The 142,216-nt window shown below is 46.7% G+C and overlaps 6 protein-coding genes and 1 long non-coding RNA gene across 7 annotated transcripts; 3 read left to right on the top strand and 4 right to left on the bottom strand.

Annotated features, from left to right (window-relative positions):
* Positions 1 to 5,488: 5,488 nt before the first annotated feature.
* Positions 5,489 to 33,445, top strand: LOC134489818 (zinc finger protein 721-like). Its single transcript, XM_063292685.1, has 6 exons — positions 5,489 to 6,187; positions 6,606 to 6,702; positions 8,102 to 9,314; positions 21,619 to 22,203; positions 25,184 to 25,259; positions 31,788 to 33,445. Exons 1-6 carry the CDS (start codon positions 5,489 to 5,491, stop codon positions 33,018 to 33,020), a joined length of 3,903 nt encoding a protein of 1,300 aa, XP_063148755.1. The 3' UTR covers positions 33,021 to 33,445.
* Positions 33,446 to 42,110: 8,665 nt separating this feature from the next.
* LOC134489817 (uncharacterized) lies at positions 42,111 to 71,265 on the bottom strand. The gene is made up of 7 exons (XM_063292684.1): positions 70,549 to 71,265; positions 68,427 to 69,374; positions 67,999 to 68,116; positions 64,930 to 65,900; positions 46,280 to 47,107; positions 45,532 to 45,631; positions 42,111 to 43,620 (listed from the first exon to the last, which is right to left on the bottom strand). Exons 2-7 carry the CDS (start codon positions 69,150 to 69,152, stop codon positions 42,320 to 42,322), a joined length of 4,044 nt encoding a protein of 1,347 aa, XP_063148754.1. The 5' UTR covers positions 69,153 to 69,374; positions 70,549 to 71,265; the 3' UTR covers positions 42,111 to 42,319.
* A 4,870-nt stretch (positions 71,266 to 76,135) lies between these two features.
* Positions 76,136 to 77,494, bottom strand: LOC134492161 (zinc finger protein 239-like; the record flags this gene model as incomplete). The annotated part of the gene is made up of 1 exon (XM_063296339.1): positions 76,136 to 77,494. A coding segment is annotated over one exon (1,095 nt), but the record flags the coding sequence as incomplete, so codon positions are not given.
* Positions 77,495 to 91,405: 13,911 nt separating this feature from the next.
* Positions 91,406 to 96,058, top strand: LOC134489816 (zinc finger protein 260-like; the record flags this gene model as incomplete). The annotated part of the gene is made up of 3 exons (XM_063292683.1): positions 91,406 to 91,640; positions 93,026 to 93,130; positions 94,082 to 96,058. Coding segments are annotated over 3 exons (2,073 nt in total), but the record flags the coding sequence as incomplete, so codon positions are not given.
* Positions 96,059 to 105,601: 9,543 nt separating this feature from the next.
* LOC134489815 (zinc finger protein 383-like) lies at positions 105,602 to 113,326 on the bottom strand. The gene is made up of 6 exons (XM_063292682.1): positions 112,255 to 113,326; positions 111,834 to 111,963; positions 111,477 to 111,532; positions 110,135 to 110,255; positions 108,830 to 108,964; positions 105,602 to 107,065 (listed from the first exon to the last, which is right to left on the bottom strand). The coding sequence occupies exons 1-6, from the start codon at positions 113,167 to 113,169 to the stop codon at positions 105,966 to 105,968; spliced, it is 2,457 nt and encodes an 818-aa protein (XP_063148752.1). The 5' UTR covers positions 113,170 to 113,326; the 3' UTR covers positions 105,602 to 105,965.
* On the bottom strand, positions 108,847 to 111,837 carry LOC134492184 (uncharacterized). Its single transcript, XR_010067393.1, has 3 exons — positions 111,477 to 111,837; positions 109,415 to 110,255; positions 108,847 to 108,964 (listed from the first exon to the last, which is right to left on the bottom strand). It is a non-coding gene; the product is annotated as an uncharacterized LOC134492184 (long non-coding RNA).
* A 549-nt stretch (positions 113,327 to 113,875) lies between the features above and the next one.
* LOC134489814 (zinc finger protein 721-like) lies at positions 113,876 to 121,328 on the top strand. The gene is made up of 4 exons (XM_063292680.1): positions 113,876 to 114,622; positions 116,528 to 116,954; positions 118,027 to 118,129; positions 118,222 to 121,328. Exons 1-4 carry the CDS (start codon positions 113,876 to 113,878, stop codon positions 121,226 to 121,228), a joined length of 4,284 nt encoding a protein of 1,427 aa, XP_063148750.1. The 3' UTR covers positions 121,229 to 121,328.
* The last annotated feature ends 20,888 nt before the right edge of the window (positions 121,329 to 142,216 follow it).

The following is a 142,216-nucleotide window of genomic DNA, read 5'->3' as shown; positions in this document are numbered from 1 at the left end:
CTTAGAAGAAATTTCCACTGAGTTCATTGGGTTGTTTTTGCAGGTAAGGGTTGCCCCCCACCCCAGGCAAACAATAAACCTTTGGTTGCCTGCAGTGGCACATCACACTTTTCCCCAGCCAGGCACACTTGTGCTCCTGAGGAGTTGGACTGCAGCTCCCATCATTAGCTGGCAAGGTTGTGCCAGTTGGGGATAATGGGAGTTGTGGTTGAACATGGGCTCCTGGTTGGGTAGAGCTGTTGCACCACCTGTGCCTTTTGGGCCCAGAGCTCTGGAAGACGGACCTGATGGGAAAGGGCTCTGCGTCTCTAGGAAATTCAGTAGGATTTGCTTGCAAAGGAGTGGGAATGTGTGTTCTAATTTACTTATTCTTTCACCAGGAAATTCACAATTAATAATATGCAATAATCTTTTCTGGACCGTACACACCTTCCCATTATGCTTGTACTCATGGTGCTATTGTTGTTTTTTCTGTATTGGTGGGTGAGATTTTAAAATGTTGTGATGCTTTTTTTCCCAGCTGTAACCTTTTGTAGACAATATAAGTAGCACCCTTTCTGGACTAATATTAAAGCCATCTTTGTTCTAATAGCTGTGCTGAATAAGGAAGATGACCTTGACAGAGATATGCAGGAATGTAGGCAAAAGGGGTGGAAGCATTTTTTAAGTCCAGAATGACCTAACATTGGGAATCCCCTCCCTGATTCACTGGAGTATAAGAGGGGGAGGAGGTCTGGCGCAATCAGACTTGCAAGATCCTGCGATTATAGCCAGTCTCAACAAAAGAAGTTTTAGCCTTCCTGTGGAGTTGATTTCTGGTCTGGTCTAACTAGTGGGGCTGACAATGGATGTATTTTTAGTATCTACACTGAACCATTGTATGCCACCCAGAGTCCATATGGATTGGGTGTATATTGTGAAATAAATATTAGGCGTCAAAATTCTCAAGGACAATTCCTTTTTTGGAGTCAGGCAATGTTTTATAGGAGTTTCAAGTTTAGGAAAATGCTTCCGCAGTGCCTGATGAATGCCTTGCCTTAGGTGGATCAAGCTGAGAGGATATGATTGGCCCAGTAAAGATTTAATCAAACTGCTGGTGCATTATGGGGGGGTAAGAGAACAGATTCCTTTCTGTGGCTGGTTTCACACACTATGCTAAGTGATAATTGTTTAATCATCACAATGTGTTGGGTTTCCACAACACATTAAAATTGGTGCCTAGATACCCTCATGACCTTCAGCAAAGGATCGTTACCTTGTTGTGGTGCTGGAGCTTGAGCACCTCAATGATGCCATGAGCTAAACCATGAAGGGCCACCCAAGACGGGAAGGTCATGACAGAGAGGTCAGACTAAATGCGATCCCTGGGGAAGGTCATGGCAACCCACCCCAGTATTCTTGCCGTGAAAACTAAATGGATCAGTACAACCAGAGATATGTCGGTATACCATCGGAAGATGAGACCCCCCAGGTCGGAAGATGGTCAAAATGCTACTGGGGAGGAACAGAGGATGAGCTCAACTAGCCCCAGACGTGATGACGCAGCTAGCTCAAAGCCGAAAGGACGGCTAGCGGCCGACGGTGCTGGTGGTGAACGGCGAATCCGATGTTCTAAGGATCAACACACCATTGGAACCTGGAATGTAAGATCTATGAGCCAGGGCAAATTGGATGTGGTTATTGGTGAGATGTCAAGGTTAAAGATAGACATTTTGGGTGTCAGTGAACTGAAATGGACTGGAATGGGCCACTTCACATCAAATGACCACCAGATCTACTACTGTGGACAAGAGGACTACAGAAGAAATGGAGTAGCCTTCATAATTAATAGTCAAGTGGCTAAAGCAGTGCTTGGATACAATCCAAAAATCGATAGAATGATCTCAATTCGAATTCAGGGCAAGCCATCTAACATCACAGTGATCTAAATATACGCCCCAACCACAGATGCTGAAGAAGCTGAGGTGGAGCAGTTCTATGAGGATCTGCAGCACCTGCTGGACAACACGCCTAAAAGAGATGTTATTTTCATCACAAGAGACTGGAATGCTAAGGTGGGCAGTCAAATGACACCTGGAATTACAGGTAAGCATGGCCTGGGAGAACAAAACGAAGCAGGACATAAGCTGATAGAATTTTGCCAAGACAATTCACTCTGCATAACAAACACTCTCTTCCAACAACCTAAGAGACGGCTTTATACATGGACTTCATCAGATGGACAACACCAAAATCAGATTGACTACATCCTTTGTAGCCAAAGGTGGCGGTCATCTATACAGTTGGTAAAAACAAGACCTGGAGCTGACTGTAGTTCAGATCACGAACTTCTTCTTGCACAATTTAGGATCAGACTAAAGAGATTAGGGAAGACCCACAGATCAGCTAGATATGAGCTCACTAATATTCCTAAGGAATATGCAGTGGAGGTGAAGAATCGATTTAAGGGACTGGACTTAGTAGATAGGGTCCCGGAAGAACTCTGGAGAGAAGTTCGCAACATTGTTCAGGAGGCGGCAACAAAACACATCCCAAAGAAAGAGAAAACCAAGAAGGCAAAATGGCTGTCTGCTGAGACACTAGAAGTAGCCCAAGAAAGAAGGAAAGCAAAAGGCAACAGTGATAGGGGGAGATATGCCCAATTAAATGCAAAATTCCAGAGGTTAGCCAGAAGAGATAAGGAATTATTTTTAAACAAGCAACGCGCAGAAGTGGAAGAAGACAATAGAATAGGAAGGACAAGAGACCTCTTCCAGAAAATTAGAACCATCAGAGGTAAATTCCAGGCCAAAATGGGTATGATCAAAAACAAAGATGGCAAGGACCTAACAGAAGAAGAAGAGATCAAGAAAAGGTGGCAAGAATATACAGAAGACCTGTATAGGAAGGATAACAATATCAGGGATAGCTTTGACGATGTGGTCAGTGAGCTAGAGCCAGACATCCTGAAGAGTGAGGTTGAATGGGCCTTAAGAAGCATTACTAATAACAAGGCAGCAGGAGACGACGGCATCCCAGCTGAACTGTTCAAAATCTTGCAAGATGATGCTGACAAGGTAATGCATGCTATATGCCAGCAAATTTGGAAAACACAAGAATGGCCATCAGACTGGAAAAAATCAACTTATATCCCCATACCAAAAAAGGGAAACACTAAAGAATGTTCAAACTATTGAACAGTGGCACTCATTTCACATGCCAGTAAGGTAATGCTCAAGATCCTGCAAGGTAGACTTCAGCAATTCATGGAGCGAAAATTGCCAGATGTACAAGCTGGGTTTAGAAAAGGCAGAGGAACTAGGGACCAAATTGCCAACATCCGCTGGATAATGGAAAAGGCCAGGGAGTTTCAGAAAAACATCTATTTCTGTTTTATCAACTATTCTAAAGCCTTTGACTGTGTGGACCATAACAAATTGTGGCAAGTTCTTAGCGGTATGGGGATACCAAGTCATCTTGTCTGCCTCCTGAAGAATCTGTATAACGACCAAGTAGCAACAGTGAGAACAGACCACGGAACAACGGACTGGTTTAAGATTGGGAAAGCAGTATGGCAGGGCTGTATACTCTCACCCTACCTATTCAACTTGTACGCAGAACACATCATGCGACATGCTGGGCTTGAGGAATCCAAGGCTGGAGTTAAAATCTCTGGAAGAAACATTAACAATCTCAGATATGCAGATGACACCACTTTGATGGCTGAAAGTGAAGAGGAACTGAGGAGCCGTATGATCAAGGTGAAAGAAGAAAGTGCAAAAGCTGGCTTGCAGCTAAACCTCAGGAAAACCAAGATTATGGCAACCAGTTTGATTGATAACTGGTAAATAGAGGGAGAAAATGTAGAAGCAGTGAAAGACTTTGTATTTCTAGGTGCGAAGATTACTGCAGATGCTGACTGCTGTCAGGAAATCAGAAGACGCTTAATCCTTGGGAGAAGAGCAATGACAAATCTCGATAAAATAGTTAAGAGCAGAGACATCACACTGACAACAAAGGTCTGCATAGTTAAAACAACGGTGTTCCCCGTAGTAACATATGGCTGCGAGAGCTGGACCATAAGGAAGGCTGAGCGAAGGAAGATCGATGCTTTGGAACTGTGGTGTTGGAGGAAAATTCTGAGAGTGCCTTAGACTGCAAGAAGATCAAACCAGTCCATCCTCCAGGAAATAAAGCCAGACTGCTCACTTGAGGGAATGATATTAAAGGCAAAACTGAAATACTTTGGCCACATAATGAGAAGACAGGACACCCTGGAGAAGATGCTGATGCTAGGGAGAGTGGAGGGCAAAAGGAAGAGGGGCCGACCAAGGGCAAGGTGGATGGATGATATTCTCGAGGTGATGGACTCGTCCCTGGGGGAGCTGGGGGTGTTGACGACCGACGAGGAAGCTCTGGCGTGGGCTGGTCCATGAAGTCATGAAGAGTCAGAAGCGACTAAACGAATAAACAACAACAGCCCTCATGACCCACGTCTCCAACCAGAATCGTCCTGTCCGATACGAGTATCTTGGGAGATATTTTTAACTAGTCCCCACTTTTGTGAAATGGGGGATGTTGAGGCCAGGTGGCATTGCTTCATTCTCATGGCCCCAGTTTTGTGGAATAGCTTCCCTGTAGGAGCTAGACTTCCCCATCTGTTTTAATTTTCCAGAAGCTAGGGAAGATGGAGATTTTCTGTGATGCCCACCAGGTTGATTGGTTAGTTAAGGAATCTGTCATGATACTGTCATCATTATTGTTACCATATGCTCACTGTTATTATGATATTGCTGTATGTGTCATGGCTGTTTTAACTGTAATTGTTTTTTTTTTTCACTTGAAGTGGTTGTTTTAGTTTGCTACTGTTCATTGCAGGGAGTTCCTTTGTCACTTGGTGGTGCAGAGATGCAGTAATAAGCGAACTATGGTTTACACATATGCTAAGCCAAAGCAGGATCCCACTTGTAAAATGATTCTTGGAACCTGAGAAAGAAAGGGGAATATAGTATATACAGTGAAATTAAATGCTAAAACATATCCTACAATGGCACATTTAAAAAATTCCAGTTACAAGATAAAAGTTTACAAAATCCAGTTGCTTTTAATGTCACCCACATTCACTGGGGAAGTTCAGAGTTCCAGAGTCCAACACATTTGAAGGGCATCAAGCTGGAGAAGACCTTGCATATTTTCCAGGTTTTAAATAGTGGCTATTTAAAAGGCTGCCCTGAGTTTGATCTAGGAGATTGGGTTGAACAAAAAGACCCTGTTTCAATTCCTCCCAATTTCACATTTTGGTTGTTCACTTCTGTCTTTGTGTCTCTTTTCAAGAGAGAACCTCCTCCGAGCTATCACCTGCGGGAGACCCACTGACTTGGAGGACGGCTTGTTCAGAAGACCCACCACAAGACCAAAAGCGGAAGAGAAGGCTGTTTGTGACACTGGCTGCTAAGGGGAGGAAGAGCAAAGACAGCCTTGAGCTAAGATCAGCTCAAGGAAAACGAAAATGGCCGACCAGCTGGAAGTGGGACTCAACAAGGAAGAACTGATGGAGGGGTTGGAACAAGGGGAAAAAGCGCATCCCAGATCCATCCACTTGGCAAACTCAGTCACAAGAGAAATGGCCACACAGGTTAAGGACGAGCCAGGGGAAGGGCTACCCCGAACTCAGGTACCCCGGTGGCAGGGATCCCCAGAGACAAAGCAGGCCTTTCCCTCCAACCGGACCAAGCCACGGCTGTCGGAGCCCCCCACGTTGCGGGAGGACCTCAAGGCCTTTTGGGATGACTTGGAGGATGTGGAAGAAGCTTGCTGGTGGGGAAGCCCCAGAGAAGCCAAGAAGACTTATGGCAACCTCGGTGACTGGGGGACTTATGGGAAAACGAAGGCAGCCATCTTGAGGGGGGAAGCCAGCTGCCGGGAGTGGCAGCGCCAACGTTTTCGGCACTTCTGCTACAAGGAAGCCGAGGGGCCCCGGGAGGCTTGTGGCCAGCTTCGAGATTTCTGCCACCGGTGGCTGAAGCCGGAGAGACACACCAAGGAGCAGATCCTGGAGCTGCTGGTCCTGGAGCAGTTCCTGGCCGTCCTGCCCCTGGGGATGCAGAGCTGGGTCCGGGAGGCGGGGCCGGAGAGTTGCACCCAGGCAGTGGCTCTGGCCGAGGAGTTCCTCCAGAAACAGGGGAAGGACCAGAGTCACGAAGACAAGGTGAGTGGGAGCGGTTGTGGGGAGGGAAAGACACAGAGCTCCACAGTTTTGTCCTTCCTGTACCACCTCTGGTCAACAGCAGGAGTCTCAGAGTCTCACCAGATCCGAGTTTTGAAGGACGCTCTTCCCACAGTTTGAGCATCGGAAGGGCTTTACTCCCTTGATACAACTAAGGCAGATCAGAAGAGTAGATTGAAGTCAATGGGCAGATCAAAGGTGCTGAGAATTCAAAACAAGGATATACGGTGAGTGAGGAAATCCTTCCAGAAATATTACTTTCAGCCCTGCATCAGGGACCATGTACGAATTTCCTTTGGAAGAAGTCAGTTGTGAATTAAGTGCATGTATAGGAATGTAATATCTTGCCTGTCGCCTGCAACATCTTGTTTTTTCGCTCTAATTTTTGCCTCCATTTCAGGTCCTGGGTCCGGTTGAAGAAGCACCTTGTAATGTCCCCGAGACTGGGCACGTTCTCTTTGATTCCCAGCAGACACAACTTAGCAAAGCTGAGCAAGGTAACTGCATAGAAGGCAGAAGCTTCTGTGGTGCGTGGGATTCTAGCCTGATGTCAAGTTGGGAAAGGCTGATCTCAGTGATATATACATGATTTGTTTCCAGTATCTCTGAACAACTGAATAAAAGCCAGCGCAGTTAAAATAAGCCAGAGGCAGATAAAACCTTAAGAGAAGAAAAAAAGACAGAGAACAGGGAAGTGGTGACATCACTGAAAATGCTTTGCCAAGTAAGCAAAACATCTCTAGATACCCAGAAGATTGTAATGTTAATGCCAGCACTGTGTAAAGCCATGTGCATAGTGCTCCCTCCTCCTGTTTTTCCCCACAGCAAAAACTTTGGGAAGTAGGTTGGGCTGAGAGGGAGGGACTGAAGCCATTAGTGGACAGCTAGGACCACTGAATGGAGCAGAGCTTAACACAGCGAAAGATGTGCACAGAAAAAGAATATTATCTAAAATAGCATTAATGAGCATGTTAGAGAAATATAGGTTACTGATCTTACACACTTAGCCCACCCAAGCATAAAGAATTACACACTTAGACAAAGTAGGTTCAAAAGTAAGTAAAAAGAAAGTCTTGGTCCAGTTCCATCCTTCAGAAAAATGATCCTTGTTTCTTCTTTCTTTTCCCTAAACTGAATTGATGCTCAGCCCTCATTGCTGCTGAAGGCTGCATGAAGAAAGGGGAAACCTCCTGAATCCAGGGCCATGCATGGCCCAAGATGGAAAGAGCTGCAGCCGCATGCTTCTTCTCAGATGGTGGAAAAGGAGGAAGGGGACAAAGGGATTTGGGAGGGCAACAAACAGCTTCCTCCAGAAGCACACAGAGAATTTGCATCCTAGAGCGAACTCATCCAGATACTGACCTTTGCTGCTAGTCAGGGGTTTATTAACTGCTAGAGGTTCACATAGCAGGAATGTTGAGAATGTAAACCATCAGCGGGCATTTACAAACAAGACTGGGAAACAAAAAGCGAAATTACCATTAGACAGAGGGAAAGGCAGGAAGTTAGGGTGGTGGACTTGAACCCAAGGAAGGTAGAAATTTGGGAACCAGCCTTAATGGCTCAATGACTATCAACACAATAAAGATGTAGTCCAAGTTGTGGCAAGTTGAGCCTCCTGGAAGCTTGAACCAAGTTCAAACCCGCCTTGGAGGACTCAGATACTACCTCTGCTTTAGGAGGAGGATGGCATTCAAAGAAAACTATTTCTACCACCACCACTACTAATCTTGTGGCTGTCAATTCTATAGGTTAACCCCTGTGCCAAACATATGTTTCGGGCTTTCCCAGTTCTCCTGACACTCAGTTACATGGGGAACCCATGGGGCTACAGAATTTTGGAGAAGAAAAAGGTTTTGCTGAACTGTGCATGGTTTATCTTTGTCTCTTTTTTAGGAGACAGTGAGGAATCTTGTGAAAATGAGATTTCTCCTGTGGGAAACCAAAAGCAAGCTGAAGCTTGCCAGACAGTGCCTGGAAGAGTGAAAAGCATCTCCTGGCATCTGGGACAAAGGTCCTGGAGGAAGGGAAGGCGTGGGAGCAATGCAGTTCAAAAGGCTAACATCTCTGTTTGGCAAGGTGGTGGATTCACCAGTGACATGCAACCAAGGTCCATGTTGGAGAATCCGGAGTCCTGCAGGAGGGATGAGAATACGTTTGGCAACAGTTCGGATGTCTTAACAGATACCAGAGGCAAATGCTGTAAGTTCTTAGACTCTACGGCCAGTTCCAGTCAGAGCATGCTCTTCCCTAACCTTCAGCAGATCCTCAAGGGTGAGAAGTCCTGCGGTTGTCTGAGCTGTGGGAAAAGTTTCCATCACAGTTTAAGCCCAGCTGAGCATGGAGACGAGCCTTCTCAATGTTCAGATTGCGGGAAACACGTCGACGAGGACCCGGTCCTTACGAAGCCTGGAAGATTTGAACCAGGAGAAAAGCTTTACGCGTGTTTAACCTGTGGAGAAAGCTTTACCCTGTACTCCAGCCTGATGAAGCATGAGAGGATCCACACCGGGGAGGAATGGTGTCCTCCCGTGGAGAGCGGGAGTCCAAGCGGCAGTCCTTCCAACTTGGAGCAGCAAGCCTCAGGGGGAGAGAAGCTGTACCAGTGCCCAACGTGTGGGAAGAGCTTCAGTAAGAGCTCAGCCTTTCAGTTCCACACGCACATCCATACTGGGGAGAGGCCCTACACGTGTGCCAGTTGTGGGAAGAGCTTCAGCCAGAGATCCAATCTTATCCTGCATGAGAAAACTCACACGGGAGTAAAGCCCTTCCGATGCTCAGACTGTGGGAAGAGCTTCCTTCGAAGCTCGGATCTGGTGAGGCACGAGATCACCCACACCGGGGAGAAGCCCTACACCTGCTCTGAATGCGGCCGGTCCTTCAGCCACAACTCGACCCTGATCGCTCACGAGAGGACCCACACGGGGGAGAAGCCCTACCAGTGCTCGGCCTGCGGGAGGAGCTTCCGACACCACTCGGGCCTCATCAAGCACGAGAGGACCCACACCGGGGAGCGGCCGTATGCGTGTCCGGCCTGTGGGAAGGGCTTCAGTCAGAGCTCCGGGCTTACGCTCCACTTGAGGACTCACACGGGGGAGAAGCCCTACCAGTGCTCGGCCTGCGGGAGGAGCTACACGCAGAGGTCGAAGCTGACGAAACACGAGAGGACTCACTTGGTTGAAATGGTGTAGCTACTCAAGGAAGAGGACACATTTAGGAAGCCCTGGACTTTGACGAACGGGCTTGGGGCTTGCTGCGTGTCCATAGCAAAGCGTGCATCCGTGGATGGTTGCAGCCAGAGGCTACGAAAGACTGGCCTTCATTAGTTAGCAAACGTGACTGTGATTCTCAGGGCTTGAAGGAAGAAGGGTGGCTGGTCCTCGAGGCACCAGAACAAAAGGTCTCCCGTTAGAACATTTGACAGAAAGACGAGCTTAGTAATATTTTTGTCCCAGTAATGGTTGCTTTGTATTTTTTTTAAACAAGAAATTCTCACTTTCTTAACTTGGTTTTATCTTCCATTATACCTCATGTCCATCCCTCCATGTGTGTGTCCTTTTCTGTTGTCCTGTTTCAGTCCTCCAAGCGTGTGTATTTCACTTTTCACCCTTAACTATATGTGGGTACACACATCTGCCTATAGAGACAAAACGGGAGAATGTGATGTGCAAATAGGTGCAGGGTTACATTGAAATAAAAATACAGGTAGTCCTCAACTTACAACCACAATTGGGACCAGAAAGTTTGTCACTAAGTGAGGCAGTCATTAAGTGAGTCACACCCAATTTTACCACCTTTTTGCTGTGGTCATTAAGTGAATCATGTGGTCGTTAAACGATTCTGGCTTCCCCCATTGACTTTGCTTGTTGGAAGCTGGCAGGGAAGGTTGCAAATGGCAATCACATGACCCCAGGATGCTGCAACCATCATAAATACATGTCAGTTGCCAAGCACCTGAATTTTGATCATGTGACGGCAGGGATGCTGCAACAGTTGTAAGTGCGAGGACCAGTTTTAAGTCACGTTTTTCTGGGCCATCGTAACTTTGAATGGTCACTAAACAAATGGTTGTAAGTTGAGGACTACCTGTAGTGGGGGGGTTGTTTTGTTTAACTTCAATCTCATGAGATTTGGGCACTGATATTTCAGAGCAAGATTACTAACTCTTGAGACATTTCGAGAAACTTTAAACGAGGAGGGAGTCATATAGGCTGTTACCCCAAATCACCCAATCATGGAACCTTAGAGTTGGAAGGGATCTAAGCGGTCATTTAGTCCAACCCTCTGCTTTGACAAAAAAAAGGTGCTTCTCTCCTGGATAGATAAAGAGTTAACACTCATGTGTCCAGCCTGGTTTTCTCATATGTACGCCCTACCTGTTTGATCACATAAGCATATGCTTAGAAATCTTGTTGCATCCAGTTCATACAGGTAGACCTCGCTTAATGACCACAATTGGGACCAGGATTTTGGTTGCTAAGCAAAGCGGCCATTAAGCGAACCCAACCTGATTATATGACCTTTTTTGTGGTGGTGGTGAAGTGAATCACTGTGGCCGTTAAGTGAACCATGTGGTTGTTAAGTGAATCATGCAGTTCCCCATTGATTTTGCTTGCTGGAAACCAGCTGGGAAGGTTGAAAATGGTGATCACGTGACCCTGGGACACGGCAACTGTTGTAAATGCGAGCCAGTCGCCAAGCACCTGTATCATGATCATGTGACGTGGGGATGCTGTGACAATCGTAAGTGTGAGGACCGGTCATAAATCACTTTATTCAGTGCCGTTGTAACTTTGAATGGTCGCTAAATGAATGGTTTTAAGTGGAGGGATACCTGTATGTGGATGAATCCATGAGTTTACCAGGAGTCAAGTTTGACTTTAAAAAAACCTTACCTTTTCCTTGTATTTGCATGCTCTAAGTGGGTGTTTTGGCAGCCTCTGGTTGGAAAAGACTAGATCTAAATGAAGTCTAGATCTAAATGAAGGGACGCGGTGGCGCTGTGGGTTAAACCGCTGAGCTGCCGATCGGAAGGTCGGCGGTTCGAAACCGCGCGGCGGGGTGAGCTCCCGTTGCTAGTCCCAGCTCCTGCACACCAAGCAGTTCGAAAACATGCAAATGTGAGTAGATCAATAGGTACCACTTCGGCGGGAAGGTTACGGTGTTCCGTGAGTCATGCTGGCCACATGACCCAGAAGTGTCTATGACAACGCCGGCTCCAAGGCTTAGAAACGGAGATGAGCACCGCCCCCTAGAGTCGGACACGACTGGATTTTACTGTGAAGTCACTATGTAAGATCCTCCTTCATATCACTGTGTTGTGGGATGCCACTGTGGGGTGAGGCTTGACTAGCAATATCACTGCGCGTGCTCAGACAGCATGAAAGCATATCTTTCTTGCTTGCTGACCAAAAACAAGCCAGCTAGTGTCTGGCCTGGTTTTTGCCAGCAAGGAAGATTTTTATTTTATTTTATTTTATTTTATTTTATTATTTTATTTTATTTTATTTTATTTTATTTTATTATTTTATTTTATTTTATTTTATTTTATTTTATTTTATTTTATTTTATTTTATTTATTTTATTTTTATTTATTTTATTTTATTATTTATTTTATTTTATTTTATTTTTGCCTCCCTCTGCTTTTTTCTTTTTTTTGGATATTTAGTTTTCTGGAAATCAGGTTGCTGTATGTCCACTGACTTCATGGCTATAGTGGAGACTAGATGGTCCTGGAGGTCTCCTTCAGCTCTCTCACCCTATGGCTTCACTCACAGGTTATCAAAACACCGTTTCTCTTGCTACAAAACATGCTATGCCCAAAGCAATTTGTTGTATGACAGTATAGCATGGTGAGTTTGTTCATACAAAATAAAGATGCTCTAAAGCAGGGTTTTTTAAACTTTTTTTCTCGCAGGACCCCTTCCCATTTCTAAAAATTACGGAGGATCCCAAGAGCTTTCGTTTTTATGGGTTCTATTTATTGATGTTTACTGTATCAAAAATTAAAGTGGATGCATTCACTGCCACTACTGCTTCTCACAATTGTTTGATGGGATTTTAATATTGTGTTCTTTTCAACCTAAAAGGGACGCGGTGGCGCTGCGGGTTAAACCGCTGAGCTGCCGATCAGAAGGTCGGCGGTTCGAAACCGCACGGCGGGGTGAGCTCCCGTTGCTAGTCCCAGCTCCTGCTCACCTAGCAGTTCGAAAACATGCAAATGTGAGTAGATCAATAGGTACCGCTTCGGCGGGAAGGTAACGGCGTTCCGTGAGTCATGCTGGCCACATGACCCGGAAATGTCTACGGACAACGCCGGCTCTAAGGCTTAGAAACGGAGATGAGCACCACCCCCTAGAGTCAGACACGACTGGACTTTACGTCAAGGGAAACCTTTACCTTTACCTTTACCTTTCAACCTAAGCTGGTAATTTTGATGCTGAGGACCCCTGAGATGGTGTTGGGGGATCCCCAGGGAACTTAGGACCACACTTTAAGAAACACTGGTCTAAAGTGAAGCTCGGCTCCTGGTGAGGGCATCCATGCAATTTTCTTGGCTGAGTTACAGAAGTGGCTGGTACAAAGCTAGGAAGGTGACCTCGATGGAGCTGTGCAGGAACTGTTGCCTAGGCAAAAGGGGCTGAAGCATGTTTTAAGTCAGGAGAAATGAGATTTATTTATTTATCCAATTTGTCACTGCCCATCTCCTCCCATCAGAGGGACTCTAGGCAGTTTACAATAATAATCAATAAAACAATAAATTTACAAGATATTAAAATACAATATTTAAAACATTTACCAATAAGCAATAATTATAGATAAAAAGAGAGTCCAAATGGCAGATAATAACTTAGTCCTTGTACGCGACAAGCGCTCTAGGGCACTAGCCATCCCCAAACTTGATGACTCCCCTCCCTGCCCCAAGCCTGGTGGCAGACGCAGGTCTTCAAGTTCCTCCGGAAGCCCAGGAGCTATAGGGCCAACCTCACCTCCGGAGGCAAGATGTTCCAGAGGGCGGGAGTTACTACGGAGAAGGCCCACCTCTTGGACCCAGCCAGACCGAATTCTCTTACCGACGGAGTCCACAACATGCCCGCTCTGCATGATCGGGTTCTCGTCCAGAACGTAGAGATAAGATCGGGTGGGACATTTGGAAGTGGATCAGACACCTCCCTAATTCACAGGAGTATAAGAAGGGGGAGGTACAGCCCAATCAGACTTGCAAGATCTTGTTATTATAGCTAATCTCAATAAAAGGAGTTTTAGCCTTCCTGTGGAGTTGACTTCCTGGTCTGGTCTACCTGGATGGGGGCTGACATGGCTTGCCACTGCCTTTCTCTGATATTTTGATATTCCCAGTCCAAGCAACAGTCTTGAGATTTCCAAGTGATCCCCACCCAAATGCTAACCGGACTCTGTTTCGCTTCCAAGATCAGCCAAGATCCATACATAAGGTTGATTTCCCAGGCTGCTCTGAATGTAAAACGACCCAACCCCATTTTAACCTAGTCTTGCCTACTACATGTCTGGATTTGGCTTAGCTCAAGGTTTTGCCACCTAGCATGTTGTGTACCCACACTGCCTGCAGCCACGGAGCTGACAAAGTGAACTTCAGTAAAATCCGTATCAAAGCTTGCAGCAAGAGATCTGCGAGGCTTCTCGGCGACCGCCAGATTCTTGCTCCTTTTCCCTTTCCAAGGTGGATCTTAGGAGTTAAAGCCATAGAGCGTGGAATCTCAGAGAGGCCCTCAACTTTGCAAAGGTGGGGGACTCCAGATGCATCAAAATCCCTTCCTGCTTCAGTGCCCGGCTAAGCTGGGGCAGCCCAGCTATTGTCTCTTGCCTGCATGTGTTGGCTGGAGGTCTGAGGCGGGGGTGAGTCGCAGGGGCTTTGAAAGGATTACCTGGAGGGCAGATCCCCAGAAAAAGGAACAAAAGACTTTTTTAATAATAGGACCTTCCCCCTGGAATTTGCATTTCAAAGTGGAACGGGAGAATGTTGGGACTGACACGGTGTGTTTTAAAGTAGTAAATCCTGGTCATTTATCCTGCCTCTAATTTGTTTTCACGCTATAACTCTGCTGGGGGAAAAGCATGTATGTGAGAGAGGGTAAAATTCTAGTGCAGATTTTAATTCCTCCCACTCTTTTTCTTCTAGTAAAAACACCAAGCCTTTGTTGATAGCTCTTTTGCCCACTCTGGTCCCTGCAGGTGTCTTGGGACTACATCTCCCAGAATTCCTTCAGCCATGCTTTCTGGGAATTCTGGAAGTTGCAGAAGGAATTCTGGGAGATGCCGTCCTAACCCAGCTGGGTAGCACCAAGTTTTGAAAGGCAGTGACGAGCCATCATGTGCTTTTATATACTATCGGAACTCAGCCATTGTGGGTTATAAACCATGATATATGGTTAGAGTTATGCATAAACTGCCATTGCTGTCTATTCAATAAAGGCTGGTTAAAGCAGTATGACTTAATGGTACTTTGTTCACACAATACTGTTAACTAGTTGAGTTAAAGTCCTAAAATGGAGAGCTGGGTTAATTTTTTTCTTGGTTAGTTTTTTGAAGCTTTATATGTTGTAAAAATCTGTTTAGCTGGTTTTCTCACAACGTCTCAAACCATAAACTAGGTTAATTCAGTAGCCAATTTAAATTTATTTTGCAATCAAGGGAGGAAAAATGTGAGAATGTTCAAGCGTGGAGGGAACCATGCTTGAATATTCTCTGTATTTTCTGCATAAGCTCAGTTTTTGAGGGGCTGAATTTCAAATCTAGAAACTCATCTTCCAGGTATTAAAACAAAAGAAAAAATGTGTAACTGTTCTGATGATTGGAAGCCATATTTAACATTTTGGGAAATGCGGGTGGGTGGGAGGAAAAATTGTGGTAAATCAGGCAATTGAGCAAAGTGGGCGGGGCCAAGTTGTCTCACATTTAGGGGTGGAGTCAGATGGAGTTTTTAAAACTACAGTATGTTAGTAGTTTAGGACCTGAGACTTACACAACAATGTGATAGGAAACTGTAGCTGGAAAGAGGCTGCAGAAAAGATGTTGGGGTTGCCCAGTGTGGCTTAGAAGAATAGGGAGAATTTAGGATTTTTGAAACTCGGAGAGGTTTGTGAATATTCCCTCTAATATTCCTCTTTCTACATTTTCCCCTCCATAGGATGATGTCCCTCCCATGCATCTGAGTCATACCACGCGTCCTTCTTTATCTGCCCCCCTCCCAAACCTCAAGGACTTTGGTGGTGGACTTGGGTCAAGATCTCAAGAACGGTCAAAAGGAAGAGACTTCAAGAACCATATTGCTGGGAGGGAAAACGAGCAGAGAGGGGACCTTGGAACTTGAACCTGCTGGTGCAGACAATGGCCGCCAAGCAAGGGACTGTGGGAGATCCAGTTCCTCCATTCCAAGCTGGCCTCCAGCTGGAAGGGCAGATGATACAGCCAGATGTCCTCAGCCCCAAACCAGAAGATGACTCTAAAGGAGAGAGAGCTGAGTCTCCAACAGGGACCACTGAAGAATTTCAAGCAAGGGGAGCAATGGCTCCCATCAAAGTAGAAGCTGAAGAGGACTTTGCTCACGACTGGAAAGTCCGGTGGCAGGAGCCCCTTCCTACAAAATGGGGCGACCAGCAGATCACAGATCCCTTGTCTTGGTGGAGCGATGCCAAAGGTTCTCCAGCCCGTTTTCAGGGAGCATTGAACACAAGCCAACATGCTGTGGGAGGGCAGGTGGCTCAGGAATTTCTCAGCCTTGGTGGATTGGTTCTGGGCAGAGAGAGCAAACTCTTAGCCAAAGAGGAGACCGACTGTGGCCTGCTTGAGGGGGAGATGAACGAAGGGAAGAGTGGCATGGAGACCTATCGCCTGAGATTCAGGCAGCTTTGCTATGTAGAGGCCCAAGGGCCCCGCAAGGTGTGCAGCCGTCTCTGGTTCCTTTGCCACCAGTGGCTGAAGCCGGAGAGACACACCAAGGAGCAGATCCTGGAGCTGCTGATCCTGGAGCAGTTCCTGGCTGTCCTGCCCCCAGAGATCCAGAGGTGGGTCACGGAGCAGGGCCCAGACACATGTGCCCAAGCAGTGGCCCTGGCTGAGGACTTCTTGACGAAGCAGAAAGAATCACTGGAAATGGATGGCCAGACACCTGAACCTCCCAAAGCAGGAGAAAGAAGCGTCGGGACTCTGCTCCCTTTGCAGCATATGAAGAAAGTGGTAAGAAGCAGCTTTGTTCCACCCCAACTTTCCCAACTCTTTATTCTGCTCACTGGCAACCTTCAACTTGCTTTGGGAGGTCCAACTTCCTTGCAATTTATCAGCCTTGCAAGGTAGTCCAGACAGGAAGCACACCCAGATGAACTAATTCTACTTTATTGTAAGGTTATATTAACAGAACCTTGCAAGTCTGGAAGGACATCTCTCCCTGTTGCCATCACAGGAAACTAGTGAGGGTCCCTTCTGAGACATTTGCCACCCCCCTATTCCTGCTGCGGGCTCAGCTGCCACTCATCCGACCATTCCCCTGGCTGCGGCTCTTCCCCCCGTCTCCCAAGGTCCTTCCCACACAGATCACACAATCAGAAATTTTTGTTTGGCCTCCGAGGGCCACGGGGCATGGGACCAGCAATGGCCTAGTGTCGGCAGAGTGGGCGGGGGCAAAAGGTTTGTTTGTTTAAACCATTTATGTAGCCTCCCATCTCACAGCAGTGACTCTGGGCAGCACAGAGGAAAGGGTCCAGGAGATCTGTTTTCTTAAGGACCCTTTGGAGGGGCAAGCTGTCCATCTTCTCAACCACCTTCCTTTTTTCAGAGACTGGCTAGGGACTGTCCAGTTCTGCTGAGTCCAGTGATGGCTTATTGAGGCTGGGGTGAAGAAAATGTGCTCCCTTTTTTTGATGATAGGGCACTGGGGGAAGAGGAGAAATAGGCACCCAGTTTGCCTCTTAACCACCGTCCCACAACTGAAGGAAACTGACCCAGTTTTAAGGGGGTCTGCAGGCTGGGTGGGAGGTGGTCAAAGAACTAAATAGGTCTCTAAAGGCTTAAGAGACCCATTTTGCATCTCAACACTCATACACGCCCCCTTATGCTTCCAAAATTGGCCAAAAATACTTCTTTTGGGGTGCTCTGGGTGGTCCAAAAGGAGCACTTACAGGTTACTTGCAGGTTGCAAGTTATGGATTTCTTCCTCCAGTGCGCAGTTTGGTTATGGATCTCCTTGCCAGAAGGAGCATTAAGCCAGAGGCGCACAATCTGAAGCTTCAAGGCCATGCACAGCCCACCACCAGCCCTGGGAGTGGCCCCCCAGTCTCTCCAAAGGTTGCTGCCAATTACATTTTTTTATGGGATGGGAGGGAGAAGGTATTAAATACGTGGGGAGCGATTGCATCCATTGCATGCCACTACTGTACTTCTAACGCAGGTCTAATTCAATCATTCATTTTTGTCCTGATTCAATCTACTATTTGGAGTGGGGGTCTGGCACGCTACCTAAAGGCCAAATTCAGGGCAAACTATCGTTGTGTTTTTATTAGCGTTATTACTTATTTTATGTCCTGTGCTTGGTTTTAATCCTATGTTCGCTGCCCAAAGCTGCAATTCGGAGATGGGCAGCAATATAAATCAATGCAACATCAGTCAATCCGTCCCTGGTTTAAAAAGAGGGTATGGAATTTTCAGCAGCTGCAGCCAGGAGGACCAGTGGTGGAGGATGCTGGGAGATGCAGTTCAACCACACCTGGAGAGCCTCACATTCCCAGTGCTGCTGGTCAGTGGCTCAGCAAGACATCTTTCCAACCATGTCAGGCAACATCTTTTTAACTTGATTCCCCTGTGGATTTGCTCCATGCAAACCACGTGCCCCTTTGCGGTGTCCTTGGCCACTGGACTCCTTCTCAATGTCGTTTTCAGGTGTCCGGACTCTTGGCAGAAGTGGGCTTGTATTCGTCCAAAGCAGAGGAAACAACGTGGGCCACTTGCAGGAAGGATGGGTCAGAGAGAGAGCGCGACACACCGTACAACACAGCGTCGTTAGGTAAGCTGTCATGTTGAGCCTGGTCCTCTGTGCCTCAAGTGGGAACTTTGGATTCATTTGTTTGATGATCCATCGATTTGTGTTCCTGGCTGTCCATGGTATTCTCAGGGGTCTTCTCCAGCACCAAAGTTCAAAAGTGTTGATACTCTTCCTATCCTGCTTCTTCAGGAACTTTCACTTCCATAGAGCGCCACAAGGCAAACCATGGCCTGCACAATTCTGGTCTCTGTAGGAATAGGCTCATCACCGCTTTTGAATGTCCTTTTCAAGGCCTTCACGGCTGCTTTACTGAGTGCTTGTCTGCAGTGTATTTCCTGACTGCTGGCTCCTTTGCTGCTGATGGTTGATCCTAAAAGGCAGAAGCTCCCCACCACATTGATATCTTCATTGTCCGTTCTAAGGCTGGTTGTACTTGTTGTTAGTTTGGTCTTTATATTCAGTTTTAGACCTATTTTTTCACTGTGTTCCTTGACTAGGGCTTGCAGATCCTTTGTATTTTCAGCTATCTAATTAGTGTAATCAGCATAGCATCGGTTATTGATGTTTTTTCCTCCAATTTTAAAACCATGTTCATCTTTTTCCAACCCAGCTTCACTTAATATATATTCAGCATGTAGGTTGAATAAGTGGTTGGGCCTGAAACTTGGATAATCTTCACGTTAAAGGGTTGTCTGCGAAGTCTAAGTTTCAGATTTTTAATCTTGTAAAACAACATTAATACTCGGAAAGATCCTCAGCTCTTCCCCAATAGCATGTTGAGTGCCACCCAACCCGAGGTGCCCATCATCCGGTATTATATCCTCAGTCACTTTATCTTGTCTATCCACATTGTTTTCTTGGTGAAATACAGGAGTGGCTTACCGTGGCCGTCTCCCACGTGGTCTGAAATGACGCCTTCGCTCTTGTCACTAAAGTGACCATCCACCTGCAGCATCTTCTTATCTTGCTGCTGCTGGATGTAGGCGCCAGCTTGCTTTGGCCGGGCAGCTGAGATGTCCTTCATGCTTTGGGTGACCCTACTGGGATTACAGACTCTTCGCGAACCCTCCTGGTGTCCTTTGCTCATCCCTTGCAGGAAACTTCTCCCCCCACGCCAGGAGGAGGCAGTACAGCAGGACGCGGGGTGGCAAAGCATGTCCTGCCAACATATTTTTCTGTCAACTGATGGCAAAGAGCACTTAGCTAGATCTTGCATTTGCTCTACCATTGTTTTCTTCAGGTCAATGCTATTAATTGTAACTCTGGGAAGAATATAAAGTTGGAGTCGAGATAATTGATGGGGATTCCAAGAAGCAGCCAGTTTTCTCTGAGATATTTGCAATTGTCCCACTTTTAAGAAGTAAAGGTAAATTCTCCCTGGAAGAAGTTTGTCTCCTGCTGACATTATGGATATGTTTTCTTGGCAGCCAAATGGAACTTGTCGGCCACTGCCTTCTTCCAGGATGTTTTTTGGACTTTCCAGTCCAGCCTCCAGCCCTGGATCTCTCTGCAAGTCTCCCATCCAAATACTAAGCAGATCCAACCCTGCTTAGCTTCCAACCCTAGACAAAGACACCTTTTGAGACCACTCTGTTCTCCTTCTGCTCAGATTTTGTGATGATGTGTGGGAAAGGCCTTGGGAGACTGGGCCAAGAGATGCAGCCAAGGGAACAGTCAGATAAGAGACAGCACAGCCCACAGCTGGATAGAGGGCAGGGCAAGAGGCTCAGAAGGGACCCTCCCTAGTTTCTTGGGCTGTAAAGGAGACGGTGGGGCGAAGAGATGTACTTTCAGACTTGCAAGATTTTGTCAGTGTAGCTTTACAATAAAGTAGAATTAGCTCATCCGGTTGTGATAACTATCTGGTTTATCCCGCCAGGCTGACAGATCCTTCCAGTTTTACAGTGGTCAAACTCTGCCTGACTCAGTGTTTTTCAACCTTGGCAACTTTAGTGTGGACTTCAATTCCCAGAATTCCCCAGCCAGCATGCTGTAGTACAGAATATTGCAAGCCTGGCCTTGTTTTCCTTTCCCCCCCTCTTATACCCCAGGGAGTCATGGGGGTCAGTCTGAGTCCCTTCCTAACATTTTCCATTTCCCAGGCTTAAAGCATGATTTTGCCCCACCTCTATATAGTTGCTGCAGGATCGTCTCCAGGGCTCCCTACACCTAAGCAGGAAAGGAGAGGAAGGGAAAGTACCAGCACCCTCTCTCTTGGGTTGGCCAGCAATTGAAATTTGAAGATAGACTGCCTGTGATAATGGAGGTGCTTTATAGACCTTACAATTAGTGGTCGCTGGTCATCTCCCTGAATTTCTGTAATCCTTTGATCTACTTGCTGGAAATCTTGCAGTTTCACTATATGCTTGGGGAAGAATTCCTTCCTTCTTTCTGCCCTGAGTTTCCCACGCTGGAAGGCATCTTGGATGGACCCAAACCTTGGTAATATGAGAGAAGGGGAAGCATTTCCTTCTCTCTCCCCACCCACAGAACGGAATATTCATTCACCAAGCATCTCTCCACGTAATAGCCTTTTCACATGCCTGAATTGCTCCAACACCCTAAATCCAAGGCCCAGGGACATTTCCCAAGCATGCTCTCTGGGCCCCAAATGAAATAAAAATAAGTTGGCCAGCTCAGCAACATTGGCCACATTTCAAGCAGCGGATTCTGGAGATCTTGCAAGATGGTGCAGTTCAAGGCTCAGTTCTTGGCGGATCCGGCAATCTCGTGTGGTTCCAACCATCTTTTTGTAAGGAGTATTTGGGGGTTCTGTAGAATGCATGGGTACTCCACCGTCCAAATATGGGTCCAAGTGTCTGTATATTTGGACCCATGTTTGGGTGTATTTTGCACCAAAGGGTAGTGTGTGGTCAACCTTTGTCCTAATTGTTCAAGATATTGCACATGTTTTCCAGATGTGGCAGTTAGAGCCAGTTTGGTGTTGTGGTTAAGGGCATCAGGTTAGAAATCGGGAGTTCTCGTCCTGCCTGAGGCATGAAGCCAGCTGGGTGACCTTGGGCCAGCCCCTCTCTCTCAGGCCTAGGAAGGAGGCAATGGCAAACTGCTTCTGAAAATGTTGTCAGGGAAACTGCAGGACTTGTCTGTATAGTTGCCACGATTCAAGACTGATTTGAGGGCACAAATCTCACCCCCCACTCACAAAAATGTACCCACTGTATTATCAGTTGGGCAGAAGTGCATTGCCGACTCTCTAAACTCAGCTTCCGTTTCTTTTCATTCCAGCAAATAAGGAATTGATGGGGGAGGACGCTGCGGTTTTGCAGCCGGATGGTTCTGAGCAAGTGGAGCCTGTAGAAGGAAACAGAGCAGACTTTGGTATCCATCTAGGCTTGGCTGACCAGGAAAAGCCCCCTCCGCTTGGCCTAAAACCACACAGATGTTCCGAGTGCGGGAAAAGGTTCCATCAGATCTCCCATCTCAATCGGCACTTGAGGATCCACACGGGGGAGAAGCCGTACAAGTGCCTGGATTGTGGGAAAAGCTTCACGCAGGGGTCCTGTCTGCTGGGCCACCAGCGGATCCACACAGGGGAGAAAGCCTACTCATGTTCATACTGCGACAAGAGCTTCATCTGGAGCTCTGGCTTGCACCAACACGAAAAGATCCATCTGGGAGAGAAGCCGTATAAGTGCCTGGAGTGCGGGAAGGGCTTCCACCGCAGCTCGGCCCTCACCGACCACCTGAGATCCCACACGGGAGAGAAACCCTACACCTGCTGCGACTGCGGGAAAGGCTTCAGCCAGCATTCCAACCTCATCGTGCACCGGAGGGTCCACACAGGGGAGAAACCCTACCCCTGCTCCATCTGCGGGAAGAGCTTCACCCGGACAGCGCTGCTGATGGCGCATCTCCGGATCCACACGGGGGAGAAGCCGTACAAGTGCCTGGTCTGCGAGAGAAGCTTTCGGGAGAGACCCGCCCTTACCAAACACAAGAAAATCCACGTGCGGGAAAACCCATAGCGTGGGTGGATTGGGGAGGAACGTTTATCTTGGCTCCCTTGTCCTGCCTGTCGGTGGTTTCCCCAAACATCAGCTCTTTAAACCTGTCATTGCCACCAGCAAACAGAGCTGGTTCTGTTCTGCCATAGGCTAGAACTGTTGTGATGTCACAGAACGCATTCGGGTTGGTGAGAAGCAAACTGGTGGCCAGATTGTGAAAGAGACAGAAGTATTTAGTCTAGCTGAGAATGCAGGGACAGAAACAGGGAGCTTTCAGAGTGTGAAGAAGGAAGGTTTTTAATTTTTTTTTCCTGGTTGGGGGAGTGTGTGTGAGAGGTGCGAGCCCAGGGAACGAAAGGGTAAGTGATGCCAGGCAGGAGATGAATTTTATATACTTGGTGACTTTAACCAGTCACTTCTTTAGATACAGGTAGCACATTTTTATTTATCAAATTTCGTCACCGCCCATCTCCCCAAAAAGAGGGACTCGGGGCACATGCCAAGATTTGATTAGAGAGTGGTCTTTCTGAAGTGCAATATGAAGGCCATCTCAGAAAAGGAGATACTTTTCTGAGTGTTGTTTTCCTACTGATCTCATTTCGAATTTTACCATAACTGACATAGGTTTTTGGAAATATTCATGTCCCGAAGTACATTTTGAGTAAATACAGAAAAGCAACATATTACGGGCAAGTATCTCCTGGTTCCTTCCAACCTGATATTCCTTTTTCAATAACCTGCTGTCAAATTTGCTGCAAAATCAAGCTGGGGTGGAGAAGGAAGCCTCTATGGGCCAGCATCCTGCAGGGGAAAGTTTGGGTCAATGTTTTGGTGCAGAAATTCACACATAATCTTGGCTGGCATCCAGGCTCAGCAGTATGGGGCCCCTGCTACAGATCCCCTGCTTTGAGATGCCTAGTCCTGTTGCTGATGAATCCCCCTTTGCCTCCTTTAGCATGCCATGCCTAAAGAAATAAGCCCTATTGTGGCATAACGTGGTTCATGAGACCTGCTCATGGTTGTGGAAAGTGTTTTCCACCACACCCTGAACCACAGACTGCCCAGCTTCCACTTTAGCCTAATCTGCTGGGTTGAATTGTATGAAATCAGCCTTTGGATGTTTGAGCCAATTGATCTTAAAGGGAGAGAAACAGAGAACATCAGCAGCAGAGATCAGAAGATAGGGGAGATGTTCCTTTTTAGAGAAAGCAGCTACAAAGTAATGGGGATATTGTGTCCAGTACTGGCCATCACCGTTCAGTAAGGACAGGGACCAGTTGGGGTGAATCCAGAGTAGAGCAGTGGGGGAGGGACTTAAAGGTGGCGTCCACATGCTTTACTCTTAAACTAGTCTGAGATAACCAAGTACAACTTCGATGCCTTCAAACCTTATCCCAGGCTTGAGTAATGCCAGAATGGGAGGCGACAAAGTGTACTTTTATTAGCATGCGCAAACTACATTGATCACTGGATTCCTTGTTAAAGAACTGCAGAAGAGCCCAGAACAGGCAAGGCTACAGAGCAGGGTTTCTCTACCTTGGCAACTTTAAGATGTGTGGACTTCAACTCCCAGAATTCCCCAGCCAGCTTTGAAGTCCACACATCTTAAAGTTGTCAAGGTTGAGAAACCCTGCTACAGAGTGTGTACGTTTGGTTTGTTACACAGTAGGAAGAAAGACACATGCTTTTGATCTACTGGAGTGACCTCTCCTGTTACTTTTCACACCAGTTGGGTTCTATCCTTTTAGATAATATCAGCCTGTACAATAAACAACACTGTTTATGGCATCCGCATCCTTCACATCATTCCCCATTCACACTCTGAAGGAAGGGCAGCTGTCTGGTTCTGGTTATCTGTCGCCATTTCAGGGTCACAGCACTGAACTACAAAACTGTCCATACTGAAACTAACAGGACAGACGATCTATTTCTAAAGCGTAAAAATGAACATATGAATGAGATCTACGCATAGAGAAGAGGGGGTGGATTCGTTCTCCCTAGTGCCCGAGGGTAAGACCAGAACCAGTGGGCAGAAACTCTATAGAGGGAGACCCAAATTTGAAACGAGGAGGAACTTCCTGATCATGAGAGCTATTAAGCAGTGGAACGGCCGGTCTCTCTTCCTGGAAGTTTTCAAGCAAAGCTTTTGCATGAGATAGTTGAAGGATTCCTGCCCTGGGTTGGACTAGATGATCTCTGTTGGATATAAAAATCACGAAAACCAGACCAGAGATCTCTGAAAAGGAACTTACTTTATTGAGCGGTTTGCAAAGCGCGGTGGGCACCTCGACCAGGCTGCGCAGAGTCTGATCAAAAGGAGAGATGCCACACCCAAAATTACAAATACACACTTTCTTATACCCTCCCTGTCCAGCCTCCCCCCCCCTTTCTGGCCTGTTTCCCCATTGGCTGGGCATTCAGACGCACAATCTTCCGACCGCCTCATTCCCTGGACCCCTCTATCTTATTTTGCTTTTGCTTGTAAAAGCCTATTTTGAAACATTTGAAACATTCCAAGGTTTTCACACATTGAAATCCTCATAGGACAATATCTCATATGGTTGCATTTACTCTATCTCCTTGCTTAGCACACCCTGGAGGAGCCTTTGTTCATATGTCTCCTCTGTTGGTCAGTGTTAGGCTAATTAGTTAGAGACCAATTGCTTCCCTTTGTTTCTTTTGAAAGCATTCTAAGTTGTTACCTTACTTGTAAGCCTGCCAGTTTTCACCTCATTATCCCAAGGCTTTTACACATTTAAACCTTTACCTGTGTTAACTGTCTCTGTCTTCGTGTTAGTTTAATTATTTAACATTGTGTTACTCACTAGCTTAAGCTTTGCTATTAACGAATATTAGTATTTATACCTTAAAATCTCCCCCAACCAAGATCTATATGATATTGCTTTATATGGATATATATATATATAGATCTTCCTTATTTACAAATTGTATTTTTCTATATCTTACATCTCTAAGCTCCTTTCCAATTCCATGCCTCAGTGGAGGGCAGTGCCATGGTCCCTTGCTCTCCCCTGGCCTTACTGGCTGCTGTACCACCAAAGAGGAACAAGAACCAGTGTGTAGTCATGCGGTTAGCTCTCTCCTGTCTGCACCTGTGTATCCAAACAAGTTTGGGGTTGCTGCTTGCTGATGGCATAAAATCAGTTGTGCGCTTGAGAACTCTCTCAGCCACCCAACCACAATCCAGTGGCTGGATTGGTACTGTGACTTTTCTGCACAGGGCTTCCCCTGTGCCCACTGGCAATGCTCAGCAGGAAAAGCAGGCTATAAATCTGATAATGGTCCATGGGAATATGTGGTGTAATAGTGCAAACTATTAGTGTTCCTGCCTATGCATTCACCACATGCACTGAACAAGATGTAGAAACATTATTTTAGGAATGTTATGCTGTTAGGGAGGGAGCAGAAACGGAATGAAAGCTTTGCCAACCGTTTACCAAAACATGTTAAACTCAAACACGCGAGGGAATAAAACAGAGAATCGATTTCCCCCCCCCCAAATAAGAATTTATCTTGATAAATAAAAATGCATGGAGCAAGTTCTTTTTTAACTTGCTAAAACGCTGGGCCAACTGAAAAAAGGCGAGCCGGTCTGCCCTTTGCAAAGATGGCCGCTCTGGTAATGACACCAGGACAAGAGACTACTTTTCCCTTTGTCAAGATGGCCGTGCTTTAGGCTCTCGTATAGAAGAAAATGGGTTGCCCTTTTGCAAAATGGCTGCCTGAGTGCCCACACAGTTGCCCTTCTTCACGATGGTTTCTGCAAAAACACCTGCCCTATTCCAAACTGCCAAATTCCCTCTGGCCTGTTCCTCAACCTTGGCAACTTTAAGACGTGTGGACTTCAACTCCCAGAATTCCCCAGCCAGCCATGTTGGGGAATTGCCAGTTCTGGGAGTTGAAGTCCACACATATTAAAGCTGCTGAGGGTGAGAAGCCGTGCGCTAGAGCAGCAAAAAATCAGGAGTCCAGTGGCACCTTTTCCGTCTAGCAAACATTATGAAAAGGCAGAAGCTTTTGCAGCCGCGGCTCACTTCACCAGATGCATTAGAGTGTTTAGGTTGATGAGAGGTTTCCCCCATCAACCTCAACCATAGTTTCAACCATAGTTTCAGACTCAACCATAGTTTCAACTGGGAAAGTGTGAGCATCCTAGACCAAGCCAAATCCAAAAACGGGAGAGAATTTCTGCAAGTGTGGCACTCAGACAAAGCAGCCATCAACAGACACATAGAGGTAAACAACATACCATTCAAAAGAGAGAATTTGTTGTTTATTTGTTCAGTCGCCTTTAATATCATTCCCTCCAGTGAGCAGGCTGGCTTTATTTCCTGGAGGATGGACTGGTTTGATCTTCTTGCAGTCCAAGGCACTCTCCGAATTTTCCTCCAACACCACAGTTCAAAAGCATCGATCTTCCTTCGCTCAGCCTTCCTTATGGTCCAGCTCTGGCAGCCATATGTTACTATGGGGAACACCATTGCTTTATCTATGTGGACCTTTGTTGTCAGCATGATGTCTCTGGTCTTGACTATTTTATCGAGATTTGTCATTGCTCTTCCAAGGATTAAACATCTTCTGATTTCCTGACTGCAGTCAGCATCTGCAGTAATCTTTGCGCCTGGAAATACAAAGTCTGTCACTGCCTCCATGTTTTCTCCCTCTATTTGCCAGTTATCAATCAAGCTGGTTGCCATAATCTTGGTTTTCCTGAGGTTTAGCTGCAAGCCAGCTTTTGCACTTTCTTCTTTCACCTTCATCATAAGGCTCCTCAGTTCCTCTTCGCTTTCAGCCATCAAAGTGGTATCATCTGCATATCTGAGATTGTTAATGTTTCCTCCAGCGATTTTAACCCCAGCCTTGGATTCCTCAAGACCAGCTTGTCGCATGATGTGTTCTGCGTACAAGTTGAATAGGTAGGGTGAGAGTATACAGCCCTGCCGTACTCCTTTCTCAATCTTAAACCAGTCCGTTGTTCCGTGGTCTGTTCTTACTGTTGCTACTTGGTCGTTATACAGATTCTTCAGGAGGCAGACAAGATGACTTGGTATCCCCATACCGCTAAGAACTTGCCACAATTTGTTATGGTCCACACAGTCAAAGGCTTTAGAATAGTCAATAAAACAGAAATAGATGTTTTTCTGAAACTCCCTGGCTTTTTCCATTATCCAGCGGATATTGGCAGTTTGGTCCCTAGTTCCTCTGCCTTTTCTAAACCCAGCTTGTACATCTGGCAATTCTCGCTCCATGAATTGCTGAAGTCTACCTTGCAGGATCTTGAGCATTACCTTACTGGCATGTGAAATGAGTGCCACTGTTCGATAGTTTGAACATTCTTTAGTGTTTCCCATTTTTGGTATGGGGATATAAGTTGATCTTTTCCAATCTGATGGCCATTCCTGTGTTTTCCAAATTTGCTGGCATATAGCATGCATCACCGTGACAGCATCATCTCGCAAGATTTTGAACAATTCGGCTGTCCTCTCCTGCTGCCAGAGAATGGAAAAGCCAAAAGACCAGAACACCTCCTCACCAGCAATCACCACCCAGATATGCAAAGATTAACACCAGGAGCAACACCAGATGAGCCATCAAACAGCACAATACACCCTAATCAAGGAACTATTAACTCAGGCGATCAACCAAGCAGCAGACAACAGCCCAATCAAGGAACTCCCAAGGAGAGAGCAACACCCCCACCAACACAGGCAGGGCAAGCCACGGTGTATAAACGGAGAGCAAGGCCCACTCCCTCTTCGCATTGAAGATGCTGCCTAGTCTGGCCATGAAACGTCTGCAAGAAAACCACAAGGCTCGGAGAGCACCGAGGCCTCCACGGATCAACCCTGAGCTACAAATGCTCGCTTCGATTGGTTCCCCCCATGAGTTTATCTAACACTCTGCTTATTAGACGCGGGAGAAGGCGATGTGCAGCCACACAGGGTGAGGAAACGCGGTCGTGTCTCACTGAAGGAGCCGGGCAGCTCCAGCGAGCGACTCCGGACGGGCCAACCCGGCTGGAAGGAAGCGACGGGGGAGACTCAAGTCCCTGCTTTTCAAACCGCGGGGCCTGCTGAACATTCAGTCCAGCCAAGCGCCCTCCCGAAAGATCCCGGCACCCTCGCCCACTAAGTCAGCCTTTCCCAGCCTGGCATGTTTCAGACTCCAACGCCCATAACTACGCATGATGGGAGCTGGAGTCCTACGTATCTGTTAAGCGCCGGTCTAGGCTTCGCTCTCTGCGCTTCGCACCGGCCCGATCCCCAAATGGAACGTTCAGGGGGCCTGGCCGTCGAGCCTTCCCGCCCCGATTCCTAGAGAGACCCGTACGAACGCGCGAGCGGGGGGCCATTAAAAGAGACGGCCACTTCCTGTTCCTTCCCCCTTCCATTCCCCCTCCCCGCCACTTCCTCCTCGCCACCCCCCCCCCGCCGCCCTCTCCATCGCTCCGGCGGAGGCTGGCCCGTTTGGGACCTTTGCAGTCGCCGCGGATCTTCGGCCAAGCGGCTTCCGCGGCGCGCCTTGCAGGTGGGGTTGAGCAGGGAGGAGGCACCGCCGTTTCCCGCGGCTGGCTGGCCCTTCCCGGGGAGACAAAAGTTGCGGCGGAGGCAGAGCCAGGAGGGTGGATGACAGGGGAAGGGAAGGGAAGGGAGCGCAGCCGCTGAATTGGGGGAAGGGTCCCTCCCCGCCCCCTTTAAGTGGGGAGGAAGGAGCCCCCGGAAGTTAAAGCCCCCTTTGCCTTTAACTTGGTTTGGGCTCTGCAGAAACAGGCAGAAGCGAAGGCTTTCCTTGCACGAGTGTGTCGGTGCGTGTGCAGTCAAACCTCTGCAAACTGGGGTGCCTTTATTTTATTTATTTGGGGTTGTTTTGGTAAAATTTATGTGGCCGCCCATCTCACACGAAGTGACTCTGGGCGGGGTACAATAGAACCAGGAATTAAAGCATTTTGTAAACCCATTAAAAACAATAAAAATAAATAAACCAGACCATGAGAGGAGAGATGTTACAAGTACCACCAAGGGGCAGGCTGCTTGTGACCAGGGGATCCCCAGGCTTACTGAAAAAACCACGTTTTGAGGGCTTTCTGGAAGGCCATAAGGGTTGGGGCTGACCTCACTGGGGTGGGGGGGATGATGTTCCAGAGGGCAGGTGAAAGGCAGATGGATGATTGACAGCCGTCCTTGCCCCCCACCTTCCCCTGTTTTGCTGAGACCTTGCTGGATCTGGTGGTGCACTGGACGAAGGGAAGGGACTTCTGCTCCTTTAGGCACATTAGTGGGGCTCCAAGGTTGAATCCCCAAACTCAGCTCAGCTTCTCAACCTTGAATGGAAAACCAGAATGGACTTTTGCACTTGTTTGAAAGGCACAGAGGAGGCACCCCTCAGTGCCTACAAGGATCTTCATCAAAGATTTGTGTTCAAAGGCGCAGGTGCAAAGGCTAGCTGAAAAGATGGGGATATGTGGCTTGCCAGGCCCAGTGCTTGCTTGCTTGCTTGCTTGCTTGCTTGCTTGCTTGCTTGCTTGCTTGCTTGATCTATCTATCTATCTATCTATCTATCTATCTATCTATCTATCTATCTATCTATCAATTTTTATCACCGCCCATCTCCCCCCAAAAGGGGGGACTCTGGGCGGTTTACAACAAAAACAAAGTTTAAAATTCAGTGTCATCAAATACAATAAATATGAATAAAAACGAACAGTAAATATACTGGAAAAATATTTTTCCATCAGTAACACATCTAATGCATGACCCTGGATCATATCCTGATCTTCAGGGATGACTTTTTATCATAAACAACAGGGTTTTTCCTGCCAAGCTGGAGCTTTTATCCGGCTTTTCCTCTGCACCATCAAATAAACGGTTGGGGGGAGGGGGAAAATGCTTTGGGAGAATGTGTCTAGAATTTTTGTGTTGGAGTCTTAGTCATTCAAAATAAACCTATTTACATTAATAATCATCCTCTTTCCCTATGCTTCTGCCGTCTGTCTTGGGGCAGAGAAATTCGTCCATTCAGTTATTTATTTATCAAATTTATATTGCTGCCCATTTCACAAGAAGTGACTCTGGGTTGCCTACAGCAAAAAACAATAAAAACAATATTTAATATTAAATTTATTTTATTTTAATAAAACAAAATTTAATAGCCAATGGGATATTTTGGCCTGAAGTAAGACAGGTCTTTATCTGAATCTCTTGATACCTTCCCGAGAGAGTCGATCAATCTCTGGAAGGGGGAAAAACTAACGATAGAAACAAGTGAAGCGTTTGCTCGCTTTTGGTCAATGATCAAAGGGATGAGTGACCAAAATAGCCCAATCTGTACGCATGTTCAACCTCATCTTGTCACATAACAGGAACTGCTTAGAGTGAGCAGGAGTTCCATGCAATAAGAAAGAGTTGTTGTTTATTCGTTTAGTCGCTTCCGACTCTTTGTGACTTCATGGACCAGCCCACGCCAGAGCTTCCTGTCGGTCGTCAACACCCCCAGCTCCCCCAGGGACGAGTCCGTCACCTCTAGAATATCATCCATCCATCTTGCCCTTAGTCGGCCCCTCTTCCTTTTGCCTTCCACTCTCCCTAAGAAAGAGGGGGGTATTTATTTAATTATTTAACTGCATGTAAACCCTGCCCCAATCCAAATTGGGTCTGGGTGGGCCACAACAGTTCTTTAAAATGTATTTATTTAATACATGGTAGAGGCTGCCTGACTCCCTGACATTAAAAAAGTAAGAACAATAAAAAAGAGAAACAGAACATAAGCATCCAGAAAACAAACTCTGTATGGCAATAAAACATCCCACAGGGGCTCAGCCACCACTCTGCTCCAAGGCCTGGGAGAGCAGCCACATTTTCAGTCATTTCCTGAATGTCAGCAGGGTGGGATCTGTCTGGGTCTCTGGAGGATGCTGTTGCTGTCAGCCGTTCAAGATTAGGCTAATCTTGACAGGAACCCAAAACCATGAGTACCAACACTACCTTTATTGTAAGGTTACAGTTACAGCATCTTGCAAGTCTGAAAGCACTTCCCCCCCTCTTGCCTTTACTTTCCAGAGAACTAGGGGGGGTCCCTTCTGAAACGCTTCCCACACCCCATTCCTTCCTTTGGGCTCAGATTTCTCTTACCAGACTGTTGTCTAGGCTGTGGCTCTTCCTCCTGTCTCCAAAGGTTATTCTCACAGCCTGTTACCGTTCCAGAGGGTAGGCGCTGTGAAAGAGCACAATCAAGAAAAAAGGAAGACATTAAGAATTAGATACAAATAAAAGATTGTCAACATCTAATACATCACAGAAATCATTCGATTAAATTTATCTAAGGGCTAACTCCCACTTCTGCAGGAACAACATTGTTTGGGCTAGTTTTTAAGGTGACAATAGAACAGGGCCATCTCTACTTCCAGCAGGAGAGAATTCCATAAAGTGGGGCCACCACTGAGAAGGCCTGTTGATGGTCCACACCTCATCTGCCTCACTAGGAGTGTGGCCATGCAACATGCTCTTTCTCAATTATCAGACAGATTGTATTCTTCTGGAGCATCCCCTTATTAATCTTTCTTTGTTTTTGTTTTTTAACCAAGTAAGTTGCTTGTGGACAAATGGATGAAAATGAGGAAGCTGTTGACTTGAAAAGTCCTGAGCTCCTGGAACCATGTCATTCATTGCTGGAAACAGCCCCGGACATTTCGGATTTCCACAAAGTGGAAGGAATCTGTGGGATCCAACATAGATCGGAGGGTCTGCCAAGTATTATCCCTGGGTTGGAAGAAGGCGGTCCCATCGAAGGGACGTCTTACATATGCTCCGATTGCGGGAAGAGCTTCTGCAGCATCTCCAGTCTCATCAGCCATCAGAAACGAAACCACTCGGGAGAGAAGCCGTACAAGTGCTCGGACTGTGGGAGGAGCTTTCACCAGAGCTCGGACCTCGTGAAACACGAGAGGATCCACACAGGAGAGAAGCCCTATAAGTGCACGGTGTGCGAGAAGCGTTTCAACCAGCGCTCCTACCTGATCGTTCACGAGCGGTTCCACACGGCGGAGAAGCCGTACAAGTGCTTTCTCTGCGGGAAAAGCTTCTGCTCGAATGCCCATCTCATGACCCATCAAAGGACCCACACTGGGGAAAGGCCGTATCAGTGTCCCGAGTGCGGGAAGCGTTTCACGACCAGCTCGAACTTTGTGAACCACAAAAAGACCCACACAGAAGAAAAACCGTACAACTGCTCCCTCTGCGAGAAGAGCTTCAAGCGCAGCTCGAACCTGATCCAGCACGAGAGAACCCACACGGGCGAGAAGCCGTACACTTGTCTGACTTGCGGGGAGAGCTTTGCCTCCAATTCGGGGCTCGTGAAGCACCAGAGGAGCCACACGGGGGAGAGGCCTTACAAGTGCTCATACTGCGGGAAGAGCTTCAGCCAGAGCATGATCCTCACCCAGCACGAGAGGACTCACACGGGGGAGAAACCCTGCAAATGCCCGGCCTGTGGGAAGAGCTTTCGCTCCAGCTCAGATCTCGTGAAACACAAAAGAATCCACACGGGCGAGAAGCCTTACAAATGCTCCCTGTGTGGGAAAAGCTTCACCACCAGCTCCGACGTGGTGAAGCATGAGCGGACCCACACGGGCGAGAAGCCCTATAAGTGTGGCACCTGCGGGAAGAGTTTCAGCCAGAGCGCGCACCTGATGCAGCACCAGAGGATCCACACGGGGGAGAAGCCCTATTCCTGCCTGGTTTGCGGCAGGTGTTTTACCTGCAGTGCGCACCTGGTGGTCCATAAACGGACCCACAAAGATGGGGAGGTCCTTAAAGCATAACCCTAGGCGTCCTCTCAGGCTGGCGAGTGGGGACGTCTTTACTCACAAGTCTGTTGTGTGGGTGAGCGTCAGAGATCCCACCTAGAGGAAAAACTAAACAAGTTTTCTCTGCTGCCACAAAGAAGCCAGGTCTCTCTAAAACCTAACTAGAATCCAGAGTAGAGGAGAGTAGAAGAAATAAATAACATTAGAAACTGATCTGTTCTTATTATGCATGGGGAACAAAACAAAAACAAAAAAAAATTGAGCTAGGAGAGAAGCCATAACTGTTCCCACTCCAGTCCAGATGGGGGTCTGGAGCGTGCTCGGCAAAGTTGGTCAACTCGAGATGAATTTAACTAGATTACTCTCGCCAAACCCAAACTTTATTGTGATTTTCATGAATTATTACGTGTGGTTCCTTTGTAATAAATAGATGGCTGTTGGTTGTCTGGTTTCTTTGGGCCTTTCTTTAATGTGGGCCTTGGTCTTTGGACTGTGCTGAGTTGGCAGTTCTCGGGCGAGAATTGCAAACTTCTTTTCCTGAAATTAGAGTTACGCTCAGCAGCTTCTGCAGAAGTCAAAAATGGCAGCTGCAACCTGAATAGAATAGAATAGAATAGAATAGAATAGAATAGAATAGAATAGAATAGAATAGAATAGAATAGAATAGAAGACGCTCCGCCTCTTTTTTACAGGCACCACGTATCTAAAAAGGGGTGAGGCTTTGATCACATGGTTGCGGCCCCCACCTTGACTTTTTTGAGCCCCTGCAGATGCCCCCTTTGAGGACTTCCTTCTGCAAGTGGAGAACCTTCTCAGACCTCCTGCCTTGCCTCATTCTTTGTCGCATCATCTTTACTGCTGTTTGCTGCTTCAGCACCATTTTCTTAAAAGCAAGGACCGCCTGCAGAAAGGGGCCCACCAATCTGGCCTGACCATGGCACCAACCGAGGTCGAGATAATCAATGGGGTGGCATCATGTGTCAAAGTCAAGGCAGAGGGAGGGTGTTGTTTTCAACCATTGCTCGGGAGGGCCAGTATTTTTGCCTTGTATTGCAAGGTTCGTGTCACCCCAATGGGGATGTGGATATTGTAGAATTTTGCAGAAGATGTTAATTCTTGCCACTAACTGGTCTGATCTCAGCTGATACAGGTAGGTCATGATTAGTGTGGGTTTGAATAGTGCAATATTCGATTTAATGCAAATTATAAACTGATACCAGGTCATGGTTAATGCAAGCCGAAATTCAGTTAGCGTGAGGCTAGCGCACGCACAGTTTTTGTTGGGGGTTTTAGACGCTAATTGTCACGTGTGCAAAATGGAGAAAAGGAAGGTTCCACTTGAGGAAAGCTCAAAACAGAAGAGGCTCATTTTGACGAATTACAGAATACAGGAGATAGCAGCTATGCTTTGGGTGTGGGTTTATCTTCTTTCATTAATCAACATAAACATTTTAATTGCCTATTTCCACCAAGCTGGAACCAATTCGCCTATTTTCCGTAGAAATACCACTTCAAAGAGTGCAGATTTGAATAATGCAACCATTTTGTGGGATCCATTAACAGCACTAATCAAGACCTACCTGTATTATGTCATTTTGAGAACCAGACTTGAAAGCAGCTGCTGAGAGATTGTTAACAAAACAAGGCCTGGTATTTCGTTCTTATTGCAGTGAGTCATGGTGAACGGCAGAGTACAGAGATCTTACCTCTTGTGATTTTTATAGCTGGAAATGAGTGTGTGTGGGGTGTGAAGTCAGTCAGATGCTGCTCCTGGAAATGGGCAAAATAGAAGAATCCTTCAAGTGAAGCCTTTCTCTGGGAGTTTCTGTTAACTTTACAGTCTTGTCTATGAGCAGGCAACCCGGGGAGTGTAATTTTATGCTAATCAATGACCAAAACAAAGATGATGAGCAGATCTTCCAGCCCAATCTGCCTCACAGGGTTGTTTTTGTGGAGAAAATAGGCAGGACTATTATCTGCGCTGCCTTGGGTTGTACAAAAAAAAAGCGAGATACACATCTGGGAATTAACTAATACATTTGTCATACCCTATCATATTATTTTTATTAGTTTTTACTAAACAAAATCAGGTAACCCCATTTACGTACGTCCAAGACACGTGTAGAGTTTAAAAAAATCGAAAAGAATGAAAAAATACAGAAAACGCCAAGGAGATTTACTGCAATGTAAATAGGTACTATATATATGAACATTTGCTGTGGATTGATTGATTGATTGATCAAATTTATCACCGCCCATCTCCCCCCCAAGAAGGGACTCTGGGCAGTTTACAATAAAACACAAAACAATGCAATATAAAACTATAGAATAAATATAATACATCATAAAATATAAATATGATTGAAACCAGATGGCTAAAAGTTCTGTATAAACCCACAAGCAAAACAGGGCCATTCTAGGGAGCTAGCCATCCCCAGGAGTGACTGAAGTATACCAGATTGTCATCTATTGCTACTGAGATAAACCATAAAATCCATCCAAGTTTGATAATACTGTTCCAGCCTGCTGTCTCATTAAGTTCACTTTGTAATTTTTTTCTAATGTAGCAATTGAAGAGCAATTGAATATCCTATCATATCCGAGCCAGTGCTGAACACATCTCATCTTGCTTTTTTTGCAGAACTGTCGAAGTTTACTAATAGATAGATCGATAGATCGATATTTTAAAAGCCAACCTACGGAAATTGAATGCCGGACACTGGTGGCTTATTGTTCAATTGCCCTTCTTGCCTCTCCATTCCTGTGGTTTTCTTGGCAGCAGAATGGAAAAGGAGACCATCAAAACAGAAACGTGTGTCTCTGCAGCAGTGATGTTAAATCAAGAAAAAGCATTTTTTTTTAAAAAACCCCTCCAGGAATATTTTCTGAAAAATGCATTTGCGTGATGGTTTTTGGAAAGCAATGCTTAATAATCTTGGCAGGACAGAGTCCTTCAGATCTAGCCTTGGAGCCACCACTAAGAAAACCTTGACCCCCACACAACACCCAATTGTCCCACGAAAGGGAGTTGGACCTGAGGAGCAAGAATGTGTGAACAGACACGTGTTTTGGGGTGAGCGGGGCTTAAGGCTTCCATGTGGTCTATTTCCAGATGATCAGAAAAAAGCAAGAAAGGTGTTCCAGAGCAAGGCAAACAGGTTTGTCTTCCGGACGGATGTTTCCATTGCACTCAGTGTTCCCATTGTAGAGCTACGCATTGTAAGCCACGTTAGCTGAGTTCATACAGTGCATTAAGCCAAAACAAAAAAAATGGCTTAGGGGACCATTAGTGAACACATCCTGTCTGTCGAATTCTCAGCCTTAGCAACCTTAAGGTGTGTAGACTTCAACTCCCAGAATTCCCTGGCCAGATTTGCTGGCTGGGGAATTCTGGGAGTTGAAGTCCACACATCATGAAGTTGCTGAGAAACGCTGCTGTAGAATATCTTCACAAAAACAGCCAGACTTGTTGGAGCATGACGGGGGGTTGGGACTGGCCCCGAGTTCACCGAGAAGGAAGGATTCCCACATTTTGTCCATCTCAGTGACTATTCACACAACCCCCCCCCTCCCCATCTGCCTCCTTTTTAAGCCTAGCATGCTGTGCACCCTAGAAGGCGAGGCTTACTAAGCAAGCCAAGGACAAGCATTATCAGATACATGCTATTGGCTCTTAATTTTATTTATTGTTCACTAAAAATTTGGGGTTTTTTAGGAAACCCTCCCCCATGCAAGCTTTAGCTGTCACTCAAACGGAAGTCCCTGCCTTCAGCTTTATAATCTGGAAAAGGTAGGATACAAAACTGGCCGAGCAGGGATTTGGACATTCTTCCCGACCCCTTGGCTAGCAATGGCTGCAGGAGGTCTGTATTTCCTCCTGCAGAGCAAAGTAGCCCGTCGTGTGCGTGCGACATTGCTGCTTCCTCGTTGTGTTGTGTGTCCGTGTGCACGTGTGCACGTGTGCCTTGGGAAACTCAGGTGGGCAGCATGCGCTCTGCTCGGGGTCACATGACTGGGAAAGGAAGAGGGAGGGGCATGGTGTCCGCATACAAAGGGACAGGGCTTCAATTGCAACCCCCTGCGCCTGCCATCTTGCGGATTTTGAGCTCCCCCTGCGAAGAGACGGCTTAGAGGAGTCAGCAGCAAAACTTCAACTACAACCCCACCCCACAAAGGGATTTATGAGGGTTTTTTTCCCAGGATATTTTTTCTCCACTGCCCTGAGCTGGATCCAGCCTATTTTTAAACTCCCATCTTTCTCTTGCCAGTTTCTCCCGCCACCCAAATTTGGTCCTGCTCTGTTCTTTTTGGAAAATTGCACTGCTGACAGAGAGGTGGGCAGTGTCCCAAATCCCTTTCTAGAAATCTTTCCAGCTTTCTGTTGGGTTGGACAGACAGAGCAGGGCAGTGTTTCTCAACCCTGGCCGCTTTAAGATGTGCAGACTTCAACTCCCAGAATCCCCCAGCCAGCCTACACCAGCACCAGGGGCAGTGTCACTCTCTTTCAACTCAACCTACCTTACAGGCCCATTAAACCACGGGAGAAAAGGTTTTACATCCTGGATGTTGCCTTGAGCTCCATGTCCCTCCTATGCCCAACCTGTGTTTTGCTTAACCACTCAACTACATTTTAGTAAAAAAACAACCGTTTCTGCTGAGCCTCGAACCAGTAAACCTACATTTTGTTTGAAGCCTGTTGCATGCTCTTTTAGTGCCCACAGAAAACCATGGTTTGTTTTCATTACAGACATAGATTGCAGGGAAGATGCCAACATTTTCCTCTAGGATCTTATGCATTGTTCCACTTTACGGGGCCTCCAGCTTGCTCAGATGGACAGGAAGCTTTCTAAAAACTTTTTTTACTGGGGAAAGTGACAGACTGTGAGTGGGAGAGCCCTGAGTTCCAGTCTCCCACCAGCCATTGAAGCTCCTGGAGGATTCTGGGCCAGTCCCTTCATCTCAGTTCAGGCGACAGTATGGGATACTGGTGAAGATGCTGGAATAGGCGTGGGGAGACCCAGTTCTGATTGCCCTCCAGCCCAGAAGCTTCCAGGGAGACTTGGACCAGTCTTTTTCTCTTTCTGTCAGCCTACCTCACAGGACTGTTGTTGTAGAACAGTCCACATATAGGCCCATCTTGGCCTCCAGAAGAAAAGCAGGGTATAAATCTAACAAATTAAGCATGTCTGGGGAGAGATGATTGGGAGAAAATAATTCCCCTTCAGGGCTGGACTGGATCTGTGGCATCAGCTGGCCTTGGAATTTTCCTCTTCAGAAAGGAAAGCACCCTACTCTTACATTGCTCTGCACCGGAGTCACACTGGCTGAGTCCACACAATGTGCCCACTTGGGGGAGCAAATGACGTAGCAGATGGCAAGCACGTAACGGGGAATTCTACTGCATCGCCTAATGTGCAAAACTCAGCCCTTTTAACGACTTTATGATGATCCCAGACATAGTATAAAACTTGAAATAGGCAAATGTGGAAAACAAGTTCGTGTTTTAGGCACACAAAGTCAGAGTTCACACAACATGGGGGGGGGGGGCTGGCTGTTTTGTGGTTCTGTGTGTCATGCAAAGCCACCAGTTAGAATTTTACATCTTCCAAAAAGCATGCCAGGAACAAGGGTGAAAGGTTTCAGATCTGCCTGGTTGCAGGTTTCAAGAGAACCACCCCAACCTTCCTGAATTTAAGGCAATTCAGAACTACAATGCATAGCTTTAAGCAAACATGTGTGTTAAGTATACCTGTGATTCCCACAATTTTAATGTGTTTCTGAAAATGCAACATGATAATTGTCCATGTCCCCTGAAATAGAAATTATGCTCTACTTTAGTTTTCTGTTTTTTAATTATTGGCATTATCGTATAGGATCTCTTCTGATTTTTGCTCTGTAAAACCTTCAGGGATTTGCTGCTGTTGCAGCTCTATAAAATGCAGTGCTGCATTTAAAAATCTCAATACAGTAACAGCATTCTTGTGTCTCCAAAATTTCCTTGATGTGGCTTCTGTGAAATCTGGGTTAGACTGCCCTAGGCATGTTGCTAATGTTGCAAATTAATTAAGTGGGATGCCGTATACATCAGTTGGGGTTCTAGGTATACCTGCAGCTGATTTGGCCAAGGGTTCTGTATCACCTCCTGGCTTGTCCTGGTCTCAGTAAAAGCTTGTGGCAAGTTCCTCCCAAAACAAGGAGCTGGAAGGGGCTGTTCTGCAGAATTTTTATTTCTGAATCAGTTTAAATAGCAGCAGCCTGCTCTGTCAAGCTGCAGCAGCAGGAGGGAACCACAATTAATCATAATTAATCTGTCTATTTTGCTGAGACACAGCAACTCTGACCTTCCGCTCTCCTTGAACGGTTTCCATTCCAAAATTTAAAAAATTTAAAATTTAAAAATTTAAAAACTGTTATTTTTTAAAAATGTACTTGAAGTTCTAGGTATTTTTTTCTAGAACTTTATGGTACAAAATGGCTACACACAGTGGCTTGGGAGAGCAAGGAATTATCTTCTCAGAAGTAGGGAGAAATAGCGCCTCTGAGTATATGCTTACCCTAGGAATTGGTTCTCCAAGTCAGGATGGAACGCAGCAAATCCGTTTCTAGTCCCTGCTCCCCCACTTCAAAAATCTTCAGGTATGCAGGGTTTTAAGGAGAGGCTGGAGAGCTGTTACTTGTGGATGGTTTCACCGGTTTCCCTGCACATCATAGAGGGCTGGACTTGAGGATCTTTGTGATCCCTTCTAACTCTACCGTTCTATGATTTTAAGGGTGAACAGGTGGAGGGAAACCTTCATTTATTCATTTGTTTATTTAATCAGTTTCTATAGCTGCCCATCTCAACAAGTGACCCTAGGTGGCAAAGAATATTAGCATAAAAATAAAACCAATTACAAGCATTACAAAAATTAAAATGCAAAGCAGCTGAGGAACATCATAACCCACATCACTAGTGCAACCAAGAAATGGGTCCCTGCACACCCTTGGGGCCCCAGGCCTGGGCCCCAAACCAGATCTTTAGGGCTTTACAAAAAGCCAGCAGGATTGGGGCCCTCCTGACCTCTGGAGGCTGAACGTTCCTTAGGGCAGGGGCTACAGCAGGACAGTCATGTCTTTTGAGCCCCACCAAAGGGCACTCCTTAGCTGATGGGACCCAAAGCATGCCCATCCTGCTGGACCGGAGAAACAACCGAGGAGAGACAGTCCCAAATAAGTAAGCTGGTCCCAAGCCATGAAGGGCGTTAAAGGTGATAACCAGCACCTTGATTGCACCTGGAAGCACCCCAGCAATCAACACAGTTTACAAGGTAGTGATGTTACACACTGTTGTTCTTAAGATGTCGGGGAATCTCTGATGACTTAACAACAAATCACCCAATATCTAGTCTTCTTTCTGCCTTCTTTTCCTGCATTTTTCCTCTTCTCTCCCAATCCCAGTGTCTTTTAGATGGAGACCACAGGACTGCGCAATTGCCAGGGAGTTGGACAAAGTGATGTTTCACTTTCACCTCTTCAGATTCCCTGGAGGGAGATCCAAGGAGCTGCACTTGTTCTATGCACATCCTTGCAGGTTTTTTAAAACCAACCAACCAACCAACCTGCAGCCCTTTTTGCAACAGGATCGTTTTGCCTCTGGGCAGACTGGCTGCTCTATCACGTCTAAATGCCCTCTTTCCATTTGTGCTTATCCTTTGCCACAGAGGTGGGGAGTCCTCAAGAGGTGGGCATAAGTAACCCATAGTAAGAGCCCTATTCCGCACACAGAGAGGAACACCACAGCCTTCCCTTGTGTGGGGAAGAGTGAAGAACAACAGAGTGAAGAACAACTAGCCAGGAGGATGGGCTCGGAGAGAAGGATCTGCCGCTGGGTCATCCAATCTGGGGAGATGTCCCAGGAACAAATTCCATCTGTTATGATGGAAGGTCAGGAGAATGTGGAGCTGTTAGGAAAAAGGTAACTCAGTCCTGGGAATGTAGGAAGTATGAGAAAGAAATGCAAAACAATTTGCCAGCTTTGCGAGGTAGTCCAGCCAAGAAGCACACCCAGAAGTACTAGCTCTAACTTTATTGTAAGGTCACAGTAACAGAATCTTGAAAGTCTGAAAGTACATCTCCCCCCTCGCCTTACACCCAAGAAACTAGGGAGGGTCCCTTCTGAGACGTTTGCCACACCCTCATTCCTGCTGTGGGCTCAGCTGCCTCTTATCTGACCGTTGCCTAGACTGCTGTTGCTGCTTCTCTTCCTCCTGTCTACGAAGGACATTCTCACAGACCATTACACAATCCCACTCAGTCCTGGAAAAGCAGAACTCCCGAAACAATTCTGACTTGATTAGGTAGGTATAAGTTGAAGTAGAAAGGGATTTTGGCAGGCTTCCAAGACTGATGCCAGCCCTTCGAGATAAGCCAGGTCAGGAAACAGGAGTTTCTAGAAGTTTGGAAAGGACTTTAATTGTGGTTATTATTACGACAAAATTCTGAAAGCCTGTCAAAGCCCCTACTTCAACTGATACCTACCTAATCAAGGCAGCACTGTTTTGAGCATCCTGCTTTCCCAGGACTGAGATATCTTTCTCGTAACAGCTCCACATTCTCCTCACATTCCATCACAACCATCAGTCTGAAACCTTTATGCCTCTCCTTTGAAATCTGGGCCAAAAGTACATTTCCCAGTTTTTCCAAATGTTTTGCAGGCTCACACACTGGAGGATTCCTATGGCAGGCACAGGGTTGGATGCAATGTTCTTCAAGGTGGCTTCTCTCTAACGCTCTCTAAGGCCTAAGGATAACATTAAAATGTAGCCCATAAATGCAGTTTTCTTACAGAGCATCAATGCTCCTGTCTTAATCTCTTTGGAGCATTTCCCCCCTTCCTAGGGCCTGAACTGGGGGCTTTTTCTAAAATAAAGCCCACTACCCCAATGTCACCTGTTTAAATAATAATTTTATTAGAGTTAAAACAACACATCTGTTAAAAACACATCTAATACTTAAAATCAGGGGAAAGTAAACATCACGATGAACATTCCTACAGTTTTACCCTACAGCTTAATCCTAAGCATGACTGAAACGATCAACTCAGTTGAATGGTTCTGACTCCGATATAACGATGCAGAAAATCTGCAGATTTGATGGTTTTGGTACTTCTATAGGAGCTCTTTAGAAATCTAAACATGTGGTATTAATAAAGCATTATACTTAGGGCTCCATAAATCTGTCCTTTTTCATGGAGTTGCTAAAATGTGCCAGCCACTGGAAGCTGTCCTTTATGAATCGGAATGAACGTTAAGATGCCATCTGCAGTGGTGAATAGCTTATTTATGTTGCTTCGTTTCTGTGTGGATTCTCTTATGCGCATGAAGGTGTGAACTCTGACGGAAGCTCTTCCCGCAGTTGGAGCATTCATAGGGTTTCTCTCCCGTGTGGATCTTCTTGTGATCGTGAAGGTTAGATCTCCAGTGGAAGCTTTTTCCACACTCCACGCATTCGTAGGGTCTCTCCCCAGTGTGGTTCCTTTGATGGTCGTGAAGGTACGATTTGCAGTGGAACGTCTTCCCACAGTCCGCACACTCGTATGGCTTCTCTTCCACGTGAATCTTCTGGTGGATGCTAAGCTGCGACCGCCAGCTGAAGCTCTTCCCGCAATCCGAGCACCTGTACGGTTTTTCTCCTGTGTGCGCGCTCTTGTGGTTGTTCAGCTGCGACAACCAGTGGAAGCTCTTCCCACACTCCAAGCACGGAAACGACTTCTCGGCGGCGTGCATCCTCTTGTGGCTGTGAAGATAGGACAGTTGGCTGAAGCTCCTGCCGCAGTCCGAGCACTTATGCGACTTCTCGCCCATGTGGGTGGCCTGATGCTGATGCAGCTGTGAGCTTTGGCAGAAGCGCTTTCCACAGACGGAACATTCAAAGGGCTTCTCTCCCGTGTGGATCCGCTTATGACTGTTCAGGTTGGAGCTCCGACAGAAACTTTTCCCACAGTCAGGGCACTGGTAGGGCTTGTCCCCCGTGTGCAGTCGTTTGTGGCAATTCAGGTGCGAGCTCCGTCGGAAATGCTTCCCACAGTCGGGGCATTTAAAGGGTTTCTGTCCGGTGTGGATTTTCTTGTGATTGATCAGATGGGAGCTCAGGCGGAAACTTTTCCCACACTCCAAGCATTCGTAGGGTTTCTCTCCCGTGTGAGTCCTCTTGTGGCCCAGAAGGTAGGAACTATGGCTGAAACTTTTCCCACACTCGGCACACTGGAATGGTTTCTCCCCCGTGTGTTTTCTCCTGTGGGCATTCAGGATCGACCTCCAGTGGAAGCTCTTCCCACAGTCTGAGCATTCATAAGGCTTGTCTCTCGTATGCGTTGTCCGATGTCTGTTAAGGTCTGCCTCGCTTGTGAAGATTTTCCCACACGCCGTGCACTTCATTCCTCCACTCTCTTTGGGTAGAACTGCCTGGGCCACAATTTCAGGTGCCTCACGGCTTTGAGAAACAGGAACGGCCTCAGCGCTGCTTTCTTCCAGTGAATTCTCTTCCTTCCACGCTGATTTGTCAGGATTTTTATTGTTTCCTTCTTCTGATGATAAACCTGACAGCTCTCTTTCCTCCTTTCCCTGCCACTCATTGCCTGCCAGAATGAAGGAAAAAATCAGAAAAGGCTACTGATATGGCCTTGATTTCCCACTGCCTTCTACACACGGAGTGGGAAGTTACCGATTGGGAAGAAGAAACTGGGCAGTTGCAATGGATAATGTACAGGTAGTCCTTGTTTAACAACCATTCTTTTAGTGACAGTTCAGACTTATGATGGTGCTAAAACTGACTTGCGACTGGTCCTCACACTTACAACCGTTGCAGCGTCTTCACAGTCACATGATCACAATTTGGGCGCTTGGTGACCAGTTCGCATTTATGACCATCAGAGTGTCCCATGGTCAATTGATTGCCATTTTTTACCTTCCCAGCTGGCTTCTGGCAAGCAAAATCAAGGGGGAACCGTGTGATTCACTTAATGACCACATGGTTTGCTTAATGCCTGCAGTGATCTGCTTAATGACCACTGCAAAAAAGGTTGTAAAACTGAGTTGAATTTGCTTAATGACCACTTTGCTCAGCAACCAAAATCCCGGTCCCAATTGTGGTAGTTAAGTGAGGACTACCTATAGTGGTGAAAGTCATAGGTTAGGAGTGGGGATACCCAGGTTCCGGTCCCCCTTCAGCCACAGAAGCTCCCTGGGAGACCCTGGGCCAGTTCCCCCTCTCAGCCCCAGAGCCAGGGTGGGGTAGTGGGGAAGGGGCTAGACTAGTGGGGAGATTCAGGTTTTAATCTCACTCTCCCACCCTGCCAACCAAAGAAGCTAACTGGGTGACTTTGGAGCCATACACATCTGCAAAACCATTTTCGCTTTAAAGACCTTAATGGATGCTGATATGTAACAGTCCCTCTGTGATGAGAATAAAGGAAGTATGACCTTTACACTCCTTTCGGCCTTTTCAGTCACTGACCTAATTTGTTCCCTCCACAATCCGGAGGAAGGCAAGTCCAGTCCAAGGTATTTGAAAGACCTGACTTGCTTGAATGAGCTTCCATCTGCCAAACAAAGTTTATGGCACCAGATTTTGGAAAAAATAATGACCTTGGTTCTGGAATAGCAAAGAGTTAGCTTTTTCTCTTTACAGTAGATTATTATAGCTATATTAGAAAAATGATAGATACATAGATGATAGATAGATAGAGGTAGTCCTCGTTTAACAACCATTTGTTCAGCGACCATTCCAAGTTGTGATGCCGCTGAGCAAATGGTAGCTAGGGCCGGTCCCTGAAATTACGGCCATTGCAGCACCCCCACAGTCACACAATCAGAATTTGGGTGCTTGGCAGCCCGGCCACATTTACGACCACAGTGTGTACTTCAACTCCCCCACCCGCTTACCTCCCCCCATCTCTGCCCTTTTGGTCACCCTGCACCCCGCCACCTGCTCCTGCCACCCCCCGCCACTCCCAGCAGACCTCCACTGTCTTCTTTCTCCTGCTGCTGACAAGGGGCGAAGACTTGGGGAGGCCGGAGGAGGGCCTCGCGACGGGCCAGCAACTGCCTTAGCAGGGCTTGCCACATCAGCCACGGGAGGAAGAAGACGGCGAATGTCAGCTGGGGGCGGCAGGAGTACGTGGCGGAGCACAGCGTGGCTGAAAGGGCAGAGATGGGGGAACAGATAGGCAGGTGGGGGGAGTTGAAGCAGACGGGAGTGTGGCAGGGCAGGAGAAGTGCGAGGTCCTGGTCTAACGACCACAACCAGGACTGCCAGAATCATAAATCAGAGTCCTTGAGGAGTAGTGGAAGCAGGTGGCCTCGTTCTGCTCCTACACGTGGGCACCAAGGAAGTATGTGGGTGGCTTTTGTGGTAGCTGTGATGCTGAGCTGAGGTTCAGTCTGCCTGGGCTACTCCTAAGCAAGGGTGCCTGGAAGCAGAGTGCCCCCCCACGCCTCTTCCCTCTGCTTTGTAACCACCATGCAGACAAAATTCAACTATTCCTCACCTTCTGTCTTGACTTCAGCGCCAGGGGCCACCCCTCTGGTTTCCAGAGAAGCCCCATCTTCAGCAGGGAAATCTCCAGCGTCATCCTGAGGCGGCCTGGTCTGCGGCTGAAAGCATGAGAATTTCATCTCAAATCAGGGTGGATGAATCGTCAAGACAGCTTATGCTACAAGCAGTATTTTTGCCTGCAAGCAAAAAGACATTTGACTGACCCCCATTTCCTCTATTTCTGGTCAGCTTAACCAGTGTTTCTAGGTAGACCAGACCAGGAAATCAACTCTACAGGAAGGCTACAACTGCTTTTCTTGAGACTGGCTATAGTAAGTCTGATTGTGCTGCACCTCCTCCCCCTTCTCATACTCCTGTGAATCAGGGAGGCATCTGGCTGAGCTGCTTCCAAACGTTACCTTGTTGTTCTGGGGTTCAAAAGTGCTTTAGCCCCTTTTGCCTAGGTAAGTGCGTACCTCCGTGGAGGTCATCTTCCTGATGCTCTACAACAGGCTGAGTTCAGCTTGAGGGCATTGTTACTTTTGCTAGATTTGAAGGGCACCTGTCTGGCAAAGCCTAGTTTAAGGGGAATGAATGGGATTGCAAAAAGCCAGCGATGGGAGGTATAATCAAGGTGAGTCTGAAAAACTGCTCAGTGGACACTCCAGCCATGGGCTTTAATCGAAGAGGATCTGGAGAGATGTGCAAGTTCTATCACGAATGTTAGATCGTTTAAGGTTGGGAAGAGGTGACGTTATTACCTGCTGCTCCTGCCTCTCTGCTCCTCTTTGCCTCTGAAAGAAATCCTCTGTCAGAGCCACGGCCTGGGGGCAGCTCTTAGGCTCAAGTTCCTTGACCCATCTTTGGACTTCTCCAGGCAGGATGGCCAGGAACTGCTCCAGGATCACCAGCTCCAGGATCTGCTCCTTGGTGTGCCTCTCCGGCCTCAGCCACCGGTGGCACAGAGCCTGGAGCTGTCTGTATGCAACCTGGGGCCCTCCCGTTTCCGGGTAGAAAAACTGCCGGAAGTTCTGGCGCTGGGTCTCCAGAGCATCATCCTCATCGGGTTTGGTCTCCTTCACAGGATAAGCGTTTGTCCCATTTCTGACACCTGGCGGGCTATTTGCTTGCCCTTTTAATGTTGACCGGCACATGGGCATTCCTTCTTCCTTCGCTGCTGAGTTGGCTGCCCTCTCAAAGGCAGGGGCTTGAGACTTAGTCTCAGGATGAAGCAGGAACAGCGAGCCCCCTTGTTCTGAGCTGGAAAACCGGATCGTCTTCAAAAAGTCTTGCCATTGCCCTTCCCAGTGCTGTGAAAACATCCCCTCCTCATCTTCCTCTTCGAGGCGCTGTGACGGTGTTTGTTTCAGATTGTGTGATTTGGTTCCTGTTTGGGCAACAGGGCGGAATTCCGCAGCCTTCGGTCTCGCCCCTGATTCCTGCCCTTCTATTTTCATCCCAGCCTGCAGCCTCCACTCTAACCTAGGCTGGATTTGGAGATCCTGGACTGAGATGCCGGTATCCATTTCTTTCTGCAATTTCAGTTCCCTTGAAGACTTTGAGGGAAAGGAGAAAGAAGAGGAGGACCTCTAAAGAGAGAAGGATGAAAAAGATCACATGCAGATCACTAAACAACTCATGCTAGATCAGTAAGGGTTTCCCATGCAAATCATAATCATCTGCTACCACTGGCTTTTCATGACTAGCACATCTTCAAACAACCAAAACAATCTATATACATGGACATCCCCAGATGGTGTACACAGAAATCAAATTAACTACATTATTGGTAGAAGGAGGGAAGAGATCAGTTATAATAGCAAAGACATGACCAGGGCCTGAACAGGTCATGAATTGTTCATTCATTCATTCATTCATTCATTCATTCATTCTTCTATCCCTTTATTATTTTTATAAATAACTCAAGGTGGCGAACATACCTAATACTCCTTCCTCCTCCTATTTTCCCCACAACAATAACCCTGTGAGGTGGGTTGGGCTGAGCGAGAGGGACTGGCCCAAGGGCACCCAGCCGTCCTTCATGCCTAAGGCGGGACTAGAACTCTCATACCACGCCTGATTGGCTCTTGGGCTGAGAGAGAGGGACTGGCCCAAGGTCACCCAGCCGGCTTTCATGCCTAAGGCGGGACTAGAACTCTCATACCACACCTGATTGGCTCTTGGGCTGAGAGAGAGGGACTGGCCCAAGGTCACCCAGCTGGCTTTCAGGCCTAAGGCAGGACTAGAACTTTCATACCACGCCTGATTGGCTCTTGGGCTGAGAGAGAGGGACTGGCCCAAGGGCACCCAGCCGTCCTTCATGCCTAAGGCGGGACTAGAACTTTCATACCACGCCTGATTGGCTCTTGGGCTGAGAGAGAGGGACTGGCCCAAGGTCACCCAGCTGGCTTCCAGGCCTAAGGCAGGACTAGAACTTTCATACCACGCCTGATTGGCTCTTGGGCTGAGAGAGAGGGACTGGCCCAAGGTCACCCAGCTGGCTTTCAGGCCTAAGGCAGGACTAGAACTCTCATACCACGCCTGATTGGCTCTTGGGCTGAGAGAGAGGGACTGGCCCAAGGTCACCCAGCTGGCTTTCAGGCCTAAGGCAGGACTAGAACTCTCATACCACGCCTGATTGGCTCTTGGGCTGAGAGAGAGGGACTGGCCCAAGGTCACCCAGCTGGCTTTCAGGCCTAAGGCAGGACTGGAACTCCCAGCCTCCTGGTTTCTAGCCCGTTGCCTCATGTGCAAATTCCAACATAAGCTAAAGTGGAAGAAGAAAGCCAACCATTTTCCATGATACGATCTTGAGCATATACCCTCCATTTTTAAGAAGAACATCAGGAATCACGCGAAGTCCTGAACTTAAATGATCAGGAACCAGAAGAATTGTGGAACGACGTTAAAGAAGCTACTGTGAAAAGAGATTGCCAAAGGAACAGAAGAAAGCAAACTGGATATTGTAACAAACAGTGGAATGACCAAGAAGCCAAAGTCAAGAAGATCTCAGGAAAGAACTTAAAGTATTTCAGGGAGCTGTTGGAAAAGACAAGGAGGAGTATTCTAACAACATCCATAAAGACATCAAAGACGGAAACAGACATAGAAAAACAAGGAAAATCTTTCAACAGATCTCTGAACTCAGAAGGAGGTTCCAACCTCAAATTGGGATGTAAAGGATGCCAGTGGACAGATAGTAACTGATTCAAAGAAGATCAAAGATCTTGTTTTGTCCCCTGGGCTATTGGACTCCTGAACTCCTATTAATCCCCTCTTATTTTATTGTGGTACATGTTGAATGTGGGACCATGATATTTATTAGGGATAATGATTAGGGGAGTGGAATGGTAAAGAATATGTATTATATATTATAGTAATTATTTTTTGTGAGCCAATTGCAACGAAATTTCATTTTAATGTGCACCTTGGTGCACAGTGGAATGGCAATAAAAATTTGTTATGTTCTGAAATTCTGTACAGATGGGATGTCAAGATCCAAGATAAGGTAACAGCCTTTCTCAACCTTTTGACCTTGGAGGAACCCTTGAAATACTTTTTCAGGCCTCGGGGAACCCCTGCACATTCAGGCTCAAATACAGGTCAGAAGTTACGAAATTATTATATTTGTTTCATGGGTAGGCCTGTCTATGTGCATTCAGTGTCCTTAAACTAAAAATAAAGAATGAAACTTGCCTCTTTAACGTGAAGTTGCCCAAATTTGAAATAATGGTTTAAATAAATCATGATCTCCCAGGGAACCCCTAGTGACCTTTTGCAGAAACCTAGGGGTCCACAGAACTCTGGTGGAGAAACCCTGCCTTAGAAATTATACCCTACTTACAAGAACCTCTAGTACTAAAAGATGAAGTTAGATCAGCACTCTGGGCATTGCCAAATCAGAAGGCTAGAGGAATTGATGGAATACTCACAGAAGTATGGCAAACAACAGAAGGAGAATCTGAAAGTAAAGTAAAAGTTCTGACTAAGATATACCAGCAAATCTGAAGAACAACACAGTGGCCAACAGATTGTAAAATTGTACCTTCTAATACCAAAGAAAGGAGCCTTCACAGAGTGTGCAAACTATCATACAATATCCTTAATTTTACATGCAAGGAAAATAATGCTTAGGGTCATCCAACACAGATTAGGGCTCTCTGTGGAAAGGGAGATGCCAGTTGCTCAAGATGGCTTTAGAAAAGGCTGAGGAACACGAGACTTTATTTCTGATGCACCCTGGATAACTGAGAAAGCCAAAGAATACCCCCAAATCACTACATATTTCATTGATAACAATCAAAACAAATATTTGTAGCTCAGGGTTGAACTCTTCAGCAAAGGATCGTTACCTTGTCATGGTGCTGGAGCTTGAGCACTTCAATGATGCCATGAGCTAAATCGTGAAGGGCCACCCAAGACGGGAAGGTCATGACAGAGAGGTCAGACTAAATGCGATCCAAGTAGCAACAGTAAGAACAGACCACGGAATGGACTGGTTTAAGATTGGGAAAGGAGTATGGCAGGGCTGTATACTCTCACCCTACCTATTCAACTTGTACGCAGAACACATCATGCGACAAGCTGGGCTTGTGGAATCCAAGGCTGGGGTTAAAATCGCTGGAGGAAACATGAACAATCTCAGATGTGCAGATGATACCACTTTGATGGCTGAAAGCGAAGAGGAACTGAGGAGCCGTATGATCAAGGTGAAAGAAGAAAGTGCAAAAGCTGGCTTGCAGCTAAACCTCAGGAAAACCAAGATTATGGCAACCAGCTTGATTGATAACTGGCAAATAGAGGGAGAAAATGTAGAAGCAGTGAAAGACTTTGCATTTCTAGGTGCGATGATTACTGCAGATGCTGACTGCAGTCAGGAAATCAGAAGGTGCTTAATCCTTGGGAGAAGAGCAATGACAAATCACGATAAAATAGTTAAGAGCAGAGACATCACACTGACAACAAAGGTCCGCATAGTTAAAGCAATGGTGTTCCCCGTAGTAACGTATGGCTGCGAGAGCTGGACCATAAGGAAGGCTGAGCGAAAGAAGATCGATGCTTTTGAACTGTGGTGTTGGAGGAAAATTCTGAGAGTGCCTTGGACTGCCAGAAGATCACACCAGTCCATTCTCCAGGAAATAAAGCCAGACTGCTCACTGGAGGGAATGGTATTAAAGGCAAAACTGAAATACTTTGGCCACATAATGAGAAGACAGGACACCCTGGAGAAGATGCTGATGCTGGGGAGAGTGGAAGGCAAAAGGAAGAGGGGCCGCCCAAGGGCAAGATGGATGGATGATATTCTAGAGGTGACGGACTCGTCCCTGGGGGAGCTGGGGGTGTTGACGACCGACAGGAGGCTCTGGCGTGGGCTGGTCCATGAAGCCACGAGGAGTCGGAAGCGACTGAACGAATAAACAACAAAGGGTTGAACTGTGGAGTCCTTGGTGCTCTCTGAGCCTTGTTTTTTTCTTGCAGGCGTTTCATTGCCAGACCAGGCAGCATCCCTCTTTGCACTGAAGATCTTGCCTAATCTGGCAATGAAACGCCTGCAAGAAAACCACAAGGCTCAGAGAGCACCAAGGACTCCACATATTTCATTGATTACAGAAAAGCCTTCAATTATGTTGATCATGTCAAGCTGTGGAATGTGCTTAGAAAAATGGGAATCCCAAAGCATCGAATTGTCCTCATGCAAACCTATATACAGGTCAGGGATCCACAGTATGAACAGAACATGGAGAAATAGGCTGGCTTCAGGTTAGTAGAGGAGTGAGACAAGACTGCATTTCCTTATTTACTCAATCTATATGCAGAATATATATTGCGGGAAGCTGGGTTGAAAAAAGACGGGTGTGGTTTTAAAACTAGAGGAAGAAACACCAATAACCTGCTCTATACTGATGACCCTACTCTGATAGCTGAAAATGCAAAGGATCTGCAAGCCCTAGCAATGAAAGTCAAGGAGCCCAGTGAAAAAATGGCACTACAGTTAAAGAAAAACAACTAATGACAACAGGTACAACAACCAGCCTTAGAACTGACAATGAAGATATCAAAGCGGCGGACGGCTTCTGCCTTTTAGGATCAGCCATCCATAGTAAAGGAACAAAAGCCAGTTTGGTCTAGTGGGTAAGGTGCTGGACTAGAGACCAGGAGACCGAGAGTTCTAGTCCCGCCTGAGGCATGAAAGCCGGCTGGGTGACCTTGGGACACTCCCTCTCTCTCAGCCCAAGAGCCAATCAGGCGTAGTAGGAGGGTTCTAGTCCCGCCTTAGGCCTGAAAGCCGGCTGGGTGCCCTTGGGACACTCCCTCTCTCTCAGCCCAAGAGCCAATCAGGCGTAGTAGGAGGGTTCTAGTCCCGCCTGAGGCATGAAAGCCGGCTGGGTGACCTTGGGACACTCCCTCTCTCTCAGCCCAAGAGCCAATCAGGCGTAGTAGGAGGGTTCTAGTCCTGCCTTAGGCCTGAAAGCCGGCTGGGTGCCCTTGGGCCAGTCACTCCTCTCAGCCCAACTCGGCGCAATGCAGACTAGCCTCCTCGTGGTGCGCCCGGGCAACGTGGCTTGTCACGGCCAAATAGTCTACACATCTGGCTGCTGGACCTCAGAAGGATTTCCCAGCAAGAAAAAGCAGCATGAACACCAAACTGCTATGCCATACAATAGATAGATAGATGGATGGATGGATGGATGGATGGATGGATGGATGGATGGATGGGAAAGGAAAGGAAAGGAAAGGAAAGGAAAGGAAAGGAAGGGAACAAGCAGGCAAGAAATCCACCACAGACTAGCATTTGGCAGAGCAGCCCTGAAGCCCTTGGAAAAGAGATTCAGATGCTGTGATGTGCTATGGCTACAAAGGTCAGAATCGTGCAAGCCCGGGCATTCCCTGGGACGCTCTATAGAAGTGAAAGGGGCCCCTGAGAACACCACGGATAACCAAGAAAACAAAGAAATGGATCATTGAACAAATCAACCCAGAGTTCCCACTCAAGGCACAAATGACCAGGCTCAGATTATCCTACTTCTGACACATTATGGGAAGAAGTCGATCTCTGGGGAGGCTCTAATGCTGGGAAAGGTGGAAGAAGAGAAAAGAGAAGAGGATGACCAGCAGGCAGGTGGATGGCCTCAGTTACAGCGGCAACGGCTGCACCTTTGGGAGACCTGAAAGAACAGGTTAGGGATCATCATGCAGAAAATCTATCTGTGTGGTTGCTAGGAGTTGATACCAAGTTGATGATATAAAATCAACCAACCAATTAATTAATCAATCAATCAGGAGTAAAAAAACCAGCAGTCAAGACTAGCATTTGGTAGAGCAGCCATGAAGGCCTTGGAAAACGTATTCAGATACCACGATGTGTCTATGCCTGCAAAGATTACAACTGAGCACACAATGGTTTTCTCTGTGACACTCTATGGAAATGGAAGAAGAAAAACAAAAAGAGTATTGACATTTTTGAAATTTGGTCTTGGAGAAAACTCCTGAGAATACCGTGGACAGTCAAGAAAACAAATGCGTCAGAAACAGCTTCTGAACAGCTGGACAAGCCACGGACTTTTATACAGGAACAATAGAATGGGAGAGATGGATTTTCAGAGAATTTGCCATAAAGAGTAGAGAATTGGCACCTGCTACTTAAAGGGAGAAACCAAGGACCTACCAGATGAATTTCTCCCTGGAAAATATGTTTTCTATCACAAAACTGTGGCCCATTCCTTTTCTTCCTTGTACCAGGAGGCTGTGTTTCAGGGGACTGCGGTATGTGTGTGCAGTGTGTGCTCTGGAAAATTACAGTGTTACATGGAAGTGACTCAGGGTTCTGGTCCCCCCTCAGTGATGGAAAGTCACTGAAAGCTTGATTTCTCTCCCTTCTCCAGCATGCATGCATATATGATATATGTGAATACGTGTGTGTTTCTGTATATGTGTATATACATATGTGGATGTATGTATGAGTACATGTATCTTTTATGTATGTGCATCTGTCTGTGTGTGTATTTAAAAGGGAGTGTGTGTGTGTGTGTGTGTGTATAGCCAGTTTGGTCTAGTCATTAAGGTAATGGGCTAGAAACCAGGAGACGGTGAGTTCTAGTCCCGCCTTAGGCATGAAAGTTGGCTGGGTGACCCTGGGCCCGTCTCTCTCTCTCAGCCCAAGAGCCAATCAGGTGTGGTATGAGAGTTCCAGTCCCGCCTCAGGCATGAAAGCTGGCTGGATGACCTTGGGCCAGTCCTTCCCTCTCAGCCCAACCCACCTCACAGGGTTGTTGTTGTGGGGAAAAAAAGGAGGAGGAAGGAATATTAGGTATGTTTGCTGCCTTGAGTTATTTATAAAAATAATAAAGGCAGGATAGAAAATAAATAAATAAATGTCATATTATATAATTACAATATATTTATATACATATATATACACACATATATACCCATTTAAATACACACCTACACATATACACACTATACACACACACATCCACACATGCACACCCACACATCCACACACATTTATACACTCGCATACGCATATACATATATACAGAAACACACATATATTCACATAAATATATATTACATACGCATATGTGTGCATGCATATATGTATACACAAACACATATATGCTTTATATGTTCTTGTTTATTCGTTCAGTCGCTTCCAACTCTTCGTGACAGCCCACGCCAGAGCTTCCTGTCGGTCGTCGACACCCCCAGCTCCCCCAGGGATGAGTCTGTCACCTCTAGAATATCATCCATCCATCTTGCCCTTGGTCGGCCCCTCTTCCTTTTGCCTCCCACTCTCCCTAGCATCAGCATCTTCTCCAGGCTGTCCTGTCTTCTCATTATGTGGCCAAAGTATTTCAGTTTTGCCTTTAATATCATTCCCTCCAGTGAGCAGTCTGGCTTAATTTCCTGGAGGATGGACTGGTTTGATCTTCTTGCAGTCCAAGGCACTCTCAGAATTTTCCTCCAACACCACAGTTCAAAAGCATCGATCTTCCTTCTCTCAGCCTTCCTTATGGTCCAGCTCTCGCAGCCATATGTTACTACGGGGAACACCGTTGCTTTAACTATGCGGACCTTTGTTGTCAGTGTGATGTCTCTGCTCTTAACTATTTTATCGAGATTTGTCATTGCTCTTCTCCCAAGGATTAAGTGTCTTCTGATTTCCTGACTGCAGTCAGCATCTGCAGTAATCTTCGCACCTAGAAATACAAAGTCTTTCACTGCTTCTACATTTTCTCCCTCTATTTGCCAGTTATCAATCAAGCTGGTTGCCATAATCTTGGTTTTCCTGAGGTTTAGCTGCAAGCCAGCTTTTGCACTTTCTTCTTTCACCTTCATCATAAGGCTCCTCAGTTCCTCTTTGCTTTCAGCCATCAAAGTGGTATCATCTGCATATCTGAGATTGTTAATGTTTCTTCCAGAGATTTTAACTCCAGCCTTGGATTCCTCAAGCCCAGCATGTCGCATGATGTGTTCTGCGTACAAGTTGAATAGGTAGGGTGAGAGTATACAGCCCTGCCGTACTCCTTTCCCAATCTTAAACCAGTCCGTTGTTCCGTGGTCTGTTCTTACTGTTGCTACTTGGTCGTTATACAGATTCTTCAGGAGGCAGACAAGATGACTTGGTATCCCCATACCGCTAAGAACTTGCCACAATTTGTTATGGTCCACACAGTCAAAGGCTTTAGAATAGTCAATAAAACAGAAATAGATGCTTTTCTGAAACTCCCTGGCCTTTTCCATTATCCATCGGATATTGGCAATTTGGTCCCTAGTTCCTCTGCCTTTTCTAAACCCAGCTTGTACATCTGGCAATTCTCGCTCCATGAATTGCTGAAGTCTACCTTGCAGGATCTTGAGCATTACTTTACTGGCATGTGAAATGAGTGCCACTGTTCAATAGTTTGAACATTCTTTAGTGTTTCCCTTTTTTGGTATGCGGATATAAGTTGATTTTTTCCAATCTGATGGCCATTCCTGTGTTTTCCAAATTTGCTGGCATATAGCATGCATTACCTTGACAGCATCATCTTGCAAGATTTTGAACAGTTCAGCTGGGATACCGTCATCTCCTGCTGCCTTGTTATTAGCAATGCTTCTTAAGGCCCATTCAACCTCACTCTTCAGGATGTCTGGCTCTAGCTCACTGACCACACCGTCAAAGCTATCCCCGATATTGTTATCCTTCCTGTACAGGTCTTCTATATATTCTTGCCACCTTTTCTTGATCTCTTCTTCTTCTGTTAGGTCCTTGCCATCTTTGTTTTTGATCATACCCATTTTTGCCTGGAATTTACCTCCGATGTTTCTAATTTTCTGGAAGAGGTCTCTTGTCCTTCCTATTCTATTGTCTTCTTCCACTTCTGCGCATTGCTTGTTTAAAAATAATTCCTTATCTCTTCTGGCTAACCTCTGGAATTTTGCATTTAATTGGGCATATCTCCCCCTATCACTCTTGCCTTTTGCTTTCCTTCTTTCTTGGGCTACTTCTAGTGTCTCAGCAGACAGCCATTTTGCCTTCTTGGTTTTTTCTTTCTTTGGGATATATTTTGTTGCCGCCTCCTGAACAATGTTGCAAACTTCTGTCCAGAGTTCTTCTGGGACCCTATCTACTAAGTCCAGTCCCTTAAATCGATTCTTCACCTCCACTGCATATTCCTTAGGAATATTAGTGAGCTCGTATCTAGCTGATCTGTGGGTCTTCCCTAATCTCTTTAGTCTGATCCTAAATTGTGCAAGAAGAAGTTCGTGATCTGAACTACAGTCAGCTCCAGGTCTTGTTTTTACCGACTGTATAGATGTCCACCACCTTTGGCTGCAAAGGATGTAGTCAATCTGGTTTCGGTGTTGTCCATTTGGGGAAGTCCATGTATAAAGCCGTCTCTTAGGTTGCTGGAAGAGAGTGTTTATTATACACATTGAGTTGTCTTGGCAAAATTCTATCAGCCTATGTCCTGCTTCGTTTTGTTCTCCCAGGCCATGCTTACCTGTAATTCCAGGTGTCATTTGACTGCCCACCTTAGCATTCCAGTCTCTTGTGATGAAAATAACATCTCTTTTAGGCGTGTTGTCCAGTAGGTGCTGCAGATCCTCATAGAACTGCTCTACTTCAGCTTCTTCAGCATCTGTGGTTGGGGCATATATTTGGATCACTGTGATGTTAGATGGCTTGCCCTGAATTCGAATTGAGATCATTCTGTCATTTTTTGGATTGTATCCAAGCACTGCTTTAGCCACTTGACTATTAATTATGAAGGCTACTCCATTTCTTCTGTGGTCCTCTTATCCACAGTAGTAGATCTGGTGGTCATTTGATGTGAAGTGGCCCATTCCAGTCCATTTCAGTTCGCTGATGCCCAAAATATCTAGCTTTAATCTTGACATCTCACCAATAACCACATCCAATTTGCCCTGGCTCATAGATCTTACATTCCAGGTTCCAACGGTGTGTTGATGCTTAGAACATCGGATTCGCCATTCACCACCAGCACCGTCGGCCGCTAGCCGTCCTTTCGGCTTTGAGCTAGCTGCGTCATCACGTCTGGGGCTAGTTGAGCTCATCCTCTGTTCCTCCCCAGTAGCATTTTGACCATCTTCCGACCTGGGGGTCTCATCTTCCGATGGTATACCGACATATCTCTGGTTGTACTGATCCATTTAGTTTTCATGGCAAGAATACTGGGGTGGGTTGCCATTACCTTCCCCAGGGATTTCATTTAGTCTGACCTCTCTGTCATGACCTTCCCGTCTTGGGTGGCCCTTCACGGTTTAGCTCATGGCATCACTGAGGTGCTCAAGCTCCAGCACCACGACAAGGTAATGATCCTTTGCTGAAGGTGCTTTATATATATATTATATAATCACAATATATTTATATACATAAATACAGTATGCACATATATAGTACACGAATGTATACCCATTTAAATCACACAGAGACACATCCACATATACACACAACAAGTATGTGCACACATACATACACCCACAATACACAGAAACATACATGTATTCACATATACCGTCTGTATATAGGCACACGTGGGATCCATCAGATAATACACCTTGAGCGCTTCATTGACAAAACCACCCCAAAGCAGCTCCTCCTTCCCTGAGGCCTGGCAAAGCGAAGAATGGGCATCCCTCCCCTTAAAAACAAGGAGAACCAGCTGGTCTCACCGGCCGTTGCGCCCCCATCCGGTGCCCGCTGCTGGGCACCAACCTGGATGGGGGAAATCAAAAGGCCGGCTCTGTCGGGGAGGGGGAGGGAGAGGAAGGGGGGAGCAGGAAGGGACTCGACAGTATTTACTGTCCCCCTTGCAGGTAACTCACGGCCGCTCTGGGAACACGCCCTCCATCGCTTTAACCCCTGAAAGACCCACCATGCTCAGGAGACCAAACTCCAAGCGTTTTTAAATACCTGCTGCAGCTTCCCGCTTTTCTCTGGTAATCAGAGATCTGCCCTCTCTCCTCTTGGTTCCTGTTTGTTAGCCGCAGCATTACAGGCAGAAGTTCAAAAGGGGTAGTCTTCCATCACTTTAACCTGTGAAAGACAAGTCACACAAATCCCGAACATCTTTTATCATTTTTTTAAGATAATCCTAGAGGTCCCCCCCACCACCACCATTGTGGTTTCTGTGTCTTAAACCGGGAGGAGTGAAAGAGATGCAATTTTCTCCATCAGAGCGTTTGTCCATGAGACAGGTCTTCTATATTTTTCGCCCTTAAATCCCTGCTTTATAGGAAGAAATTCAGTAGGTGTAGTTTATTTCACCACCACAAAAGGACAAGAAACACTGGCACGGGTCTCCAAGAGGGTATAGCTCCCACTTGGATTTCATATTTATATTTATTATTTTAGTATTGTAGACGTTGATTTTGTAATTTTATGTGCTGAGGTTTCTAAAGGATCATTTTCTTGTAAACCGCCCAGAGTCTCCGTCTTTGGGGGGAGATGAACGGTAATAGAAATTTGAATAATAAATAAATAAATAGTGTACAGATTTCTCAGTCCTTCTTTCTAGCAAAAGGTAGTAATTGGCCTGTGATATTGTGCATTGGCCTGGTCAAGGCAACTCTAAAAGTTGCTGGCGAAAAGTGCAAAGAATGTTAACAAAAAACATAAAGTAGCTGGACTGAACCAACATCCCTATGAAGACACAGTTAGAATGTTTGGGACATCTTTAGACAGAACAAGTGGACTGTAGTGGAATAGAAATGGAGGGATTTACCTCCCTCCCCCTCTCTCTGCAAAGCTCAAATACTCTCTGGGTGAATTACAAAATATATTTAACTGTACCGGTGTTTTTCACACTGCAAGAACGGCATCTCACATCAGATTATTCGGGGGGGATATATTTATTTATGATAGTTACAGCTTTTCTCCAATGAGTGTAACATGGAGTCCTTGTTTCTTTGTTCTCTCTATTCCCCATTTTTATCCTCTCAATGAATTGATCACCTTTCAATCAGCACACCCAGAGGAGGGATTGAAGGTCCCAAAGCAACCCTAACCTGCTTCAATTCTCCCATGGCTGCATTAAATTATCTGGAAAAATGAGCTGTCCTTACACTAGGACATTAAAGGCTCATGGATTTGCCCCAGCCCAATTCTTCAACTCAGTGTTTCTCAACCTTGGCAACTTTTAAGATGTGTGGACTTCATCTCCCAGAATTCCCCAGCCAGCCATGCTGGCTGAGGAATTCTGGGAGTTGAAGTCCACACATCTTAAAGTTGCCAAGGTTGAGAAACACTGCTTTAACCAATAAGTAGCATGGCTTATAAGGCAAAATGTGCTTTGCTTATTTCTTGCTTACCATATTGAGTGACGCCCCAAACAGTGTGATTTAAAAGTCAGGGTTTAAAGTGGTGTATGAGCCCAGCCACTTTTGATTTTGCACATTATGTGAACCAGCTTAACTGGGGTTTCTTTAAGCACTATTCTTTCAGCTTCTCTTCCCCTTTTTTTAATGTTTTACTCACTACCTCAGCACAGTCTTCCCAGCTTCTTCTGGCCCCAGCGTAACTATGCTTTAAGTATTTTAACATAACTGGTTATTGGTAAATGGGGGAGGTCTGCTGAGATGTTAACCCCAAGAATGAGATTTGTGGCTGAATTTCCAAACCAAAAGAATATTTATTTCAAGAATACAGCATAACAGGCATATACAAGTGGCGTACAAGACAATAACCATCAACACTAACATTGCAAGCCAGCTCTGCCCTCAATTATTTAGGCAGGCTGAGAAAATCAGAACACTTCAGGTTGTGCATGCATTTCATAGACCCCTCCAAGATAAAGAACGCTGCTTTTTAAGGGTACAACCTTCCAGGCTGTGGTGTCATCTTGAAGGGGCCATGTTCTCACTTGTGTGTCTAATGGCTTACTTAAACACTCACACTTGAGCCACACAGAGACCAAACTTTTAATGTCTTTATAGAAACAGTGGGGAACACAGCAAAGGTGAAGAAAAAAAAATCCCCTGTGCTTTTCTTACTGCTGCTGTCTGGATTGGACCTGCCGGTGGATCATTAGTTAAGGCGCAGGAAAGTGATGGCTGCCCTTTCTCCAGCCAATTTCCTCCAGAAACAGAATTTTATAGGTTTTCTGATACAACCGGGACATGGCAGGGCAGACAAGGCAGCTACACAATTCAGACAAGAACAGGGGTGTCCACAAGAAGGTGGCTGCACCAGTGTGACTGAAGCCCCACCTGCTTCGCTTCAATCGCATTGTTGTGGCCATCTTGACTTTTTTGCCCAGACCCTGCGGAGATCCTAGGCACAGGAGTAAAACAAGGGCAAGGCCCAGTCAAGCATCCATTTCTGTTGCAGTTTAGATCCTTAACCTTAGCTGTAGTGTTTCTTATAGCGGCCTGGAGAGATTTCTTGATTCGGCACAGCAAGGTTTGTTTAAAAAAAGCAGAACAGGTAGAAAAGGACCAGGGATAAGATACAGAAAATCTAGAGAGGTAGCCATGCATTGCCCATCAGTTTGTCTTGGGGGCCTGGACCATATTCCAGTCGTGTCCCAGCATATGTCAACGACTTTGGGGAGTTGGAGAAGATCAGTTTTGAAATTACGATTTGCCCAGGTAGATTCCTGTCCTTTCTCCCTCCCAACCTATCGATACATCAATCCATGCAATGACTTCTTCTTCCTCCTTTTTGAGGACTAGTAACTTTTGCAGACGCACTGTCAAGAAATCTTTGGCAAGGTCAGGCTTAGGGTAGAGTGCTGCTGCCGAGCTTCCACAGTTGCATAGCTGCACATGAAGAAACATGATCCACCTGAATTACCTTGTTGACAAAAGACACACATCTAGTTTTCATCAAGGCGTTGAGAAATATGCAAATTATATTACAGGCATTAAAAAGGTAGCGTCCCAACCACAAGGATAAATATTAAAATGTATTCGTGCTTTTTCTTTTTCTTTCTGCAAAACACAGACACGTACAGATTTCTTTCGACAATATCACTCCCACCTCCTCGGATCTCTGTTAAGACATGTCAGCAAAGGAAAGGCATTTGGGATATAAACCATTTTTTAAACAGTCCTGTGTGCAGTTATATGCAGAAGTAAAGACAACTGCGACCTGATATAACCTCCAGGTCTTCTCCCTGACCTGTTGTAAAGCCCATAGCCCTAAATTCCCACCAGCCTCCCTCACTGGGTGATTTGGCTGTGCCTCCCAAAAAGCTAAAATAGAAACACGGGCCTTCTGGGAAGGGATCAATGTGCTTTTGGACTCTGCAGGAGTAAACCTAGAGGTGCAGACACAACTGGGGTCCATTTCTGTATGTCAGTGTTTCTCAATCTCAGCCACTTTAAGACGTGTGGACTTCAACTCCCAGAATTCCCTAGACAGCCTGGCTGGGGAATTCTGGGAATTGAAGTCCACATGTCTTAAAGTGGCTGAGATTGAGAAACACTGATCTAGTCCAACCCCAGCTGGGTGGAAGAAATGAAAACCTAGAGATGGAGAGACAATTGTGGTCTATTTCTGTATGTCAGTGTTTCTCAATCTCAGCCACTTTTAAGATGTGTGGACTTCAGCCTGGCTGGGGAATTCTGGGAGTTGAAGTCCATACATCCTAAAGTGGCTGAGATTGAGAAACACTGCTGTAAGTAGTTCAGAATTTGTCATACACCCAGAGAGATGCAAATAGACAATATCATGTTTGCATGCCACTTTGCATAAAGGTTTCCCTTAAAGCAGAGCAAGGAGCATGCTTGCCAGCAGCATTTTTCCAACATGCTAGCTTTCTACCTGCAAGGACCTTTGAATTCCCTCAAAGATGGCATCTGTCTGCTTGCAACCTGAAGGGGTGAGGCCTCCTGTACCGCCTCAGGAATCCATTACCACGTCCCACTCTATGGATTTGGTTTAGGATTCTTGTTAAAAAGAAATTAGAGCCACGTCTGTATATCCTGGCATTTTTATCACTTCTGCCTACAGCATGGCATCTTAAAGTGAGAGAATAAATTCATGGAGCCCCAGAAGCACAGTTGGAAAAAAAAAAGATGCTTCCCATTGCAAATTGTCAATCTTTCACATCTAGGCCTTTTCTACTCCAACTAGCTGTCCCTTCCCACACCAGGAGCAGGAGGCCTTTCTGGCCATCGGCTGGCTGACTGACTGGTTTACTGGGGCTGAACCCGAGACCTTTTCGATGCAAAGCAGGTTCTCGGCCACCGAGCTATATAATTTACAAAGCTGCCATATAATTTACAGCCAACCTCCTCCATTCTGTGGCCTATCTCCAAAAACTCATGTATCCAATTTGGGGCAAGAAAGGTGCCAGTTGATCAAGAATCAGCTTCACCTCATAAACAGAGTCACACAGATACGCTTCTGCCTCAGTTCAAGAGACCAAAACCAGTTCAAATACTCCACCTAATGCTGGTTTCTGGGTGCCTGGGCCCAGGCACTCAAGAGCACCCCCTGGATCAGCCTGGCATCTTTTCAGATGTGACCAATCAACACTGCCCTCTCTCTCTGCCATGGTGGCTCATGAGCTCTTCCCTCCATAAGGGCTCAAAAAACTCCTTGTCTCTATACACTATTTATTTTTAATTGGAAATGGAAGAAGTACACATCATTATCTTTTATGCATCCCTAGGTTGAACATTCCCTTTAAAAATAACAGAGGCCACCAAGCTCAGGAGAATCTGGGGAATCTTTGCTCCGTCAGACCTTCTTCCCTTACAAACCCTTACCTGAATTAACATCTACCAGGGTTCTGTTTTAGAGAAATCTAGCATTCGTATACAGGTAGTCCTCACTTAATGACCATTTGTTTAGTGGTGGTTCAGACTTATGACGGCGCTGGAAAAAACAACTTACAACCAGTGCTCACACTTACGACTGCCGCAGTGTCCCTTAGGTCACATGATCATGATTTGGGTGCTTGGCAACCAGTTCACATTTATGACTGTCTCAGCATCCCAGCATAGGTCACATGATCGCCATTTTCAACCTTCCTGGCCAGCTTCTGGCAAGTGAAATCAATGGGGAACCACGTGATTTGCTTAACAACCACGTGGTTCTCTTAACAGCCACAGTGATTCGCTTAATGACCACTGCTGAAAAGGTCATAAATTTGGGTTGGATTTGCTTAATGACTGCTTCACTTAGCAACCAAAATTCCGGTCTCAATTGTGGTCATTAAGCAAGGACTACCTGTATAAAGCAGGCTATGAGAAGCTTCATTTTTGCAGCTTAGGAGCCTTCCCAGAATGGGAGGGGCCAACCCATTGGGGAGAGTTGCATTTGGGGGACTCTGAAGGGGCAGAGGCTTAAGGTGTCCATTTCACCCCTTAGAAAGCCCCCAATCTGGTCCATGCTAGAGTGCTGTGATCCCATTCATTTCCCAACCTAGCTAGAGGAGCCCACTGGCAGAGGGAACATGCACATCCTTACTATAAAGACAAACCCATTACAGCAATTTTGCCCTTCAGAAACATGTATTCACAGGTCAACCACCTCTTCAGATGGCGATTCCTTACAATCCCAAGATGGCAAACGTTTGGCAGATCTGTCCTCCATCAACTCATCTAGGTTTACTTTTCAGCTGTTTTAGCCAGTTGCTTTCATTGTATTGTCTAGCACAGTGTTTCTAAACCGTGGCCACTTTAAGATGGGTGGACTTCAACTCCCAGAATTCCCCAGCCAGCGCATGCTGGCTGGGGAATTCTGGGAGTTGAAGTCCACCCATCTTAAAGTGGCCACGGTTTAGAAACACGGGTCCAACGGTTCTATACTGTAAATGAATTATCCGTAGTTTGAGAAAGTACGTATTTTCACCAGTTTACATTACCCATAAGGCCCAATGTAAAAATCCTAATTTCCCTTTTCCCATATTTGTTTGTATGCACAGTGGGACAGGATGGAGTATAAAAGGGAAATGGTTTGGGTAAATTCTTTTTTGGGGTTCTTTTTTAGAGAGATTTCAGAACTGGAGCCTCTTGACAAGTAAGTTACAATTATTCTTATTAGGAACACAGGAAGATGCTTTATTATACCAGGCCAGATTCATGGTTTATGATCTTCTAACCACCTTACTGGATGGAGGGGGAGGTATATTCAGAATTTCAGAACGGAGGCCAACCCCAGTCCACACAGCATCCTTCGATTAACAACCCCCTTCCCGTAATGTAGTCTTACCACCCCCACTTAACTTGTTCTTTTCTGGCTATCTGGACACATTTCCAACCACACAGCCATCTACCATTTTTATTTTCAAAGAAAGGCTAAAGAGCCCTTGGGAATAAATATCCTACAGGCTGGTGCCTTGCTTTGAGTAAGTCAGTTTTCCATTTATTATTAGTTTTAATTAATATAGATTAATTAAATATAGGAGGAACAGGGAGAACGGCAGGCCCACAAGCTCAATACTGAGAACTCACTGCAAGGGCCTCTCCTAATGCTTGCTACCCAATCCTTTAAACTGGAGAAGCAGAGGCCTGCATCTGGGCAGATCAGGTATTCCACCACTTGAGGAACCACTTGAATTCTTTTACTTTCAGGGGAAATGGAAAAGCATTTCTCTCTAACTGCCCTCCTCACCCATACGTTTTAAAAATGGGCTTCTTCAATGAGGCAAGCCATTACAGGCCCTTCTTTCTGCATAATTTTCTCCAGTGCACAATTGCAATTCAGCATGATGAGGAAACCGAACGGTAAAATTCAATGTTTGCAAGAGCTGCTGATTGAGCCTATTCCCAATGCAGCTGCAGGACTGAAAGGCTGCTGCAGTTAATGTTTTAAAAAATCCCTGCAGACAGAAAACTAAGCCGTCAGGAACGATTTCTGACCGACTAGTTTTCTACATGCAGGTGTGTATTTAGATCTATGTAAAGGGAAAAGCCTTGAAAGGCTACAGCCTGGCCTCTCCTCCTTTCACAGCACTGGCAGCGTTTCCTGCCCTAAATGCATCCTCTGGTGCTTCACAAAGTACGAACTGGTGGTGAAACTTTTCCCACAGAAGTTGCATTTGTAGGGTTTCTCCCCAGTGTGGGTTCTTTTATGGAGCACCAGGTGGGCTTTGCAGCTGAAGCCCTTCCCGCAGGCAGTGCAGGTGTACGGCTTCTCCCCCGTGTGGGTCCTCTCGTGGTACAGGAGGGCTGAGCGCTGCCGGAAGCTCTTCTCACACGTGGAGCACTTGTACGGCCGCTCCCCCGTGTGGATCCACTTGTGCTTCACGAGGTCCGAGCTCCGGTGGAAGCTCCCCCCGCAATCCGAGCACTTGTACGGCTTCTCCCCCGTGTGGATCCGCTCGTGCTTCACGAGGTCCGACCGTTGGTGGAAGCTCCTCCCGCAGTAGGAGCACGTGTGGGGCTTGTCCCCCGTGTGGAACCTCTCGTGAACGATCAGCTTGGACCGCTGGCTGAAGCACTTCTCGCACGTGGTGCACTTGAACGGCTTCTCCCCCGTGTGGATCCGCTCGTGCCGGGAGACGTCTGAGCTGCGGTTGAAGCTCTTGCCGCAGAAGGAGCATTTGTAGGGCCAGTCTCCGGTGTGGAGCCTCTCGTGAGCGATGAGTTTGGCCACCTGACAGAAGCTTTTGTCGCACACGGAACACTTGTACGGATTCGCTCCCAGGGGAAACCCTTCCGGCCCGAGGAGGCCGGAGACAGGATTGAAACTTCCCCCGCAGTTTGAGCACAGAGACGGCTTCCCTCCAGACGCATTTGCATCCGCTCCTCGGGGGCCGTTCTCCTGCAGGCGCTGAGGACTCCCGCGGGCCTCTCCTGCCTCTTTGAGTCCGCCTGCACCTTCCTGCCTTGCCAGGGACAGTGACCCGTGTGGCTCCATTCCCACGGTGTTCTTCCACTTGTTGGCTTTTTCGTTTTCACCCGCCTGCCCGTCCTCTGCTGGAATAAAGAGAAAACCCGTAACAAAATTCATTCTCAAAAGATGAGTGCTAACAAAAGACCTGGTTGTTCAACGATGTGCAAGGAAATACTGGAATTTCTTGGAGACTCATCTGCAGTTTGCTTCTATTAATATTTTCCAAAATCAGACGTTTCAGCGGGTTGTATTTGTGGCTCTTCGCAAAAGTACGTCCTCTTTCTCAGCCTTAGTTCAACCTACAACAGTAACTTTTTCTTCAGTCTGATGTTCCGTTTCTGCCCCTTTGGCCAGTATCTTTCCTGCTAAAGGCAATCCCCTTGAATGTCCCTTTGCTCATTCCACACCCTCTTTTAATGTTTTGGAAATTAATATATTGGCTTCTCATCTGCTGCTAAATACAAGTTTATATTTTCCTGTCAGATGCTTCCCTGCCTTGGGTTTTCTTTCCTGGTCATCACTCTGACCTTATACCAATTACCTCCGTATATCCATTCCCTACCGAATGGAAATTTCCCACTTGGATTCCATATTTATATTTATTTATTATTTTAGTATTGTAGGTGTTGATTCGGTGATTTTATGATGTTGAGGTTTTAAGGAAAATTTTATTGTAAACCACCCAGAGTCCCCCTTTTGCGGGGGAGATGGGCGGTAATAGAAATGTGAAAAATAAATAAATAAACAAATAAACAAATAAACAAATAAACAAATAAACAAATAATAAATAAATAAATAAATAAATAAAAGTTACAGAAAAATCTTTTCCACTACAAAATTAATTTTTAAAATAAATTATCAGTAACTATTGGGCAAGTCTAGCTTGTCAGCTCCACAAGGTAGAGCAGACCAGAATAATCAACTCCATAGGAAGATTAGAATTACACTTTATTGAGATAGGCTATACAGGTAGTCCTCAACTTATGACCACAATAGGGACCAGAAAATTCGTTGTTCTCATGTTCACTGATTCAATGTAGTTTATACATCGTGACGTTTCACATGCCATGGCGCTGATGCACGTTTCTGTTTGGGAGGGAGCTGCTGTGAGACCTTGTACCAAGCTCTGTATGTGAAATCAGTACAATGGAATGTGTTTGGGTTATCTTCACTGCTCAAGGACTTTTCCCGCAGACCATGAGGAACCGTTCGGAGCACCTGGGATTGTGGACTGGAGAAGATTCCAAGGGGGGAGGGATCCCGTTTTCACCGAGGGTTTTTAGTTTGAATTTGCTGAGCTTTCATCATTCTCAGCTTTCTCTGTGATCCTGCATGCTGTTCTTAAATAAATCAGATATCTTTGAATTCCTACTTATGAGTCTGATGGTGTTTTAGAATAGGCAACCATTACAGTTGTTAAATGGTGTAGTCACTAAGCGAGGCATCATGTGACTGCACCAATTTTATGACCTTATTTACCGTGGTCGTTTAGCAAATCATGTGGCTATTAAGTGAAGTGTGCGGTTCCCCACTGATTTTGCTTGTCGGAAGCCGGCTGTGAAGGTCACAAATGGTGATCATGTGACCCCCAGGATGCTGCGGCCATTGCAAATACGTGCTGGTTGCCAAGCGCCTGAATTTTGATCACGTGACCGTGGGGATGCTGCAATGGTTGTAAGTGCAAGGACTGGTCGCTAGTCACTTTTTTCAGCGCTGTCATAACTTCAAACGGTTGCTAAATGAATTATCGTAAGTCGAGGACTACCTGTAATAGCAGATTCTTGCAAGGCTGTTGTGCTTTTCCCCCCCTCCCTCTTATATCCCGATGAATCAGGAAGGAGTCTGCCTGAGTTGCTTCCGAACGTTATCTTGCTTCCTATGACTTGAATCCTTTTGCCTTTTCCGTTTACCTGTTCCTGAATATTTGCTTCAAGGCCACCTCCCTGGCTCTCTGCATAGTTAGACACCACCTACCCAAAGCAGGATTGCTTGTAATCGATCTAATCCCTAAAAAAGGTTATCTATCAGTTGTCCTTACAAGAGAATCAGGCTTCTACCATGGAGCCGAATGGGCAAATTCAGCATCATGGGCACCGACTAAAGCATGCTCATCTCTCCGAACAAATGCACACAATTCTCCTGACCGACGGCAATGTCCAAGTTGTAATAAGGATTGCTTACCCTGAGAAAGGCCATCTTCGTTGACCTCCTGTTTGACCGGCCTGCTAAGCGGCCTTTCGGATGACGCTTGTTCGGAATCTGGAAAATTCACTGTCACCACGTGAAACATCCCTGGGCCCTAAAAATAAGCAAAAAAAAATAAGCGAACATTTGGAAGTAGTCAAGATGGAGAGCTATTAGAATATTAGGGAAGGCAGGTGGGTCTCTTCTGGACATTGATGGTTCCCCCCTGGGCTTTCCAGTTGATAGTGGTACCTCTTAAAGATGGCCAGGATTGCTCTTGTGATTACCCAGAATGCCTCAATGCACCCAAAAGGACATCCCTCTGGGGCATCTGGGGAAATTAAAGGGCTGCTCATAGATCCAGCTTCTGGATTTGGAAGACTGGTGGCCCCCCTGAGCTCCCAAACAGGACTTCTGGCTCTCACCTTCTGTTCCTGCCTCCCTTCCTCTGGATGCCTCACCAGGAAGTCCTCAGCCAGGGCCACAGCCTGAGCACACGTGTGAGGGTGGCACTCCCGGACCCAGCTCTGGATCTCTGGGGGCAGGACGGCCAGGAACTGCTCCAGGATCACCAGCTCCAGGATCTGCTCCTTGCTGTGTCTCTCCGGCTTCAGCCACTGGTGGCAAAGCTCCCAGAGATGGTTGCAAACCGCCCGGGGCCCCTCAGCTTCCTGGTAGAGGAACCGCCTGAAGCGTTGGCAGGGGGGCTCCAGGGTAGGGGCGTCCTGGTTCTCTATCTCCTCCTTCACTTTCTGCCTTTCTTGGTCAGCCAGCTGCATCGTTCCAACAAAACCTGGCGGCAGAGGTTGGAAAAACGCCCCTTCTGAGCACCGCTGGCTGCTGGCTGCTGTCAACTCCAGGTGGGCCAAGGGTGCCTTGGTGTCCCCCCATGGAGCAGTCCCTGGCAGAAGTCTGGACCCCCATCCTGAGCAAGGGGACTGCATGCCCCCCAGGAACTCCTGCCACTGGGCCTCCCAGTGCAGGGATGACAGACAACCCTCTTCCGGCTCCTGTTTAATGTGCTGGAGTCCTCTCCACCTCAGCTCCTGCCGGTCAGACCCCATGGGGGCTACGCTGGGGCTTTCTCTTGGCCCATCCAGGTCTAATGCTGGCTTCAGGTCTGCCGGAGACTCAGGGGCCTCCATTTTCATCGTTGGGTTCAACTCCTGAGCAGACTCGGTTCTATCCAGGGTGGCAGATGGAGAAGAAACACCCAAAGGTGACTTTGGAGACCACTGTCACATGACTGTGAAATTCAAGGGATGAAAAGATGTCTCGGCTTTTTTAAAAACCCCTCAGGAATTCTTTCTGGAGAGATGAGCCCTTTGCCCCAGACCTGGGGGGCTAAATTTTCTCCCGGAAAGCACAAAGAACTGTAAAGGAAACACACAAAGATTAAAAAGTCAGTTTCTGTATAAACATGGACTGCAAAGCTTACTCAGGGGGGCCAGTGTTGGCATGCAACAGACATCATAGCACCCCTGGCTTTAAATATTTGTTAGAGCCTTTTAATTAGCAAATATTAAGGCATGGGATGCTGGCGAGAGGCAAAGTTTATTTCCCAGAATTCCTCAAGCCCCCATAAGCCTCAGCAGCATCCCTAGAAAATAAATAATATAAAGGAGAGAGGCTTTTCTGTGGTGGGACCCCATTTATGGAACACCCCCACAAAAAAGGTTTGACTGGCATCCATGTTAGCATAATTTCAGCCCCAGGTAAAGACATTTTTATTTTTAATTGCATTTTAATTGTATTGTTTTAGACTTTGATGACTGCCTTGCCACTGCCCACTTGGTATGGTGTCTTGATTTTATATTTGATTCAATGGTGTATGTTTTAGCTCATATTGTATATATATTTTCTTGGGGGTGTTATTGTAAATCATCCAGGGAGATGTTTAAAGAGTAAAGAAGAGTGAATGCCGCAAAGGCAGATTAGTGCAGGAGAGAGTAAACTGCACAACTAATTTGACTATGTGCAATCAAATAGATGTGGACTGTTAGCAACAGGATAGATAGAAGTTCTCCAGGAATGAAATTTACAAGAGGAAAATATAAACACATACAGCAGCATTAATGAACAATAATAAATGGTATTTGCTCAGATTTCATAATATAAAAAGAGTGGGGAAGGAAAAGGGCCATGGAAATGACATAGACTGAACACCCCTGAACTTTGACCATACTGATCAAAACTCCCCTTCCTTCTCATTTGCTGGAAAAAACCAAACCAAACCCAAAACTGATTCAAATCTTAAGAATGCAGAAAGTAAGGGGAGAGTACTTTCAGACAACGGCCTTCCAAAACATCCTGACTCCGCCCACAAGCATGACACAGCCCCACCCACAAGGCATTTTGCCAGAGTTTTAAATATTTTACAGTGATTATAATCTGGAGATTTATTAAATTCATATGCCACCTGACTCCTAGAGACACTGGGCAGTTTACGATTGTTAAAACATTTAAAGACAAAGAACAATGCAAAACACACACACACAGACAACCCCCCACCTCCCCCACAGAATATTCCCATATACTCCAAAGCACCTTTTGGGAACTGAATCCAAAGATCTGCATAGCCCTCTTGTTTACCTTCTCCCTGCCAAAAATAATAACAAAGGAAACTCTGTAAGAACATGGTAACCAAGAACTAGTATTTGAATTTGCTTCCTTCCTTCTCCTTTCCCATCAATTTTCCTCTTGTGTCATGCCAACCAACTTCAGTTCTATTTCTTTACTAGAACCCCCAAATGCCAGTGATCAATATAACATTTGGCACAATCCTTTGAAGGTCTGCTTGGAAGTACTAAGTCCCCAACACATTTCAAATTGCATCTTTGGAAAACACAAGTCTCTAGAAGAAAGAACAGACATTTCTTTTCAATAGCCAAGTGAAACTTCACCTCTCCTAAATATTTTTTCCTCCGGATTCTCTCCTACTTTCTTGCAAGAACCAGTCTGGCGAAGCTGAAATGGATTAGGGTGCCAACTTGTTAAACTTTCCTGGCATGTTATTCTTCCTAAGCTTTTTTGCCTAAAAACTTATGCACCTCTTAAACGTTCGATACACTAATATTCACATACCGGTGTTTAATTATCTGTTTATACATAGGCAGATCAACATGCACACGCCCATATTAAATCCATAAGCTGCCATAAACCCTGCTAATAAAAGAAATAAATTGTTCCATATTTATTAGATTGCAGGCTTCCATGCTGGGAACCGGCAGACCTGCTTTCAGGGCCATTAAGAAAACAGCTTTATGCAGAGGCCCTGGGCGGCTTTCATTCTAATGGGGAAGAAAATAAAACTGCAAAGACTTAGTTGGCAGAGGTCAGGCGACCCCTGCGCTAAAATCGCGAAGTCTCCAGGGGCGAAAATACAGAGAAGGAGCATGCCCCTCTCCAAAAGGGCAAACGTACCAAGTTCACATTCTCCCCCCCACCCCTCACCTCAAGGATGCACTGTTGAAAAAGCCTGGCATCCTGGCATCCCTCCACTGCCCATCCTTTCAGCCTTTGCTGGGTTCACGCAGCCCCCCTAGCAAGGGAGCCCCGCTCGCCCTACATGCTTGCTCAGCTTGGTCCCTTTCTACTCTGGTTGGGCGGCGGCGGCGCAGCGCCTTCTGCCCTCGGCTGGCTCAGGGCGCAGCGCTCGGCGCGTATCCAAAGAGAGAAGGGCTTAAGGCGGTAAGCGAGGGCCGGGGCGGCCGGGGGCAGCCGGCGTTGGCGCGGGGGCTGATGCTGGAGGGGAAGCGCCTGGAGGCGGAAAGCTGGCCCCGGCGCCCCGCAGCATCAGGCTCGGCGAGGCGCTTTTGTGGCGGCAGGGGAACAATGGCCGCGGATGGGCGAGGGCCGGGCCGGGCTGCCCAGAGCTCCGGGGACGGGCGGAGGCTTGCGCTGGACCCGGAGAGGGGCGGCTGTCAGATGCCAGCTCGCCTCCCGGCGCCTCCTCGCGCCTTTGGCCAGCAAAGGACGGCGGAGCGGGTCCGCGCGCCCCCCTTGCGCGCGCCGCCGGCCGACCCACCGAGCGATCGCGGGCGCCCCCGCCCAGCCCCCGGGGCGCCCCCCCCCCGGCGCCCCACCTGGCCGGTCCTCGGCCGGCTGCCTGCTGTCGAAGGCTTCCCGACCTGGCGACGCCCCGAGCGCCGGCGCCTGGCTCGGCTCGGCGACAGGGAAGGCGGGCGGAGGAGCAGGAAGGGGCCTCGGCTCTGCCAGCCTCCCGTTCCCAAACCGTTCAGGGCCGCCTCCCGGCCAGCCGCGCCTCTATCGCTTTAACTCTTGGGGCGCGCAGCGGAGCGCACCGCCGCCGCCGCTTGCGCCCTTCGGAGCCCGCGATTCGGAAACGGAAGAGCGGCGTCGGGGCGAGGGGAGATGAGATCCGTGGCGGGGGGAAGCCGCCTCGGGTGCCGATTGATCGGGTGCCATCATATCGGGCTCGCCTAGGTGGATTTTCTCCACGAGTCTCGGGTAGTGGGAGGACAAACCAAAACTCCTCCGAGTGGATTCCTGCTGCTGGCTTCACGCGGCTTTCCTTCCGACAATACAAAAGTGGTTTTCTCTTGCCTTCTTCCGGGTTGTTTCTTCCCCCGATTTCCTAGTTTAGACTAGTAAACGTAAAGGTAAAGGTTTCCCTTGACATTAAGTCCAGTCGTGTCCGACTCTAGGGGGCGGTGCTCATCTCCGTTTCAAAGCCGAAGAGCCGGCGTTTGTCCCTAGACACTTCCATGGTCATGTGGCCGGCATGACTACACGGAACGCCACCTGCACGCCGAAGGGGTACTTATTAATCTATTCACATTTGCATCTTTCCGAACTGCTAGGTTGGCAGGAGCTAGGACTAGCAACAGGAGATCACCAGGTCACGCAGATTCAAACCCGACCTTCCATCGGCAAGCTCAGCAGCTCAATGGTTTAGCTCCCAGCGCCACACTGTGGGATTTCCTAGTGGTCTCCTATCCAGGTATTAACCTGGCTTGACCTTCAGAACCCAGGCAAGGTGAGTCAGATGATCTTAATGAGGGGATGATCTTACTATGGTATTGGAGTTCTGGTTTTGGGAACTTTGTCGGGTGTCTGGTGGGAGCCCTGTTAGTGTGGTGTCAAAAAATGAATCTAGTAGCACCTTTTCTGACTAAAAAATTTTATTAGAAGCTCACAAAAGATTATGCCTTTTAATGAAATTTGTTAGTCGGGAAAGGTGCTACCAGATCCTTCGTGTTTTTGGACATTATTGAATTTGTGAACATTAGAAATGCTAATGATGTTGTGGTTTGTTTTTTTTAATTAAAGTTGGCTTTGTGGCTTAGTGTGTTTTGAATGCCACATTTTATAAACCAGAGCATCACATTAAACCATAATGAGGTTGGTTCAGATGCAGCAAGCTATGTGAAGCTGGCCATTGTATTTTCTTATCCACGATGGGTGAACGTATCTGGAGATTTCAAGAAACATATTCCTGGGTAGGGCAGATAACAATAACTTAATGTTACCTTTGACTTTGAGGGCTAAATAGCACACCCCCTGTTAGACTTTGTACAAACTACACAAATTGTTGTGCGTGCTCCTCTTCGCTAACGTGTCCATGCAGAAGCTGGATAACCATCTTTTGGGAATATTTTAATTTAAATTGCTGTCCTGAATTGATGGTTTAAACCAGTGTTTTTCAAACTTGGCCACTTTAAGATGGGCGGACTTCAACTCCCAGAATTCCCCAGCCAGCTGGCTGGAGAATTCTGGGAGTTGAAATCCGCCCATCTTAAAGTGGCCAAGTTTGAAAAACACTAGTTTAAACAATGCTTTCCAACTCTGTGATTCTATGACTTTATTGTGACTCCTGACCAATTTAACCTGCTTCTCAAGATGGTTGTGAAATTAAAATAAGGACTTGGGAGGAATAGTAGCTACTAGAATAGTAGCATATGCTACTTCGAGCAACTTTGATGCTATGAATTTCAAATGCCAAACCACAGATTTTCACCCACAAACTATAAACAATATCCATTTTCTAGAAGGCAAAGTGGTAATGCTAACACACTCATGAATGCATACAATTCACCATCTCACACCCAAGGCAAAACAATTATACCACATTGCAACGTTCCAGTGAATACCTGGCACCCAAAAAACCAGAAACGTCCTGATTTGTTTGTATCTGGGGAAGAAAAGGGAAAATCATTATTTCCACACACAGTCTCCGTGCTATTTTCCTCTGATTCTTTCTGCCTATGGCTGTAGAGGAGTTATTGAAGGAACGAAGAATGCATTCCTAGTGTCCAGTGCTAGAAAGAGAAACTCTGAATGCTGAATAATTAGAACCAGGTTCTAGTTACTGTCTAGATCAGTGCTTCTCAACCTTGGCAACTGTAAGATGGGTGGACTTCAACTCCCAGAATTCCCCAACCAGCAGTGCTGACTAGGGAATTCTGGGAGTTGAAGTCCACCCATCTTAAAGTAGCCAAGGTTGAGAAACACTTCTCTAGACGTTAGACCAAGCATTCTTTTCTCATTTAATTCAGATTAAATTACTCACTAGGCTCTGACATAGTTGCCCTTTTTAATGGCTGCCCTTGAAACGCCTTTGGAAACTTCAGCTGGCCCAAAACGTTGCAGCCAAAATAATCTATATATAGCACAGGCATTTGGGACTGTTATTAAACCAGGGTTGTTTAAATAGTACCTATGTCTGAGGCCCTTTAGGCACTGGTTTTTATTAAACACTACGCAATCAAAGACTCTGAAGGAAACTTTGGAGAAATGGGTTTTGGTCTTCTCTGGTAGGAAAGCAAATATAGATGGGATTACAACCTAGGCCAGTGTTTCTCAACACTGGGAACTTTAAGATGTGTGGACTTCAACTCCCAGAATTCTCCAGCCAGCCGTGTGGGCTAGGGAATTCTGGGAGTTGAAGTCCATCCATCTTAAAACTGCCAAGGTTGAGAAACGCTGCTTTAGAACAATGAAGATCCCTGTAGAATGGTAGGCAGCATCCTCACAGGGCTAGTTTTCCTTCTGGTAGGCCGATCTTTGTGGAGTGGCCACACCCACTATGGCAGCCATTTTGTGCAAAGGCAAGAATCCTTTGGGCCGAATCCATTGGACTGAAAGAGCAACACAGAGTCCCTAAACACTTTGCAAATGGGCATCTGGGCCAAAAAGACGTTCTAGTTTTCTGCAGGGGAGGGAGGGGTTCACAGAGATAAAAGAAAAATTATTCCATCAAAATATCAAAGCACCCAACTTTCCCAGAGAACAAAGCATCTGTCCACATCCCCCCCATAGGGCCCCATCCATCCATCTTAAATCAAATGCTGAGGGAAAACCCATGTTAGTAAAGGATGCTTGAAGGTAGGGACCAGGCGGCTCTGTGAGAGGAGGCTGTTCCAAAGGGCAGGTGCAGAAATGCAGGAAAAAAATTGGGGAGGGGTTATGATCATGCAGTCACAGCCACCATCTGTCTGCTCCACTCAGTAGGACCAGACCAGGAAATCAACTCCACAGGAAGGCTAAAGCTACTTTTATTGAGATTGGCTATAATAATACAATCTTGCAAGTCTGTGTTATCCCTCCCCTCCTTCTTACATACCAGTGGATCAGGGAGTATCTGCCTGAACAGCTTCCAAACGTTATCTTTTTGCTCCAGACTTCAGAATGTTTCAGCCCCTTTTATTTAGGTTACGGTTCCTGCGTATTTCCGTCAAGGTCATCTTCCTGACTTTCTACATCATCTTGACTTTTTTGACTCCCCTGTGGATACCCTTGGCTAAGCCTACACCCAACAAATCACAGTGTGTGCAATGTGTGAATCCAGTCAGTCTTTTATTTGATCGCATGCTACTTATGGAGGACTTTTCAGGAGTCTCAGCTCTCAAACTGAGAGCCAGTATGGTCTACTGGTTAAGGCGCTGGGCTAGAAACTAGGAGGCTGTGAGTTCTAGTCCCGCCTGAGGCATGAAAGCCGGCTGGGTGGCCTTGGGCCAGTCACTCCCTCTCAGCCCAACTCGGTGCCATGTAGACTAGCCTCCCTGTGGTGCAATGTGACTTGTCACGGCCAAATAGTCTACACATCTGGCTGCTGGACCTCAGAAGGATTTCCCAGCAAGAAAAAGCAGCATGAACACCGAACTGCTATGCCATACAATTAAAAAAAAAGACAGCTAACAAACTGGCCACACAGTCCTTCCGGTCTTTGTTTAATTCTAACTCTAGCAGGTTGCAAATCGCCCTGCAAAAGCTTAAAAGACAATTCTGGCCGCAATCTCTTTAGCCCACTGCTCCTTTTCAAAAAAATACAGTTAAAACATTTTTCAAAGATGTGGGAGAAAGAAAAGGAAAACAGATTCATGTGCAGATTTTCTCACGCACTGATGGGAGACTGGTTACCACTAAACCCCTCAATCTATGTAGCCCCTCCCAGATGTATCTTCATGTGCCTAATCAGATTCTCCTGCCGGTTGAAACGCTCGCCACACTCCGAGCAACGGTACGGTTGCTCCCCAGTGTGGATTCTCTGGTGACGGAGCAGATCTTGACTCCAGCTGAAGCGCTTGCCACATTCAGAGCATCGGTACAGCTTTTCTCCCGTATGGACTCTCTGGTGGCTGGCGAGGTTTTGACTCAGGCTGAAGCTCTTCCCACACTGGGAACATCGGTGCGGTTTGTCCCCGGTGTGGGTCCTCCGGTGGTTGGCAAGGGACTGGCTCAGACGGAAGCCCTTCCCACACTTGGCGCACTTGTGGAGTGTGTCCGTGGTGTGGCTGTTCTGATGCCGCGACAAATTCTGGCTGCGGCTGAAGCTTTTCCCACACTCGGTGCACTTGTGCAGTTTCTCCCCTGTGTGGATTCGCTCGTGGCTGGTGAGGTTTTGGCTCCGGTTGAAGGTCTTGCCGCATGCAGGGCACTGATAGGGCCGCTCCCCCGTGTGGGTCCTTTGGTGGCTGATAAGCGACTGGCTCAGGTCAAAGCACTTCCCGCACTGGTCACATGCGTAGGGCCTCTCCCCCCCGTGGGTCCTCCGATGGCGATTGAGGCTTGATTTGTCGCAGAATGTCTTCTTGCAAAAGGAGCATCCGTACGGCTTCTCCCCGGTGTGGGTCCGGTGATGTGATGCCAGGTTTGTGTTCCGGCTGAAACTCTTCCCACAATACAAGCACCGATACGGTTTCTCCCCTGTGTGGGTCCCTTCGTGTCTCTTGAGGTCCAAGTCACCTTGGAACACTTCCCCACACACAGAGCATTTGTTCTTCTTCTCCCTGGTGATTTCTGTTTGCTGGATTTCTGGGCCGTCTCTGCTTCGAAAAAGGAGGGCGTTTTTCTTCCATTTCTCTACCTGATCTCCTACCTGCTTTTCTGGGGCATCTGGATTCCTAAATGTTGCCCCCACATCCTGAGCCGTAGCGTTTTGGGGCCACACCCCCAAGGTTTGTCCCTCGTCCACATTTTCCCAATGACCATCTTCTACAACAGAAACAGCAGCATTTTTAGGACAGGAAGGGAGAAACAGAGGGGTTCATGCTAGCAGAACAGAGAATGATTAAACAGAAGTCATCAAAATGTTCTGTGGCATTACGAATCATTTTCTATAGCAGGGGTTGGCAAACTTTTTCTGTAAAGGGCCAGATTCCATACCACAGCTGGGCACAGCTGGCAGGCCTGCAGGCCAAGGATCATGGCAAGCATTGGATGGTGCCAGCTCACCAGCAAGGAGGCTGTTGATAGGCTGCTGCTGCTGCCACCCAGGATGCTGACCCTCAGCCCTGCCCCTCACCCTCTGACCTCAGCTGAGGTTTGGGCCTGGCGATCTGCCACCCACCCACTTTTCCATTCTTAGCTCATGGGCTATACCAAAACAGGTGGCGGGCCAGATTTGGCCCATGGGCCGTAGCTTGCCGACCCCGTTCTACAGCATAGACTTACACGAACATGTAAAAAAGCAGAAAGTATCCAAGAAAATGACAAGAAAAAGAAAGCAAAAATCTATTGATGTGGGATGGAAAATTTTTCAGGCTACAAATTTTCTGTTGATAATTTTTCCACTTCAGGCAATGTTTGCCAGCTTCAAAGTAACAGTATATGATGTTTGCTTTTCTTAAAAAAAATATATTTCCTTCACCCCAAATAATATAGCTGAAACACTTGCACAGACTACGGCTATTGAGAAGAATATACTAATTGCTAAATATGCTAATATAATAATATTTGAATCAGAAAAAAATCCTGATTCAAAATTTTCTGCAAAAACGTCTTTAAAAAACAACCCATTTTTATTGCTAAAGCTAAAATGCTTTCAGGGGTTTCAAACATATACTTTATATTCCTATTATATCTAGGCTAGACTGCTACAATGCTCTTTCTGTGGGGCTGGCCTTTAAGACTGCTCAGAAACCATTAGACTCTCAAAATGAAGCTGTAAGGTTTCAACTGGGATTGCAAATCAAGGCTTACATTGGTACCCCTCATTACCTTTTTATTTCTGTGTTCTGGCCCTTCTTTGCCAGCCCCTCTGGAGGATAAATAGAAGGAGTTAATTCATATTTGGCAGCTTACAAATGTAGCCAGAAAGGAGCACCCTTTGCTACTTCCTCAGTCAGTCTGAGTGGTTTTTATGCTCAGTATGTGGGAAATTGTTTTGCCTTTTGGACATCGAGAACAGAAGTGGAATGAAAACCGCCGATCACCAGCCTGCCCAATTTCTGTATGGGGCAGAATCGTGTGTGCGTGTGTGAAAGCAATTGTTACAACTTTTTTTTTTAATCTGTTCAATCGTGTCCGATTCTCAGAGGCTGCCTGGACAAGTCCCTGCAGTTTCCTTGGCAAGGATTTTCAGAAGTGGTTTGCCATGGCCTCCTTCCTAGGGCTGAGAGAGAAGGACTGGCCCAAGGTCACCCAGCTGGCTTTGTGCCCAAGCTGGGACTAGAACTCACGGTCTCCCGATTTCTAGCCTGCTGCCTGAACCACTACACCAAACTGGCTCAAAACAATATATTTACCATGCAGCCTACAGCTCCTCCAGATAACGACTGACCAGTTGCAATCAGGGAATCTGCTTTGGAAACTCAGACTCATTGCATACGAGATGGGCGGCAGAGAAATTTGATAAATAAATAAACTCTCCTGGTAAAGCCTAAACCTGTCCTTAGAGGCAAATCCTTCCCACAGCAGACTTTTCATCCTTTTTTCACCCAAAATCCCATCAGACAGGTAGAATCCTAAAATTTTTGTCTCTTCCAAATCTATTCACCTTCCTCTCCCCCTGCCCTCCCACACTATCTTTGCATACTATTTTCCTCCCTCCAAGCTTCTGGCAGTCTTCTTCCTCCCCTCTGAACGCTGATTTAGGCTACAGACATTAAAAACGAATGCCGTTCATGTTTAGCAGATCCAAAGTTAACAGATAGGAATTTGTTTCAAGCACCTTCTACATTTTCCAATAAAAATAAATTGTTAAAGAAAATGCCAAAGGCTGGCCCTCACTTTACAGCAAGCCAGAGGCCTTTTTAATTGTGTTCAGTTAATTAAGCTCATTTTAAAACCAATCAAAAGTATCTAAAACTAAAACTCTAGTCAGGCAGGGGAGAAATGTCCCCAGCCATTATGCTGCCTGCTCTGTGGGATGTACCATGGGCTTTTACTAGCAAAAGGGGAGATTCTTCAAGTCCTTGTTCTCTTTTTTTTCCAGATGGACTCTCCAGAGCAGTGTTTCTCAATCTTGGCAACTTTTAAGATATGACAGCCAGTTTGGTCTAGTGGTTAAGGTTCTGGGCTAGAAACCAGGACTCTGTGAGTTCTAGTCCCGCCTGAGGCATGAAAGCCGGCTGGGTGACCTTGGACCAGTCCCTCTCTCTCAGCCCAAGAGCCAATCAGGCGTGGTAGGAGAGTTCTAGTTCCGCCTTAGGCATGAAAGCCGGCTGGGTGACCTTGGGCCAGTCCCTCTCTCTCAGTCCAGCTCAGTGCAATGTAGACGAGCCTCCTTGTGGTGCACCCCGGGCAATGTGGCTTGTCACGGCTAAATAGTCTACACATCTGGCTGCTGGACCTCACAAGGATTTCCCAGCAAGAAAAAGCAGCATGAACACCAAACTGCTATGATATATGATTTAAAAAAAAACTTTAAGATGGGTAGATTCCAACACCCAGAATTTTGGGAGTTGCAGTCTACCCTTCTTAAAGTTGCCAAGGTTGAGAAACACTGCTCCAGGGGCATTTGAGAAACCAGAACACTGGTTTTGAGTATACTCAAAAAGCAACTCTTCAGCAAAGGATCGTTACCTTGTTGTGGTGCTGGAGCTTGAGCACCTCAATGATGCCATGAGCTAAACCGTGAAGGGCCACCCAAGACGGGAAGGTCATGACAGAGAGGTCAGACTAAATGCGATCCCTGGGGAAGGTAATGGCAACCCATCCCAGTATTCTTGCCGTGAAAACTAAGTGGATCAGTACAACCAGAGATATGTCAGTATACCTTCGGAAGATGAGACCCCCAGGTCGGAAGATGGTCAAAATGCTACTGGGGAGGAACAGAGGATGAGTTCAACTAGCCCCAGACGTGATGATGCAGCTAGCTCAAAGCCGAAAGGACGGCTAGCGGCCGACGGCGCTGGTGGTGAACGGCGAATCCAAAGTTCTAAGGATCAACACACCATTGGAACCTGGAATGTAAGATCTATGAGCCAGGGCAAATTGGATGTGGTTATTGGTGAGAAATTCCAAGCCAAAATGGCTATGATCAAAAACAAAGATGGCAAGGACCTAACAGAAGAAGAAGAGATCAAGAAAAGGTGGCAAGCATATACGGAAGACCTGCATAGGAAGGATAACAATATTGGGGATAGTTTTGACGGTGTGGTCAGTGAGCTAGAGCCAGACATCCTGAAGAGTGAGGTTGAGTGGGCCTTAAGAAGCATTGCTAATAACAAGGCAGCAGGAGACGACGGCATCCCAGCTGAACTGTTCAAAATCTTGCAAGATGATGCTGTCAAGGTGACGCGTGCCATATGCCAGCAAATTTGGAAAACACAAGAATGGCCATCAGACTGGAAAAAATCAACTTATATCCCCATACCTAAAAAAGGGAAACACTAAAGAATGTTCAAACTATCGAACAGTGGCACTCATTTCACATGCCAGTAAGGTAATGCTCAAGATCCTGCAAGGTAGACTTCAGCAATTCATGGAGCGAGAATTGCCAGATGGACATGCTGGGTTTAGGAAAGGCAGAGGAACTAGGGACCTTGCACCTATTTTCCAAGCAGGAAAAATCAGCCCCATTTTTGTGGATGCAGGGAATGGATTCTTTTGGACAACAAATTGTTTCCTTAAGTCTCTGCAGTGGTAGTGGTGGGGGGATGAATATTAGCTTTAACTGAGTTTTGCACGTTGCTAGGTCCTTCAATGACCTGATTGTGTGTGTCATGAGGACCCAGATATATTTTCTCTTATGCACATGCACCCACACCCACATGTGCACCCTCATGCAGAGGAGGAAACTGGATGGAGCAGAGAGCAGCAGTGGCAAAGCAGGTGTTTGTTGCAGATGGCCCACAAAATCCAGGGTGACGTTTGGAGCCACACAACCCCCTAACCCCCCATAGAAATGAATTAAATAAATAAATGCCTAATGGGGTGCAATTGATCCACGTATTGCAGCTTTAAGGATCAAATTTAAGTCTAAAGAGCAGATTTCCACTTTTATGCCTGGAGTTCCTAAGGGCTGCTGCATAGCACTTCTAATCTGTTCGTAAGCCACCATGAGTCTAAACACAGCTGACCACAGATAAATTCAAGGAGGAGGAGGAAGAGGAGGAGGGGAAGAGGAAGGAGAAGGAGAAGGAGGAGAAGAAGCAGCCGCCATACTTTCCCTAAATCATAAAACAAGTCAATCCAGAGTTCTCACTTAAGGCACAAATGACCAGGCTCAAATTATCCTGCTTTGGACTCTTTATGGGAAGACCTTATTCTCTGGAGAAGGCTCTGATGCTGGGCAAGGTGGAAGGAAAGAGGAGGATGACAACCAGCCAGATGGATGGATTCATTTAGAGTGGCACTGTTGGAATACCTGAAGGACCGGGCTGGGGACAGACCCTCCTGCAGAAACTCTAGGTGGTTGCTAAGAGTCAACACCAACCTGATGGCCCATCAATCAAAAACTTCCCATAATAGCAGAGGCTTCTCTGCATCTAGGCACCTGTGGAAGCGTTTCCTAAGGCTGAAATGGATGTGGGAGGTGGGCCTGTTGATAACCTCAAACTCGCCATCCCCAGACCTTGCTGCTTTAGAAAGTCTTAACCGTCAGTCATGATAACAGGCAAAGAAGCGGCTGGAAAATGAGACCAAATTCTAGGCTTGGTCGCAGATTTGCCTTCAGTGTCTCTCTTGCACCAACGTGGCACACATTTCCTAGGAAAGCACATGAAACGATGGAGAGGCACTTTTCGGACACCACGCAAGGTTTTATGGAGAGGCCACTCCTCTCGCTCGCTGTTTTACAAGGCTAAAACGCCCGGTTGTTGTAAATTGCTGCAGCCTCCCCAGATAATATTGCTTGTCTTTTATTGCACCTTCTGCACCACCACAGCATCCTCTTCAGCTCCAGCATCAGGACCCTACATCGTACTGTATTGACAGATTTGTCCTCAATATGCTAGGTTTCTATGTGCAGGGATCTCTTATTTTGTTATTTGTTTTTTAACTGGGGACTCCCCTCCCCCTCCCAGCATCCTGAATGGCTGCAGCTCAGACCCCAGGTCCCATCATCCTCGCCCTCCCCACTTCCTAGACTCACCCAACCCGTCGCAGCAGCTGCTCATCTTGCACCTGTGGGAGATACAAAAGCCACTTTCTCACGCCTGGGGCAGGGAGAGAACCCGGACATGATGTCAGCCCCAGTTTCCCTTACGGCCTTTCTAGGAAGGAAAACACACTTGGCTTAACCCACTGTTTGCCAACCTGGCCCACTTCCAGGAATTATTCCTCCAACTTTTCTTTAAGAGCAATGGAAATCCACCTTGGGTGATGTCCGTCTGTCAAAATATGTGGACATACATGGCCCACAGATGAATCATCCAGGTTGGCCTAGCTGGGGCCACACCGTCCTATTTTCTGGATTGGGTTACTAGACCAGATCTAATTCCTCATCTCTGATCAATTGACAGGTTGCTGTGGGCTGCAGTGTGCATATAGAGCAGTGTTTGTCAGTCTCTGAGCCTTTAAGATGTGTGGACCACCTCCCAGAATTCCCCAGCCAGCATTCTGGGAGTTGGTGTCCACACATCTTAAAGGCTCGGAGACTGGCAAACACTGATGTAGAGAGACACTGGATGGGGACTTGATGTCAGTCCCAGCAAGACAGATTACCTCTGGATGAAGAAGATCTCCTATTCCAAAGATACTCCATTTTAGACTCTTGGCTTTCCTAAGCTGGTTTGTAATCTAGAGGTCCTGCTGGACTCACGGATCCTGCTTGATGACCAGGTGGCAGCTGTGGCTAGGAGGTTTTGATTGATTATATGCCATGAAGTCATTTTTGGCTCCTAACAACCACATAGGTAGATTTTCTCCAGGAAGATCTGTCCCCCACCTGGTCTTTCAGGTCTTCCAACAGTGCCCCCAATGCCTCTGCAACTGAGCCCACCCCCCTTGCTGCTGGTCCTCCTCCTCTTCTCTTTCCTTCCGCCTTTCTCAGCATCAGAGCTTCTCCAGAGAGCGGGGTCTTCACATCATGTCCAAAATGTGATCATATGAGCCTGGCCCTCTGTGCCTCAAGTGAGAACTCTGGGTTGATTTGTTTTGTGATCCATCGGTTTGTTTTCTTGGCTGTCCACGGTATTCTCAGGAGCCTTCTCCAACACAAAAGTTGAAAGGCGTCAATACTCTTCCCATCCTGCTTCAAAGTCCAGCTTTTGCTTCCATAGAGCATCACAGGGAAGACCAGGGCTTGCACGATTCTAATCTTTGTAGGGATAAACACATCAGGGCATCTGAATATCTTTTCCAAGGCCTTCATGGCTGCTGTACCGAGCGTTAATCTACAGCAGATTTCTTGACTGCATTGTATGAACGTTGTATGAACGCAGCCAAAGCCACAGCTAAAACCCAGTGCAAAGAAAAAGCAAAGAAAAACTACAAGTCTTTCCCAACAATAAAAAAGAAAAAGGAAATCATTCTCAGCCAAAAAGAGACATTGGGTTAGTCCGTGTGTCTTTGATATAGTTCTCTATCCATTTTGGAGCCATCACATCCTCCCCTGGACACTTGACCAGGGCATTCATTGCAGGCAGAAATGGGCCACTCCTGAGCCCATGAGGTACCCTTCCCCAACTTTCTAGGGCATTAGGTTACCAGACCCATCATCCACAGTGTCCATGCCAGTGAAAGAAGGCTGGGTCAAAGGCTTCTGGGGGGTGGGTGTGCCTCAACTACTTTGAAGAGCGAATTGCCTTGCTGCTGCCCATTCTTCTAGCTCCACCAGGGAGAAGGAATGAGTGTAGAGGGTCCTACAGCTTTTGCAGAAAAAAACACCTCCTCAAGCCCTTTTACAAGCATGCACAGCCCTCCAAGGAATATTTTATTTATTTATTTATTTTTATGTATGTCTCAAATTTGTACTCCCGCCCATCTCCCCCCAAGGGGGGCTCTGGGCGGTTATATATGAAAGTTCATGAATGGAACACGGTTGCAAATACTGAATGTGCACAAAGCTGGAACAGAATACCATTTCCCAGACTGGAATTGCCTTCCTTTAGATGCTTCCTTCCTTTTCATAATGCAACTTCCTATAAAACTAATGTGCTCAATATGCATTTTTGCTAACCAAATGCTCTAGGTTCATACAAACAAGCTAACCAAGGTTAACAAAAACCTAACGTAGCATGTTGCACAGTTCCATATAGCCAGATGGATGCCAGCCAAATCGTTCTCGCCTCTGGCCACAGGGTAGCATCCTGCACAGTGTCTGAGGACTGCGGTCTTGCTTGCATGCAGGGCAAACTTTGAATCCAGCCCAACTATTTGCAGCACAGCATTTGCAGTCTGAAGCAGCTATCCCACCTCTCCCTGTTGTAGAGCCAGCTGGGGCTTCCCTGATCTACAATATTAGCAAGTTTCTGGCTGCCACATCAGAGGACAGCCACATTCCTCTTCCTGCATTTCAAGAAAGTGCATTATGCTTTCTCTGCTTTCTCTCTTTGATCCCTGTCTCCAAAGGGCAGGCTGTGGGACAAAATTACACAGCCTTCTCTTCCTCCTCTACGCTCTTCGCCTTTTGCAAAGAGCAAGAGTTGAGGGATCTGAAAGGGGACCCCCCCAAAAAAATGCCTGGGAGAAGAGGCCAAGCAGGGTCTTTACTGCCTCTAAGAGGAGGCTCCAAAGCTGCTCTCCAGCCAAGCTGCCCTCCCTCCCGCTCACTAGACAAGGCACCAAGCGCTCCTTCGAACAGGCACCTAAAGTAGGGAGTGTGCCCAATGGATGCTGGGAATTGTAGTTCTTCTCTTCCCCCACTTTCCAGACAACAAAGAGATACGTACTTTTTCTTTTCCATTTTCTCTAAATCTTTTTTTTCCCCTCAGAAAAAGAACCCATTTAAGTAAGACAAGGTTCTGGTTCCTTTGGCCACGGGGAAGAACTTTTTTTAGGGAAAGCAAAAAGTCTTCCCTGAATGTGACTGTAGAGGGAAGGCGAGCAAAAACTCCCTGCCCCAGAATGCACCGGGCTCCTCGTTTGGCTCCGCCCTCCTGCCCTGATTGGAGCCGCTCGCGATGCCTGCGCGAGGGGGGGAGCTTTGCCGCCGCAAAGCGGGGAAGGCGCGTTTGTTTTTTTTTCCGCCCGGTTGCGGGCGGGAGGCGGTGCTAGGCAAGCTTTGCATGACCTGGGAGTCCATCGGGAGGTGCGTCTGAATCTGGTCGCCCGTGAATGTTGCTGAGCGGGGAGGAAGCCCGGGGCGGGGCGGGGTGGGGATATTTCTCCCTTTGCATTAACAAGAGCTAACTTTTATTTTTAAACGGGGAAGGCAGTGTTTCCAACTTGGTTCAAGGGGAGGAGCGGAGGAAAGGAGAGAAATACCCTGTCTTGCAAGGAGGAGGTCCTATTATTAAATACTTGTGGGTTCGTTTGAGTCCATCTAGCCAAGTGTTTCTCAAACTTGGCAACTTTAAGACATGTGGACTTCAACTCCCAGAATTCCCCAGCCAGCCATGTCTTAAAGTTGCCAAGTTTGAGAAACACTGATCTGATCCAACCCCAGCTGAGTGGAAGAAAGGTACTGTCCCTTTCCTGGAAATTAGAAATAATCTACCTTTTGACACAGGAGAATATCTGGCTTATTCCTTTCCTATTCAGGACTTGGTTCCCACAGCCTCCCCTGCCTTTAGACCCAGAAGTGCTGTCTTACCAGTGCCTTATTCATCCCTGTGTGTTTTTAGATGTGGCATTTTCACTGGTTTGTTCCAGTTTACGTGCCACTCCTGTCCGGAGTCTGGGAGCCGCTTCCAACCCCCGCAAAGACAGAGTGGGGGTTCAAACAAGGCTACAAATATTTAAAGCTGGTAACATCCTGCCCAACGTGCCTACACTTGAGGGGTGGTTTGATCTTCTGTCTCATCTCCAAGGGTCTTCCTGAAGAGCCACAGTTGGATGCTGCTTGGAAACTTAATAAGGAGGGGATGGTTGAAAAATCTGGGGGCGGGCTGTTCAGAGGAGGGGGCCGTCACTGTGGAGGCTTGACTGTGGGGTTTCTACAGAGGACAGTTCTTCAAGGGGGGGGGGTCCCTTAAGAAGCCCTCGTTCCCTTGTCTCCCTGGACAGGCAGATGCCATCCAAAGCAGGTGGTCTTAGAGCCATCCAGGAGCTCTGGCTTTAAAGAGGACCACCAGCACTTTGAATTGCCCTCAGAAGCTGCCAGCCCTGCAAGGTAGTCCAGACATGAAGCACAACCATGAATACCATCTCTATCTTTATTGTGAGGTCACATGAACAGAATATTGTTAGACTGAAAGTATTTCTCCCCTCCTTTCCTTTTATTCTCCGTCTGGAAAACTAGGGAGGGTCCCTTCTGAAACGTTTCCCATGCCCTCCCCACTTCTCTGGGCTGAGATGTCTTTTACGTGCCCTGTGCGGCGCTCCCTTCTGTCTCCTGAGGTCATTCCCACAGATCATTACGGAAGCTAACCAATAGCCAACACAATTCCCGCAGTAGCAGTGTCATTACCTGGGCGAACCTAGGTGTGCCCATAACGTCTTGAGCTGCTGCATGTTAAACCAGTCAAAGCTTCCAAATAGTCTTCAAGGGTAGCTCCAGGTAGAGTGAATTGCAGTAATCCAGACACAAGGTGATGGGCAGGAGTGACCGTGATGAAAGCTGCCTGTCCCAGGTATGGCTGGAAGTGGCGCAAAAGATGTAATTGGGCAAAGCCCCAGTTGGCCGTGGATTCTACTGGCTGGCAGTCCAAGATTGTGGGCCAGCTCCATCCAGGAGACTGGAGCCCCATCCGGAGCTAAGGATGGACTCTCTCTGGAATTAGCCGGGTGTGAATCCACAGCTATTCCATCTTGCTGGGATGAAGTCTAGCCCTGTTTTCTTCACCCAGTCTGCATGGAGGGACCTCCACGGCATCTCCTGCCCAGGCCAGAACAGAGATGTATAACTGGGCATCATCCACACACTGATGATCCCTTGCCCTGTGCTGGCAGATGACCTCTCCTCGTGGCTTCATGTGGATGGATTGAGCTGCTGATTTGGGAATGTTCTGTTACATACCGTGGACTGTCAGTTAACCAGAACTCAAGCAGCCGGCACTCTCAAGCAACCAGCACAAAAATCGAACCGGAAAAAAACCGGCACTCTCAAGCAACCAGCAAAAAAAAAATCTGTTCTCTCTGCTGCCATCTAGTGGGTATTAGGGTTTAATAGTAACTCTCGGGCAACCAGAAACTACATTTATCAGGCATCTACCAATCCCCATGGGTGCCGGTTAACTGAGAGTCTACTGTATTTATACAGTATATCTGCTACTTTCCCATACTGCTTCGGATCAATTGCTCAAGGGACCTTTCAGAACCTTTCGTGTTGAGACCGAAACCTTGGATCTGTCCAGTTAGCTGATCGTTTTGAATGGTCTTTCCCCTTTGGGTTTTCACTGTGATTTTAATGGTGTTAGCTTCTTAGAGGGGAATTTGTTGGCAAAAAGCAGACACTGAACCCAGGGAATACTCCTCTCTGTTCCAACAGAATCCAGAATGGCTTCACTGAAACGACTGAGATTGCCCTTCCCACCCAGAACAAAGCAAGGAGCCCAGTCATCTCTGGCTCCGGTAAGGAGATCTATGGGGAAATGTTGGTGGGGTTCGGGTGAGACAAAGGCATGGCATTTTTCTTGCATAGCAAAACCAGATCCAGCTATTTTAGAGTCAAAGCGGATGCAAATCCAAGCCACTTGCACATCTGGGTCTGCAGGAATCTTATCTCAGTCAGGGGTGAAATGTTCAGCAAGTTAAGGCCAGTTAAGGGAAAAGGATGATCAGTCTTTTGGCAAACCCACAGTGGCTCCTTACGATGTGAAAACAGTATTATATTTGTCTGGTTCTTCGTTTCCGGCGATTATAATGAATGGTAGAATAATTCTCAGAAGAAGTGTGTTTTCATGGAGCTCTTTTTCCATGACAAGCAAGCCTAAATCTTTCCTCACTGCACTGAAAAAGGATCAGAAAAAAGCCAGAAAGGAATAGAAAAAATATTATTTTCTCATTGAATAAAAAGTTATTCGTGGAACATGGAAACATGTCATTGCAATCCTCCTACCCTGGAATAGCATCCTCCAGATATTTGAATTGTCCCTCCCTTCTGATTTTTTAAAATACAGTCACCAAGTCATGAAGACTGGGTTGTTATGTCTATCTCTCAGATGATTAATTGATTTTTTAAAAATTGTATTGAACATGATTCCCAGTTTTTATAGGCAATTACTGCGTATGGGTTGTCTTTACATTTGATTATTTACTCATTTACTTTTAATCCCAAACTGTCTTTGGAGACCTGGTGTGCTGCTTAGAGTTGGCTGATTGGAACAGCCAATAAGCTCTGTAAATAACCCATACGCAGTAATTGCCTATAAAAACTGGGAATCAAATGATCTGGGCAGGTTGCAGTGTTAACTTAAAAGGATAACATGCAGGAAACACAAAATCCACTATTCTTGTGCAGAGAGACACACCTGAATCAGTGTCTGCCTGTCACTGAAAGGACATTAATAGTGGAAATATAGAATTTCACTATCCTAGTATTTATCATATTTGAACCCAGGGGGCTGGAAAGGGGCAGTTAGCACAATTTGCAGTGTCCTGCCTCATATTTTTCTAAAATTGAGGCGATGTGCCTCAATCTGGCGCTTTGCAGACGAGTTGGTTTTCAGATACCGTAATCCCCAAATGGCTCAGGATGCTTTTGCTAGGTTCAGACAAGATGCATCACAATTTTTGAATTAGTTCATTTTGTGCAATATGTTGGGCTGCAAAGAAATCGGTTAGACCAGTTCCCACAAGCTAGGATACCTCCCTACCCCTTAAAGAACTGTTCAGAGTTGAACTGAGTCAAGATTACCAGGCTGAGGAAATACAGCTGCAGGATCTTTCCCTGACTGGGTTAAATATGTTGTGCAAACCCAGCCTTTGATTTGGATTTCCAACATCTCCTTTGATTTGGAATTTGAATATCCAATGATTTGGAATCCCAACATCTCCTTTGATTTGGAATCCCAACATCTCCTTTGATTTGGAATTTGAATATCCATTGATTTGGAATCCCAACATCTCCTTTGATTTGGAATCCCAACATCTCCTTTGATTTGGAATTTGAATATCCATTGATTTGGAATCCCAACATCTCCTTTGATTTGGAATTCGAATATCCTTTGATTTGGAATCCCAACATCTCCTTTGATTTGGAATTCGAATATCCTTTGATTTGGAATCCCAACATCTCCTTTGATTTGGAATTTGAATATCCTTTGATTTGGATTCCCAACATCTCCTTTGATTTGGAATTTGAATATCCAATGATTTGGAATCCCAACATCTCCTTTGATTTGGAATCCCAACATCTCCTTTGATTTGGAATCCCAACATCTCCTTTGATTTGGATTCCCAATGTCTCCTTTGATTTGGAATTTGAATATCCTTTGATTTGGATTCCCAACATCTCCTTTGATTTGGAATTTGAATATCCAATGATTTGGAATCCCAACATCTCCTTTGATTTGGAATCCCAACATCTCCTTTGATTTGGAATTTGAATATCCTTTGATTTGGATTCCCAACGTCTCCTTTGATTTGGAATTCGAATATCCTTTGATTTGGAATCCCAACATCTCCTTTGATTTGGAATCCCAACATCTCCTTTGATTTGGAATCCCAACATCTCCTTTGATTTGGAATTTGAATATCCAATGATTTGGAATCCCAACATCTCCTTTCATTTGGAATCCCAACATCTCCTTTGATTTGGAATCCCAACATCTCCTTTGATTTGGAATTCGAATATCCTTTGATTTGGAATCCCAACATCTCCTTTGATTTGGAATTTGAATATCCTTTGATTTGGATTCCCAACATCTCCTTTGATTTGGAATTTGAATATCCAATGATTTGGAATCCCAACATCTCCTTTGATTTGGAATCCCAACATCTCCTTTGATTTGGAATTCGAATATCCTTTGATTTGGAATTTGAATATCCTTTGATTTGGAATCCCAACATCTCCTTTGATTTGGAATTCGAATATCCTTTGATTTGGAATCTCAACATCTCCTTTGATTTGGAATTTGAATATCCTTTGATTTGGATTCCCAACATCTCCTTTGATTTGGAATTTGAATATCCAATGATTTGGAATCCCAACATCTCCTTTGATTTGGAATCCCAACATCTCCTTTGATTTGGAATCCCAACATCTCCTTCGATTTGGAATTTGAATATCCTTTGATTTGGATTCCCAACGTCTCCTTTGATTTGGAATTTGAATATCCTTTGATTTGGATTCCCAACATCTCCTTTGATTTGGAATTTGAATATCCAATGATTTGGAATCCCAACATCTCCTTTGATTTGGAATCCCAACATCTCCTTTGATTTGGAATCCCAACATCTCCTTTGATTTGGAAGTTGAATATCCAATTATTTGGAATCCCAACTTCTCCTTTCATTTGGAATCCCAACATCTCCTTTCATTTGGAATCCCAACATCTCCTTTGATTTGGAATTCGAATATCCTTTGATTTGGAATCCCAACATCTCCTTTGATTTGGAATTTGAATATCCTTTGATTTGGAATCCCAACATCTCCTTTGATTTGGAATTCAAATATCCTTTGATTTGGAATCCCAACATCTCCTTTGATTTGGAATTAGAACTTCTCCATTGATTTGGAATTCCCACATCTACTTTGGAGAAGATTCTGCCACAGAGGTGGCCGTCCCCACTGCTGAACCAGGGAGCAATATCATTATGTGGGATTGTTTGGGTGTTGCAGAATCAGGTGGCCTTTGAAGATGTGGCCGTCTACTTCTCGGAGGGCCAGGCGGGGCTGCTGGATCCTGAGCAAAGAGCCTTGTACAGAGAGGTCATGCTGGAGAATTACCAACACGTGGCCTCGTTGGGTAAGGAGCTTCCTTGTTTCTGGGAACCTGGAGGAGTCTGATGCCTCCTCCGGCATTCTCGCTCTTCTCTTTTTCCAGCGGAGGTCTGCTTCCATTTGCTTGTCTCTTTACTTCTTATTCATCCTAGGGGTGTGCAGTTACTGCCTCAGGCTTGTTCATGTACTTGCCACAGATTCACTGGGACCTGCAAGGCTTTGGGGATTTTTTTGCCACCCCTAAAGACTCTTGACGTAGCGTGGCCAAATCGTGGCTGTGCAGTTTTCACCTGGGATATAGGGATATATTAGGATATGGATAAATTAGGCCTTCCCCAAAGGAGGAAAGGTCCCACCCCTCTTTGTGACATCACTGCATCACCAATTGGCATTAGGTGGGCCTCAGCCATTCCCCAAATTGTGGGGGGTGGCTTATCCCTAGTTTGAACTCTGAACTGTCTTCCCTTTCACCACTTTGTACTTCAGACCCAGCTCCAAAAACTTGGGGCTCTCCAGAGCTGATTTTTCCCATCAGTCAAGGTGGCAAGACTTTGTCTTAGTTGCCATATTGAACTTTGCCCATGAGGAGCTAAGAGACTGGCAAATCTGAATGACTTCCTGGTCACAGCCATGTTGAAGCAGTCTCTGATGCCCCCCGCCCCCCAGAAGGGAGTGGGCCTACACAAGGGTGCTACCCAACAGCCTAGTGACACTAGAAGTAGAAACCCTTTGTCTCCCTTATCACCACAGTGTAGGCTTGAACTTGAACCCATAGCCAGGCATGGTCAGGCTCCCATCTAATCTTCCCAGCTGGATGTTGGAGAGCCATTTCAGGAATACCTGGATGGTTTGATGCTACTCTGCACAGCCAGACACTTAGTGGAATTGCCCACGAGGTCACTGAGAAACACCCCAAGCCTTCAGGAATTCACATGGACCCACAAGGAACCCGGGGTGCATTGACCTAATCAGTCACCCCATGGAGGTCATGGGTGGCCATCCATCTCCACAGTGCCAAGAAAGGATCTGAACGTGGCAAAGGGCTAGATGTGATACCCTCCGTGTCCAGCTTGCTCTACAGCCATTCAAGACCCATATTGAATATGGTTGTATAATGTGGAGAAAGATCCACCATAACAGTGTATTCATATTTAAAAGCGTGTGTTTATTCCCCCATTTATTTTGTTTGTCTCTGGTTTGGTTCTCTTCCTCTATTTTCTGTTTTTTGTCTAGATGCTTTCTTTAAATTATAAAAAGCAAGAAAAAAGAAAATACAGAGACCATGCTAAACAATAATGAAACAGGAAAGCGTGTAAGCTGAAAAGATAGAAACCTTGGACAAAAAACATCTGTCCGGTATGATTTTAGGGAGTTGTTCCAAATTCATCCTTTTCTTCCCCTTCTAAAAAGGGATATTCCCCAAGCCGGAACTCGTCTCTAAGTTGGAAAGAAATGAAGAATTGTGGGTGCCCACTTCTCTGGATTTGGATGAAGAGAACTCAGACATCAGTTGCAGTAAGCCAGCAAAGCAACCTCATTTTTTAAAGTTAAATGCATTTAATTCACCTTTCCAGGTATTGGCTGTATTCATACAACAAGTTTAGCCGGGTCAGTTACATAGCATGGTGAGGTTGCTTAACGTTAACCTTGGATAGTGTCTTTCTGATTTATTCTGATACAAATTGTGCAAAACCGGAGTATGTGTTTAGTTTCTGATCCAGAAGTTTTGTGTAAATCCAGAAAATTGCTTTAAGTGTTTTGTGCAAACCCAGCAAGTCTGTTCTTTAACTTTTTTTGCAAGTCTGTTTATAACTTGCCTTGCAGATTATTTAGTTGTGCATATGTGATCACACGCAACACAGCTGAAATTTGAGGGCTGTGCCTGTCTACCTAGGAGCACAAGCCAGTGAATTCACTTTATTTCCTCATGAGCAAGGGTGCACAACTTTCTCTGGCCAAGGGCTGAAAACTGAACCAGGGAGTTGATAAAAATGTAGACGTTTGGGTTGGATTTATGCTTTGAGCTAAACCAGAATGTGAACTCTTTGGTTTGAGCTTAGTGTCTGGGTTGACACAAATCTTGTGGTTTGTATGTCATCATTTTTAGTGTCTACTGTGAACCCACCAGTTGAAGTTTATTTGATAAATCATGGTTAAAACACGTGATAGAATAACACATTGTGTGAACCAGTCTCTTTCAACACTAGACTACATGCAAGAGTAGTCTAAAGATTCAATGTTTGGTCGGGGATGAAAACTGAGTTAATGTAATGCAGTGTTTCTCAACCTTGGCAACTTTGAGATACGTGGACTTCAACACCCAGAATTCCCCAGCCAGCATGGCTGGCTGGGGAATTCTGGGAGTTGAAGTCCCTGTATTTCAAAGTTGCTAAGGTTGAGAAACACTGATCTAATGCCTTCATCGTGGGGCATGTGCATTCAAATTTTACTTTTTGCTCCCTACAGGTGACTCCACGGAGAAAAATATGTGCCTGCAATGTGGGAGATGTTTTGCGGAGATTTCAGTGCTCCTTAACCATCAGAGATGCCATTCAGAAGGCAAGCTGTACAAATGTGTGGACTGTCGAAAATATTTTCCCGAGCTTTCTGAACTTCTGAGCCACCAAAGGGTCCACACGGTCGAGAGGCCTCACAAATGCTCAGAATGTGGGAAATGCTTTACCAAAAAGTCCTCCCTGGTGTGCCATCGCAGAACCCATACGGGCGAAAAACCTTTTAAGTGTTTGGAATGTGCCAACTGTTTTGCCCAAAGGTGGCTCCTTGTGACACATCAGAGAATCCACGTGCGGGAGTTTCCTTATCAATGCTCGGCATGCGGGAAACGCTTCCCTGACAAAGCAACCCTGATTGGTCATCGGAGAACCCACACAGGAGAGAAGCCCTTTAAATGCTCCGAATGCGGCAAAGCGTTTGCTTTAAATTCAGTCCTTCTAACCCATCTGCGGGTCCACACCGGGGAGAAACCATACAAGTGCTTAGTGTGTGGGAAGTGTTTCACTCAGAAAGGAAACCTCGTCGGACACCAGAGAATCCACACAGGAGTGAAGCCCCATAAGTGCTTGGTCTGCGGGATGTGCTACCCTCACAACTCCCAGCTTCTGCAACATCAGCGGGTCCACACCGGAGAAGAACCTTTCAAGTGTGTGGAATGTGGCAAATCTTACGCTCGGAAAGAAAGTCTTGTTATCCACAAGAGAATCCACACAGGGGAGAAGCCGTATCAGTGCCCAGAGTGCGGGATGCGTTTTGCTGGCCGGGCGTCTTTCGTTTACCATAAACGTGGCCACACGGGGGAGAAACCCTTTAAGTGTCTGGAGTGTGGGAAATGTTTTATAGACAAATCGTGCTTGGTTTATCATCAGAGAGCCCACACCGGGGAGAAGCCCTACCCGTGCCAAGAATGTGGGAAAAGTTTTGCTGCGAAAGCATCCCTGGTTTGCCATCAGAGGACCCATACAGGAGCCAAGCCTTTCAGATGTGGGGAATGTGGGGGGTGCTTTGCCGATAGGTCGGCCCTGGTTTCCCACCAGAGGATTCACACGGGAGAAAAACCTTTTACGTGTTTGGAATGCGGGAAATGTTATGCTCGGAAAGAGAATCTCGTCATCCATCAGAGAATCCACACAGGGGAGAAGCCGTACCGGTGCCCAGAATGCGGGATGTGTTTTGCTGGCCGGGCGTCCTTCGTTTACCATAAACGTGGCCACACGGGGGAGAAGCCCTTTAAATGTTTGGAGTGTGGGAAATGTTTTATAGACAAATCGTGCCTGGTTTATCATCAGAGAGCCCACACCGGGGAGAAGCCCTACCCGTGCCAAGAATGTGGGAAAAGTTTTGCTGCGAAAGCATCTTTGGTTTGCCACCAGAGGATTCACACAGGAGAGAAACCATACACGTGCGTGGAGTGTCGGAAATCTTTTTCTCTCAGGTCGTCCCTCGTTTCTCACCAGCGAATCCACACAGGAGACAAACCTTACAAATGCTCGGAGTGTGGGAAGTGTTATGGAGACCGATCCTCTTTCATCTACCATCGGGGGACCCACAAGAGAGCAAAGCCTTACACATGCCTGGAGTGTGGAGCAAATTTTGTTCCTCAGTCGACCCTTGGGAACAGTCAGAAAGTTCACGTGGAACAGAAACTTATCCACCGTGAAACATGCTCTTTGTATATTAAATAGGGTTAGGTATTCCACTAATCAAAAAAGCTGTGATCAGTTTGGCCCATCAGTATCACAGATTTATTTTTTTAGAGGATGATTTTATTAGAGTAACTTGGACAGTCCTCCGACTGTCAGGGAAACTGAGTCTTCACTAATTTATTTTTGCAACTTGCAAGTTATCAAACTTTTAAAAAGCAACAAAATGGCTTTGTGGCCCCTTAAAGTCTAACTAATGTATAAGCTTTCAGTTTTATCTATTAAAAATGATAGATTAATAATGGATGTGTTAGTCTTTAAATGCCGCAAGATTAGTTGGATCTGAATTCTTAATTATTAGATTCACACATATTAAGCCATGGTTTGTTAAGCCATGATTCATTGAGTCACAATATGGCTTATGGGAAAGATCCAGTGATTATTTCTTTTTGGGTTGGATATCTGGAATCAGAGATGTTTTAATATGCTTCCCAACTTGCAGGCCCTCCTGATGTGTAGGCTTAACTCCCAGAATTCCCTTGGCCCACCTGAGTATTCTGGGAGTTGAAGTTCACGTATCTGGAAGTGCCCAGGATTCTCCAGCATTGGGAAAGCTGCTTTGACAGAATGCCTGCAGATTGGCCAAAATGTTCTGTGTGTTTGTAGGCTGGGAAATATAACTGATGAATTAATGGAACATGGTTGCAAGTACCGAATGTGAACAAAGTCAGAATAGACATCAAAACATCCAGACCTCAAGTCCTACCTCCACAGTTAGAATATCCTTCCATCAGATGCTTCATTTCTTTTCATTATGCAGCAGCCTATAAAGCTAACATGTGTAATGAGCAATAATTAAAAAAGGAGAATCCTGAACTAATTGTTCAAATACAGACTTCAGAAAAACATTAACAGCGTGGTGCTTTCTTTTTAAAATTAAGAATCACTGAGAAACACTCCATTTACTTGACATTCTTAACCTGGTTTCTGAGTTAGTCTACTATCTGAGGTGACACACACTAACCTGTAATCTTACCAAATGGGGTGGGTTCACACAAACAACCCAAGTTAACATCTGCTCAGTTTAGCACTGTGCAACTTCATGCTAAACCTTGACTAAGTTAAGTGTTTTGTGTAAAAAACAGGCATGAGATGCTGTGAGATGATAGGTCACCTGAAATTAAAACCCTACATTAATAAATAAAGCATCCCAATGCATTTAAATGTTCCCCTGTATTAAAGCCCTATAGAAGCTGTAAGGCATGTTGACTGGAAGTTACCAGGCCAATGTGAAGATTTAAGGGATGGTACAGTTGAGGACTAGAAAGTGCTGTATGAGTATGTGCCTGTCAAACCTTTTAAGATCTGTGAGTAAGTGTGTGTGCAAGAGAGAGAATGGGTGTGCATCTCATCAGTATTTTATGGCCGGGAAAAGCACATTATGGTTAGAATGCAGCCGAAAGCCCCCCGTCTTGAATGGGATCCCAGCCTTGGAGAATTCTTCCCTGACAGGCAGATGGGCACTGACTTTATCTACTCTTAAGCACCAGGAGATTCTCTGGTGCATTATTTTGGCATTCTCGGCCTCCGCTGCCATTTGACTCTAACACGCTGTTTGCCAGTCCTTCCTGGATCATTCCTGTGTCCTGTGTGGTTTTAAATTAGTTCATTGGCTTGATTTGTAAAACCTTACTTCTTTTTGTTTGCTTCTGGGATTTTTAAGGCTGCCTACTCGTTGATAGGTTGGGGCGGTTTTTTAATGGATTGTAGCCCGCTATGAGATCTGGAGAGGGGGTGGCCTATGCCACTTTGAAATAAAATTGCAAAAAACTTATTAAAAAAATAAGCAAGCCATGGATAATTTTTTTTAATTTTATTTTTCTCCCGCCTTTATTATTATTTTTATAAATAACTCAAGGTGGTGAACATACTGAATACTCCTTCCTCCTCCTATTTTCCCAACAACAACCCTGTGAGGTGGGCTGGGCTGAGAGATATGGGCTGAGAGATAGGGACTGGCCCAAGGCCACCCAGCTGGCTTTCATGCCTAAGGCAGGACTAGAACTCAGAGTCTCCTGGTCTCTAACCCAGCACCTTAACCACTAGACCAAACTGGCTCTAATAATAATAATGGCGAAGGTCCTGGACTAAGAGTGGGGAGACCCATGTTCTGGTGTCCCTTCAGCCACAGAAGCTTCCTGGAAATACTGGTGGGGTTCTGATCAGGACTAAAGATGAAGCATGGCAATTTCTTCCATAGCAAAACCAGGATCAGATATTTTAAACAATCAAGCTGACTGCCTTTAGGTACCACCAAAAGAAAAAGGGAAACTATTTGACATGCACGTGAAGCCACAGGAACAGATGGCCTTAAAAATAATAATCTTTGAATCAGAGGTGAGCCTAGTCAAGAAATTGGGAGCCAGAGCATTCCCACCAGGCCGTAACTTTCTATTAGAAGCCAAAGTGACATCAAAAACAAGCATGTCATGATGTCATCACTCAAGTGGCATGATGTAATCTGTGCAGGGACATCATACATGTATGACATCACTCAGCCTGTTCACAAATCTCCAAATAGGGTGTTCAAAACTCCTCCAGATCACTGATTTAATGCAATCAGAGTTGTGTGTAATGTTGAAGCAAAATCAAACCTTAACTTCTTCTGTGGTCTTGGAGAAAAAGTGGTAATTATGGAGTCCTTGCTGCTCTCTGAGCTTGGTGCTTTGCTTGCAGGCCTTTCATTACCCATCTATTACATCATCAGTGCAAAGGAGGGTGGGGTGTGCTGCTTATTTATATGCAACAGCTTGCTCCGAAAGTTTCGGTGGGTGGGGGTGTAGTTTTATTCCTCTTTCCTCCTCTAAGGAGGAAACCACACCCCACCTTCCCTCACATGATGATGTTACCTAGTTGGGTAATGAAACGTCTGCAGGAAAACCACCAAGCTCAACAAACACTGAGTAAGGCACAGTTCAACCCTGAGCTACAGATATTCCCTTCTGTTGAAAGTGGTAATTGGCAGAATATGTCGGTTTCAGGTACGACCTAATGGATAATTGGGGAAAGGAGGCTGGACAATGCATTCAGAGCCCCTCGGGATTGCTCCCAGCTTCTTCTAGATGCATTATTACAGCATAAGGACTAGAAACACAACTTTTTTTTTTCATATTCAACACTTGCTTAAAGCTCAGGTCATTTATTGAAGCAAGTAGCAGCCTCAAATGGCGTCACAGGAAAAGGCTGCAGACAATGTCACACACCAACACAGAACCACGCAGAATACATTTTCACCCCATTGTAGTATTTCTCCCCTAGGATTTCCCACATCTGGACAGACAGACTTGTGCAAATGGAAATCACTTGGTGCAACATTGGTGTACAGATAGGCATCCAGGGGCAGAACATGTTGCGAAGACTGATTTTCCTCAACACGAAAACACAGGTATGAAATCTGAGCGTCCCTCTGGAATTGAACAGACTGAACACAGCACATTCATGACTAAGGCAGCCCGAACACAAGACTAAAGATGGTGAGGAGGGAGTTGAAGCCCCCTCTGACTACAGAATGTATACTCTGTTAAAGGAACAAGATTATTTAAATCAGTGTTTCTCAATCTTGGCAACTTTAAGATGTTCAGCTCCCAGAATTCCACAGCCAGCTGATCTGGTGAGTTTCCTGCTAGATTTTTCCCCCCGGTATTAAGTGCAACAAGATCCATAGAACAGAATGGAGCAGGTTTAATTTTCAGTAAGACCTGAAAGACCAGGATGGGGACAGATCATCATGGAGAAAATCGATGTGGTCGCTAAGAGTTGATGGCATATACTGTAATCAATCAATTTCTTAGTTCTTCATGACTAGCCTAAACCAGTGATTCTCAACCTTGGCAACTTTAAGATGCGTGGACTTCAGCTCCCAGAATTCCCCAGCCAGCTTTGCTATTTCACTGATAAGGAGGCCCACCACTTCTTCTTGATGCCTTTTTATGGAAGAATGACCTGGACCTGTATGGGCCTACCATTGGATAGAATGGAGGAAGCCACATAAAGCAGTGGACTTTGGGCACCATCAAAAGGCATGAGATTGTTGATGTTGCCTCCTTCAAGGAGAAGGGAGTCTTTTGAAAGTTTCTACTTCTGATGTCAACATATTGGAGTTGGTCGTAGGCAATATGGATCTTAACTGGGGAGATGAAGCAAGCAACATCATTCCTTATTCTGTCTCACAAAGCCCTTGTCACTATTGTCCAGTAACGTAGCTTCCCATTCTGTTTTATTCCCAAATGGCTCAGAACTGAATTATTCCCAGGCAGATTCACAGCAACCCTCCAACCACCACAATATTTTGCTTTTAACAGAGAAGGGGGGGAAAAAAGGAGAAAACTGCCATAATAGTGTTCCCCAAGCTGGCACCCTCTCCTGGGACCGTATTTCCCAGAATCCCGCACCAGATTCTTTGCTAGTTTGCTAGGGTGCTGCCACAAATTCAGGGTGCCCATCTGCCTTCAATTAGGCCATGCTTAAAGCTCCAATCATTTATTGAAGAAAATAACAGCCTCAAATGGCATCACAGGAAAAGGCTGCAGACAATATCACACACCAACACAGAGCCACCCAGAATATATTTTCACGCCATTGTACTTCTCCCCTAGGACTTCCCACATCTGGACAGACAGACATGTGCAAATGGAAATCACTCGGTGCAACATTGGTGTACGGATAGGCAGCCAGGGGCAGATCATGTTGCAAAGTTTGATTGCATGCCCAAATATAGTGGTCTGTGTTTCACCTAAAGAGTTGATGTGAAGTTGCAAAATGCAACTTCTTTTAAATCTTAATTAAAAAGGGAGTTAGCCCTAGCCTACCCATAACCCTTCCTTGGCGTTGATGATGCTTCCCACCCCACCTGATCCCCGCTCTCCTATAAATAAATAAATACAAGCGTTGGCAAGCTGGTGTGCTGCAAAGCTAAATGCCAACCCCTGGCATCCTCTTTAATGATCATCATCATAATTTATTAAACTTGTATGCCACCCACGTCCCAACAGTTCTGGGTGGCTCAAAACGTGCTAAAAAAATGCTTCCAGCTCTTTTATTCCTAAAAAATAGGGAGTGGCCTCATTCTAGGGCTTTGTTTGAAGGTGTGCTGCTTGTCTGCTCCAGATTGAGAGAAAGCAGTGAATGCATCCTCAGACGCTTGCCATGGCGGCAGCCATTTTGTGAACGGGCACTGCCACCCACTGGAGCCATCTTAGCAGAACAACATTCCAAATATCTTCATGAGTCAAATGACTTTTTAAGGAGCTGATAGGATAGGCTGACCATATGTCCTGTTCTGAACAGGACAGTCCCTTTTTTTAACATTTCCAGTCCATCCCATCGTTTTAATATAAATGCCCATTTTGTCCCGTTTTCTTAAAGACCTTACTTAAATATTTGAAAGTTCCCGCAAACCTGTCAGAATGCAGTCTGACTTTGAGTGGAAGGAGGGGGAGCTCAGCAGAAAAGGCGGGAAAAAAGCCGCAGAGCTCAACCCGGCGGGAAACCTAAAAAGAAAAAAAACAGGATCAGCTGATAGGCGGTGATCAAAGGGCGAGCCAATTGGCTCCTGCCTTGAAACGGCAGGAAGAAAAGGACATAAAAGCACAGCCAGAGGAGGAACGGCTTGTCGGGGACAACCATTCACTAGACTCTCCAGCCCAGCCTTGCCTCTCACAAACAAAGGAATCTGAAGATTCCCAGCCTGAGAAAACCAGAGAAGTTCCTGCCTCCCGATCCAGCCCGTCACCCAGCCCTGCCCCGTTTTGCCATCCCAATCTCCCATTTTTGTCTCAAGGAAATATGGTCAGCCTGTGATAGGAGACAGCTGGAAACCATGGGGTGACTTCCCTTTGACATTTGTGCCATGCCTACACTACATAATCTTGCCTTTGACCCAAAGGATCCAAAACAGCTGCTGCAAAAAAACACAGTTCAATACAGTATTCTTTATGGAATCTGTAACGGTCTGTGAGAATGTCCTTCAGAGACAGGAAGAGGAGCAGCAGCAGCAGCAGCAGCCTAGGCAATGCTTAGATAAGAGGCAGCTTAGCCCGCAGCGGGAATGGGAGTGTGGAAAATGCCTCAGAAGGGACCCTCCCTAGTTTCTTGGACTGTAAAGGCAACAGGGGAGAGATGTACCTTCAAACTTGCAAGGTTCTGTTACTGTGACTTTACAATAAGGTTGGTGAAATCACCTATTGCAAGGCAATTGGGCTGCAACAGGAAGCAGACTGGAGAATTTTGGCAGCTTGTTTAAAAGACAGTGGGAATGACTTCTCATCTGGACTGTAAACTGGCAAGTAATTAAACATTCAAAACTGGAGATCAAAAATGAGTTTCTTTTAGGGAGGAACCAAGCATGATGTTGGTTACACGTTACACGTGTGTGCGTGCTTCTTTGGAGACAAGAACATTTGGAGCAAAAATAGGAACCTAGGTCCAGTTGCTTGTGAAAACAGAGTCCTGCTTTTTTCACCCCACAACTATAAAGTGTTTCTACCCCATTTGGGTAGTGTTGGCTGGCAAAAGTCAGCTAAATGGGTCACCTAGCTAGGCTACAGCTTAGTCTAAGACAATTCAGAAACTGAAAACATTTTCTACCACTAAAACCAAATAATTGCTCCACAACCCCATCCGCTTTCAACGTTAACACAAAAGGGAAAGAAGGAATCTACAATATTTGGAACGTCAAAACCCACTGTAAAGTGAGAGCTAATGGATACAAGAATAAAAGTGGTGCAAACACAGTATTTTGACAGGCTCAGCCTTAGCTTCCTCTGCCAATACATTCATGGGATATGGAGACCCTTTGAAGCCAGACTTCCTCCGGATATACTATATCCCCCGTTTTCTTTCAGATTTTTGTCCTGAGCCTTGATATCATTGGTGTAAAACCAGTTTGGCACCAGAAGTGGGACTGCATCCCTGGCAGAGACAAGTGCCATCACTGCCCCCAAAAAGACCTTGTTCAGAGGACGTAATTACCCACAAGCACAGATCCGTACTGCTGTTCTGTTTATCCATCTGGCAACTGTGGTTGGTGAAAAACTGAGTTATGTTGGGATGGGTTCTAGCCTGCTTCGAGTTTCCTTTCCAGTTTATGCTTGTGGTTCTTACACAGTCCTCCCTGGATTCACAATAGTCACTACCCCGAAGTGTCTGGCAGAAAAAAGAAATCTGAGCTGCTTGGGATTTGGGAACCTGCCACTGCACTGAAGACCCTACAAAAAAATCCTTCTTCCTGTTATTTTTTTCCCCAGGTTAAAAACATGTACACCCAGAGCTGAAAAGAACACATCCTTAAAAAAAGAGAGCAGAATCTTAGTTCAGGAAATATTTCTAATCTTGTGAAACATTATCCCCAAATCACGATTGGCTTCCTGGTAGCGGGCAGGAGAGGGAATGAGAGTGTTCAGCCTTTTTCTGTATTTCCAGGAAATCTTTCCAAATGGTTTCTATTCTGTGCTGGAACAGGGCAGGGATGAAATGCCTCTGCCAGATCGTTTGCTAACTTACATGGAATTCCACTTGTCTAAGGCAGTGTTTCTCAACCTTGGCAACTTGAAGATGTGTGGACTTCAAATCCCAGAATTCCCCAGCCAGCTTCAAATCCCAGAATTCCCCAGCCAGCAAGCCGGATGGGGAATTCTGGTAGTTGAAGTCCACACATCTTCAAATTGCCAAGGTTGAGAAACACTGGTCTAAAGCTGGTCTAAAGTTGCCGAGGTTGAGAAACACTGGTCTAAAGCTGCCAAGGTTGAGAAACATTGGTCTAAATCTGGTCTAAAGCTGCCAAGGTTGAGAAACATTGGTCTAAAGCTGGTCTAAAGCTGCCAAGGTTGAGAAACACTGGTCTAAAGCTGCCAAGGTTGAGAAACATTGGTCTAAAGCTGGTCTAAAGCTGCCAAGGTTGAGAAACATTGGTCTAAAGCTGGTCTAAAGTTGCCGAGGTTGAGAAACACTGGTGTAAAGCTATCAAACTACCACTGAGCTACACTTTTACCCACAGTGTAGAATACCATACTCTGTAAGGTAGATTGGGCTGAGAGAGGGAGAGATTGGCCCCAAATCACCTAGGGAGCCTACAGGGCTGAGTGGGGATCAGAACCTGGGTCTCCCCACTCCTAGTCCAGCCACTTCCCCACTATTCCACCTTGGCTCTGAGACTGAGAGGGTGGACTGGCCCAGAGTCCCTCAGGGAGCTTCTATGGCTGAAGGGGGATCAGAGAGGGGCCACCCCAATCCTAGTCCGGCACCTTCACCACTACCCCACACGGGGACTGCAAAGGATTGAATCAAAATCTGCCTCGGAGCTTCCATGGTTGAGGTGGGACCATACCTGGATATCTCTGGTGCCACTCCAATTCCTTAATCGGTATGCTATATTGCACTTATTTGGGGAGATACCAGAGGCAAAAGCAAATTCAGTGTTATTACAGAATCAGCTCCTTTACTGTATATCAACCTTAGCCAGAAAGATCAAAAGGTGCTCCTCAAGTTTTTCAGTCAACTCATCAGTACAGGTAGTCCTCGCTTAACGACCACAATTGGGACCAGAATTTTGCTTGCTAACCAAAGCCATCATTAAGCGAATCTGACCCTATTTTACAACCTTTTTTGTGGCAGTTGTTAAGCGAATCACCACAGTCATTAAGCGAACCATATGGTTGTTAAGCAAATGACACAGTTCCCCATTGATTTTGCTTGCTGGAAGCTGGCTGGGAAGGTTTGTTAGTTTGTTAGTTTGTTTTTCAGATTTCTATTACCGACCATCTCCCCCAAGAGAGGGGGACTCTGGGCGGTTTACAATAAAATCAGAGTTAAAATCATAAAATCATAAAGTATAAATTACAATATATGAACCAATAAATATGAATAAAATTGTGATTATGTGACCGCAGCAATGGCTGTAAATGCAAACTGGTTGCCAAGCACCCAAATCACGATTGTGTGACCATGAGGACGCTGCGATGGTCATAAGTGCGAGGACCAGTCGTAAGTTGGGGTTTTTTCAGCACCATCATAAATCCAAATCATCACTAAACAAATGGTCGTTAAGCGAGGGCTGCCTGTATATTTTTCATCATTCGAGGTCCTTTGCTAGCTCTCAGAGCTGAGAATGGCTTTTACCCATGATTCCACTTCAGTTTATATCCTGATATAAAATGATTGCTGTATGTAATTGGCTAACCAAAGCTGAAATGGAGCACAGGAGCAGGAAAAGAAGTAGGGATTAAGTTCGAATAGAATCAAAGGTAGGAACGAAAGCTCACTTCGCTGCAGGGAAAACTGGTGAGGTATGAAAGCAAGCCCCTTAATTTCCAGACTTTAACAGGCCCCACATCCCTTTCTTAAAAATTGGCTTCCCTTGAAATCCCTGATCTGGATTTGACCTAAAGCTCTGGATTATAGATCTGAGACACAGCACTTTTCTGGGAAGCTACCTCTGTGCCAGAAAATTGCCCCAATGTCACATCAGGACTGAATTAATATAAACTAGCAGCAGTGAGGCAGACAGAAGAATTGTGAGAAGCCAGAATTCCTCCAATTTATGATCCAGTTTGGAACTGCCTACCACCCAAGCCCATTCTCTGTGGCATTTTGCATGTTTTCAATATTGCGAAGTTTGACCATCGAAAGCAGCAATGCCATCTGGGTAAGATGTCAGAATAGTTATCTAGAAATCCAGTGAAGTGAATGAGGAGATGGGAGTGCCAACTGCAGCAAGGTGGGCTTTCTACATTGGAGCAGCCATTACTGCCTAAAAGATAACCCCTATATGAGGTTTAAACTCAAGAGTCTAAAATCATTTACTGCATTCATGATCAAAAGCTCCCTATAACCTGTGCCACTACTGACCCAACGTTGTACATTTTTCTGCCCAACATGATTTCTAACTGATGCGTAGCAGCGTATTATCCTCAACGCCAAGCAGAGAATTCCCTAACGATCGGAACTCGTTATTTCTTCCAGAAATATCTGGCAACTATTACAGGAAACTGCATTATAGGGCCCTAATCCAGCTGGATTTTTTCTCTTACATATTTTTTCTAACATTCAGAAAGTCCAAACTACAGCAAACTTTTTCCTAATGTGTTTTAGACAAAAACCTTTTACAAGTCTAATCATTTTCTTAACAGCAAAACCATTCATAAATTTCCAAACCCTGTGTGGGTTTTTTGATGGTGAAAGAGCTTATCTTTCTGAGGGAAGGTTTTCCGACACTCAGGGCATTCGTACGGTTTGGATTGCACGTGGGTCCGCTGATGTCTAGTCACCTTTTCTTTCTGGGAAAAGGTCTTTCCACACTCAGCGCATGCAAAAGGTTTCTCTCCTGAGTGGATTCTCTGGTGCCGGATTAACTGTGCGCTCTGGCAGAAGCATTTCCCACACTCGGCACATATGTACGGCTTTTCTCCGGTGTGCATCCTCAGGTGAATGTCGAGATAGGATTTCCTGCTGAAGGTCTTCCCACACTGAAGGCATTCATAGGGCTTTTCCCCCGTGTGCATTCTCTGGTGTCGGATGAGCTGTCCTCTCTGGCAGAAACGCTTCCCACACTGAGGGCACGCATACGGCTTTTCTCCCGTGTGGATCCGCTGGTGCCGGATCAGCTGCCCGCTCTGGCAGAAACTTTTCCCACATTCAGGGCACTCGTAAGGTTTCTCCCCCGTGTGGATCCTTTGATGCGTGACAAGCGAGGACTTGTTGCTGAAACTCTTGGCACAGTGGAGGCACCTGTACGGCTTCTCGCCCGTGTGGATCCTCTGGTGGGTAATCAGATGCGAGCGCGTGCTGAAGGCTTTCCCACACTGGTGGCACTCATAAGGCCTCTCCCCCAGGTGGATTCTCTGATGCGCAAGCAGGTTCTCCCGTCGGCAGAAACTTTTGCCACATTCCAGGCACTCGTAGGGCCTCTCAGCTGTGTGGATCATCTGGTGGACAATCAGCCCAGACTGGTGCTCAAACGACTGCCCACATTTGCGACACGTGTGGCACTCTCCTCCAGCATGAATTAGGCCAATATTATCTGCCACAACGTTTTTCTCTTTCTCAAGGTTCAGGCTCCGTGTCTTCACCGTGCGCGGCCCCTGCTGTCTGTCAGACTCGTAGCCCTGATCGAAGGGTTCCGACTTCATAGAAAGGGGCCCTTGGAAATCTTCCAGTAAGACCCCATCAGATCCTGCTAGCTGGAGGATGCCATTCAGATGAGTCCTGCCCGTGTCCTTCTTACTGGCTGAGCCATCCCCTGATGGGGAAAAACAAAGCAGAGACATCGGTCACTCTATGTGGCAGACGAGAAGGGAAACTTTTTATTTTATTCTCAGTTCTGCTTCAGGAGTCAAGGTGGCATCTATAACACACACAAATGCCAACTTTTCCCCAAAACACAACCCTATGAAGTAGGTTGAGCTGAGATGGAGGAACTGGCCCAGAGTCCCTAGGGAGTTTCTGGGGCTGAATGGGGACCAGAACCTGGGGTTCCCCACTCCTAGTCCAACCATATAACCACTTCATGGAAGGAGGTGACACAGTTTGGAGTGGGTAACCCGGACTCCTTCACTTTAAAATAAAATACTATTCCCATTATTATTGATGCTTCAGTGCTGTTCCGTGTGTAACCAAAAGCACACAGTCCACATTCAAGAGGGGACTCAAGTGTTGCTGAAGGAGAACAATGTTTTTCTTTAAATCTTTTGGATTTAAATTAAACTAGGATTCAGAGTAAGTCAATGTGGACTGAACCTCCAGACTGTTGAGAAGGCTGACCTATACCTATATATATATACACAATGGCCCTGAAAACAGAAACGAAAGCAACGAACCAAGCCAACATGAAGAACTGGCTAATATAAACCCCCAAAGCTGGTTGATTTCGCCCTGCTGGGGCAGATTATTCACTCAGAAGATCGCCTTGGAATTATAGGATTTTATCACTTCTACAAGATAACGTTGTTTATTCGTTCAGTCGCTTCCGACTCTTCGTGACTTCATGCACCAGCCCACGCCAGAGCTTCCTGTCAGTCGTCAACACCCCCAGCTCCCCCAGGGACGAGTCCATCACCTCTAGAATATCATCCATCCATCTTGCCCTTGGGCGGCCCCTCTTCCTTTTGCCCTCCACTCTCCCTAGCATCAGCATCTTCTCCAGGGTGTCCTGTCTTCTCATGATGTGGCCAAAGTATTTCAGTTTTGCCTTTAGTATCATTCCCTCAAGTGAGCAGTCTGGCTTGATTTCCTGGAGGATGGACTGGTTTGATCGTCTTGCAGTCCAAGGCACTCTCAGAATTTTCCTCCAACACCACAGTTCAAAAGCATCGATCTTCCTTCGCTCAGCCTTCCTTATGGTCCAGCTCTCGCAGCCATATGTTACTACTACAAGATAATAGAACTAGTATAATGATTCACTGATTTCTGGAGAGACGTTTCTCTTGTAATTTCTTATATTTTTAAGGCTATGGCAATGATAGAACTGATCTTTACTGCTACATTTTACACTTCCTTATTATTTTCTATTGTTTTGTCTTCCATTATCTTTGGCTTAGATGCTGTTCCAATCCCACCTAACTCCTAGCTCCAAAACAGTAGTAAGATTAAAGAGAGAAACATAGCAGGATAGCCGAGATGTTTCTCATTGCCGAGGAACAGATCAAAGCAGAGTGGCCACGGCATGCGTGGGGAGAGTATCAAGATGGTGGATGCGGCGGAAGCCACAAGCCCTCCCACGCGAGCGATAAGGACAAACCGTCGGACAGCTGAACCATCCGGGTCTTTTCTAAAGGAAATTGTTCGCAGCGGACTAACTTGAAATGTCCAGTGTGGAGGAACAATTGGAATGGTTTCCCACAAACCTTCACAACCGAGAATGACATATTTCTCTTTGGGCTAAGCGGGAAAATCATCTGAGTTGTCAGAAAAAGGGAAATCAGCAGCCCTGGGTGGCCCAGCAGCAGCATTTGCCTTCCCGTGTAAGAACGCCAAGCTGTGGCTCTTCTCTGCAAGAGGTACTCACTTTCACAGTCTACAAGTGTCAAGCAAATGCCCTGCTGAGATCTTCGGGATAGTATTTTGGGCGTTTCCACCAACTTAGGAGGGACCTCCTGCCGTGGACGGCTTTTTTCTTTCATCTCATTTGCAGTCAGGATGTCTAGTGAGAAACAGAGAGAAGGGGAGCAAGAGAGAAATAAAAGGGGTGTCCTCAGCAGATCAGTGGGGAAGCAAAGGCGGGGTCACAGTGATGCAAACAGCGTTCACTGCATCCGAAAGCAAGCCCCACACCTTTCCTACGTGGGTTGCAGCACTGCAGTGCAAACCCCACCCTTTTCTGCGTGTGCCGCCACCCTGCATACCCGCCCCCTCAAGGGCAGAGCTGGTGGCACAACACTGCAGGGCTGCTTTTCTCATTCTAGCGACAGCAGTGCAAGTGTGCAGATGCCGCTAGATGGCCTTGTCTGCAGAACGGGAGAAAATCTTTGGAAAGAGAGACAGTAACTTTGGGAGCAGTGCATTGTAGACGTGGCGCAGTAAAGTTTCAAGACACCCTCCCACTGTTGAAGGCATCTCAGCTTTCTTAATTTTCCCCAAGACATCACTCTACCTGTAATTTTCCTCCTTTCTCTTGGCTCAGAAGACCGGATGAATGAATCTTCCCCTCCTTCCAGCTGGGCGATAAGGATTGGTTTAGAAATCAAAAAGCCTTTTAAAAAGGGAAGAAATGTTAAGGAGTTAAGGTCTTATTCCCTCCACTTTCAAATGAGTCAACTTTGAGAACTGTGGATTATTAAGAAAAGAGGAGGAGATTTCTGTAGGCTTAAAAGAGCCCCCAATGTGCACAGAAGCAGAAACTAACACGAAAGAAGGGGAGAAAACCAAGGGGAGAAAACCACTTTCCAAAATGTCAAAGAGGACTGAACATGCTCAGAGGCTACAGAAAACTGGATGTTTCTTGTGCGGAAGGGGAATAAGCAGCTCTCCCACTGATTGGAACCCAGAACAGAGGAATTCCTCACTGCAATATTTTGTTCAGAAGCACGCAACGGATAAAATAGTGGTAGTGTGTTGTGCCCGTTACAGAAAGCGGAGCCTCTGCCTGCCAACTTAAAACTACCACTGCAAAAATTCAGCTGATCACTAGATGGCGATGTGAGTTACGATTTTATGGATGTGTTTTGCTGCCCCCTAACGGTCATCTAGATTTTGGCAGCCCAGAGATGGTGGTCCTTGAATAAGTAAGTCTGAAGCGCATGAGGGATTCCAAGTAAGCCACCCCCCACTTTCCTTGGTCACCCCTCAGGCAAGACGGGGAGAAGGACCGTACCCAGAGCAGACACATCCTCGTAATTCTCCAGCATGACCTCCCTGTATAGAGCTCTTTGGTCCAGATCCAGCAAGGCCCACTCCCCCTCGGTGAAACACATGGACACTTCTTCAAAAGTCATCTGAAAGAAAGTGGGAACTTCTCAACAGTTTGTGGTCAAGGCAACCTCAGGATGGAAAGAGTCCTTAAACTGGGACTGGAGAACTTGTGGGCCTCCAGACCTCATTGGACTACAATCCTATCACTGATGCTGGAGTTTAGGGCAGAGAATTGTTTGAGTTAAAACCACGTGTGGTAGCCCTCCCCAACCCAGTGTCTTTAATGTATTGCACATCCTCTAGGTCAGTGTTTCTCAAGGCTGGCAGCTTTCAGATGTGTGGACTCCAACTCCGAGAATTCCCCAGCGAGCCACGCTGGCTGAGGAATTCTAGGAGTTGGGAGTCCACACATCTGAAAGTTGCCAAGGTTGAGAAACCCGGCTCTAGTTCGAAGAAGACTGATATGAAAGTGCTGAACAAGGTGAAATGATTCACTTTACTTCCGAAATCTCTTACAGAGGCTAGACTGTTTCTCAAAGGACCAATTTCTTATCTCGAGTCTTAAAAAAGAGACAGCCACTTGATCTTAAGCGAAAGCAAATATGAAAAGTTTCAACTGCATCAGTTTAAGTCTATAAAATGAAAACTGAAACAACAAAAATCAAGGCTGGGAAACTCCAAACTCAGCATTTCCCACACTTGGAAACTCCATAGGTGTGGACTTCAACTCCCAGAATTCTCCACAATGGCTATGCTGACTGGGGAGTTCTGGAAGCTGGAGTCCACAAGTCGCCCAGATAGGGAGATGCTGATCTGACTTAAGAACTGTCTCTCCCTGAATATGAGATATTATTTATTTATTTGATTTATATTACCGCCCATCTCCCCCGATATTAATCGGATAAAGATTTATTTTGGATTATAAAACCTGCATCAAATGTATATTCCCAACTTGTGGTATCCAAAATTCTCCAGAACAAGGCTGGGGAAGCTTATGCCCTCCCTGATACTCTTGGGCTCATTGCCATCAATACCTATCAGCCTGGCCAAAGACTGAAGATGGATCTTGGAGTTCCACAACAACTGGAAGGCTGTTGCTTCTGCTATGCAATTAAATCAAGACATTGGGTAAGCAGGCATTCCCTATCCCCAACTTTCCCACTCTGGTGCCCTCCAGCTGTGTCAGGGTCGGCATTCCAAACTCCCACCTCACCTGGCAACTGGGGAAGGCTGCATTTCCAACCTCGTATCAAACCATCCCACATCATTTTTCTCTGAAAACTCTTCTTCCGCTAAGCCCTTACCTGAGCGTGTTCCAGAGCAGATGACCGAGAACATTGCAGGGAGACCGTCCCAATGGCTGCAAAGCAGAAACGGAGAGTTGGAAAAACTGAGTATGGCTACCTACACCCTTGTCTTTGAAAAATGATCCCACTTCCAATCATCTTTCACTCCTTTCTAGATTCCCAATCAGCCCCTGCACATAAATTGGACTAACAACAATTTGCATGACAGCGACCCACCCATCTCCAGAAGAAACAGTATTGGAGAAATTGGCCCTCCGTGACTGAAGATACACAGGATGGCAAAGTTGGAGCAGGAAAAGTCACAGTCCCTCCCATAATGCCCTGGGTGCATCCCATAATGACTCAACCTCTTACTGAGCAAGCTGGTATCCTCACTCTCCTCATTCTCTTCCTGGACTTTTTTGTCCGACTGTCTGGTTTCAACATCTAATGGAGACCCAAGAGTGGCTTTCATCTTTTCCTCTCCAGATGACACCAGGGGCACCTGGAATAAGGAGCGTATTCCTTAGCTTCAGAGAGTAAGGTGACCGCATAAACATGCTGTTTCCTCCGTGCCCCCAAAAGAAAATACAATACAAATGTACGTCATCATCACAGATGCTCATCCTTGGGCTGCCCAGAGCTTTGGAGTGCACAGAAGGGCCAAAATAGCACTTTTCTGTAAGATCTAAAAAGGGCAGTGTTTTCCCCCAGGATTGTGGCAACCCATGGTCATCACAAGGCTGGAGGACACCTGAACTGTCCCGTGTGTCCTCCAGGTGGTTACCTGCCTCACCTTTTCTTCCCAGCAGCCCCCGGGCTCCTCCTCACCCCACAGGAAGTCCTCAGCCAGGGCCACTGCTTGGGCGCAGGTCTCCGGTCCACCTTCCTTGACCCAGCTCTGCATCTCCCAGGGCAGGATGGCCAAGAACTGCTCCAGGATCACCATCTCCAGCAGCTGCTCCTTGGTACGCTGCTCTGGCTTCAGCCACCGGCTGCAGAGGTCCCGGAGTTGGCCGCAGACTTCACGGGGCCCCTCTGCCTCCCGGTAGTGGAAATCCCGGAACCGCTTCCGCTGGATCTCGGAGCTGATGCCCTCTTGGCCCAGATAATCCTGACAGTCCTCCTTGGTCTTCTCATACCCTTCCACTCCTTCGCCCTCCAGATTCAGGTAGATCCCTTTGGTTTCCCCCCTGAGGCCCATAGCAAAGGGGGCTTCCAGCCACTGCTCGGATCCTGATTTGTCCTCTAAGGAGATGGGTGGCAACCCATTGATCTCCCCTCCACTTCGAAGCTGTGGACACGGCTCTCCTGAACAGACGGGCTGCAAGGTTCTCCACCATTCCTGCCCCTGGGTTCCCCATGGCTGGGCCATCCCTTCCTCTGGCTCTGGTTTAACCTGCAACAGCGTCACCCGTTTGGGGGTTCCAGCCTGCACAAAAGGGTGGCCCTTTCTTCCTCTTCGAGGGCCCTCCTCCACGTTCCTCAGATCGGGGGCTTCTGCCACCTCTGTTTTCATGCCTGCAGGGAACTCACGAGAGAAGGGGAAGCACCGTGGCTGGAAGTCCACAGCTGCCATCACACCTCCTTCTCCAGACCCGGCTTCCCCTCTGATTGGCCTGGGCATCTGAACGGGGCAGCCGCTGACTTCTGTCATCCAGGAGGGCTTTGGGCCAGGATGGTCCTCCCAGAAGCGGAGCTTATTTTGCATTTGCAAGGCACATTTGTCCCTGAGGGAGAGAAGACGCGAGGCAGCCAGATTGAACACGCCAGGAGTGTCCTCGCTCCCAACACACCTTTTCGATGCCCTGTTAGACGAGGTCAAGGCCTGTTCTAGTCCTGCAAAGCACAAAAAAAAGCAAAGCTAAGCAACCTTCACAAGGGACAGAAGTAGCATGCTTTTATTTATTTGTTTGTTTGCTTGTTCATTTATTCATTCATCAAATTTGTCACCACCCATCTCCTCCCACCAGAGGGTTCTGGGTGGTTTTTCTCCGCCCCCCCCCCCCGCCATATTATTTCACAGAATTCCCTTTCCTCCCTTCCCCCCGCTTCATTCGGGGCATCCCCGAAAGCAGAACCTGGTCGAACTCAGACCTCAGAGCCTCCCTGGGTAGCTCAGGTCAGAGCCTGCAAACCCATTTAGATCCAAACAGGCGGTGTCCTGACTAAGCAAAGACCACGCTGAGATGAGGAGGAAGTCTCTAGTGTTTTATTACTGCTATTGTAGACAGAAAATCCTACCAAACTGAAGAAACGTGGGAAAACCCAGACAGATAAACCCCAAAAGTCAAGGCGGGTCTGTTCTGGGTTTCTTTGAATGACAGCTCAAATGCTCTAAACTAGGCATGAGTTTTCCCCCCTGGATAGGGGCCCCCTCCTGCTCACCATCAGTACTCAGGCGGTTAATCATAGGGATGATCCTCAGCCCTGCATCTGCCCCGCCACCATCTCTGCTGGGAAGGGCGGCAGCGTTTGAAAGCTCTCTCTTCTGGCCCCCTCCGGTCCGAGGGCACAAACCGCTACCACCACGCGAGGACTGCCGCGCGAGGACTGCCCAGGGACCTTACCCCAGAGGCCGTTCCCCACCCCACCCCGCTGGCTACCCCTTCACTTTGGGCAAGCTCTGGCGGGCGTTAAGGAAGGCGCCCCCCAAATCTCTCCGAGGAGGAGGGGGCGAGCTCCGCGCCCCCTTGTGCAGCAGGCCCAGAAGGCCCGGGCCCTGCCTTCCCCGTGGCCCTCCCAGGCCCCCCCCACCTCCAGCGGCCCTTCCACCCACGCCACCCCGGCGGCCCCTTCTCCTCCGGACTCACCCGGGGGCCCGCTGGCGAGCCGGGCACGTGCAGCCCCCGGGTCCCCCTCCCCCCCGAGCGAGGGCGCCCGGGAAAGGCAGAGGGCATCTCCCCCTCCCGCCTCCAGAACGGGGGGCAGGGAGAAGCAACGCACAGGAAGGTCCGTCCCCGCTTTCCGTCCCTCCTCCCGCCCCGCCGCCTTCCGAGGCGCCCGAGCGCGGGAGAGACGGGACGGCGGCTGCCCAGCGAGGAGGAGCCGCGGAAGGGCTGGAGGGCGCCGCCGGGATCGCCGGATTCGGGCTCGCAACCGCGGGGAATTTGGGGCGCCTCAAGGCCCGGCCGAGTCAGCGCGGGGGGGCTTTTCCCGCGCAGGTGCGTGGAAGTATCCTGGTTGCAAAATAAATTGGGGTAACTCTTGTTTACTTCGTTTGGGCCCTAACGTACCTATCCAGCGATGTAAAGAGATGGGTTCTGTGATTTCTGCAGAGGATATTAAATACTTGGGGCTTTATAGATTAAAAATATTTCTCCCTATGTGGAAATAAATAGGTTGAAACTTTTAGAAAGGGCTGAATTGAAGGGCAATAGAAGCCTTCAAATTCCTTTAACCTTGTGGGATAAAACTAATGTTATGAAAATGAATATTGTTCCTTATGTTCCTGGAGGTATTTTTATGTTAATACAAGTAAGTATTTCCTTTGGATGGATAGTTGTTTAGGAAATGTATTTGGGATAGTGGACCTCCTAGGTTTTCCTTAGCTAAACTGAGGTTAGCCAGCTTTAATTTATCTGACTCGTAACAATATCATTGGGCCAATATTTTATCAGGCACCTTCATGAGGAATGAAAACATACTTGACGATTGCCCCTCATGGGTCAAGTTGGAAAATTATTATCTATATTACCTGCTGTCATGACAAGTGCTTGGAAGGACATATGGTAAAGAGATTTTATTTCCAGGAGTTGAAGCAGTGAGAAATCTTTGAGCCGTATTGGGATGTAGATAGAGATTTTGATAACGAGACTGATGAATAGTTGAATCATTCTATTGGAAAGCTGGGGCGGAAGCGGGGATGATGATTTTAAACCAACCACAAGGATTTTTTCCCAATTTGCAACAGTGGAGGAATCTTCATCTTCAGCATGATCTAATGGATCAATGTGGACCAGTCGCTTTGGCTGCCTCTGGAAGCCATGACAGAACCCAAAGCGGTAAAGTATCTATGGAGAGCTCTAGAATATTTTTAAAGTGGACATTTCTGGGAAGTTTCAAACATGGCCTGAAGAACTGGAATGTCCGATAAAGGCCTGTCAATGAATTAATGTCCTTAAATTTTTTTAAATGGTGTTGACTGATCTGAGATTAAAATTGATTCATCGAAAAGTTGTATTTTGGGTGCATTGGTCTCCCCAAAGAATTTATTTGAGGTTTTCTTTGCTGGAGGTGTAAAAATCTTGAGGGTTCACTGACCCATATCAGATAGTCATGTTATCATTTGTTATATTTTTTTTAGAGAATGTATTTAGAGAATAAATATTTGTTATATTTTTTTTAGAGAATTTTTTTTAGAGAATCTTAATGTGCAGAAGCAGATTTATGGGGCAATCTTTAAAAACTGTGTGCACGCATCAAATAAATTTGAAAATTAAAAAGATCCCACAAACATTCACTATGACAAAATATAATACCATCCAGGAAACAGCAATCATTACAATTTATTAGCAGCACAAGCAATATTGAAAACTAAAAAGTTTTTTGGCTTGGAAAACAAACTTCCCACACTCCTTTTTTAAAAAGTGAAAACTACTCAGATGTTCAGGACATGTAAGAAATAAAAAAAAGTGTAATTTTAAAAATCTTGCCAGTGTTTGATATATGGAATATTCTTCTTTCATCTTTGAACTATTCATCGTTTGGGTCGATTTTCCCACTCAGTAACATGAAAAGAGGTTACCTTTAATTCAGCCAGACCTTGATATTCTTTTTCTAATTCTGATCTCCATATTTCTATATAAATTATAGACTTATATAAATATAAAATCAATTGAATAAATAAACACATACATAAATTACAAAAAAATTGAGGATGTCCGTGAAAGGGTTAAGGGCATGATAACTGGGGGGGAACCCTGGTGCCCCCCTTGCCTTGGTGCCCTCCCTGTATGGAGCGGGGCGGCGCACAGACCTGGGGGGGGGGAGGCTATTTTACCCAGCGGGGGGGCTCCAGCTCCATGACCCCCCCCCGCAGGGGAGGCAGCATCTCCCCCCCCCCGCAGGGGAGCCGGGAAGAGCAGCCTGCGACACCCCCCGATCCCCGCGTCCCTTCTGTCCTCCTTGAGGAGGCCCGAAGCCCCGCCCCTTCCCCCGCACGCGCTGCGTCTCTGTGGCTGGGCCCCGGCTGCGGGCAGGACGGACACCGCGGTCCCCCGCCGGCCCAAGGAGGACCCCCCCCCGCGAGGAGGAGAACGGGGCGTCCCCGCCTGGTCCGGGCCCCGCGGGGCCTGCTGGGCATGCGCGGCCTGCGGGCGGGGGGCGGGGCTGAGCGCGGCGGCGCCGGAGCCGGAGCCGGAGCCGGAGGGAGCCTCGCCCGGCCGGAGGGAGACGCGGCTGCCCGGCCCGGAGCGGCCCCGGAATGTAATCGGGCGGAGACGGGCCTCCCGGGGGCGGCGGGGGTCTCCTGCGGAAAAGGGAGGCTGGGACGGCGTGGGCGGCGCTGGGGTTGCCCCGGCCCAGCAGGGACCCCCTTTCCTGGCGCTTCGTCCTGAGAGAGAGGAGGGGGTTTGCTCGCGCCCGTGTTCGGCTCGGTCCGGTTTAGCTTCACGAGGCTGGGCGGAACCCCAGAAAACCGGCGCTTCCCCCGCTTGGGCCTGAGGGGATTGTGCTGGGGCAGCCCCTTGTTGAGGGATGTTTCTCCAAAGAGACGTTTGAAAGACGTTTTGGGGCGGTCGAAGGAGCCTTGGAGAGAAAAGGGGGAACGAGGGGAAAAGCGAATGGAGAGGTAAATGAGTGGAGGGAGAAAGAGGGAGGGGAGAAGGAAGAGGAAGAGGAGGGAGTCAGGTGGGTCGGTGGCCCTGACAGGACAGCCCCAGAGACCCCCAAACTGTGGCATTAAACGGAAGTGGAAGGGGAAATGGCGAAATCGGAGACTGGAGAAAAACCACGTTAATTATCTTTACATTTTATAAAACAAAGGCAAGATTGCCTCCAAGGCTGGGGGCAGCCTTCAGTCCAGAAGTTACACATCTCTTGACTAAACCATGATTAGGTTAACCCTGATTTGTGGAGCTACCGCCCTTGGTGGAGTAATTTGGGTGGTTGGGTGGATGCAACGCATTAAGCCAAAGGAAGCTGCTTGACAACTGAGCCCAGAGTAGGACCATCTCCTGCAGTCTTTGGTCAGAGGATGGAATGAGCCTGCCTTTCAGAACATGGAGGGCTGAATTGACCCCAACACGAAGATTTGCAGGCCTCCATGAATAGATTTACACCCCCCTAAGCCGCAAGGAAACAACAGGAAGCCATTCTAGGACAAGGGGTAAGTTAGTCTGTGCTGGCCCAAAGAGCCGTGTCCGCATATACCCACGTAGGACTTGCGATCTCCATGGATGGACCCACCTCACACATACAGGTCCTGTGCTGGTCCTTGCAGTGTGTCTCACAAGCCATCGGCATCACCTCCCACCTGAGTGAAAGGAAAAGGCCGAGATCCTCCCAATTCAGGCAGGCCAATGGGGAGCTGCAGGGACTCTGCCGGCCATCCCTCCTGTCTTGCTAGGAAACAGAGGGGAGATCCCAGGTCAGACAGGGAGGGAGCATCCCAGCCTTACTCTGATTCAGGTCGGGGTTAATCGAGGCTTTGGGGCACCCCCACAGCTCATGTAAGGGATCTCCTAGCTATTGTTTGGGCTATTTTTGGAGCTGAAGAACGAATCTTCCCCTCTTCTTGACTTCTTTCTCCTTCATCCGGCAGGTGCTGCCTGGAAAAACCTGTGGCCCAAGTTTTGCTTGCAAATTGTCTCTGGTTAGAAAGCCCTGTGAGCGAGCAGCCCTCGGAAACCATGCAGGGGGGGAAGCCCTTCGACCGAAGGTCCTCTCCAAGGAAGCAGGGGAGACTCTCCACGTGCTCCATGTGCGGGAAATCCTTTGCTCACCGGTCCCTCCTTTTGATCCACCGGAAGCTGCACACGGGGAATGCATCGCATCTGTGTGTGGAGTGTGGCAAATCCTTTCCTGGAGTCTGGGGCTTTGCCAAACATCTCAGAAGCCACCCCAGACTAAGGCCCTACAAATGCGGAGAGTGCGGAAAGCGTTTTGCTAGAGGCTCAGACCTTGGAGCCCATCAGCAAATCCACCAGGGAAGGAGACCTCAGGAATGGCGGAAGTACCAGAAAAGGTTTCCTGAGGGATGGTATCTTTCTAGGCCTCCGAAGGGCGCCACTGAAGAGAAGCCCTGCATATGTGGACAGTGTGGGCTGTGCTTTTCCCAAAAGTCCGAGCTTCTTAAACATCAGCAAATTCACACTGGAGAGAAACCTCTGGGGTCTGGGAAATCATATAATCCGACACTGATCCTTAAGGTCCACGAAAAACATCACACAGGAGGGAAACCTTACACATGCTGGCAATGTGGGAAGGGCTTTACTTGCAATTCAGAGCTTCAGATCCATGAGAGGATTCACACAGGAATAAAACCCTATAAATGCTTTGAGTGTGGAAAACGTTTTGCTCAAAGTTCATCTCTTTGGAGTCATGAGAAAACACACAGAGGGGAGAAAAACGAAAAGTGCCTAGAATGTGGGAAATGTTTTTCTGTCAAATCAAGCCTGCTACGACATCAGAGAATTCATACCGGAGACAGACTGTATGAATGCCCAGAATGTGAGAAACGATTTGTGCATTCTTCTGAACTTCAGAGACACCAGATGAGGCACAAAGGAGAGAAACCCTATAAATGTGGGGAGTGTGGCAAATGCTTTTCCTGGAAGACACATCTTCATTCACACCAGTGTGTCCACATAGGTGAGAAACCATACAAGTGTATGGAATGTGGGAAATGGTTTGCTCGAAAAGCAGGACTTTGGGAACATCAAACTATTCACACAGGGGAGAAGCCCTATCAGTGCATCGAGTGTGGAACATTTTTTCGTACAAAATCAATCCTGACAAGTCATCTGAAAGTTCACACCGGGGAAAGAAATTACAAATGTTTGGACTGTGGGAGAGCATTTTCTTGTCAATCATCCCTTAGAAATCACAGCCACCTAATGCATATAGGAGAGACGCCCCATAAATGCTTGGAGTGCGATAAATGTTTTTCCAGCAAAAATAGTCTTTTGAAGCACGAGAGAATTCATACTGGAGAAAAACTTTTTCAATGCATGGATTGTGGGAAATCTTTTTCCGACAAATCAAGCCTGGTGCGACATCAGAAAATTCATACTGGACACAGACCCTATGAATGCCCAGAATGTGAGAAACGATTTGTGGATTCTTCTGATCTTCGGAAACACCAGATGAGGCACAAAGGAGAGAAACCCTTTAAATGTGGGGAGTGTGGGAAATGCTTTTCCCGAAAACAACAACTTGGAAGTCATCAGAGAATTCACACTGGAGAAAGACCCTATGAATGCCCAGAATGTGAGAAACGATATCTGTCTTCTTCTGGACTTCGGAAACACCAGATGTGGCACAGAGGAGAGAAACCCTATACATGTGGGGAGTGTGGGAAAAGTGTTACCTCAGGATCACAGCTTCGGATTCATCAGAGAATCCACACGGGGGAGAAGCCGTACAAATGTGGGGAGTGTGGGAAATGCTTTTCAGAAAAACAATACCTTGGAAGGCATCAGTGGGTACATACAGGGGTGACACCATTCAAATGTGAAGAATGTGGGAAATGTTTTTCTCAAAAGTCAGTGCTTTCAGAACATCAGAACATTCACACAGGGGAGAAGCCCTATGAATGCATGGAGTGTGGAACATTTTTTCGTACAAAATCAAACCTCAGAGGTCATATGAGAGTCCACACGGGGGAAAAAAATTACAAATGTTTAGACTGTGGGAAAGCATTTTCTTCTCGATCATCCCTTAGAAATCACAGCCGCCTAATACATGTAGGAGAGACGCCCCATAAATGCTTGGAGTGCAATAAATATTTTTCCAGGAGAGATACTCTTTTGATGCATCAGAGAATTCATACCAGAGAAAAAGCTTATCAGTGCCTTGAGGATGGGAAATCTCTTCCTGACAAAGAATATCTTAGACAAGAGGAGAGAATTCACACAGGAGAGAAACCTTACAAGTGCGGGCAATGTGGGAAGGGCTTTACTTGGAGATCAAAGCTTTTGTCACATGAGAAGACTCACACAGGAATAAAACCTTATAAATGCTTCGAGTGTGGAAAAAGTTTCGCTCGCAGTGACTATTTTTCAAGTCATATGAAAATACACAAAGGGGAGAAAAATCAGTGCCTAGAATGTGGGAAATGTTTTTCCACCAAATTAAGCCTGGTGCGACATCAGAAAATTCACACCGGAGACAGACCCTATGAATGCCCAGAATGTGACAAACGATTTGTGGAGTCTTCTGAACTTCGGAGACACCAGAAGGGGCACAGAGGAGAGAAGCCGTATATATGTGGGGAGTGTGGGAAAAGTTTTACCTCAGCAACACTGGTTCGGAATCATCAGAGAATCCACACGGGGGAGAAACCATTCAAATGTGGGGAGTGTGGGAAATGCTTTTCCCAAAAGCAACACCTTGGAAGGCATCAGAAGATCCATAAAGGAATGAAGCCATACAGATGTGTAGAATGTGGGATATTTTTTTCTCAAAAGGCAGGACTTTGTGAACATCAGAAAACTCACACAGGGGAAAAGTCCTATCAATGCATTGAGTGTGGAACATTTTTTCGTAACAGATCAGCCCTTAGAAGTCATATGAAAGTTCACACAGGGGAAAAAATTACAAATCTTTAGACCGCAGGAAAGCATTTGCTTATTCATCATCCCTTAGAAATCACAACCGAGCACATATAGGAGAGACACCCCATAAATGCTTCGCATTTTGCGGCTTCGGAGAATTCACCCCTTTGAAAAACCTTATCAATGCTCAGAATGTGGCAACCGTTTGACCTGATAATCAGATCTTCAGGTGAACATGGGAAATCCCACAGGAGAGAAAGCTGACAAGTGTGTAGAGTGAGAAAGCTTTTCCTTGCCAATCAAAATTGAATATGCACCAGAGAATCCATACTGGAAAAAAACCCTTCAGTGGTGAACAATGTGGGAAATGTTTTTCTCCAAAGTCCCACATTAACATTCACTAGAACATTCAGTAACAGAACGGTAATCCTACATATTCGGTGTGTGAGAGAAGTTTTTCACGATCAGGAAACCTTCAGATGAACCGAATCGGTAAAATTACATCAATGTGGGGAATGTTTTGACCTCGAAGCAGCATGAGTGACTCATCAGAGAGTCCACACAGGGCGAAAGACTTCCGGGGGGTGGGGGGGAGGGTGAGAAATGCTTTGTAGAGACATCCGTCTGAGAGAAACATCAGAAAGTTGACAAAAGGGACAGACTGTGTGAATATTTGGAGTGGGGGAAATCCTTTTCCCGGACAGATGATCTTGGCGCGCACGAAAGGGTTCACACAGGAGAGAATCCCTATTAGTGCTTCCAGTGTGGCAAATCTTTTTCCTGCTTTGGTGCGCTGCTTGCACTCCAAACGGTCCACGCAGGAGAGACCCCAGAAACGCCTCAGCAGAAATCCTGTTTGTTTACACTCCGGAGGATCCATACCAGAGAGAAGCCAATCTTTTGCATACACTTGCGAGGCCGCACGGGAGAAAGATGTCATCAATGTTTGCAGTGTGGAAAATGTGAAGACGGAAAAATCTCTTAATAAACATAAGAAAGCTCATCATTCTCGAGCAGTGTGCTAACCGGTGAGGCAAATGCTTTCCTGGCACAGCATCTGTGAGACATTGGAGAAATGCTGTCTGAGGGGGGAAAGATTGCACAAATGACGGGTTAACTGTCTGTGTCTCCACCACAGCCCCTGCCTGCCCCCATTTGTACTCGTGTTCACACATGGCAGAACCCCCAAGAGTCTCTTCCCCACCACAGAAGGAGGAGGCCCTGTTTGGGCTGCTAAGGGAAAGAGAGGTCATGGAAGTTCCCTGGTGATTTCATTGCACCTAAACGACAGGGAGATCCCGTAGTCCTCTTGGATATATATTTAGCTTCCCGCCCATCCGAGAGCCCAAGGTGTTCCTGGTGGTCTCCCATCCAACACTGCCGAGCTTTCCAAGAGTAGCCAGGGCTGTCCTGGTGTGGCCAAAGGACAAAGATGTTAACAAAAAATACGAAAACAGAAGTCCAAATAGAATTGATGGAAGAAACCGCTTTTAATATTGAGACAAAAGTAAAACACTGGGGTACTATTATGACTAATATGAATTGTATGTTATTTCGAAGGTGAAAGAAGAAAGTGCAAAAGCTGGCTTGCAGCTAAACCTCAAAAAAACCAAGATTATGGCAACCAGCTTGATTGATAACTGGCAAATAGAGGGAGAAAACGTAGAAGCAGTGAAAGACTTTGTATTCCTAGGTGCAAAGATTACTGCAGATGCTGACTGCAGTCAGGAAATCAGAAGACGCTTAATCCTTGGAAGAAGAGCAATGACAAATCTCGATAAAATAGTTAAGAGCAGAGACATCACACTGACCACAAAGGTCCGCATAGTTAAAGCAATGGTGTTCCCCGTAGTAACATATGGCTGCGAGAGCTGGACCATAAGGAAGGCTGAGCGAAGGAAGATCGATGCTTTTGAACTGTGGTGTTGGAGGAAAATTCTGAGAGTTCCTTGGACTGCAAGAAGATCCAACCAGTCCATCCTCCAGGAAATAAAGCCAGACTGCTCACTTGAGGGAATGATATTAAAGGCAAAACTGAAATACTTTGGCCACATCATGAGAAGACAGGACACCCTGGAGAAGATGCTGATGCTATGGAGAGTGGAAGGCAAAAGGAAGAGGGGCCGACCAAGGGCAAGATGGATGGATGATATTCTAGAGGTGACGGACCCGTCCCTGGGGGAGCTGGGGGTGTTGACGACCGACAGGAAGCTCTGGCGTGGGCTGGTCCATGAAGTCACGAAGAGTCGGAAGCGACTAAACGATTAAACAACAAAAAATGACATGGAAGGAAATCAAGAAAGATACGCTAAAATGGGAAAAATTAGAATTGTCATTGTTGGCGAGACTTTCTGTGCTAAAAATGAATGTAGTACCTAGAACGATGTTTCTGTGTCAGTCCATACCTATCTTGATGCAGCACTTAAGCAATGGCAGAAAGATGCGTCTCGGCTTCTGTGGCAAGGGAACGCACGGAGGCTGGAATGAATGGTGAAAATGGAGACCAGAATATGGCAGGCCGTGTTACATTCCTGGCTGAAGCTGCCCCTCTCCCTATGGGCTTAGCTGCGCTGCCATTAGAAGACAGATTTCAAAGTGGGTGAAAAGCCGTTTACAGTAAGCTCTTTCTCCTAGGACTTTCCACCGCTTACTTCCTAGCTCTGGGCTACGAGCAGGCGAGGGCCAAAATTAAGCAACCGCTGTTCGACATCGTGAAACGGATGCTGGTGTCATGGGGCGTTTGGGCTCAGAGTCACGCGAGGACAAGGACGGGCGGCCAGCCTCTGACGTAGCGTTGGAGGGCGGACAGACAGCAATAGATAAACGGCCGCCTGAGCAGTCGGAGGAGGCAGGGCTGGTCAGCGAGCAGCAGGCACAGGCGCCGCTGCTTGGTGAGGACGAAGGCTCAGAGCTGCCGCCCCCTCGCAGTGCTGGAGAAAGGAGAGCGGGAAGGAGGTCGGCGAGGCTGTGCGCCGGAAAGAAGCCCCGCCCTCCTCCATAAGCTCCACCCACTTCTGCCGCAAGCCCAGACCGATCGTTGGAGACAACCGTCTGCTTCCCGGACTCCATGTGGCTTGACTCCTGACTAATCTTGTTTTGAACGTTAAACTCCCTTAAGGCACGCTCACGGGACTTTGGGGGCTTGTTTCTGTAGAGCGTGTGCATTTGCACGTTCACTTCCTTGCCAGCTGTTCGTTACCTCACAAGTTTACCTCAGTAAAGTTTTACAACTGCCTCCCTGTGTTGCGTGTGATTGGGCTGGGACAGGACAGCTGGTATCGCCACTCAGCTTCCCGTGGCGGAGAGCCGGAGAGACGCTCTGGCCCCGGCTACGTATCTCACACCGCCTAACATCTCAGATCAGAGAAGGGCCGTCACCTTAGTCCGATGTAGTGCGCTCCCTCCACACCTCTGGCGGGAAGATGCAAAAAGATACCGTGCTCGTTACGTGTACGTCCTTGCGACGGAGGACAGGTAGAAGCTATCGAACATGCCAGTTTTATAGAGCACTTGGAAATGCCTTAACTGCCCCACTCCTGGCCAGCAACACGGGATACAATAGTCCACCGTATAAGCAATTTCTACTTTCTGGCATCAATCCTGAAAGAACACGCAAGGTTGCCAGGTTTTGCCGGGCGGCACGCAAAATCAGGCGGAGAATAACGAAGCCGCTGAAGCTGCCTGCGTACGGATAGCCAGAAATGGCCCAGGCTCAGCGTTAACCATTGGCTTCCTTTTGACTTGCCATGTCAGCTATTATACTGTATCCTTCCACGGTCTGACGGGGGTCTGAAGGAGAAGTTTATAGTCTTTAAATCCCTTCTGGATAATTTTAATTATTTACAAATATGCGTATATATTTGTATGTACATATGTTTGTGTGTCTGTACTGTATTTGCCTTTTACACTGCTCTTTTAAAGTTCATGTTTACCCAGATTAATTTTAATCTTTTTCTGTTGTTGTATATCTGTAGGCTGAGCAAGCCGCTCAGCATATTTTGATTGAATACTGTTTTGACCAAAATTATGTACTTTTCCTAATTATCCTGATACTGTCAATTTACTTTTGGATATTTAAATACTACTTTCCTTGTGCTGGTTAAAGACTGCAATAAAGACTACTCATACGGCAAGGGAAAAAAACCAAGTTCAATTTAAAAGTCTAAATTACAAAAGGACGTTTGGAATTGGACAAGATGAGACAGAATTTGGAACTGAATTACTGGATATGCAAAGGATGAACATGTAATTGCTAAAAATTAGTTATTTTATTATTTATTATTCAAATTTTATTACCACCCATCTCCCACAAAAGAGGAACTCTGGGTGGCTTACAATAAAATCAAGCTACAACAATGAACATTAAAATCCCATAAAAATCAAACATTACAAATATAAAATGCAGTAAATATAAAATCCAGGAGGCTATAAAATTCCAAGCTGGTGGGAGGGGCTCTAGGGTGCGAGCCACCTCCAAAAATGGCTACCCACCTTCTTGCCCCAAGCAAGATGGCAGAGCCAAGTCTTCAGGGCCCTCCTGAAGGTTGGAAGTGAAGGGGCCTGCCTCACCTCTGGGGGCAAGATGTTCCAAAGGGTTGGCACCACTGCAGAGAAGGCCTGTTTCCTGGACCCCGCCAGACGAAATTCTCTTATCGACGGGGTCTGCAACATGCCCTCTCTGGATGATCGGGTGGGGCGGGCTGATGTAATGGGGATGAGATGGTCCCTCAGGTAGCCTGGCCCCATGTCATGTAGGGTTTTAAAGGTGATAACCAACACCTTGAATTGGACCCGGAAGCAAACTGGCACCCAGTGCAGCTCGCACAGCAACGGTGTTATATGTGCCGACTTAGAGGCACCAGAAAAGGCCCGCGCAGCTGCATTCTGGACCAGCTGAAGCTTCCGGATACTCTTCGAGGGTAGCCCCCTGTAGAGCGCATTGCAGTAGTCTATATGGGAGATGACCAGGGCATGAGTGACTGTTTGGAGGGCTTCTCGTTCCAGGAACGGGTGTAACTGGCACACAACCCGAAGTTGCGCAAAGGCCAACTTTAGTGTAAAGATGGAGTCTGAGGACTCCAAAGACAGTGTGGAGGAAGAGATCCAGATGACGGTGAAGGGGCGAAGTCCAAAGAGCCTTCAGATCCGCTGATTGGTGGAGTCTCTGATGAAGAGACTCAGCAGCCAATCAGCGCTCAACAGTGGAGGGCAGCGAAGGGAGCTCAAGAGCTCAAAAGGCGATTGGCTCCCCATCGCAAATGGCGGGAAAGTCAAACTCTTAAAAGGCACCCTCACTGAGAACAGGTTGAGGCAGCAGGGTTTCACTTGACCCCAGGCCCACAACTAGGGTCTCTGTCACCCAGAGCAAACATGGATTCCATGACCATTTTGGCAACCCCCATGCTCATTTTGGTGCCCCCCAGCGCTCATTTTCACGCCTCCCTGGCATGGCGCCCAGGGAACATGCCCCGCTTCCCCCCCCAGTTGCGCCCCTGCTTGATCCATCAAATTTGGGTTTTCTTGATAGCACGTCCACTCTTTGATTCTGTCCTCTAGGGATGTAGGTCACCCTAACGTCGAAACAGGAAAAAAAATGTAAAAGTGTAAGCTTTTACAGAAATTTGAAATAGAGGAAGAAGAAGAAGTTAAAGAGTGTGTGATAAAATGGGCCAAAGCCTTTGGTTATAACATACAGATGGAACAATGGGAAAATACATGGCTGAAAGGACTGAAATTCACATTACGTTACAGTTTAAAAGACAAGTTTTATAAAATGATGTACTGTTGGTATATGACCCCAGAAAAATTATCTAGAATGTATTACGGTCCTTCATATCTATGTTGGAAATACGGAAAACATGAAGGGTCGTTTTATCATGCTCGGGGAACTTGTAAAAAAGCTAGAAAATGTTAGGTTCAAATACATCAAGCGATGCAAAGCATTTTAAAGGTGAATATTCACCTGGAGCCGGAACTTTTCCTGCTGGGACAAATGGACAGGCAACTAGAAAAGACTTGGGGAAGGTTGTTTTTGTAGACAGCAACTGCAGGGAGATTATGATGTGCTGAAAGGTGGAAAGACTCTGAAACACCCACAAGGGGGGAAGGGTTGGTGAAGGGGACAGAATATGCAGACATGGCAAAGTTGACTTGTTTGGTGAGGGAAAAGACAAGGAGTAGATTTGTTAGCGAGTGGAAACCCTTTATGGACTCTCTGCTGAAAAGGGAAAAAATGACCTTGTGATTTATGGGTTTGATGATTAGAAAGGGTAGAATATGGAAAGAAGGGAACTACGATGCAGCCTTAGAGAAAGAGGATAAAATGTAATTGCATTTATAACTGCTGTAAAGAAGATTGGAAGCTGATCCTTTATTTCTTTTTTCTTTCTTCCTTATTTACTTATCCTTTCCTTTCCCTTTTTTCCCTAAATTTTTATTGTTTTTATTCTGGTAAAAAAAAAATCCTATAATTAATTTAAAAAGAAGAATTCCTGAACACTTGAACTTTTTAGAGTTGGAGATCCCGGAGATGCTAGCAGAACATAAGTCCGGGAAAGAAGTAAGGCATTTGAAACAACCTTAAAGTGACTCTTCCTTGACTCTCTCTGATATGAGACGGGGGCAAGGGAAAACGCTGTCAGGCTTTCAAGATTCTGTTTTATTTTTTATTTTGTTATTGATTATGTGCCATCAAGTCTGTGCCAGCTCGTAGCAACTCCATAGAGAGAGCTTTCTCCAGAGGGATCTGTCCCCAACCAGGCCTTCAGATCCCACAATGGTGCCCCCATTGCCACTGTAACTGAGTCCATCCCCCTTGCTGCTCGTTGTCCTCTGCGGCTTCTCTTTCCCTCCATCTTTCCCAGCACCAGAGACTTCTCCAGAAAGCTAGGTTCTTGCATGATATCTCTGATATATGACACTTTGAGTCTGGGAATTTATGCCTTGAGTAAGAACTCTGGGTTGATTTCTTCTGCAATCCATTGGCCTGTTTTCTTCCCTGTCCACGGTATTCTGAGGCATTTTCTCTAACACCAAAGTTCAATAGCATCAATACTCTTCCTATCCTGCTTCTTTAAAGTGCAACGTTGGCTTCCATAGAGTGTCACAGGGAAGACCATGGCTTGCATGATTCTGATATTAAGATTCTAGCCTAGATCAATAAAATAGAGTTCTAGAATTCTTGTAGCTTCTGTTTCCTGGTCTAGCTTTCCTTGCAGGGCTGATAGCCATATCCAGCTTGAATGCCTGAACACGTTTTCTTTTCCTTTCCAAAAACAGGCAAGGCAAAGTCACTTTCAGGTTCTTTGCAACACCTTCTTGCTTTTTTCCAGCCTTAATTAGTGTTTGGTTAACTGCTGCTTTCCTCCTCCAAGTTTATACCTGGGGTTCTCTAGCTAGCCAGCTTCCATGCCTAAGACAGGACTAGAACCCAGGTCTCCGGGTCTCTCGCCCAGGGCCTTAACCACTACACCGAACTGGCTCAATTCCAGATAGGTGTGCTACAGACCTTTAAAGCAGGGTTTCTCAACTGTGGCAACTTTCAGGTCTGTGGACTTCACCTCCCAGAATTCCCCATCCAGAGTTGAGCTTGAGGAAAATTGATCTAGTCCAACTTCTGCAGAGAACCCATTAAGCCATTCTTGAGAGGTGGCTGTCCAGACCTTTCTTCAGAGCCTCCAGAGATGGGGAACCTGGAAGCCCCATCAGTTGACTCTCCTATTCTACATACCTTATTGTGAGGAAGTTGTTCTTTATATTAAAATGAAATTTAGGCAGCAGCATTTGAAAGCTCTCTCTTCTGCCCCCCTCCGGTCTGAGGGCACAAACCATTCCTCCCACGTGAAGGTTGCCACTTAGGAGGCCTGGCCCAGAGACCTTACTCCAGAGGCCATTGCCCACCCACCCCCTGCTACCTCTTCACTTTGGACAAGGTCTGGCAAACATTAAGCACACGCAGGAATGCACCTCCCCAATCTCTCCAAGGAGGAGGGGGCAAGCTCCAGGCCCGTTTTGTAGCAGGTGCAGAAGGCCCAGGGCCTGCCTTCGCCTTCATGCTCCCAGACTCCCCCCAGCGGCCCTGTGGCCACCTGCCTTGGCTTTCCCCCACGCCCAGGCCAGCACCATCTTGGTGGCCTCTTCTCCCTCACCCAGGAATCCCCTGGCAGGAGCCCTCTGACAAGCTGGCAGGCCCACAACCAGGGTCTGTGTCATTCCACACTCATTTTGCCCCCCCCGTGCTCATTTTGGTGCCTCCCCAGCGCAGTCCCCGGGGTACATGCCCCATTTGTCTCCCCCAGTTGTGGCCCTGCAAGCAGGGCACATGCAGCTCCTGGGCTCCCTCAGAGCAAGGACCCCTGGGGAAGGCAGAGGGGATCTCCCTGTCCTGCCTCCAGAAATGGGGAGGAAGAAGCAAAGCACAGGAAGGTCCATCCCCGCATTCTATTCCTCCCCCTGGCTGCCTTCCGAGGCGTCTGAGCGTGGGAGAGATGGGACGGCGGCTGCCCAGCAAAGAGAAGCCACAGAAGCGCTTCAAGGCATCACTGGGATTGCCGGATTCGGGCTCACAACCATGGGGATTTCAGGGGCCCCTCAAGGCCTGGCCGAGACAGCGCAAGGGGCGGCTTTTCCCGCGCAAGTGCATGAAAGTATTCTGGTCAGAAAATAAATTGGGGTAACTCTTGTTTACTTCCTTTGGGCCCTAATCCAAACCAATCCAATCCAGCAGTGTAAAGAGATGGGTTCTGTGATTTTGTGAATACTTGGGGCTTCATAGACTCAAAAATATTTCTTCCTATGTGGAAATAAATACATTGAAACTTTCAGAAAGGGCTGAATTGAAGGCCAATAGAAGCCTTCAAATTCCTTTAACCTTGTGAGATAAAACTAATGTTATGAAAATGAATCTTGTTCCTTGTTTATGTTCTTAGAGGTATTTTTATGTTAATACAAATAAGTATTTCCTTTGGATGGATAGTTGTTTAGGAAATATATTTGGGATAGTGGACCACCTAGGGTTTTGTTAGCTAAACTGAGGTTAGCCAGCTTTAATTTATCTGACTCGTAACAGTATCATTGGGCCGATGTTTTATCAGGCACCTTCATGAGGAATGAAAACATACTTGACTATTGCCGCTCATAGATTAAGTTCGAAACTTACTATCTATATTTGCTGTCATGGCAAGTGCTTGGAAAACATATGGTAGAAAAGATGTTTTATTTCCAGGAGAATGACCAGTGGGAAATCTTTGAGCCGTATTAGGATGTAGATTGAGATTCTGATAACAAGACTGATGAATATTTAAATCATTATATTGGAAAGCTTGGGCAGAAGCGGGGATGATGATTTTAAATTAACCATAAGGATTTTTCCTGACTTCAAATGAAATTGGGTCTTTCCAATTCGCAACAGTGAACGAATCTTCATCTTAAGCATGTTCTAATGGATCAATGTGGTACCAATCGAAGGAAATATTTGTAGCTCAGGGTTGAACTGTGAAGTCCTTGGTGCTCTCTGAGCCTTGTTGTTTTCTTGCAGATGCTTCATTGCCAGACTAGGCAACATCTTCATTAGGGTGTACTGTGCTGTTTGATGGTTCATCTGGTGTTCATCCTGGTGTTGATTTTTGCATATCTGGGTGTTGATTGCTGGCAAGGGAGTGTACTTGTCTTTTGGCTTTTCTATTGTCTTTTTTGAATGGTATGTAAATGTTGTTTACCTCTATGTGTCTGTTGATGGTTGCTTTGTCTGAGTGCCAGGCTTCCAGGAATTCTCTGGCGTTTTTGGGCAGGGCAAGCCACGGAATATAAACTGAGAGCAAGGCCCACTCCCTCTTTGCATTGAAGATGTTGCCTAGTCTGGCAGTGAAACGTCTGCAAGAAAACAAGGATCAGAGAGCACCAAGGACTCAACGGATCAATGTGGACCAGTCACTTTGGCTGCCTCTGGAACCCATGACAGAACCCAAAGCAGTAACCTATCTTTATAGAAAGCTCTAGAATATTTTTAAAGTGGACATTTCTGGGATGTTTCAGACATGGACTGAAGAACTGGAATGTTCGATAAAGGCCTGTCAATGAATTAACGTCCTTAAATTTTTTAAAATTGTGTTAACTGATCTGAGATTAAAGTTGATCCATCCAAATGTTGTATTTAGTGTACGTTGGTCTCTGCAAAGAATATATTTGAAAGGATGGTCATCAGATTTTCTTTGGTGGAAGTGTAAAAAAAATGGAGGTGTGAAAAAAATTTAAGGTTCACTGACCCATATCACATAGTCATGTGATCATTTGGTAGTGGGGTTTTTTTTGGGGGAGAATATTAATGTATATTAATGTACATAAGCAAGTTTATGGTGCAATCTTTAAAAATTGTTTGTGTGCATCCATCAAATAAATTTGAAAATTAAAAAATAGATACCACAGACATTCACTATGACAAAATATAATACCATCCAGGAAACAGCAAAGTCATTACAATTTTAATCTTTGCAGTATTCTTCCTTTGGCCGGGTTTTCCCACTCACTAACATGAAAAGAAGTTACCTTTAATTCAGCCAGACCTTAATACAATTTTTCTAATTGTGGTCCCCATATTTATATATAACTTATAAATTTATATAAATACAAAATCAATTGAATAAATAAATACACATTTTTTTTAAAAATCGACTAAACTTGGTGTCCTCGAAAGGGTTATGGGCATGAAAGCTGCGGGGGGGAACCCTGGTGCCCCCCTTCCCTTGGTGCCCTCCCTGTCCGGAGCAGGACAACACACAGACCTTGGGGGCAAGGTGATCCAGCTCCAAGCCCCCCCTCAGGAGAGGCAGCATCTGCGCTGGTCAAGAGTCCAGGGAGCCCCTCCAGCCCCGTTCGGCCCCCTCATTTGGATGGCAAGGCCCTCCCCGAAGACTCTGACGAGGGGGCGGGGCCAATCGGGGGCTTTTCCCTGCTGGCCCATATACAATAGGATAACTTTATTGTCCTTCCACTATACGCTATACAGCAAGTGCATAACAAAATGAAATTTCGTTGCAGTTGGCTCACAGACACTAAAATAAAAATACCATAATTACCATAAAATATACATTCCACATTCCACTTAAACAAACTTATTGAGTATTCAGGAGTCTACTAGCCTGGGGGACAAAGCTATTACCCAATCTGGCTGTTCTACATCGGGCGTAGCGGAACCTGTTGCCAGAGGGTAACAAAGAAAACAGACCATGGTGGGGATGGGAGGAGTCACTGACCATATTCCAAGCTGGACAGACAGCGTGTATTTGCTATATCGTGGATGAGATGACAATTTTCTTCTCGGCTGCCCTCACCGCCCCTGCGCAGACGTCCTGTCCGAGGCGCTGCAGCCTCCAAACCAGATGGAAGCACAATTGGTCAATACAGTCTCTATAGTGCCTCTATAGAAAGCGAGGAGGATGCGAGACGGAAGACGTACTTTCCTCATCCGGCACAGAAAACCAGACATTGCTGTGTTCGTTTTACCAAAACTGCGGTGTTAAGAGACCAAGTCAAACTATTCCTTATCTGCACCCCCTGGAACTTAATGCTAATATCCCCGGCTTGATCGGACAAGGGGCGGGGCTGCCAGGAGGAGGCGGAGCCCGAAAGGAGGCCAGAGGCCCTTCCCTTCGCCCGCCGGCCCCTCTACCCGCCCCACGGCGCTGCGGGCCTCCACGAGGACCCCCCGCCTGGTCCGGGCCCCGCGGGGCCTGCTGGGCATGCGCGGCCTGCGGGCGGGGGGCGGGGCTGAGCGCGGCGGCGCCGGAGCCGGAGCCGGAGCCGGAGCCGGAGGGAGCCTCGCCCGGCCGGAGGGAGACGCGGCTGCCCGGCCCGGAGCGGCCCCGGAATGTAATCGGGCGGAGACGGGCCTCCCGGGGGCGGCGGGGGTCTCCTGCGGAAAAGGGAGGCTGGGACGGCGTGGGCGGCGCTGGGGTTGCCCAGCCCAGCAGGGACCCCCTTTCCTGGCGCTTCGTCCTGAGAGAGAGGAGGGGGTTTCCTCGCGCTCGCGCCCGTGTTCGGCTCGGTCCGGTTTAGCTTCACGAGGCTGGGCGGAACCCCAGAAAACCGGCGCTTCCCCCGCTTGGGCCTGAGGGGATTGTGCTGGGGCAGCCCCTTGTTGAGGGATGTTTCTCCAAAGAGACGTTTGCAAGACGTTTTGGGGCGGTCGAAGGAGCCTTGGAGAGAAAAGGGGGGACGAGGGGAAAAGCGAATGGAGAGGTAAATGAGAGGAGGGAGAAAGAGGGAGGGGAGAAGGAAGAGGAAGAGGAGGGAGTCAGGTGGGTCGGTGGCCCTGACAGGACAGCCCCAGAGACCCCCAAACTGTGGCATTAAACGGAAGTGGAGGGGGAAATGGCGAAATCGGAGACTGGAGAAAAACCACGTTAATTATCTTTACATTTTATAAAACAAAGGCAAGATTGCCTCCAAGGCTGGGGGCAGCCTTCAGTCCAGAAGTTACACATCTCTTGACTAAACCATGATTAATTTAACCATGATTTGTGGAGCTACCGCCCTTGGTGGAGTAATTTGGGTGGTTGGGTGGATGCAACGCATTAAAGGAAGCTGCTTGACAACTGAGCCCAGAGTAGGACCATCTCCTGCAGTCTTTGGTCAGAGGATGGAATGAGCCTGCCTTTCAGAACATGGAGGGCTGAATTGACCCCAACATGAAGCTTTGCAGGCCTCCATGAATAGATTTACACCCCCCTAAACCGCAAGGAAACAACAGGAAGCCATTCTAGGACGAGGGGTACGTTAGTCTGTGCTGGCCCAAAGAGCCGTGTCCGCATATACCCACGTAGGACTTGCGATCTCCATGGATGGACCCATCTCACACATACAGGTCCTGTGCTGGTCCTTGCAGTGTGTCTCACAAGCCATCGGCATCACCTCCCACCCGAGCGAAAGGAAAAGGCCGAGATCCTCCCAGTTCAGGCGGGCCAATGGGGAGCCGCAGGGACTCTGCTGGCCATCCCTCCCATCTGGCTAAGATACAGAGGGGAGAGCTCATGTCAGACAAGGAGGGAGCATCCCAGCCTTGCTCTGATTCAGGTGGGGGTTAATCGAGGCTTTGGGGCACCCCCACAGCTCATGTAAGGGGTCTCCTAGCTATTGTTTGGGCTATTTTTGGAGCTGAAGAACGAATCTTCCCCTCTTCTTGACTTCTTTCTCCTTCATCCGGCAGGTACTGCCTGGAAAAACCTGTGGCCCAAGTTTTGCTTGCAAATTGTCTCTGGTTAGAAAGCCCTGCGAGCAAGCAGCCCCCGGAAACCATGCAGGGGGGGAAGCCCTTCGACCGAAGGTCCCCTCCAAGGAAGCAGGGGGGACTCTCCACATGCTCCGTGTGCAGGAAATCCTTTGCTCACCGGTCCCTCCTTTTGATCCGCCGGAAGCTGCACACGGGAAATGCATCGCATCTGTGTGTGGAGTGTGGCAAATCCTTTCCTGGAGTCTGGGGCTTTGCCAAACATCTCAGAAGCCACCCCAGACTAAGGCCCTACAAATGCGGAGAGTGCGGAAAGCGTTTTGCTAGAGGCTCAGACCTTGGAGCCCATCAGCAAATCCACCAGGGAAGGAGACCTCAGGAATGGCGGAAGTACCAGAAAAGGTTTCCTGAGGGATGGTATCTTTCTAGGCCTCCGAAGGGCGCCACTGAAGAGAAGCCCTGCATATGTGGACAGTGTGGGCTGTGCTTTTCCCAAAAGTCCGAGCTTCTTAAACATCAGCAAATTCACACTGGAGAGAAACCTCTGGGGTCTGGCAAATCATATAATCCGACACCGATCCTTAAGGTCCACGAAAAACGTCACACAGGAGGGAAACCTTACACATGCTGGCAATGTGGGAAGGGCTTTACTTGGAACTCAGAGCTTCAGATCCATGAGAGGATTCACACAGGAATAAAACCCTATAAATGCTTTGAGTGTGGAAAACGTTTTGCTCAAAGTTCATCTCTTTGGAGTCATGAGAAAACACACAGAGGGGAGAAAAACGAAAAGTGCCTAGAATGTGGGAAATGTTTTTCTGTCAAATCAAGCCTGCTGCGACATCAGAGAATTCATACTGGAGACAGACCCTATGAATGCCCAGAATGTGAGAAACGATTTCTGCATTCTTCTCAACTTCAGAGACACCAGATGTGGCACAAAGGAGAGAAACCCTATAAATGTGGGGAGTGTGGGAAATGCTTTTCCCGAAAACAACAACTTGGAAGTCATCAGAGAATTCACACTGGAGAAAGACCCTATGAATGCCCAGAATGTGAGAAACGATATCTGTCTTCTTCTGGACTTCGGAAACACCAAATGTGGCACAGAGGAGAGAAACCCTATACATGTGGGGAGTGTGGGAAAAGTGTTACCTCAGCATCACAGCTTCGGATTCATCAGAGAATCCACACGGGGGAGAAGCCGTACAAATGTGGGGAGTGTGGGAAATGTTTTTCAGAAAAACAATACCTTGGAAGGCATCAGTGGGTACATACAGGGGTGACACCATACAAATGCAAAGAATGTGGGAAATGTTTTTCTCAAAAGTCAGTGCTTTCAGAACATCAGAACATTCACACAGGGGAGAAGCCCTATCAATGCATGGAGTGTGGAACATTTTTTCGTAGGAAATCAAACCTTGCATGTCATATGAAAGTCCACACAGGGGTAAAAAATTACAAATGTTTAGACTGTGGGAGAGCATTTTCTTGTCAATCATCCCTTAGAAATCACAGCTATATAATGCATATAGGAGAGACGCCCCATAAGTGCTTAGAGTGCAATAAATCTTTTTCCAGGAAAGATACTCTTTTGAGGCATCAGAGAATTCATACCAGAGAAAAGCCTTATCAGTGCCTTGAGGATGGGAAATCTCTTCCTGACAAAGAACATCTTAGACACCACGAGAGAATTCACACAGGAGAGAAACCTTACAAGTGCGGGCAATGTGGGAAGGGCTTTACTTGGAGATCAAAGCTTCTGTTACATGAGAAGACTCACACAGGAATAAAACCTTATAAATGCTTCGAGTGTGGAAAAAGCTTTGCTCAAAGTAACTATTTTTCAAGTCATATGAAAATACACAAAGGGGAGAAAAATCAGTGCCTAGAATGTGGGAAATGTTTTTCCAGCAAATCAAGCCTGGTGCGACATCAGAAAATTCACACCGGAGACAGACCCTATGAATGCCCAGAATGTGAGAAACGATTTGTGGAGTCTGCTGAACTTCGGAGACACCAGAAGGGGCACAGAGGAGAGAAACCGTATATATGTGGGGAGTGTGGGAAAAGTTTTACCTCAGCAACACTGGTTCGGAATCATCAGAGAATCCACACGGGGGAGAAACCATTCAAATGTGGGGAGTGTGGGAAATGCTTTTCCCAAAAGCAACACCTTGGAAGGCATCAGAGGGTCCATACAGGAGCGAAGCCATACAGATAAGCAGAATTTGGGAAAGGTTTTTCTCAAAAGGCAGGACTTTGTGAACATCAGAAAACTCACACAGGGGAAAAGTCCTATCAATGCATTGAGTGTGGAACATTTTTTCGTAACAGATCAGCCCTTAGAAGTCATATGAAAGTTCACACAGGGGAAAAAATTACAAATCTTTAGACCGCAGGAAAGCATTTGCTTATTCATCATCCCTTAGAAATCACAACCGAGCACATATAGGAGAGACACCCCATAAATGCTTCGCATTTTGCGGCTTCGGAGAATTCACCCCTTTGAAAAACCTTATCAGTGCTTAGAATGTGGCAACCGTTTGACCTGATAATCAGATCTTCAGGTGAACATGGGAAATCCCACAGGAGAGAAAGCTGACAAGTGTGTAGAGTGAGAAAGCTTTTCCTTGCCAATCAAAATTGAATATGCACCAGAGAATCCATACTGGAGAAAAACCCTTCAGTGGTGAACAATGTGGGAAATGTTTTTCTCCAAAGTCCCACATTAACATTCACTAGAACATTCAGTAACAGAACGGTAATCCTACATATTCGGTGTGTGAGAGATGTTTTTCACGATCAGGAAACCTTCAGATGAACCGAATCGGTAAAATTACATCAATGTGGGGAATGTTTTGACCTCGAAGCAGCATGAGTGACTCATCAGAGAGTCCACACAGGGCGAAAGACTTCCGGGGGGTGGGGGGGAGGGTGAGAAATGCTTTGTAGAGACATCAGTCTGAGAGAAACATCAGAAAGTTGACAAAAGGGACAGACTGTGTGAATATTTGGAGTGGGGGAAATCCTTTTCCCGGACAGATGTTCTTGGTGCGCACGAAAGGGTTCACACAGGAGAGAATCCCTATTAGTGCTTCCAGTGTGGCAAATCTTTTTCCTGCTTTGGTGCGCTGCTTGCACTCCAAACGGTCCACGCAGGAGAGACCCCAGAAACGCCTCAGCAGAAATCCTGTTTGTTTACACTCCAGAGGATCCATACCAGAGAGAAGCCAATCTTTTGCACACACTTGCGAGGCCGCACGGGAGAAAGATGTCATCAATGTTTGCAGTGTGGAAAATGTGAAGACGGAAAAATCTCTTAATAAACCCAAGAAAGCTCATCATTCTCGAGCAGTGTGCTAACCGGTGAGGCAAATGCTTTCCTGGCACAGCATCTGTGAGACATTGGAGAAATGCTGTCTGAGGGGGGAAAGATTGGGCAAATGACGGGTTAACTGTCAGTGTCTCCACCACAGCCCCTGCCTGCCCCCATTTGTACTCGTGTTCACACATGGCAGAACCCCCAAGAGTCTCTTCCCCACCACAGAAGGAGGAGGCCCTGTTTGGGCTGCTAAGGGAAAGAGAGGTCATGGAAGTTCCCTGGTGATTTCATTGCACCTAAACGACAGGGAGATCCCGTAGTCCCCTTGGATATATATTTAGCTTCCCGCCCATCCGAGAGCCCAAGGAGTTCCTGGTGGTCTCCCATCCAACACTGCCGAGCTTTCCAAGAGTAGCCAGGGCTGTCCTGGTGTGGCCAAAGGACAAAGATGTTAACAAAAAATACGAAAACAGAAGTCCAAATAGAATTGATGGAAAAAACCGCTTTTAATATTGAGACAAAAGTAAAACACTGGGGTACTATTATGGCTAATATGAATTGTATGTTATTTCAAAATAATTATAAATAATCATGACATGGAAGGAAATCAAGAAAGATACGTTAAAATGGGAAAAATTAGAATTGTCATTGTTGGCGAGACTTTCTGTGCTAAAAATGAATGTAGTACCTAGAACGATGTTTCTGTGTCAGTCCATACCTATCTTGATGCAGCACTTAAGCAATGGCAGAAAGATGCGTCTCGGCTTCTGTGGCAAGGGAACGCACGGAGGCTGGAATGAATGGTGAAAATGGAGACCAGAATATGGCAGGCCGTGTTACATTCCTGGCTGAAGCTGCCCCTCTCCCTATGGGCTTAGCTGCGCTGCCATTAGAAGACAGATTTCAAAGTGGGTGAAAACAAGCCGTTTACAGTAAGCTCTTTCTCCTAGGACTTTCCACCGCTTACTTCCTAGCTCTGGGCTACGAGCAGGCGAGGGCCAAAATTAAGCAACCGCTGTTCGACATCGTGAAACAGATGCTGGTGTCATGGGGCGTTTGGGCTCAGAGTCACACGAGGACAAGGACGGGCGGCCAGCCTCTGACGTAGCGTTGGAGGGCGGACAGACAGCAATAGATAAACGGCCGCCTGAGCAGTCGGAGGAGGCAGGGCTGGTCAGCGAGCAGCAGGCACAGGCGCCGCTGCTTGGTGAGGACGAAGGCTCAGAGCTGCCGCCCCCTCGCAGTGCTGGAGAAAGGAGAGCGGGAAGGAGGTCGGCGAGGCTGTGCGCCGGAAAGAAGCCCCGCCCTCTTCCATAAGCTCCACCCACTTCTGCCTCTCTAAAAAGGGAGCCGCAAGCCCAGACTGATGGTTGGAGACAACCGTCTGCTTCCCGGACTCCATGTGGCTTGACTCCTGACTAATCTTGTTTTGAACGTTAAACTCCCTTAAGGCACGCTCACGGGACTTTGGGGGCTTGTTTCTGTAGAGCGTGTGCATTTGCACGTTCACTTCCTTGCCAGCTGTTCGTTACCTCACAAGTTTACCTCAGTAAAGTTTTACAACTGCCTCCCTGTGTTGCGTGTGATTGGGCTGGGACAGGACAGCTGGTATCGCCACTCAGCTTCCCGTGGCGGAGAGCCGGAGAGACACTCTGGCCCCGGCTACGTACCTCACACCGCCTAACATCCCAGATCAGAGAAGGGCCGTTACCTTAGCCCGATGTAGTGCGCTCCCTCCACACCTCTGGCGGGAAGATGCAAAAAGATACCGTGTTCATTACGTGTACGTCCTTGCGACGGAGGACAGGTAGAAGCTATCGAACATGCCAGTTTTATAGAGCACTTGGAAATGCCTTAACTGCCCCACTCCTGGCCAGCAACACGGGATACAATAGTCCACCGTATAAGCAATTTCTACTTTCTGGCATCAATCCTGAAAGAACACGCAAGGTTGCCCGGTTTTGCCGGGCGGCACGCAAAATCAGGCGGAGAATAACGAAGCCGCTGAAGCTGCCTGCGTACGGATAGCCAGAAATGGCCCAGGCTCAGCGTTAACCATTGGCTTCCTTTTGACTTGCCATGTCAGCTATTATACTGTATCCTTCCACAGTCTGACGGGGGTCTGAAGGAGAAGTTTATAGTCTAAATCCCTTCTGGATAATTTTAATTATTTACAAATATGCGTATATATTTGTATGTACATATGTTTGTGTGTCTGTACTGTATTTGCCTTTTACACTGCTCTTTTAAAGTTCATGTTTACCCAGATTAATTTTAATCTTTTTCTGTTGTTGTATATCTGTAGGCTGAGCAAGCCGCTCAGCGTATTTTGATTGAATACTGTTTTGACCAAAATTATGTACTTTTCCTAATTATCCTGATACTGTCAATTTACTTTTGGATATTTAAATACTACTTTCCTTGTGCTGGTTAAAGACTGCAATAAAGACTATTCATACAGCAAGGGAAAAACACCAAGAGTTCAATTTAAAAGTCTAAATTACAAAACGACCTTTGCATTTGAACAAATGAGACAAAAATTGAAACTGAATCACTGTATGTGCAAATGATGAACATGTAATTGCTAAAAATTAGTTATTTTATTATTTATTATTCAAATTTTATTACCACCCATCTCCCACAAAAGAGGGACTCTGGGTGGCTTACAATAAAATCAAGCTACAACAATGAACATTAAAATCCCATAAAAATCAAACATTACAAATATAAAATGCAGTAAATATAAAATCCAGGAGGCTATAAAATTCCAAGCTGGTGGGAGGGGCTCTAGGGTGCGAGCCACCTCCAAAAATGGCTACCCACCTTCTCGCCCCAAGCAAGATGGCAGAGCCAAGTCTTCAGGGCCCTCCTGAAGGTCGGAAGTGAAGGGGCCTGCCTCACCTCTGGGGGCAAGATGTTCCAAAGGGTTGGCACCACTGCAGAGAAGGCCTGTTTCCTGGACCCCGCCAGACGAAATTCTCTTATCGACGGGGTCTGCAACATGCCCTCTCTGGATGATCGGGTGGGGCGGGCTGATGTAATGGGGATGAGATGGTCCCTCAGGTAACCTGGCCCCATGTCATGTAGGGTTTTAAAGGTGATAACCAACACCTTGAATTGAACCCGGAAGCAAACTGGCACCCAGTGCAGCTCGCACAGCAACGGTGTTATATGTGCCGACCTAGAGGCACCAGAAAAGGCCCGCGCAGCTGCATTCTGGACCAGCTGAAGCTTCCGGATACTCTTCAAGGATTGCCCCCTGTAGAGCGCATTGCAGTAGTCTATATGGGAGATGACCAGGGCATGAGTGACTGTTTGGAGGGCTTCTCGTTCCAGGAACGGGTGTAACTGGCACACAACCCGAATTTGCGCAAAGGCCAACTTTAGTGTAAAGATGGAGTCTGAGGACTCCAAAGACAGTGTGGAGGAAGAGATCCAGATGACGGTGAAGGGGCGAAGTCCAAAGAGCCTTCAGATCCGCTGATTGGTGGAGTCTCTGATGAAGAGACTCAGCAGCCAATCAGCGCTCAACAGTGGAGGGCAGCGAAGGGAGCTCAAGAGCTCAAAAGGCGATTGGCTCCCCATCGCAAATGGCGGGAAAGTCAAACTCTTAAAAGGCACCCTCACCGAGAACAGGTTGAGGCAGCAGGGTTTCACTTGACCCCAGGCCCACAACTAGGGTCTCTGTCACCCAGAGCAAACATGGATTCCGTGACCATTTTGGCAACCCCCATGCTCATTTTGGTGCCCCCCAGCGCTCATTTTCACGCCTCCCTGGCATGGCGCCCAGGGAACATGCCCCGCTTCCCCCCCCAGTTGCGCCCCTGCTTGATCCATCAAATTTGGGTTTTCTTGATAGCACGTCCGCTCTTTGATTCTGTCCTCTAGGGATGTAGGTCACCCTAACGTCGAAACAGGAAAAAAAATGTAAAAGTGTAAGCTTTTACAGAAATTTGAAATAGAGGAAGAAGAAGAAGTTAAAGAGTGTGTGATAAAATGGGCCAAAGCCTTTGGTTATAACATACAGATGGAACAATGGGAAAATATGTGGCTGAAAGGACTGAAATTCACATTACGTTACAGTTTAAAAGACAAGTTTTATAAAATGATGTACTGTTGGTATATGACCCCAGAAAAATTATCTAGAATGTATTACGGTCCTTCATATCTATGTTGGAAATACGGAAAACATGAAGGGTCGTTTTATCATGCTCGGGGAACTTGTAAAAAAGCTAGAAAATGTTAGGTTCAAATACATAAAGCGATGCAAAGCATTTTAAAGGTGAATATTCACCTGGAGCCGGAACTTTTCCTGCTGGGACAAATGGAGAGGCAACTAGAAAAGACTTGGGGAAGGTTGTTTGTGTAGACAGTAACTGCGGGGAGATTATTGTGTGCTGAAAGGTGGAAAGACTCTGAAACACCCACAAGGGGGGAAGGGTTGGTGAAGGGGACAGAATATGCAGACATGGCAAAGTCGACTTGTTTGGTGAGG

Source organism: Candoia aspera, chromosome 2, assembly GCF_035149785.1.
Source record: "Candoia aspera isolate rCanAsp1 chromosome 2, rCanAsp1.hap2, whole genome shotgun sequence".
NCBI classification, from domain to species: domain Eukaryota; kingdom Metazoa; phylum Chordata; class Lepidosauria; order Squamata; family Boidae; genus Candoia; species Candoia aspera.
This window is presented reverse-complemented; position numbering and strand designations above follow the sequence as displayed.

Excerpts from the sequence above, each read along its gene's own strand:
- LOC134489815 (XM_063292682.1), bottom strand. The coding sequence starts at position 113,169 with ATGCAAAATAAGCTCCGCTTCTGGGAGGACCATCCTGGCCCAAAGCCC. Across the intron at positions 111,964-112,254 it reads GGGGCTGCTGGGAAGAAAAG|GTGCCCCTGGTGTCATCTGG; the intron begins GTGAGGCAGGTA and ends TCCTTATTCCAG. Across the intron at positions 107,066-108,829 it reads GACACTTGTAGACTGTGAAA|GGGATGGCTCAGCCAGTAAG; the intron begins GTGAGTACCTCT and ends TTTCCCCATCAG.
- LOC134489818 (XM_063292685.1), top strand. The coding sequence starts at position 5,489 with ATGGCCGACCAGCTGGAAGTGGGACTCAACAAGGAAGAACTGATGGAG. Across the intron at positions 22,204-25,183 it reads CACGTGCGGGAAAACCCATA|TGGAGGGCAGTGCCATGGTC; the intron begins GCGTGGGTGGAT and ends TCCATGCCTCAG. Across the intron at positions 25,260-31,787 it reads CCAAAGAGGAACAAGAACCA|GTTGCTTGTGGACAAATGGA; the intron begins GTGTGTAGTCAT and ends TTAACCAAGTAA.
- LOC134489817 (XM_063292684.1), bottom strand. The coding sequence starts at position 69,152 with ATGAAAATGGAGGCCCCTGAGTCTCCGGCAGACCTGAAGCCAGCATTA. Across the intron at positions 68,117-68,426 it reads AAGGGAGGCAGGAACAGAAG|GGCCCAGGGATGTTTCACGT; the intron begins GTGAGAGCCAGA and ends GCTTATTTTTAG. Across the intron at positions 65,901-67,998 it reads CGAAGATGGCCTTTCTCAGG|CAGAGGACGGGCAGGCGGGT; the intron begins GTAAGCAATCCT and ends TCTTTATTCCAG.
- LOC134489814 (XM_063292680.1), top strand. The coding sequence starts at position 113,876 with ATGATCCTCAGCCCTGCATCTGCCCCGCCACCATCTCTGCTGGGAAGG. Across the intron at positions 114,623-116,527 it reads GGGGGGCTTTTCCCGCGCAG|GGGAGCCGGGAAGAGCAGCC; the intron begins GTGCGTGGAAGT and ends CCCCCCCCGCAG. Across the intron at positions 118,130-118,221 it reads GGGGCACCCCCACAGCTCAT|GTGCTGCCTGGAAAAACCTG; the intron begins GTAAGGGATCTC and ends TTCATCCGGCAG.